The 121,896-nt window shown below is 42.6% G+C and overlaps 2 protein-coding genes across 2 annotated transcripts in view; one reads left to right on the forward strand and one right to left on the reverse strand.

The window, feature by feature from the left end:
• The window catches only part of rbm7 (RNA binding motif protein 7), a 6,270-nt gene extending 1,185 nt beyond the window's left edge, over positions 1 to 5,085 (reverse strand). Inside the window, exons 1-4 of the mRNA XM_070971253.1 lie at positions 4,865 to 5,085; positions 4,386 to 4,548; positions 3,404 to 3,479; positions 1 to 90 (exon numbers count right to left, since the gene is read on the reverse strand). The exon at positions 1 to 90 is cut by the window's left edge and continues 4 nt beyond it. Of these exons, the coding sequence (XP_070827354.1) occupies positions 1 to 90; positions 3,404 to 3,479; positions 4,386 to 4,548; positions 4,865 to 4,957 (422 nt within the window). The 5' untranslated portion in view covers positions 4,958 to 5,085. The remainder of the gene's footprint in view (positions 91 to 3,403; positions 3,480 to 4,385; positions 4,549 to 4,864) is intronic.
• Positions 5,086 to 57,532: 52,447 nt separating this feature from the next.
• clmpb (CXADR like membrane protein b) lies at positions 57,533 to 121,371 on the forward strand. Its single transcript, XM_070970010.1, has 7 exons — positions 57,533 to 58,029; positions 104,016 to 104,167; positions 108,537 to 108,741; positions 111,401 to 111,568; positions 112,911 to 113,033; positions 113,560 to 113,701; positions 116,053 to 121,371. Exons 1-7 carry the CDS (start codon positions 57,981 to 57,983, stop codon positions 116,387 to 116,389), a joined length of 1,176 nt encoding a protein of 391 aa, XP_070826111.1. The 5' UTR covers positions 57,533 to 57,980; the 3' UTR covers positions 116,390 to 121,371.
• The last annotated feature ends 525 nt before the right edge of the window (positions 121,372 to 121,896 follow it).

Raw genomic sequence — 121,896 nt, forward strand, 5'->3', positions numbered from 1 at the left:
GCATGCTTCTGCAGATTATCGGGAGATGAAAAGGATCTTTGCATTTGGGGTGGAGGAGTATATGGTGGAGGACTGAACTGGATCGGGGTCCTGTAAGAGTTAAGCAAACCATTGTCAAATATTTAATCATCATTAAAAAGGTAGTCAGCTACATATTCCACTTTGAATATCTCCCACTTCTGCAAAATCCATGCTTGACTTCAGCATTTTTGACTACTTACGTTATTTTTAGCTCATGTTTTAATTCTATTAATATGGACAGATACACATTTCTCCCCCTTTCACCATGATGTAAACAAGAACCTGCAAATGTAAATTCAGGCTTCTAGCCAAGACCAATCGGCACTGATCCACGCAGCCACATCACATAGATGACTACATCAACTGAGAAAATGCTCAAGATAATTGTCGCGTTCGATGTACCCTGCTGTCACTGGCAAAAAAACAAACAATGAAACATTATTTTTCAGTGGTAAGAGAGTGTGTGACAGATCAAATTTCAAGGGACTGGCTTTACACGTTAATAATGCTGCAATCAATGGATTGTTCATAATCATAACTGAACCTTTGGCTCATTTCCCCCACAAGGCCAATACCCTAGAAGTGAAGCTCTTTACTGCCAAGTAAAAAAAGATGTGACTAGCTGCTCACTCACCTGTCCCCAAGCCAACAATGAAAATCAGTGACAGTGACGAAGACAATAGCACAGGGGGAACTGGCAGCTATATCAGTCATCACTATCATCTCATTGAGGATTTCTATTCACGGATGTGTTTTCCTGAGCTGCAGTGATGGATAAGAAGGCAATGACTACCTATCCTCTGCTCCTGGTCCTGTATATAAACTCAAAATAACCACTTTTCACCCAGTTTCAAATGTTTCGAACCCTCGCCTCAATTTGTGCTGTGTGTGTCTGTTTGCCATCATTCACACTTTCCCATAGACTGAACAGCAGCAGTCGCAACATCTCTTTTGGAAAGTCTGGTTTGTGGCCACCCCAATGCGTTTTGAGAATGTTAGCCTAAGCGCATCCAGAGATGTGATCCTAACAAGTTTTTTTATTCTTCTGTTTACTTTATCGACCCCGACTGTGTAGCGTGGGATGCCAGTGTGATATTCCTAGTTAAAGTGAACAAAGTTGGTGAGACCATAAAGATAAAAATCAAAGTCAAGTGAATAGCTCATTAATCATACACTGTGACACAGGTCCCTGGTGTTGTCTCTGAAGACCTGCTATCTCTGCTGTTGAGTACTTTTTGGGTATTAAACTGCTTTTGTCAGTAAGTGAAATAAAGTGCATGCCAAAATATGTTTCACTTTGTTTTTCTTGTCAGTTTTGCTTTAGTTTCTCCCCTAAGTGACTATTCTTCTCACAAGAGAGCTCACTCTAAGTTTTTAGACTGCTTAATTGCTTAAACAAGAAAATTCCCATTTATAATTTGTTCAAGATGATACATGTCGATAAAAGCTGCACAAACCCAACAAGAAAGTTGTTTTTACACTACCAAGACTAATCTGAGTTTTCAAAGAATTCTGTAAAAATGCTTTTCTACATATTACATTGGTCTGATACTGCCTAATTCAAGTCCAGGGCCAACACTTTCAATTTTTCCAGTATGTGCCCTAACAGGCACTGTTGCATGAAATTTGGCACATAACATGGAAAGGATTGCACACAGAGTGTTCTGTACGTGTACATACACACCAGTTCAATCTAATTTCATGCAATATCTTCTGCCAATGCTCCAATTTTTGTGCAAGAGCATGAAAAACTTGCAACATGCTGCAGCCCTACAAATTAAGAGTGCATTTGCTATTATGGCTATAAGTACCATGCAGTAATACATAGGGCTTCCCCTGTCGATTTAAAGCCACTTCTCCTCCAGACACTGTCGGTACAGTACCCTGGAAACCTGTGTCTAATCCATATCTAAATGTACCCAAACCTGAAATCTTGAAGGCAGGGTTGTTACCAGGGCTTCAGGCTAACCCCTTTCGCTTTTCCAGCATCTGGGAAACAACAATTTTTCTTGGTCTTGAGAAGCTGCAGCATTTATTAACTGACACACTGTAATGTAATCTGTACATTTATTGCCAGATTAGCAACCAACTGCCAATCTTTTCCTGTGCTCACACTCACTGTGACTTTTCTGTTGTTCGCTGTCTCTACACGCTCACTACACAAACACAAGAAGCACTGAGCTACGCAACTCTTATAACAACAAGAAGACAATGGAGGACATTAAACATTTAATGTTCTTTCTTCTCAGTATGTGGCGGTTTATTAAAACAAGGAGACAAGCTTTGTTTGAGAAAAGGCTGCAGGCAGCAACACAAAAGACTACAGACAAAAAACAGATGAACTACATCAGAGGGCAAATGACGAGATATCAGTTGCTCTGACTCTCTCTGACCAATCAACAGACTGCAGTGTTTCTAGCTCCAACTTGAGTGACAGACCAGTGTGCTAGGTACCTGAGCGGTCCTATTGCTACCATACACAACTTTGACAAGGAGACATGAAAATGACAGTTCTAACGTGTGACACACTGAACCACGCTGCTTGGTGGAAACATGGCTGAGTGCAAAAGGGTGATGCTCAGCACACAACAGAGGAATGACACGTTCACAATTTCTGCAAGATCAAGGTAATCAATGAATACTGTTATTCATGAGGCAAATAAAAGTGTGTTTGTAATGTAAGCCCAATGAAAAGCTAGGTTAGCTTAACAAACAAAGGTAGCAGTACTGGATACAAAACCTCAGCGGCCTACTTTTTGAGTGCTGGTACTTGAGAGACCATTGCCGCGAAGTTAGTTTGAAGTTGGATAGTCGACAAACATTCAGTGCGGATCTAGTGGCATCTTATCACTCAGTTTCACCCAATGTTGGCAGTAAGAGTACAGTTAGTTCACCTCTGAGCGCTCACTTATAACCACAGGGGTTTCATTTAGGGTCCGTCAATAAATTACTGTGTTTATAGCTTTCAACTTGTGATCCCGTCGCCCAAGACACATTTTAAAACGAAGGGTAAACAAGGTCTCAGTGTGCGCTCACGAACTTTACTCCCCGCATGTCACACACATTCTCCTGCCTTTATCACAATTGCAAGAACTCCAACAACAACTGCAGAGAAAACCCTAATCACATGCTGGATAAATATCACACAGATCATCACACTCTGCAACTTGCCTTCAAAAAGTGTTCAGCAGAATTTTTCAAAGTGTCTTTTAGATACAAATGCTATGATTGATTTACAATTAATATATATTTTACACAAATTTATAATTCAAAAATGGAGAAAACAAAGAAAATAAACACCGCAGTTGTTTTTCTTCCCCATCAGATAAGCCGATAGCTGCCGTAATGCTGCTGATGCAAACTGTTCATGAGACATTCTTACCTCTGGCCATGCGGATGTGGGGTGTTTGCGGGACTTGAATTCTGTGAGTTCCCTGGACTGTTGCTATGACTGCTACCTATGATGGGGCAAAGGAAACAAAACACAATTTATTAGTAAAGGACAAAACAATCCTCATTTGAAATTAACGTACTGTGCAATATGACACTTTTGAATTTTTACTGTGTCACATTTGTGACAATTAAAACTCATCCTTTACAAACAAGCAGTACTGCAGTTGACAGTAAAACTTTGTCTGGAGAAACTTTGACATTTAAGAAAAGGTAGATCTTAAGTATTTTCACAAAACACACTCTGTGCACTAACCTACTTCACAAGAATATCATTCTTTGTCTTCCTCAAAGAAATTATGGCAATACATGAAAATTATATTATATTATTATTCACCCAGCAGATGCCCCAGTGGTCGATATCATCTTAGTACCAGCCACACAGCAAGAATATTAGCGATAATGCCTAGATGTACCAGTGTCTCTTTCTGGGACACCTTGAGTTGATGTTAACAGCTATGCTTGTCTTGTGAGGGCAATCTATTCACGTATATCCTTCAGCACATTTTCCTAGAAGTCATAACTGCACTATGTTAAGATCATGTCCTGTTTCCGAATCAAAACAATGATGGCATCCCGCCGGCAGCCTGGAGAGGAAACAGAGCTGTAACTCGGGTAACGGGCTAAACACGTTTGTTATCGTGGAGGGGACCAACTATTTTTTTCATCCACATGTGTGGAACAATATTTGATATTTCTGTAAAAGTCACCAGAAGAGTTTCACCAGCTGTTTGTCTTGTAAAACAAGGCCGCTTCATTATCTTTTAGAGAAACCGATGGTTACCTCTGTCACCCGAATACTTCTAATACTGTTAAATGTGTCTAGCTGTGTTGACTCCGTTAGGTTAATGTGCTGTAAGTTATGTTCGTGTATGAGAACACCTGTTCGCCGGATAAAAATAAAGTAAACTCACCTGCTCTGAACTGCACACGAAGATTTCTCCCACAGAGCAACGTCCCGTCGAGAAGTTGCACGGCATATGGTACGGACACCTCATGTTTGTAAACGGCAAAACCAAATGTTTTCTGTTTCCCTTCCGAGTCTTTCGGGATTTTAGTTTTGATGAGAGGTCCTGCCTGCAAAAACAACCAATTAACGGTGTACCCAAACAACAACTAGCTGAAGCTAAAGCTAGCTAGGTAGCGTTAGCTGTCGCAGGTTAAATGAGAAATAACATCTCTTGTTCACAGCATGCACACGAGGAACATTAGCGTTATAACATGTGTAAAAGAGACACACAGAATGCAAAACAGTCTACCGGTCAATGAATTAATATTTTTTGACCAGTTCAACTCTGACGCGCTTTCGTTTTGTGAGCATCATGTTACGCTATCTAGCAGTAACACATAGTGACACATTGCTAGCTGTGGCTAACATTAGTGACAACAGCACCTGTAGAAACAGTTCGAACAAAAGCTCTTCTGTCACTCTTTGGTCTAAATTTCTGATGAAGAGCGTCCGGTCCGCTTCATCCTCTATTCCCATTGTATTTCAGCGGATAATGGCACCTTCCAAGCGATAGAAATACTAATGTTTTCCGTAATAAAGCGCTCTGCGAAATTTAAACACAAGGCCTAACGTGTCGTAAGGTGAATTGCCGTAACCCTGCAGCTTCCGTCGTAATGTTCAGCGGCCACTTCACGACACATGAAATGCGGAATGTTTGTTATTTACTCTGCGCTTTTGCTTTCACAGTTGCTCATTCTCGTTACACCGCAACCGCAGGAATAGATGCAAACACGTTTTCACCATAAATCTTATGATTCATGACATATTTGTATTGATATCTGTGTTTTATTTAAGGAGCTGCAGCGGTAGACTCAGTAAAACAACATAGCAGAGCATTTGAAACATTTAAAAGCTTTTGTACAAAATGTAATCATTTTCATAATAAGGCCTTAGGTGTGTAACTGATTATTACAAAATATTCATCTATTCATTCTTTTTTACATGATCAATCATTGTTTAGTCTAGAAAATGTTGGGAAATTATGAGAAATTGCAATCACGATGTCCCAGAATCTAAGTTGACATCTTTGAACTGCTTTGCGTGTTGGTTTTGCCCAACAGTTTAAAACACGCACAAAGATATAACACAGTGAGAAGCAGGAAATCCATACATTTGAGAAGCTGGAGTCAGTGAACCATTTACCAAAACATTTTCTGATGATTGACAGATTCATTAATCAACTAATCCCTTCTGTTCTATACACATGTGTACGACTCCATTAGTGTTTCTCATTTTCATTGTTTCTTTCCTGAAAAACAGAAGCAATCCCATGGTTTGTAGATGTGTGCGTGCACCCAAGTAGTGTTTGTTGAAGTGTTTGTTGTTTGCTGAAGTGAGAGGGACAATATCTTTTAAGTGTTATGATATTTTGGATGGATGTTAAAGCTTGAGTCCAAACATTTTGAATTGCAAATACAATTTATATAACTCTCCAAAAGTCATCCAGTTCTCATTAAAGACCAGTGATTTATTGAGTAAGATGGGCCTCTGTTTTAACAGCAGACGGTTTGATTTGTCACAGGTAGGAAAAGCACAACATTGAAGATGTTCCATTCACGTGTCTTTGTGACAGTGAGCCAGCATGAACAACACCCTGAAACTGAAACTGCTAAATGAGCTTCAGCCATTCATGTTGTTATTTACATCTGTGCGTTTCCTGCAGTGTCATGATAAAATGCCTTCTGTGGCATTAATTACCGACAGTATTTCTGTCCTACAAAGACACATCAAACCCCACAGAGTGTTATGAACGCTGCCTGATACCTTGCACACATCCCATTTTCCCCTGGTTTTGTTTTCATTCTCTTTTGCATAACCCATATGACTAATTTTCTACCTTCTACCTTTGCCAATATAATGTCAGTCTTCTCCTCAGTGGCATATTCAGTTTCTTTGACTGTCTGGCTGTTGTACAAAGATAAGGTTTTATTTTTTTCTCACCCTTTGGCTCACTGCGATTGTGTCAGTGACTCAAGCGCTTGAAACCAAGAGCTTAGGGTGCTGGCGACATCATTGAGTGTGGAGGTCAAAGCGAGTGGCGTGAAAGGCTTGACTTCCACCCTAATCAGATGTGCCTCTGTGTCTGTCCTCCATATTAATTAGATCAGTTTGAACTGTAATGATTTTCTCCTTCATGCCTGGGAAATATCCTCACAGATCACAGCTCAGTAAAGCTCAAGTAAGAGCAACCGGGATGTCACGTATGCAACAATTGGAAGAGTGCCCTTCTTTTACTTTTCTTTCTGTTTAATTTATAAATGATCCAATTGGACTGCATGCTCCATCCATTATAGAAGAATCTATACCTTGGAATCTCTGTGACATATTTATTCCATGCAAGGTGCTGTTTCCATCACATACATTGCTCATGTGGCAATAAACACTGCAATTTAACACCAAAATCTTGGCTGTCATCATGTCCTGTGAGACCTTTGCTGTTGTGCGTAGTTGTTAACACTTGACATATTGGAGGTATTGGCACTTTCCCACAAAATGCTTATGATTTAAATGGTGCAAGGTTGCAATGGAGGCAGTAAAAAAGCCTAAACCATAAAACCACACCTGTGCAGTATACTATTTGATGACTAAAGCCCTTGAATCTATTTTGGGTCCCTACATTGCTATTACCCCATACATCTCCCTGATGTATTTCCTCCTCCCTTTTTTATAACCATTGGAGGGAATTCAGGAGTGCACTGTGAAAGTGCTGTTCCACAGGACAAAGTATACAGTGTGGAAATGGGAGAAAGGGATAAGGGAACTGGAGGACAAAACAGGCAGACCTGCTGAATCTGGAAAACCCTCATTACTGCTCACAGGAACTGACTGTGTTTTTGCTTTGTCGGTAAATGAAGACATTTTGGTTTTCATTTCTAAGGTGAACAAGATCTGAGATTTCATTCATTACTTTAAATACTGTACTGTGCTAAAGCCTGCTGAAAAGTCTGAAAAGTAGCACTAGATGGCAGCATTGGTCCAGTGATACTGGTTATGGCAGCGTTGCATTAGTGGGGGCTTCATCTCTGCAGGGATGTCAGGCAGTTGCTATGCACTGTGTAGGGAAAAAAAAAATGCAGATTTTGAAAGAGTTTCTATTTTTTTTAATGCGGAGAAGGGAATTGGATTCTATTGTCAAAGGAATATCCTCTTTTCATGTTTCTCTTTTAGCCCGTAGCCCACTTTTAGGTTTCTCACAACATTAAAGGGTTCCAAATGGCTTGTTAGGGAGCTGGTGTTGTTGTCCATGAAACTGTTTTCCAGAGTATTTTTATTTTTCAGTTTAAGCAGAGATTTTCTTAGTGACATTCGGTGACCGCAGAATAAATATAAATCTTACATTTGGAGTAAGTTAATTTATATCAAAAAGCATCAGGAATATTTGGATAACATGAAGTCTTGGCTGCTGTTCATGCATACATTCAATATCTTGTTTACCAGTTTGCACATGTCATACTGTACAGATAACTGAGAGATCCCAGAATAAATTCTAATTGATCAGTGGTTTGCATCATATATCACTCCCTCTCACTCTCTTCATGTATACACACACACACACACACACACACACACACACACACACACACACACACACACATATGCATTCAGCTGTCCAAGTTTAATGTACTGTAGAAACTCACAGAATATTGCCTGACTTTCACTTTATGATCCAAGAGACTGACAAGCAGAGCACTGTTGTGCCTTTTAATCTGTCTGGAGACAAGTATTGCTCAGGCACAAAAACCATTGTGCTAATTTATAGCAATTACAGAAACCATTTTGGAGCCAAATATGACACAGCGGCGTGCACTTTAGCTCGAAAACACATCACATCCTACACTCACTGTCATTAGCATGAGCGCATCAGTTTCTGCTTTTATGACTGGGTTTTTGGATGTCTGCGCACATGCAACTTGGCCGCATTGTTTTAATTAATAGGGGAAGAAAACGAAAATGGGAGCAATGCTCAAGGGCAAGATGGTAGCCAATGAGCATTCATCGAGGGAAGAAGTGACAGGGCAGGACCCAAGAAATAGGCCACCACCAGCCACCCCTGCACTAGTCAGGTCTGGGTGAAATCTTATGGCAGGTTTAGTGCTACCACACAAGGTCACTGTAATGAGGCTACACACACACACACACACACACACACACACACACACACACACACACACACACTGCATGCTGACTTCCAATAATGACCTCTGGCCTGCAGGGTTTGGTGGGGCCATGAAGTGATTGACTGGTGGCTCAACACATCCTTCTCCTTCACCAGCACCCACCCTTGCTTTAGGCTCCAACCTATACACAACACACCCTCCCACTGCCCTTGCCTCCTGTTCGTTAATATTCATAATTCATGTGGAATGAAGTGATTCGGGATCATTAAATGCACATGAATATTTGTCGGATGAAAGTTTAATGAAGCCATCGCTCTTTGGCAGCGTGATGTCACAGAGCAGCTTCCCATTCAGTGCATCTAGTGCACGGTTTAATGGCCTGTACCTTTTATAAGTGCCACTCAGTGCTTATCCAGCAACAACTCGACCGATACACAATCTTCTTTTACACCTCCTGCGCTGCTATTGGATAGACTAAATTGATAGGGGTGGTTCCTATTGTGTTTATGGCAACATGTGGATCAATCATACTTAATTCAGCTGAGCAGGAGAACCACTTTGTGGTGGATATCATTTATTATTCAGAACCTCGGACTGTACAGTATGGGCTCACTTTTAGATTGTTGAGTAAGTAGCATAATACATACTGCATGCGGCGTGTCTCTCCAAAATATTAATGTGCTGTACTTTATGCTGAGTCTGTATGCTGTATGCTAATGATCAGTATGTCTATATAATCCCATATATAACCAGGTGAGTCAGAGAGATTCTTAGATTACAGCAAAGCTCTGAGTACATTGCAGCAGCAAGCTAAAACATAAGCACACACCAGAGTTGAGCATTACTCATCCTTTCCCCAGCAGAATAATAATCATTTTCAATCAATCAGTTTCTACAGGTTTGCTTCCAATATTAAGTGTTGGACTTCAGGGAAATGTTCAGTCCTCACTTTGCAAGACACGTCTGATGAAGTGAGTCTCTCCCTCTCACACACACACACACACACACACACACACACACACACACAGACAAGAGCTCATCACTGGCAGTACGCCACCCCATTTCAGCACCCTCCTAAAACAAATGGATGCAAAAATCTTCTGAGGGGTGTCCGGGCTGCTTTGTTTCTTTGCAGTTTTCTCTCGCATTGCAGCATGCTTGTTATCTCAATATTGGTGCCGCATGTTGCTGCTGCCCTGACATGCTATGACTTAATTTTCATTTTCTGTGACTCCCCTCTCTCGTTCTGTCTCCTTCTCTCAAACACACACGCACACATTAACGGAGAGATCCATCCTCTTGCTACAGTGCTGCAGTGCTGAGTAGCAGTATCAGAGAGAGAGAGAGGGACGCCTGGCATCGGCCCCACACCACAAAACGGACTGCGGCAGGGCATCCAAAACCCTTTTTCCTTATCCATCACTTCACTCAAACAGCACCCGCTTATTCCCCAGCTTCCCCCAGAAAAGGTGTCCAATGACTAATATTAACTTACAGGACATGATTAAGTGCAAGGAAAGGAGCATCTGTTGCAATAAAAAGAATAAGGGACATTTCTTTAACATACACTAATCCCTAAACCCCACTCCTCCCATTATCTCTACCGGGCTAAATGTTCTAAAAAGTGAGGTGTCAGCACATTTCAGATGGCCATGCTCACCCCTGATGCCTGCCTGTTGAGGAGCAGAATAATGCCCTTTGCCAAAGGTGCCATATGGAGGGTGTTTTATAGCCGGGGAATAGAGGGGAGATGACTGTCCTAGTGGAATAATTAAGAAATGGATCCCCACAGTATAAAACTCATCACATCATGAATCTCCTGCCTCTCTGGATGTTATATCTCTAACTCGTCTCCTCTCTAGTCCTCTCTGTGCTGCTGCTGCTGCTGCTGCTGCTGCTGCTGCTGCTGCTGCTGCTGCTGCTTTTCAAAGCCTCGAACACCTTCAGAGAAGATAATGAGCTCTGTCAAGAAGAGACTGCTTCTCCTTTTTTCCTCCTCCAAAAGTAAGCTTTTGCCTTTTCCCTACTTCATTATAATCAACAGTGGAGTGTCCCATATTCCTGTGGCTGAGAACATGCCCTCAGAGACAGTCAATATTGCTGCTCATAACCTATAACTCTGAGCTCAACCCCCAAAGAAGAAAGTTTTCCCTTTGAAGATTCTCATCACTATGGTAATCAGCTGATCAGAGGATGTTATGCCAACTCCTTGTGATGCAAATATTTACTTTACATGCAAAAACCTCCAGATGAGAACTCTGTCTCTAATTTGCTCTTGAGTTCAGGCTGGAAATCCGACTGTCATCAATGATGTAATTGCACTGAGGAAATTACACCCGCTGGATGAAGAACTCTGCAGTCAGTCAGACTAACATCTGTAATGTCATCACTGTATATTGAAGAAATTATGCAGGAAATGGAATGAGTTTTGTAAGGAAATTCCTCCATTTAGACAAGACACCACAGCTGTTCTCAAATAGGAGCTCCTCTTCATCAACTGCCACTTGAGAAGCTGAAATTTCATAATTCCACTAAAGTGGCGGTGTCATCATCCTTGTATTTTCACTGTGGTTTGAAAAATAAAAAATAGACTCATATGAACCGTGCATGACTGGCACACAGTTAAGAGGCTGTTAAAATACCCTCGGCTTGGGCTAAAATTGCCAACTTCCAAGAAGTCAATGATGCAAATGAAATAAAATTGCATTTAGCCTTGTCATTTCGAGGAGAGGCTGCCTGGGTGTTTATGGAGAGCATAAGAAGGTCAAAATCTTTTCAGTGTAATGCTCATGGTGTAAATTAATTGCTTGCAGTAGCTTCCACTACTTGAATCAAATACTGGGCTTGTATTGGCATAAAACTGCCAAGCTAACCTTCAAATTCACAGTAAGCTCTCTTGAGACCTCAGAGTTGTTGTTTTTTCATCCTCACCCCCAGCCCTGGCCCTTTATCTTCACTGTCAGGGTAAAGCACATTACTTCAAACCCATGCAGGAGCTGCTCTAGGCTGTACTCTGTTCCTTACCGCAAAATAATAGAAAGAAAAGTTCAAGAGGAGTTTGACAGATCCGGCGAGATGGGACCATGTCAAATCCATTGAAGGCTGTTCCAGGGGTTTGGATCTGTCATTGTCACAACTAATATTGTGTGGTCCCTCCATCCTTGGCTTGTGGCTTTCTCTGTACAAATGTTCAGCATTTGCCTTGACATTCAGCTAATTTATTTATACTGTCAGAGAGTTGTAGACGAGCTACGAAGCTATCACAAAACGAGTTGAGAGACAGATGTTGTGTAAGAATGTACATGAATCCCTATTTCATTTGTCATGTACACATTGTGGACGGTTAGATAAAAATTTATAATGATAATAAGAATTTATCAGCCACCAAAGTCTTATGTGGAGTTCTCAAATTATAGAAAAATAGGCTTTTAGATCTTTCCCTTATCTGTAATGGCCATTTTGAGTATTTAGATTTCATGGATGACCATGGCCCTGCAGGCAACCCCGTAGGCAAAAGCCCTGAGACATGCAGGTGGAACACAAATGTCACAGAGGCAGAGAGAGCACATGATAATTTTGTCTCATTAATCTTTTTAAACATATTCTCTAGATGTTTAAATTCAGGACTGGGTTGCACAAACTATTCCTTAATCCACTGCTGAGTGTGTGTGTAAAAATGTTGTAATTATTTGTCACTACTAGAAAGCGGTTTATTAAATTAGGCCGTACCATTAAAACTTAAGACTAGTAAAAGACTTAAGTCATGTGTAAATCTGTAGCTAAGAACCTCTTGCGCTGTACAGCCAATCCATGTGAACAGGAAGTCACTGCAGCAACGCAAGATATATTTTAACTGCCAGTTCTTTGTAAATGTAGTGATGACTGTTTTTTATATACTGGCATACGTGGAGAAATATGTTTCAGCATTAGGAGAATTCATACAGTCTACAATGGCTGGGAAAACTCATGCCATTTAGCCATTACTGTATTATTATGTTATGTATTAGCATGGAGTTTCTAATTTGAGGTATTTTGTGTTATTTTAATGAAATGTAAATTAAAATCTTCCAAATCATTATTATGCCGCATTTTGTTCAGGTGTTGGTCAGATGTTACGTTACAATCTTAACAGATCAAATATTAGCAAGTTAATGCTGGATAATAGTAACAGTTAATAGTAGTACTTAATAGTTACAACTGATAATTGTCCATAGTGTAGATACTTAAGAACTAACCTCTACAAAAGAACTATAGCTTGTGTGGTGCTGTGAAATAGTCGTGCATAATTATCCACTTTGTGAACATGTAAGCCATAACTAGCTATGTTTGAACCATTAACTTTGCCATGGGAAGCTTTTATCTAAAAAAAAAAAAAAAAAAAAGATTCCCTTTCTACGTGGAAATTTGACTTTTCCAGTCCAGATAAATACTTGGCAGACACAAGTGAGCACTGGTTTTACAGACACTGTGACAGCGATGGAACATTCCTGTGACATGCCCTTTGTGCTTTCCATTCCGCACCGCACTAATGCATGCAACAATGCATCAATTGGCCGCCCCAGTAGATTAAAGGAAAGAACTGGGGATCTTCCGAAAATAGCACTTGTATCAACAATCCCACCAGCTGCTTCATGCTCCACCCAGGGACATCATATTCCATCAATCTTTCAACCATTTATTGAAGGGATGTCCACATAAATTTGTCTGACGGGCGTTGGAGCACTATGAAATATTAATTTTAAATTCTCTGTCTGGTGATCCGGTGCAAGTCCAATCCCTCTGGCAACAAAAAGCAGAGGTTCATACATTAACTAAAAGATAATGTTGATGGAATACTGAACAGTTGGAAATGTATTGATGGCACTGGTTCATAGAGTGTAGAGTGAGGACAAATTACAAGAAAGTGACATTGCTACAGGGTGACCTGGTTACTAGAGAGACTGAAGAATGCAGTTACACAATCAGTCCCCCAACGAAACATTTATATTGCTGAAAGGTTCTAGAGTAAGACACTGAATCCCTACCAGCTCACTCATGGTGCTGCTTCAGCTAAAAGCTAAAAGCTAAAAGCCTGGACCTCTCAGCAGCGCGTTTCCCTGCATGTAAGTGATGCTATGAACCTGCTGTCACACCTCAGGGGCTTTGAGCATCAGTTCAGCCTGTTTTTGAGACCAAGCTCTCTCACTGGACATCCAGTTCAGCTTCTAATCATATTAGTTTTAATGAACTTAGCCATTTGTTGTATTTTCACATTAATGCTAATAAACTCAACAGAGGGAGCCGTTGCCTTCTTGGGTATGTGAAAAGGAAATAAATTTGCATTCTCACAGTTTGTTTTCTTCATAGTGACAGCGATGTAACTGCACTTGGATGAGTCGCCAAGGTTACACCGTGGTTTGATGCTTCCTATTTAAAATCTGTCAGAAAGTAAATAAATTATGCACATCAATCCATGCAGCAAGTACAAGACAAATGCTGTTGGGTGTAATTATTGCAGCGGATATGGATGGGAATTGGAGGGGTGATGGCAGTGTTCCATAAATCATATCTGTATATTGTACAGCCTTGCATGTGGCTTTAATAACAGCACATGCCACACTTTATGGCCCTACATTCCTTTTTTGGAACCAGGATCGTGTGAGCACATCGCAGTGCAGGAGAATATGTAAAAGTAGATTTATTGTTTTCTTTATCGTGTTTTACAAAGAATCCGGACAAAGTCATAAACAGCAGCATAAACGTACATCAACAGCCTGCCAGGCTGACGAGGAGAAAATTATCAGGGACTGGAACAGATTGAAATTCAAATTCGGCAGATTCAAAGATATAGTGAGTGGAATGAGGAGATTTTAATGATAAAGGGCCAATCCCAAACCAATTTATTCACCAGCGGGGTCAGGAAAGTGTCACGCATGTTTGAGGCAACTACAGTTCAAGAATGACAACAGCAGAGTAAGCAGTCCTCACGCTGATATATGACGTTATTAATGGAGGACACGTAACCGTGGAAAAGGTTGGGGCTCTTCCCCCCTGCTACCCCAACCTCTGCTCCCAATGTTTTAATTCCATTAGGATGCAGGGACAAGATAAGAGAGCTGTTTGGTAGGTCAAAGACCGGCAACACTGAAATCAATATTGCTATCATCTACACAGCAGCCCAGTGACTGAATTAACAGTAAGAGGATATCAGCATTGTGTAGCAGACTGGAACAAATCTTGTTTTCTGATTGAAATGATCAAAATTGCTTTAAAAAGGAGAAATCTAGTCAGTACAATATGGCAACCTGTTTTTGTTTGTGTACTTTCTCAAACTGGTTTGCATTACTAATGAGATAAACAGTATTTTCCTCCTTTTGAATATTTTTTGTCAACATTCATCTTTGGTAAATAAAAGCAACGTCTTTCAACTTTTCCACCCCACACAGCCTTGCACTGGGGGAGGGCTTCTTATTATCTTATTTTAATAATTTCCATCTGGCTAATGAGGGCTTATTTTCACTGTGCCCAGAGGCGTGCTTGTTTATATTGTTGTATTTCATCACTTGGTTAAATGTTAATTGAGTTTTCCATATCATTTGTGCTGAGTTAATGTCTCACTCAAAGGATTTCTCCTAAATTAGCTTTAAGGGTCTCTGCAGGTGTTGCAATTCCACTCACAGTGCTAGGATCTGTGCATAATTGTTTGTTGTTAAACCATGTTTCTTCGTTTAATGAGCCGTCTGTTGGGTTTGGAACAGTAAACGGGACTGACCCACTGACTATCATTCAAGTGCTATCACTTATATTGTCCAAGCACACGATCATTTTCCTCCCAGAATGTTATCGCTGCAATACAGGATCTCTGAAGCATCTGTGGTTTTACATCTGCATTCTGCTACCTCCACGCATCCATTCCCCCCACTAGATCTTTCTTGTTTAGCATAATCAGAGGATTGCAATTTCAAAACCTCTCTGTCTCATCACACTGTAATTACTCCAAAGTTTTTCACCTACTGCCATATTAGCATACGAATCAAACCAGGATGAGTGAGATTTGTGCACGCACATCTAATGGAACGGACACATTTCAAATACAGCTCATCCTCAACAGAAAAAAGGTGGCGACCTCTAGTGGCCATCATAATCTTGACAGGAGCAGTGGGGGAAGCCAGGTGACGTCGTATGAAGAGTGTGAAAGTGTGCACATGGAAGAGGTGGGTGGATGGGTGGGTCAAACAAACACAGGGCATTCACCCAGGAGGCCGCCGTTCGTGTCCCATGTGTAACCGAAAGTCAACGCTGACTTATATTAAATTATGCAAAGTACTTAAGTGGCGTAACGTACGTAACAGTTACCTTTTTAACCCCTACCATGATCGTTAGTACTCTCCAGCGTTCATATATGTCGTTTTGGGAGTAACTGGCAATCAACCCATTCAGTCAATTATTCATGAGGGCGTGTAGCGTGTTAGAATAGTAACAGCATTTCACAGGGGTCTGCAGCTGTTGAATGCCCATCTGTATTATAACAGCACTGTGCCTTAAAGCCCACATACATTAGCAGAAAAAACATCACACAGAATTACTAAGAGGCTCTAGTGTGTGAAACGACATGTGAACGGATTCCAAACTCCCACTGAAGATGTGACTGTTGTAGCATGCAGATAGAAGATTTCCATTTCATTTTTGCACACACACGTACTGCATGTATGCTGATAGCTGAAATTGATAGACATGGTGATGAAATACACAAATTTACAGGGGCTTGGCTTACAATTTTTGGCAGTTTTATGACAGTGAGAGCCCCTAATGGACTACATGTTTCATTGTAATGAGAGTTCTTGCTTTAGGGGAAGTGATAAATTAGGCAAAAGACTCATGAACACTAAAGTAAACACGTACATCAGCAAGTTTTTATCCATGCATTGCATCATTGGATTTACGGATGCTTTATGAATTTTGTTAACCCACAATTAGGGCACTGAAGTAAGGGATCAAGAATGTGCAGTGGCAGGAAAAATGATGACTAAATTGAATTTAAAATAGCCCATGGCATCATTTTATCTTAAAATCCCAAACACCTATTTTCTCAGCTTCTTTATGGGTTGTGGGATCCTATGAATACTTAATTTTCTACCACAATTAGAACAGTCTTCAAATTTTCAGAAATTTCTTTCTTTCTTTTTTTCTGTTTGTGCACTTCTTACAAGTTTGAATTGGACAGGAATAAGTTTGAAAAAGGTGATGTCCCACACTTCAGTACACCAGTTAAAATGAATCAATGTGATTTGAGTCAGAATCTGATGGCAGTTGGGATGGGATGTTTGACCACTGTCAGTCAAATCAAAGTAATATTTTAGCTATTTTTACTTTGATTGTTGCTTATTTAGTAATGCATAGTTACACTAATGGAGAAGAAATTCTGCACTGAAGATACGTATTAAGGGGATCAATTTAGTTTTTGGTCCTGTAATGAGATTGGTTAACAGTAATGAAAAAAGTGTAACAACACTCCCCTTATTCTTTAAGCAGTACCATTTGCATGGTGTTAAAATGTGCTTTTTGTTGGAAATAATGACCATGCATGAGATAACCCTTTATTCACCATATAATTATTCAGAGAAGAAACCTATTACCTGAATGGTGAATAGTCCTACTATGGAAGAGAGCCAGACAACAGAGAGCTAAAGTAAAGGTAATGAGAGGCAGCGATCGACAGGACCAGTGACAGGCAGAGAGAGAGGTGAGTGAGAGAAGAGTTGCTCTGAGCATTGCCTTAGACATGCTCAGGGCTATGAGCATGTGATGGAGGCAGGGTAGGTACTGCAGCAACAGCATTTGGTAATTACCACTGTATCAGCAACATGTCCTCTGTGTCTTCCATTTCATTAGCTAAGCATCCGCTCCCAATATATGGTGGAGGAAGCACACTATCTCCCCTCCCTTTTGCTTTTCGTTCATTACACTCTCTGAGAAGAGTTAACAAGCTGTGGATGAGGAATACGGGGTGCTTATCCAAGGTTTGAAAAAAAATGCGGGGTGGGGGGTGGTTATATGTATTCACAATTTGCATGTGCATTCAACTGGCATAGTTTCTAACATACAGTATGTATCTGTGCCACACAAGTTCTACAGTATGTGTGGTTACAATGTCCTCCATAATGGCATAAATTAGTGATGTTTTCTAGTAGGACACATCACTCACTCCCATTAGTGGTTGCAAGATAAAGCCTCTCGGTTGAGTTACTCCAGCGGTGAATAGGTTAAAAGCCCTTTGTAGATATATTTTTAAAGCTACGCTGCGCTCTCTCTTCCACTTCCACTATGCATGGTGTACACCAGGGGTGGGATGTAACTAAGTACATTTACTCAAGTACTATGCTTTGGTACACATTTGAGGTAAACTTTTACTACACCACTACATTTGTCTGCCAGCTTACTAGTTGCTTTTCAGATTACAATATCCTGCCCTTCGTTTCCGTTGAAAACCATGTATCTCCACATTTGGTGATTTTTAATGTGAATGTTTCTGATCAACTGATGGATGAAGTGTTTCTTTGCAGGTTGAAGAAACCTTCCCACTTCTTAAGATAAACAAACTATTTAAAATCCCTCTTGGATTAGCTGGAAAATGCATTGTTACAGAGCTAAAAACAAAATTTTTAGAGATACCTGCTTCTCACAGGACAGTAATTTATGATGATCTACAGTAATAGCATATGATGCATTAATGCTGTAAATTAAACTACCCAACAGGATATAAAGTACTTAAAGTTAGGTCAACCATAAACATCTACAGCAGTAAAATGCAACATAGAAATTAATGCAGCAGTAAAATTAATCCAAAAACATCACATATAATAGTCAAACACTGACAGGCACCATCTCACTGCAGGATGAGCACTTCTTACATTTGATGCTTGAGGTAAATTTTGCTGATAATACAGACTTTTACAGGAAGAAAAGTTCCTCAGAACAAGACCTCCCCAAGGACCTTCTTCTGGGGTGAGGAGTGCAGCTACCTGAAATTTGAGTAGGTTGGATAGCCACAAGCAAAATCTCTCAGCAAGAAACAGCAATGGAAATAGCGCAAATGACTAACACATGAATAAAAACATGAATGCAAATGTGCAAAGCATACGCACATGCTTCCCCATGCACAAAAACAACCACAAACACACATAAAGTTCTGGTTGCATCTAAACTCACAGGTTCGAGGGCGCTGATAGGGTATGCCGAAACTTGAGGCAAATTCCATTTGAATAGAAAGAGAGTTTAGAGTTTGAAAATGTGTGTTTCAGTGATGTCATACTTGATCCATACTCACTGATGATGACTTATAAGCTGTAAGATTCAGCTATAGATTAAAAAAATAAACCAGTCCACTTAATGTTTGATATGAAAATTAAAGCGTTTTATTTAATTTTATCTATTTATTTTGAGTGGACATGATAGGGACCATCGGCTCAGCATGATGTGAGTGTGACGTCAGCTCTAAATCTCTAAATCTCACACCACTGATCCATGCTAGAGGTCGCCTTTGGACTTTCAGGGACTTTAAAGACCTAACACATACAGAAGGTAGATATACTATACATAGATAAGTTAAAAACAACAACAAACAGTGTCTGTCCATGATTAGAGTCTAACAATTGGTCTGTGGATGTGCAATCATCACATTTACACTTCAAAATTGGCTTCCGAGTTTAGCACCAACTCGACAAGTCAAGTGCAAATTAAGCCCTCTGAAGTACCACAAACATGCCAAAACAGTGACGACAAATCTCCCAATAAGACGAACATGTCAATCAAATATAATTGAGAAGTCCCTCAGTATGTTAGCAGCTGTAAGTGTATACAGTAGTTTATGACATCCTCCTTAGATGACTGTGTGTCATTAGAATGTGAGTGTGTGTAAAGGAAAGGAGGGAGGAGGAGGAGGAGGAGGAGGAGGAGGAGGAGGAGTGCAGGGTGGAGTGGTGGAGTTGATTTCCCCCCTCATCATTTCTCTTTACCTGGCATAAATCATCCTCATCCAATTATGATAAAGTCTGTAGCCTAGATTACCTGGTTTTACCGTGGGGCAGGGAAAAGATCATTCCTACAGACGTCTTCTACAGTGAATAAGAGTGAGATTTCATTTGGGCTTCAACAGGGCATGTCCTTTTAATTAATGGGGCTCAGCTGAGTTGGGGATGGTGAAGCTATTTAAAATGCTAAATGGTTTTTTGGATTGTGAGCACTGCAGACACGCACACAGCGCTCCTCTCTCAATGCTGTCAGACTCACTCTCGGTGGCGTCTGGGATTCATCTTGGTTGTGTTGAAAGGACAGCGTGGTTGTTCTGGTAGAATATGAAGTATGTGTGTGACTGTGTGTGGCTGAGGTAGAAGCACTGATGAGTTCATCGAGTGATGCCTAATATCATCTGCGATCTGGTATAGTGCAGGGTTTTTAACAGGTTCGGAGACCTAGATTTGTGCTGTCCAGGGATGATTGGAAGCACAACAGGAGTCAGCATCCACTCACCTGGCATCTGGTGAATTTGTACTGGAGGAAGGAGACAACAGACCCTTATGTAGGCCAGGTCAGATGGATGGTTAGAGAAATAGGTGGGTGACAAAAAGGTGGGACAATGTGGTCACAAAAAAAGAAATGAGAAACATTTCCAATTCAAAGCTATGAAAATCTGAAACACTGATAAGTCAAATCAGTATAATGTACAATTTCCCATTGTTCAAATAGCACATGCAAGAAGCTCTTTGACACGTGTTCAGAGGCATTCCCTCTGGATAAACTGCAAGTCTTCTTGAATCATCAGGATGACACATCAGGAGACATAAGGATTCTCCATTAGTGCATTCAGATGTCATACATTTCTAAATGTGTTTCACCGCATTGCAAATGAATTTGTTGCAGTGAAGAACTGGCAGATGGAATCAGTGCATGATGCTGGTTTTGAACAGACGGGATGCACACTTTCTCAATCTTTCTATATCTTTTAAAGGAAGAGTTCAACATTTCAGGAAATTTGCTTATTTTCATTCTTACGGAGTTTGATGAGAAGATGGATAGCATTCTTACAGTTGTTTGCTAAATATGAACCTACACCTAGCAGTCACTTAGAGAAGCTTAGCTTAGCTTAGCTTTGCTCAGCAAAAGACGGATATCAGGGAAACAGTTAGCCTCTCTCTGTCCAAAAATCCACCAAACAACACATTTAAAATTCACTAATTAACACATATCTCTTGCACATCAGTGGTTTTATGGGTGTTTCTTGTCAAGGGGGAGGGATTTCCTGGAGCCTGGTGTCTGTGGGGTTGCCAGGAGAAAATGTTAGCATGTTTGTTAGTGAGCCTTAGAAGTGCTGTTGGATGGATTTCATTACCTTTGGCTAGTCAGGCTAGCTATTTCATCCTGTTTCCTGTCTTAATGTTAAGCTAAGCTAACGAGCTGCTGGCTGTCTCAGCAAGAAAGTGAATGAGAACGATTCCCAAAATGCAGAACCATTGCGTTAAGCTTGAGTAACTTTTACAGGACCACAGGTAGATATTGACCTTGTTGTGACCCTGAATGTTACCTTCTGCTAGGAAGGCTTTACACAACTATCAACACATCTACAAAGTGTTTCCCTCAGCTGTGTCTCATCACAAAAAATGAGCTAATCACTGGTGAATTGTTGGTGCTCCATCAGACAGTTTTATTTGGACATCACAACAAAGGGCAGAGAGGTTGAAGGAGAATCCTGGCTGCACTGCAGATAGTTTACCCTCGCTAGGCCTTAATAACCCCCGACCCTCCCTCCCACCCTCTCTCCCAGCATGCACCGTCACCCACTCACCCCTTCCCACCTCCTCCCCCGCCCAACCCACTGGTCCCTGGGGCTACCATTTGTGAATTCATCTCTGCCCTCACAGCCCTGCTCAGCTGTCACATCGCATCTTGCACACACAGACAGTCAACGATAACAGTGTTAGGGCTTTTCATATTCCATACACCCAGTTTCCGCCTCCTACTATACCGTCATGCAATGTTACCCACAGTCTCTCTCTACTATTACCCCAGTCTCTGCTTTATCACCTGCTCAGATCATAGTTGGCGAGACTTTAGCTCTTTTCTTGCTGTTGCTTTCTGTTTTGGCTCCACTGTTTCGCTCTGTAGATTGTCTTGGGTATTTTGTTCAGAGGGATTTTGTCAACATTAGAACATGAGAAGCTGTTTCATATTTGCACTGCTTTCAGTGCTGCTTCCTAAAAAATGAGTACAAGAAATGCAACGACAGAGCTAGCATGGTTAACATATGAACACATACAAGTTGTAATGAAAGAAGTCGGAGGTTGAAATCTCAAGGCCACAGTTGTGAAACTGTCACCATTACTGTGTTAAAAGTGGTATCTGCTTCTGATTAAATGAATGTTATGAAGCAAATTACTAAATTACATTTCATTAATTCATAAGTGGTGAGCAATATAAATTGAAAAGTGCAATGCTCAACGTCTGTGCACTGAGCTGCACCAGCCTACAACCAGCCTTGTGAATCTTGCAAAATCATTATTTCTATATTCAAGATTAGGAATTTTGCACACTGATATTCACAATTCTTCAGACTATTCTATGCTAGTAGACTGCAGAGAGTCATTTTTACTGAACTCACATACTTTTCCCCAATGCTTGGACCCTAGCAAGGCATGGCGGCCAGAAATAATAGCTGCCTATCCAGCTGCCATCTTGGAATACAGACAGCGTAAAACCAGGGCCCACTTTGAGATGTGATGAATTCTCACATGAAGGAGTTCCAGAGAATTGTCACACAGACGGAGTCTCATCACCACCCTGCTGGTAGACGCTGGGCCCCACACTGTCCCCATCATGGTAATTGATATTGACTGTTGATTGTGTCACTCAGCTGTGTATGTCCACTAGTATGTGCATGCCTGCTACATGAGGGTAGCTTGAGTGTAAATTTTATCCACACATATTTTGAATTCACTGATACCATTGAAAACAGAACCAGGATTTGTTGGTAGGGGTGCCTGACTCCAAAATTATTTGTTGGTTATTTTGGAAGAAAAACAAGGGACTTCTTTCAAACTTCTTGGTATATCTGCAGCCAACAGAGTTTTATACCCTTTCTTATGTCCCATTTTGTACTAGTTAGTCCTAAATATATATATATATCTGAGAGTGAACATCAAAAACAAATAATCATATACTTTAGGGATCTGTGCTCTAATGGAAGGTACAGTTCAGAGAAGGATACGGAAGAATGGGCTTAGCTAGAGGAAAGAAAATGTTTTGTGAGAGCTCAACAAATGCATTGTAGAGAGTGCAGTGCAGGGACAGGAGGCCTAGTGGGATATGCCAAAGTGGAGTAGTTTTGACAGAAAACAGAGAAAGGAAGGTGAAACAAAATAAGAAATGTCTGTTTAGTGTACTGTTGAACAGGACAAAAGACGAGATGAGAAAAATTATGTTTCGGGGGGTTAGACTATTTTACTCTGCAGATCAATCATAGACAGTCTACACAACACATTTTCAACCTGAAATGATCTAAATGATCTATTTTATTGAGAGAATTGGTATTTATTTTATTCTGAGCAAGCAATGGTCGATTTTCCTGAAAATTGCTATGAGAGTTTTAGAAGCAATAATTGCTTTTCAGACTGCATGTGTTCACAAGAACAGGAGGTTCACCAGGACAAAGCAGTGAAAAAATACCAAATAATATAAAATAAATTGAAAACTTTATTGGTTAAACTTTATTTTAAAACCAGAAGCTGCATTGTTTGTCATATCGTTATTCAGATTATTTGTATCCACCTTTCAGGAAAACTATAATCTCAAACAATGGCAAAACTGAACAATAGTCAGAAGTATATATATATGATACTGTACTATGACATCTTGGCTGTATTTAACAAAAGAAATCTGTATATTGAGCTGGGCGTCAAATGCTTCCCAATAACATAGTCCATACTGTCAGCAGAAGACCAAACTGTCCAGGTAGAAAAGACAGGTGTTCTTTTGGTCCAAATGAAGAATTCGTGTTGTCAGTGAATCCAGACCCACAGAGACAACAGTGCAGCTCAGTCAGGATGGAGAGACTTCAAACACATGCTTTAAGCTGGAGTCTGTCAAATCAATAACACCTCCATGAGCACCTGTGCCAAAACTACTCCACTGACTGTGTGAAACACCAGTTGCAGATGCACAGGAACTTTTCAACAAGTTATGAGAGCAAAGTAGTTGAACTTCAAGCATCAAGTCATTGAACTCAATTCACACTTTCATGGAACAACACATTTCACTCAAAACTCTTTGCTGTTTGGCAGAATAACCACCAAACGCAACTGAACAGCAGACCATAAGACCAGCTGACCACTGATCAGAAGTGAAGTCCTTAGAGAGCCACAATTTTGCTACCAGGTCTTAAAATGGTTAAGAGGTCAGGCCCAAAATACTCTGCATTGTCACTGCTCTGAATTAGATGCAGTGACACACAAAATAACCACATTTACATAACAACCAAGATACCATTACTGACACAAGCTTGGAATACACTCCTAGTTATTCAGGTATTTTCTTTTGGTTCAGGCAAATGCATTATTTCAGAAAAAAAGTCAGGCAAAGCAGGGTTTGAAAAGTTGTCGTTGTGAATAACTGCCAGGACGTGGTGGACCACTGAACCGTTGCATGTGTTGTGTCCTCTCCCGCTGATATTCATTTTTGCTGACAGCCCCTTCCCAAACCGCCTTTATCACCCATTCTCCTGGACATATTTTTGTAGCATGTCAAAGGAAGGTCTCTCTCCCTCAATCACAGCGATTCAGCCTTCCAGACGCAGACACACAAGTTTCCAGGTGTCACGAAAGTGTGTTGCTTCAATCAGTTGCCCCATTCAGTGGGACGATAAGGCAAAAGTTGAGCATGGGAGAAAAAGGAAAACAATAACACCCCATCACTCGATTTGAGTGAGTGACTAACTCAGCTTATTACTGAGCTGCGTAAAGCTGACAAATAAAAAAGGAGATGAAAACACAGTATGTCAGTTCTTCAATTTCATGCAAGACTGCCTTGCATCATTGCAGTGTATCCCTATAATAAAGAGCCTTTGCGTTCTGAATAGTGATTACCTTCTTCTCCTTCTCGAGTTTGCCACACAGCTGCTCATCTAGCTCCTGCAAGGATTCCTCACACACAGCAGTGCCTCACACCTGACCTCCAGTCACATGAGGACACCTTGGTGTTTATTTGCTTATGCACGTCTGTTTGTTTGTTTATGTGCAAAAGCATTTGTGCAGCGTGGATGTGACTTTGCGTACAGGTCACTGGCGACATATTAAAGAGGAAGCCGCAGAAGCAGGTGTCTTTCTACTTCACCTTTGTCTTTGTCTGTGCTTTCCGCATCGACTGGGACACCTGTCACATGAACAGCCCTCTGGGGTGCTGCATCCCAGTGAGGAAAAGAGAAGAAGGAGAAACAAAGTGGTGCAAGATTTAGGCCGACAAGGACGCCTGTCAAACTAGCAGGCAGGTTGCCCAACATGGTCTTGCAACTGTGAATGTGATCGATATCGGGCTGACATTGAAGACAGATACACACACAAGCACAGGCACACACATACCCTGAGCCTCTACTATCTCTACTCCCTGATTACCATAACTCACTTATTTACGTGTCCACTTATGCCAGCAAGAAAAATGTCCTGCATCAGCATTGTGCCGCTGGGCCGTGTTTGCCATTAAGCTTTTGATTGCATTATGGGACATAAGCATGATTGATGCAAGTGGGGAAAATGGTGATGCTGCAGGGAGAGGACAGTGCACTTACACAGACAAATCAATCCATTTGCATGTTGATCATTTTGATCATTGCATGAAAGACTTGTTCAAGGAAACGCTGTTGATAACAGTTGATCAAAATTTGCAGTGGAAACTGTATGAATGCACAAATGCAAAAAGAGCCAGCATTAATTGTTCACTCCTCCTACTATTAGCTTCTAAACATGAGATAGCAAACAGAAAGTACCGCTAGCGTTAGCAACCTCGACAGCCTCTGTAACATTACATTTAGCTTACCTTGTCATAAATGTCAGTGGATGGACCTGGAAATGTGGCCCTTCTTCAAACAGGCAATATTAGCTGACATTGCCGACAAAGACATGATGTTTCTGAAAGGAAGGTGCTGCAGGTCAAACAGTCAACTCAACCTTTGAAGAGGAGATACTGTAGCTAAGAGGATGTGGCAAATAATTATTTTTCATTTCATAAGGATGCCAAATATGCTTTTTGGATTGCCTGAGTGGCCCAATTTATGATTTTACCTGCAAGTCGGATAATCTACATATTATTATACATTTTCCGAATGATAACAAAAGCTGTTTTGTGGGTTTATTTTGAGACAGCCTTCTCCCTTACATGATGCAATGGTGCCTCAGGATAGAATTGCACTATAAGAAATAATCCGGCGCAAAAATGCCTCCCAATAATCCCCTTGTAAGATCATTAATTCATAGCCTGATCAACTGAGTAAAGAGTAATTTACTATTATAATGTGGCATTTGCCCTTTGCATTAGGCCAGGATGCTGAGTCAGAGCATTACTCTACGTTGTTACTGCCTACGCCTGCTCCTCAGGGCAGGGTCCGCGAGTGATGACCATGACTGATGACTTGGCTGTGCTGCTCTTGCCATCTGCATTTCTGTTTCTTAGACCTAACATAGGGATTACTTCCCTATCACTTCTGATTAAATCAAATATTTGCCTGATGCTCCGTTGTTCTTTCTTCCTCATGATAGCTCTGTCACATCCTCTCAACGTTACCATTTAATTCACTCCAGAGCTCCAGCTCTCTCATGTAGATCCCGGTTTTGTTCTTACAGCTTCAGCTAAATATTAGGCACATTGTCGTCGTGTTCGGAGGGATTTGGTCACATCTGCAGTCGACTTCACAATAGGATACAGTCTCATCTGCTTCTCAGCCACCCATTCCCTCCCCCTTTTCTTCCCCTGTCTTTTCCTTTTCATTCTCCAGTTGGAGAGAAATGACAAGGCGATGTTCTGGAGCCAGCCAGACACGCTCTAGTGGATGGACTACGGTGTAATGAGTGACAACTGCATGCTAGTCTATCCCAGCAAATCAACAGTGAGAACAGAGAGAGCTGATCCGCGGGCCTAATGGAAACCACTGGTCCTGTAAGTGCCCGTCTAATGGGCCAGACACACAAATACACACAAACACACACACAGAACACAGTTAGTCAGAGAGGATCAAGTCTGAGGTTATTGTCCGTTCTTGTGAAATTCTACAGATTTCTGCCACCGCCACAGCTTGACTATGTAAGACTCAGAGAAAAAGACGGACCTTTAAAATAGCAGAATATGCCTGTGCCAAGGCTCAAGGGAACTACTGTGCACATTAATAATTCATGCTCAGACAATGAGAGAAAGACAGGTTGTCAGTTACCAGATTTTTTCCCCCCACAGTGTGAAAATGCAGGGTACTCATTGCTGCAGGGGAGGGCAACTCCACACTTTTTTAACTTCTTTTCTCAACTTCCTCTATTTTTTTCCAGATGGACCATATGACTAAACCATTCTTTAGGTCCCCTAGGCAGAGCTGGTGGCAGACAAGGGTCATTAGTAACCGTCTGGCCATTCTCCCCAAACAGCACCCACTGTGGGAAAACCACCCAATATTAGGCCATGCGCCTATCATATTGTATTTCCTGCAAGCTGATGATGGCTGGCACCTCTGCTGACAAGTGTAGACTCTATGTCCCCCAATCCCCAGTCCTGACAAGATCCTGAAAATCCTGGACACCTTGTCTCTAACACCCCCTTTGGCCATCCCTCAGAGGCTGACTGTGGGATGGATGGAGAGAGGCAGGGATCCAATGAAGGAAGGACTTTGCCTGCAAAAGGCTCTTAGCAGCTCCTTGTCCATGCACTTTGGTACACATGAGACTGTCAGGAAGTGAATAACAGGGAGCTTTGAGAGATGTAATCAGTTGGAAAATATCTGGAAGGTCACAATACTGAGATAAGGCAAGTCCTTTCTCCTTTGCTGTCTCTTTGTATCGGGGTACACCAGGTCATCTTTTTGGGAATCAGACGGTTTTATTTGGCCTCTGTCAGATGTTAAGCTGAGGGTCAGTCATGTGAAAACTGCTTTTCTGTACTGTTCTTGAACACCAAAATAGCTCTTGTTGATTACTGAGACCATTTGATACCAGGTGGCAAAGCCTATAAAGTACTGTTTAATAAATGATGATCTATAATTGTGGTGTATCCCAAGCACATTTAACCTGTGAGTCATGTTTTCATTTTCTCACTTGTGTGGGTGCTAAAAGAAGAGAGTCCCCATTTGCCCTGAATAAGTAGTGCAAATCGGTAGCACAGTGGTGGGATTGTGGTCTGTGACTGGCTTTTGGCTGAGTTAAATGGAGACTATCTGCAGGGAGAAACCATGATCTTCTATTTATCCCAGCTGATGTCTCTCGCTAAATCTAAAGGGGCAGGAATCCTATCAGAGAAAGGCATGTAACGTAACAGCCTGTGACCCATGTGGCCACCGGCCCAACGTGAGTTTCAACTCCAATTATGATGTTCACTTTAGTCTTCAGTGTGCTTGCCTGCTTGGGGTTTCACTTGTTTGGTGCCATAGGGTAACTGGCTGAGTAACAGCTCTTGTTGAAAAAGAAAAGTCTGGATGTGACCACGTTTGCCTCAAAGAAGGAAAGGTAGAAATAATAAATAAGGAGGAAATAAATGTTGCAAAGTGCAGAATTAAGCAAAGGTACCCTTTCCAAATCTACCTGTCAGCATGACTCATGTTGATGATTTCATGCCACATGTTTCAGAAAAGGAAAGAATCGTGTCTTTACCTGGGCAGGTAGTCAAGGCTGCCCAGCTATGTGATGTTAACTTCTTCTGTGGGCACTTAGCCAACATTTGCATTAATTTATGGAGGAGCTCGTTCACCCAACAGACAACGTGATATCGTGCCAGTATCAGCAATCTCATCTGCTGCCTGACGACTTGGTGCATACTTCTATTCTCACCTTAAGACCCCTTCCTTAGACGACAGTTGAATTATGCATGATCACCCCACCGTACACACATACGGAAACAGTAGATTCAAATGAGATTATGTTGTTACAGGACAGTATCGTGTGTGTGTGTGTGTGTGTGTGTGTGTGTGTGTGTGTGTGTGTGTGTGTGTGTGTGCGTACGTGCGTGCGTGTGTGTGAATGTTTGACTGATACAACACCAAAAGCAACACATCTGTTGAAGTCATTTTGCTGAAATTTCCCAAAAGCACAATTAAAGTGTCGTTGTCTCACCTGCTTTGAACTGATGTGATTTCAAATGAATGGTAACACATGGTGAGGAACATTTTCTGCAGCATCATCTTCTAAATAGTTGTGAACTCCTTCCCATATCGTGTAACTGAATGCAATAGGAATGAGACTCTCTGTACATCTCACCTCATGGTTTGAGGGTTGGGTTACTTAAACTCTCATATATACTTTTCGTCCATTCAGCTTTTGTACCAACTATGGTTTTCTTCAGTCACTTTCTAAAAGCATCGGCGTAAAGCATTTTTGCATAACAGACTTGAAGTGAGATTACTCCTGGGGTGAATTGACCCATTTTATAAAGAGGATGCATTTTTTTCACTCTAGCCTAGGCAACCTTGTGGAAACAATCAGGGCAAGAAAAGTAGACAACAAAATAATTTCTAGTACAGAAAATATACAGTTAGATAAAATATTACAGTTTGCTGATTTGATGCTTAATTTTAGAGGAGTACTTCTCAAAAGATGTAATATATACCTGGAGTGGTATTGTAATCCTTTGACAGCTACTTCTAGTATGCAACGCTGCCCAAATTGTCAGCAATACCGATGCATGTGCCACAATAGGTCTCAATACTGTTTGACTTGAGAGTATGACAACACAAGTTGGTCTTCAGAAAGACTGAAAAATGCAAATGTTTTTGCAGTGAGAGCTAGTATTCACAACAAGACGGAAAAAACAACTTTAACTTTTCACCTGCATTTATCAAGTTTTCCTTAAAGCTCCTCCTCATTAATATGAGCATTGTGTATACAACAGCATCGCCTCAAACAGTTGGCAAGCCTCCATGGTAAATGTGTAACTTGGCCGGCAACATCAAGTAAACAACAAAATGGCCGGAGGTATGAGCGAGCTCTAAACCCCCTGCTAATGGGCTGTTGGAGGATGTCGACAGGGTTAATGTCAAGGTTGCAAGGATTAATAAAAAAAATGTGATTTTCTACAGTTTTCTCATTATCTGATGAAAAACATAATGACTAATGACATCCACTGAAAAGGTCCAATTGACTCACCTAATGGTGTTAACTCTTTTGTTACTTGCGATCTGACTAGTAAAACGGATTGTTCAGCTGACAGAATGAATGAATCTCTAATATAAAATGTCAGTATATTAATACATACAGCCTTGAATGCAATTCTCCCACAAACATATGGAAGTAATCACAGATTTAAAAGCATCTGTCACCTCATTATGATAATAACTGCAGTATATCACTATTACCATGTTATCTAATTGCATTTCATCCCATTACCTTCAAATCCCATCAAGCACGGCTTTGTCTTGTTTTTGTTTCTTTCCTGCAGTTGAGGAAGTATTGAAACTCAGCAGGCTCACTCAGGCTGAACTGGTCATGTCATAAATGTAACATATAATCAGGACTAAACATCAGAGTTTACACTAAGCTGAGCCATATGTCTAAATAGAAGATTTCCTGGCCTGACAGGAAGCCCGGCGTCACAAAATATGAAAGAACGCTGTTCTCTCACTTCTCTGTCTTTTCTCAGCCTCCTCGTCGGTGTCTGGATCTGTCTTTTGTGTGTTTGCATGTGTGCATGATAAAGACAAAGTCATACTTGGTTGCCCTCATACGGCTCTGAAACAGTCTCTCTCCTGCATTCATATATCTACAAAGCAAAACTTGAGCTTTATGAAACAGTATCACGGGAGTTGCCATGCCTACAGGGTCTCCTTGTTCTCTGTAATTGCTTTCACTGCCATTGGCCCAACCAGCTCTTTCTGCACAGTACGTTGCTCGTCATCGTCTCAAGCAAGGCACTGACCAAAATAAACGGCCGCGCTTTCTTCTCCACAGGCCCGTCTCTGAGGACGCCTCACAAACAGATGTCCAGGGATTACCCCACCCCAGTGCAAACACAGGCTGCTTTTTTTGTTTGTGAATTTGTTTTACTCCCTCGAAAATGTCAAGTATTTTTAAATAAGGCTGCGCTGAAATGCTGAATGAGTGGATTGCACAGACCATGCATCAACACGCTGGAAGTCTTCCGTTCTGACAGCAGGTGATGCTTCATCCCGCCTGGCCTCTGCTGCAGTGTGGCATGGCTTTATCTGCCCCTCGTGACTGTGTACATTGTGTGAGTGGAATCGCAGCATTTCAAGCAAATACAATCATTCTCGTGTGCAGCTTGTATATAAGATAATAGGCTTATTTTTATTCATATTTATTATTCTGTTGTGATTATTCCCTCTACAGCAGTGTGGAATTAGACTGGTCCAATGGCCAAACAAGCAGTTATCTAGCTGGCAGGCAACACAGCCATTGCTGTCAGTCCCATCTGTGATTTGAGCCCTCCGTATGTTACTCCGTGACTCTGGACTCTGCATGTTAGTTATTCCATGTAGTGATTCAAAACGTGGAATACCAGACAACCTGCTAAGGTTACAGGACTACCCATTGCTGTTACCACAGTCGCAGCCTGGTTATTGCCATCACCACAACTGTAACCATGAAAGAGAAACAACTGATTAGCTAGTTCCTCTTTTCTATAACTCAGGCCCGAATGAGCAGGTGTTGAAATGACAATCAAACGTAACACTGAATGGGAATCAGCGTCAACGTTGGCAAGCGAGGCTAAACGGCTTCCACTTTCCAAGTTGAAGCTTGTTGGCTTCAATTCTCTGAGTGATAGACAAAACTAAGGGCATGATGGGTCCTCCCAAATGTTTAACGCTGAAAAGACACAGATGTCACAACAATCTCAGCAGTACATAACTAGCATTACATGAAAAGCTTGTTGACACAGCAGCATTTTTAGGCCACAGGGCTATGACATGCACACTGAGGAAATTGACAATCCGTCCTCTCTATCACTGGTCGTCTCTGCCACGGCAAATGACAAAATGCATAAGCCTGAGATGACACTGGTTCCACAAGAATCTGGAAAATTTCAGCTTTTTATTTTAAACATATAATAATCTAATCTTGTAGAGGCTCACTGTCACCTTGGCTGCGTGGCAGCTACTTGTTTTGCAGCTTGTCTCAATATAGAAACTATACAGTTGTAGTAAAGCTCTATTCGTCTTTGTGAGCATTCAATGCATTTTCTTTCATGGTTAAAGCCAGTCCTAAACTGATTTGATATATATAATGAATTAATTCTGATCTATATAATAAAAAATCTTATTATTCTATGCTAAATGCTAAATGATATATATATATATATATATAAAATGTTGTACATTTCACCACATACTGGACATGCTGCTGATTTCTTTTTCTTTTTTTTAGGTGTGTAGGTCATGGTGTGTTTAATTATTTACGTGGTAGAATCTGATTACGTGTTGCCTCTGCTTCTGCCCCTCTCTATCTGTCTTAAAAGCTCTTCTGCCTGTCACATGTTCTATTCCCACAATGACTCCCCACCATCTGGCTATCTGATGTATTGATACAGATTAACGCTGGAGAGACACACATTAAGTGGTGAAAGAAAATTTAGTTAACCCTCTCTCACGAGAGTCCATTTCCCCCAAGTTCCTTTGCAAACTATTTATGCTCTCCTACACCTATTAACCTTTTGTTTCACTCAATTGAATCTGCAAATGATTCTCTTGTGAAGGCAAACCCAGAGATAAATTCTCCACTGGACTGAGGTAATTGTCTATCGATGGAGACGTAGCAGTTTGAAGTGGCTCGTGAGGCTTCGAAAGAGGTTGTATGTGTGATAGCAAATGCTACATACACGCACTCTCACATTATTACTCATACTCTAAAGACTGCTGCTTCAGTAGAAAGAGAGACTGGCAGAGAGGTGACAGCCTCTGAGCCAAGGTGACCCTCTTAAATCTATCAGCTGCTAGTAAGTGTGCGCAAGGCTGAGAAATACAATGGGCTCCACAGGCAACAGCATGCCCACGAAATGTGGTTTCATCCCGGCAGTATGACATGTTTTACCATATTGCCCTTTCTAGTTATTAAGTTAGAAAACTGCTTGTGCTAGTGAATGATCTTCAGAGGTGCTGGTTGGAAGATTTTATTATCTTCAGACAGAGCCACGTTAGCTCTTTCCCTGTGTTCAGTGTTATAAGCTAACCAGCTGCTGGCTGTAGCTTACTGTTTACTGCACAGGTTTGACGCTACTATTGATCTTTTCATCTAATGCTTGGCAAGGAAGCAAATAAGCTTATTTCCCAAATGTCTAAAGATTGTTTTAATTTAGCCTTAGGAACATATTTTCATGTAAATATTGAAAAATAAAAGAGGAAAATTAAAAGATCTGTATTGATGTCACGTCTACTTGTGACCCATCATCACAGGTTATGGTTGTAGTGTGGACATGAGTTGTCCACTCAATGAAGATTTTCATTAAGTAGTGTAGTTTATTTTGAAGGATATTTGGACATGTGAAGAGATGAAAATATCCAGTGTTTCACAAGAAAAAAAAAACGTGATTTTGTGTAACTTATTTTCTTTTTAACCTTTTAATCGTTATCACCCCTCAGATTTGTTTTATGACCCAGAGTTTGGGAACCCCTGGATTAGCAAAATGTTTAATAACAGAATTCATTTTGCTCAGAACAACCATTCACTGAATCTGAATCTTTGTCAGTGAATCTTAGGATTGATATAAAAGTACCCCCAAGGCTTCCCAGCCAAGCTCCTTACACAGTCACATAAGGACATATATTTACCTTCCTTAGATGTAATTAAAGAGCTCGTCCACTGGGACTGTAAAGCAAGCCTGCTCTCTCTGATATGCAGCTAATTGAGACCACCTTCTTGTACTTCAAAGGTCACAGGGTCCTCCTCTCCCCCTTCCACCGTTCTCCTGCAGAGCAGCCACAGCGTCATCCTTCAGGTATTGGTAGCACTGTGTTGACAGAGGGATGGGAATATATTCAATGAACCATAACACCTCTGGGTCAATTTCACTGACGTGGTTGTCCTTGGATTGTTGTTGAGGGAGGACTTAAAATGGCACCACTCTTTGTCTGAGCTTATCCCTTGTTCCACACTTTGAAGCCAGCTCCTCTCTCATTTCCTCTCACTCACTCTTACCCCCCACTGGCAAGAATGCTGGCTTTTTCCTCCAGTTGCTTTGAGCAGACTAATTACAATAACTACACCTGCGGGATCCATTTTTTGGTTTGACACATTGGGTAATAGAGAGCAGCAATTAACTGCTGTGATTCATTGTTCACCTCACTGCAGTCGTGTGACATGACGGGAGTTTGCTCTCTCAGTGTGAGCAGTTTTTTTGGGGGGGGGGGGTTATTGTTTTTAAACTGCATGAATTATTAATACACAAGAATACAGAATTTTGTGAATTTTCATTTCTTTCCTTCAAAGCTGCTTTGATGTCTGCAGGACAAAATCAAAGAATACAAAATATCTTGTGTTTCTGGGTTATGAGCATTTTAATATCATCAGTGTTACTGTTAGAAAACCTTTAATGCTACATATAGTGTGTCCCATAATGAGGTACACTAATGTGCTCTTTTTCGCAATTGTATGAACAACACTCCAGCAGAGAAATTAACTAGAGTGCATAAACAAAATGTGTCCCTGAGCTTGTTAGTCCACCTCCTATCCCAAACTAATTTTAACAAAGACGGACTTTCCATAAAATGGTCTCTGTGAGTGACACCTGCCAGCAAACAATGCACTTCTCTGCATTTCCATTAAGGCAGGTTCTTCAAGGCAATGGACTCCCCTTCCTCTGTCCTTTAAAATCAAGGGGGTAAAGTTAAAAAAAAAAAAAAAAAAAAAATCAATGTTGTGGCTCTGCGTGCAGTGGGATGGTGAGTGCCTTATAAAAGGGCAGCATTGCTAGGGGAGGGGCTGGTGAGTACATCCACAGGAAATCAATACATAGTCAGTAATAATACTAATAACAATGTCATTAAATTACACAGAAAAAGTCATTTCCACTGCAACGTTTTGTTGAAAGCATGTCTTTTTGGTTTATTGATTCATAAAGATCAAGTGCTCATCTTTATATGTCCGCTGCAGCATCGGAATGAAGAAAGAACACGTTGAACCACCGAAACAGAGCACCACAGTCATCGTTTTTCTTAGCCATATTTCATTTTACTGCCCCAGCAATGGCAAAGGGATTGGATTCGTCTGCCTTATGGTCATTTTAAGGTTAAGAAGCCTCCTGGTAAGAGGTGCAGAACAGCCCCCTCCCTCAAAAATGAAAATGAAGAAGGTAATCGCCTCCTGAGTGAAGAGAGATAAGAGGTGGAGAAATGAAGAGGTGCGCACCAAAGGTTTAGCACACTTGACCTCATGGCCCTGTAAGATCGAGCAGCCAAAGTCAAAGCTTGATGCTGAAGTCAAATCAAGCTACTTCTCACACATTCATGGCGAGTATTGTAACGAGAACCAAATTAAAAGAAACAGTTTATAGCATTTTTTCTCAGGCAGCAGGGTGGGTTGAGTGATGTTGTGTTCAGTTCTTATAACCTATGTTTGTCCTCCTGTGTCTCAGTCAGCAACAATATATGATGTGAAAGAGTCCTATTGATTGATTGATTGAAAACTTTATTGAACAGCATTCAGCAAGAAGTGTTCAAAAGGATAATAACACAAAAAAGCCCAAAGGCTTGTTTCCATTGTGGTCCATAAAGATGGAAAGAGAGTACACATATACTAAACACATATACTAAAACCACTGAGGACAAAAGAGAAGAGGGGTCAGCTAACAATAAAATCAAGCAAGTAAAAACAAAACAAAAAGACACAACGACTAAAGGAATTACAAGAAAACAAGGGCTAAGTCCCCAGCACACACAGAGACAGACAATATTCCTGTTTCCTGTGAATTTGATAACCTTTTTTTTTGTTTGTTTGTTTTTTTGAAGATTTAAACTGAAAGTAGGAGGAGCTCAACAGTTTGAGGTTGGCAGGCAAGCCATTCCACAAGACAGCTGTAGAGTATAGCAAAGAATATTTTCCCATACAGCTCTTGGCAGAGCCTGTAGTCAGTGGAACTCCCCCTGGTGGACTAATTGTGTGAGTAACTAGTTTTAGTAAAATGATTGGACTTGGGTGCCAGGTTATTTCTTATCTTATAAACTAAACACAGTATCAGTTGAGAGACTCTCTTTTCCACTCAAAATGGTCGGGAAAGAGATGAGTTCTAGGATGGAGTTTGAGGACCACTCTGATCAGTTTATTTGGACAGGTCTCTAGTTTGTCTTTGAGGCCTTTAGTAGTGCCAGTGTACCAAGATGTACAGGCATAGTCAAAATGGCATTGAACAAGAGCATTGGCAAGGGTTTTCAAGGTGTTTGTATCTAAGAGGCTGGATATTCTTGCCAGGAACTTAGTCCTTTGCCTTACCTTTGAGATGACTCGTTGGGCCATAAGCTCCCCTGTTAATTTATTGTCTATTATACAGCCCAAGTAAGTGACCACAGTCCTAATTATCTAATCTAATGTCCTCAAGTGAAATGGATGTAATATTAAACATCTATAGCCATGGTGGGGGCTGTAATGAGAATGCAAAGCTTACTGCACATCAGAAATTAGAAATTGTTGGGTGAAAAATGGACAGAAATCATCTAACCTTAGCAAAAAATGTAAAGTGTATTGTCTGTCTGGTGGCCATTCTAGGACATCTTAATTTCTGACTCTATTCTGGTTTAAAAGGTGGGGTGAGTCATTCTGGAGGGAGACTTTGATATTGCCATCTCTCCTTCTTCACAGTGTAATTACACAACATTAGCATGCCAGATTTATGGTCCTGCTTGCACCCTACGTCTCCCCTCCCCCTGCTTTTATCCTGTGCAGGAGCAAGGACAGCACCTGTTGCCTATTGGCTGGAATAGTGTTGTGTGACTGTGTCCAAGCCACTTTGTTTGTTTCCCATTTACAGAGCCATGACTGTGAACAAACAGCTAGCGGACCGCGAGGAGATATTCACTGATTTTCAAAATCAAAATCAAATATCACCAATCTCTCTCCAGAATGACTCACCTTAACTTTGCTCTGAGCATTAATATTATTCTGCTAACATTTATTTTCTTACAGGCCTAGAGCGAGCATGTTAACCAACCCGTGCTCACTCCCAACTCATCACATACAGACATTAGGTTAGGATCACTTGGCATCACGTTTTGAAGCACTGGGTACTCCTTCAGCATCATTTTTCAACGTGTAGAGGAGTCATGTATGAACTGCTCTCACCCCTAACACGTCAAATGACGCAGTATAAGGAGTGAGAAAAGTCCACATTTGACGAAATGTGTGATGGTTGGATGAGACAAACACTGAACTTTTACCCAGGAGACTGGGGTTGGCAAGAGGGTCCTGATTGAGTGTCTGCATGTGATGAGTTGGGATTGAGAATGTGTTGTGTAAAGGAGTACCATGCCATGAACTTAAGTGTTTGGTACATTGAAATGTTGACTAAATGGTACCACAAAATCAGCAACATCATTAGGTTTCATCTTGTGGGGACTGCCTCTAATGGAGGCATTCGATGTTAAAATAAACCAATCCCAATTTGCTTATTTATCACTGTATTTGTTATCTAATCTTAATTATTTTGTCATGTTTCAAAGCCAGTTCTGACAAAACATTTGTCTCTTACTTGTGGGTTGAATCCGTAACTTGAAGTAATGGGATTAGCCACTCACCAAACGTACAATACTGGGCAGTTACCTACTTTCCATCCACAAGACTTAAATTCTCCAGTGCCCAAGGACATCAGCTGCCATGTTAAAATCTCCATCTGTCCAGTCCCATCTGTGTAGAAGCAGGGATTTGCTCTCTGCTTGCTCACAGGTGAACTTGACCAGTGATCAAGGTGAGCAACCACCTGTACTGGTATGTAGGACAGTTGGGCTGAATAGATTTTCAATACCAGGTATCAAAGTGTCTCTTCTGAATGGGAATAAAATTACAGACATCCTGGAAATGTAATGTTTCAAAGGTATCATGATGAGTGTGCATAGACAGGTACTTGCGAGATCTATGCACAAGGCTACAATCAATACTACTTTGTGGAGATACACAGTTGCAGAGAAAAAAAAAATGTTCTGTGCATTTACGGACAATATTTTCAAGCATTACAAAGTATAATGCTGCTCTTTAAATTTCCCTATAAATGTATATTTTCCTTTAATTTGTGTGTGAAACAGAACACACTCGGACATCACAAGGGTCATTAGCAATATGTACTGAGAATATGCTGAGAAGACAAAGTGCTATAGGGCTTCTTTTCTCTAATGTCAGCAACGTGCCAACATGGGGACAGTTCATCAAATATTCCTCCTAAAGTCATAGTTCCACTGACTAAGCATTATGACCTTATTTAATTCAACTGACTAATCCAACCATGCTGCTGTATCGTTCAGCACTTTTCCCATTTAGTAGACACAGCTGAAACAAGACAAGACTGCGCAGGAAGAAACCTTCCGGCTTCAACTTGGTGCATCGATACATTATTGAAAACGGCATTGTTTTACTCTTGAGTCCTGCCTTATGTCAGACCCATTCAAACTTGTCTTGTTCATCCATGTTCAGTGACGATCAGTAGACGGGCTTCTCGACTTAAATTTTAGAGGCAATCTGGGCATATCTGCCTGTCTAAATGTCTTCTGTTGACCAAATGGTTTGGATCCTGAGATCAAAGGAGAAGATGCATTAATGTCCATGTGAATTACTTTATAAATTCAGAGCAAAAAATATCCCTATTTGCTCTCTGCTGTTTTTAGCTTTTAAGCTTTCAAGTGTTTATAGATCTCTGTTCCTTCGTTGTCAGTTCCGTTCCACTCAGTTCTGTTCCACTCTGGCCTGTAATTGTGCCTGTAAAACAAAGTCTTAAGAAGTTGAAGTTACTGTCATGGCGTAAAAATGACTCATTTACAGTACACGTACTGTGAATGAAGGATCAGACTGAGACATGGCCTGCAGAGTTTTCACTCAGAGCGATAATCTTACGCATTTTATGAACTAATCTCCACAAGCATTAACAAAGACGGTCCCTCAGGGCGAATGACTTGAAATATCTTAGATTTTTTACTTTGTACCAAAGTGTTAGTTAGACTTGCAAGAGTTGGGGGATGTAGACTTTACTCAACAGACGCCTAAATTGTCTCTGGATCAAAGGCTTTGACTTTTTTTTTGGCACATGGTTGCTACTAATATTGCACTTTTTGTTAAGAAATAATCGTTGGCTGCTCTGAATACCACCATCAAATATTTCAAATGAAGTTTAGATTAATTGTGAAATTCACGAGTTGACAACCTTATTAAATCCTGCATGTTAAATCTTTAGGTGGCACAGCAGGTAGTGCGCGTGCCTCACAGCAAGAAGGTCGCCGGTTCGATCCCCAGATGGGGCCTTTCTGTGTGAAGTTTGCATGTTCTTCCCGTGCATGTGTGGGTTCTCTCTGGGTACTCCGGCTTCCTCCCACAGACCAAAAACATGCTCATTAGGTTAATTGATGACTCTAAATTGTCCTTAGGTGTGAGTGTGAGTGTGAATGGTTGTTTGTCTTGTGTGTTGCCCTGCGATCGACTGGCGACCGGTCCAGGGTGTACCCCGCCTCTCGCCCGCTGACAGCTGGGATGGGCTCCAGCCCCCCTCCCCCCCCCCCCCCCCCCCCCCCGCAACCCTGAAAGGGGTAGGTGGTATAGACAATGGATGGATGTTAAATCTTTAATTGAGTTGCAGATGCTAATTAAACAGGGTTAGCTAGGAGGTGTTGGGGGGACTTGTATGGCCAGAGTATTAACAAACCGTTGCCAAATTGGAAGTCCAATCAAAAAGCTGCAGCTGACTCCTCATAATTTTGTCTGATTTTATGACTAAACTGTATTTTTTACAGGTTGGCCTACACTAATGAAGTCAACACAGCGCTACATACATGTTTGTAGGTCCGTTCTTGAACAATCAGACAACTAGGTTTGCTTTTGACTCCTGAAAGTGGAGTTTGTTTGTCAGGAAGTGAAGTTGTAAGCCCCGCAGAGGACCAGACTGGAGCCTCGTGGCAACTCTGCAAAAGGGAGCTTTATTTTTAGCAGTTGAACAACAGGAAGGAGAAAAGGAGGCCAATTCTACCTGGCAAGATATGTAGGAATGATGACATCGGCTCAGTGGAGTGTAAACTGAGCATGGAGAGGTTGGTACAGTTTGATAAGGTGAGCACTGTTGAGGCAGAAAGGGGGTGAACAGTGACTTAAAGAGAGAAAATAGACAGTGGATAGCGTACGACTAGGTCAGAAAGTTCCTCTGATGATCAGCCACAGAAATGAACCATAGGATTCCTAAGAGAAGGGATGAAGTGGTCAGTAAACACATAGAGTTCATGCAAACAGATTATAAACACTGGCTCATAATCCCAAGTCAAAATCATATTCTTCAGAAGCTATTTATATATCTTAAAATATCAAAAACAATTGTCTCTAAACAGTCAGTAGAAGAGCTACAACAAATATTGCTGGGGGGGGGACTAGAGCAAACAGCAAGAGGTTTAAATGCTTAGAATCCCAGATAACATCAGCATATTTCAAGTTTGCTCTCATGCTGGAATGAAAAATCAGAACACCAGCTTTTACTTGCTGTTCAGTCTGACCATCAGTGCATTACAGGGGAAAATGGTTCTGCATGACCACATTTTTATACCACCTATATCAGCACAATGGAAACCCTATTCGATTTCCATTGTCGTGATTCTGAACCCCGAGGATAGCAGCTATTTGGGGATTTGCTCAACAATAAAGGACTCATTGTGAGATGACATCATATCAGGAAGTGCAGGGCAAGACTCGTGGTCACAGGCAAAAGGCTGAGGTATTTACTGGGGAACGGGAGAACAGATGTGGTCCAGGGCAGGCAGGTTTAGCTATGAGAGATCAGTCCAATTGTAATTGCTGGAGAGTCCTGTATGGAAACAAAGAACAGTCTGGCTCTGAGTGAGTGTGGGAGAGTAGCCTAAAGACTGATTGGGAATGACCCTCAGGTGAGTGGGCAGGTGGGCGTGGCTGGCAGGGGAACGAGAGTGGAAAAGCACTGACTGAGCACATTAACAGATGAAGGAAAATGGCAGCAGGTAAGAGACTCATTATACTGTGACAATTAGTCATCAGCGATTAATCATCAAATGACCATTTTACTTAAATAACTTCAACAGCCACCGCATTTGTGAGAAACTCCTTTGTGGTCTTGCCATTCAGCAGTTGTTTACCTTCTACCTCTCACAATGCTTTTGTACACACTCAAGTGTACTGTGCTGACAGCTCTCAGTATAGGCACATGACCCGTATACTGAAATCTCAAACTTGGCTCAGTGTGTCACTGGTGGCTCTGCACATTGGAGATACTGCTCCTCTCAGTGACTGCTGCTTTTCAGCGATTCGTTCAGGTACCAGAAACCAGTGAATTCGGCGCTCGTCTCATGACAGGCTGCAGATACTGCGCCTGCAGGGTTTGGCGAGGCAGGCTTTTGTAGCTTTGTTGTTAGTTGTGTTGTTTTGGGTATTGGTGTATTAGTGTATGAAAAGACTTGAACTGCCAGCCGCTACATCAGTATTCACCTGCATGGAAAACATGCTCTCAGTAAACTGTTTACACAGCTTTTTATTTGTCATCGGAGATATAACATTGTGCTTAGAACAGAAGGAATGAATTGCATCCTGGCTCTGACTTGTTTGAGGTCTGTCAGAGAGAGAATGGGAAAATTCAGTTTGACATTCAGCAGCCCACAATGAGCAGTTAAAACAGACAGCACATTATGCCTGCTCTCAATCTTAAATGTTCACTGAAGACAAGCATCATCTTAGCCTACATTTCAGCTTGTTGTGGTCCCTCTGAACCACCTGTATCCTGCACGAACCTCTGCCAGACCCACCCGCACCTGCCCACCCCTTGAAGTACTGCCAGCACTTTAAATCCAAATAACATATGTGGCCAACCTATACAGCAGCCTGTTTAGAAGGCATTTCTGTAGATAGAGATTAGTGAATAATTTAATGGCATATCCAATCTGCAAGTCACAGGGGTGGTATGCATGTGTGTTAACTTGGCTTACAAGGCACTGCTGCAGGGGAAAGCCTTCTCTTCTTTTCATTACAGAGGGCAGATTGGGAAATGGATCAGGCTCTGCATTCATTAGTGTGCACACACAGGCATGATTATGGCACACAGACCTCCAATTCCTCACCTGTCAGGATTTTCTCACAAGGAAGTATTTGTCAAGGGGGAAATGAATGTTCCCCCTCATAAACACCTTTGATTTTAGCTTTCTCCGAGTATGACAACCATTAGCAGTTAAATGGCATTAGGTGCAATTAAAAGAAATGATGGGGAGGTAATCACTGGGTGCCCAGAGCTATCACCTCCACTGATGTGTCTGAAATATGCATAAAGAGAAGAAGGCAGTGGCTCTGCACCAGGTTCAGCCTCTAATTAAGAGAGAATGCCCCCAGTAACTCAGATGTCAAGGAAACAGCTTGATGGTGAAACCTAAGGGACGAAAAGTCAAGCTAGAAACTCGATAAATTGAGATGTTGTATGTACAAAATTTGGCCATGCATACTGTTCAGCTAACTTCTCAATTATAGCACAACACCAATTCCAAAAAAGTTGGGATGCTGCACAAAGCAACACACTTTTTAAGGCGTTTTAGTGTCATTTTTCCATGCTTAAGTTAGCAATGATAAATATGCAATGTTTCACTTCCCACAAAAAGCTTTCTGAGAACAATAAGAAACACGTGTGTTACACTGTGACACAGTCACACTTTGGTCAGGTTTAGACATCAAAACATTGGTAAGGTTTAATAAGAGGTCATGGATTGGCTTAAAATAATTACATTTGATATGTACGTTATTTACATGCATTAAGTTACAGACCTTACATTACTTGAGTTACAAAAAAAATCCAGTTCCACTTGATAGTCCACAGGGGTGGACAATTGTAGCTCTTAATACCGTGTCATTTGACATGTTTGGAGTGCATCAGACTACCCTGCACGTTCAAAAATGATGCTATAGGAGAAGTGTTGCTGGCATCAAACTCAGAATAAGCATATATTTACAAAAATGGGTTGATGATGTAAAACATTAAATATATTGTGTTTGTGCTGTTTTCAAATGAGTATATGTCAAAAAAGATTAGAAAATGATTCCTCTCTGTTTTATTTATGCTTTATACAGCATCCAAACTTTTTTTGGAACCGGGGTAGGATAAAATGGTCTTGTACCGCTTGTACTCTTTTCAGTTTATATGAAAGCTTCTCATGCCTTATGGAAATCACATTGATAATAGCCTGCACATTGTGCTAATTAACAGACAATATTCCACAATTCTCCCCCCACTATTTTTCTTGTTTCAAAATCGTATCAATAAATAATGCCGGCGGCGTCCGAGGCTGTGACTGAAATGTAAATGAGATTTGGTTTCTAACTCCCATGTTCCACTGTTGGTTTCTGGTCTTCCAAGGAGTTATTTCTGAGGCAAATTTGGGTCACGACTCATAAGGTGTTATTTGTAAACACCAGCCCCTTCAGCCAGTGTCTGAGCCACAATATATTCAACCAGGCTTGATTTGCATGTTTAAAAAGACAGCTTGCAGATTCGGTGCAGTTTGTTGCTCCCGTTCACGTCTTTTCTCTTCACCTCCTCCCCAAATGCCAGTTATTTCAAGAGCGTGGATGGAAGCGAGTTGTTGTGTCTGGACCCATTGTGATGAGGAATGAGACTGACAGCGCTTGAAGTGTCTGAACACCCTCACTTGCAGCATACTGACGTGAAAGTGGTTGACTTGGATGCTTGCATGGCACTGTGCGTCACACAGAAGGGCTTTAATTAGTTTCTGTTTCAGTTCCGTGTTACAATCCTCAGTGTCTATATTTGGATGCTGAAAGGCTTACTTCTCATATTTGTTCCGCAGTTTAACTTCGCCATTAGTGTTTGGCTCTGGTGACTGACCACATTTTGGTATGGGGGTAAATGATATGCAAAAAAATTACTTCCAAGGCCGCAGTAGGCGTGCGTGTCGTTGATGGCTTTTCCACTTGACCCCTTTTCCATTACAGAATTTGACAGAGCTAGTATTTAATATTCTGCTACTATTCTGGGCCTTTCAAAAATCCAATTAGGCTCCCGAATTTACTGGATTATGACACGACCATTTGGGATTTAAAAAGCCCCGGTTCAGTCTTTGTAGAGGAATTATCATTGATATTTTAGGGGGAGAAGAATTTAATTGGTGCTCTACGTGTGTGTCAAACATACAAATGTAAAATAAACAGTGAATTTGACCTCCGTTGCGATCACAAATGCATTTCACAGGTCTGCATTTTACAACTGAGTAAATGTGGGTAGTTATGTGTGTACTGCAACACCAGGTATAAGGTTTTAATGAGAGGTGTCAGTAAAATTCTGATGTTTTTACTTTTCTCACACTTTGTGAGAGAAATCATTGCAGCTAATATCAACAACTTGACTCCTCATGACTCATCATGAGCGTTTTTGTAATTTTACAGCTAATAATGTTCAGAACTCCCCACACAATCCTCTAATGTCGTAGAATTTTATGTACATTAGCGTCACAGTGTGCCCTCGGAATGATCTCAGAGTCAGACACTGAGGAAATTCATCATGTATAGTGCAGGTAATTGTGCTGTGGTTCACACGTGCTCATGGAAACATACACACACTAATGTCATTTTGCTGTGTAGTGTATGCCATGCTGGTTCAGGTAATGCCTTCAGACATTTTTGTGGAGGCACTCATAGGGAAGTGTGACCCGCATATTGTTAACAACCCCCTGTTACCTTGTTTCCAATTTACACCTTTTATATTTTTTATTTTGAAACTGTCTCACTTTTACATTGCCCAGACAAATAGCAAATTAGGACTCATATCGCAGACGACTGGCTGTATTTGTTTTCCGTTGCCTTCTGAATTTCACCTGCGGTGCTTGAATGATGCCCCCCCCACCTTCAAATGGTGCTGGAGACCACACCATTTGTCTGAGCTCCTCCATTCTTTATGCGCACAGGAGGCCTTGCCACTTTCATTTTTTCTGTCATATTTTGAGTAATTTGTTTGCTGAATAACACAAAAGCCACTCTCAGTTCAGCGAGCATCCCCCAGGTTCAGCCAGGAAAAAAGTGTGCTCCTTCAAGCACAACTCTCATGTCCATGCAATGTTCTGATATTTTTCCCCGGTTGTTTGGCATGCCAGAGGAAAACACACATTGTGTATTCACCAATCACAAACAGCAAGTGACAGAGGATATTCCGCCACACTGGCCAGATATGTAAAATCTCTGGGAATGAGTTTCAGCCTGAGCAGTGCCAGAGTGATCTGCAAGTATAATGGTCCTGGCCTGCATGGGCTTATCCAAAGTAAGGGATGTATTTAATGAATTTAAAAGACCTATTTAGTATTACACCATTGTGGAAGGAAGCATCCATCATTTGTTGGACTATTCCCTCACGGCCTTGTCTACTTGACCATGACGTTGTTGCCATAGAAGTACCTTGAAATGGATGTAATTACAGTCATAAGGGTTTCTTTAGGAGGTGGTCCTTACTAGGCTCAGGCTTTGATATTTAACCAGGCTCAAGGTGAATTCTCACTGTATGTGGGTTTTACGGCATGTCTGGAAGTGGCTCTTGTTTGCTGTGGACAAGCAAACGATTTATCACCATGCCATATTTGCCATCCGCTTCCTCTCCATCTACTTCATTTCTGTCTGTTGGAGCTCATTAAACAGGGCTAAGGGATTGGGTGAAATGAGCAGTAAGTCCTGAGGAGGAAGCTTGTCTTCCAAAAGCATTACCATAACCTAGTGCATCTATCCTCCAGGCACACTGGTCTGCCTCTCCCCACTCTGTTTGCAGTGGCCCTGAGCTATGTGCGTATATTTGCTATTATTAGGAGGAGAAACGCTGGAAGGTATAGAAAAGTGCCAGGGAGGGCTGCTATTTTTAACAGCCGGTGCTTGGCCTTGATCCTTGTTTTCCCTCCCTCTCCCTCTTTTATATTAGAGCATGCTATGCGTCCTCGTGCACCGTTGCGAATCGTACCATGTGCTGGCTGAGAATCAGCCCATTGCCCCCTGGTTCAACTCCATGTCCTGTCCACCTCCATGCCCATGTGCTAAATCACAGCGAGTCACACTCTTCCACCTCTTTCATCTCCCACGTGGCAACAGACAAACAGACGCAGAAGTTGGCTACACAGAAAGAAAATACAACAGTGAGATGTACAGTATGGGTAAAATAGATTTTTCTTGCAGCTATTTTTAGAAGGCTCTGGTCACATCTTTTAATTTGACTCAGCCAGTGGCAAATTAATGAACTGCAGAGCCAGGCTTTTAAATAGTTTCTTGCCGGAGCTATGCAAAATCCATTCATACAGTCAGTGATATACACAAGTCCTCACTGACATTGCAGTGCTAATGCAGGCAAGAGAACTCCTCCTCTTCCACTATGCAAGCACCACAAGCTGAGATCAGCAGCACAAGCAGCTCCCTCTCTCCCTCTCTGTGCTCCCATCTCTCACACATGTACTTTTTCACTCTCTGCTCAAACATTTGTCTTCGTGCTTTTGTTTGACTATCGCTTCCTTCTCTCCCTCCTAAAAATACAAAACACTTCTCTCTTTCCATTCAGTTTTTTTCTTCTTTGACCCAGAACTATCCCTTTCCGTCCAGCCAAAAGAGAAGAAACAGAGTCACTGGCGGGGAAACAATCGGTCCCCTTTCCCCCCAATTGAGCTGCTTGTCTCAAACGCACAGAGCACAGTGTTGTGAACCACTTTAAAAAATCACCAGATGAGATAATCTCTTGTTTGCCTTGATCATATTATTTGTCGGGCACTTTTGAAGAGAGGTGAAGACATGTGAGTGATATGATTATCACCATCCTCTAAAAATATCCAATTTGTGAGCTGCCATTCTAGACCAAGAGACAGGAGCAAAACTCATCCATTCTACCCATTAATCAAAAAAAAAAAAAAAAAAAACACGATTTAACTGCAGTCCATCCAGAGAGTTGTTCTTGCTTCTGAATGTGACAGGTGTAATTATGGCAGCCATATGGTATTTTTTTATCCATATTCTGACGGCAGCGCAGAGGTCATTCTGCCACCCGTGCTTCATGCTGAAGTTAACCGTGTTGTCAAGGCTACCGAATGCAGGATGTGAACCTGATGTGGAACACATCATTTTTTCAGTCCATTTTTAAAGCTGTGGCCACAGCCTGTGTTTTATGCATATCCTAATGTATTCCCTATCTTCCCAGTTCTATACAACTGATTACAAAACGCGCAGCTTGAAAGAAGCTGCAACTTTTGTCCAATTGTAGTGACGGTCGGACAATTAAAGTGGTCAAAAATGCATTTCTGGATAGTCTGTGGCACTAACCAGAGATTTTATTGAGGGTGAGGGCCTGTAGAGTCAACTTCAGCTATTACACACAGCATCGCAGTGCGCAGAGAGAGGCAGAATTAAGGTTACGAAAGACTGTGGATGGAAAACGAGAGAGGAGGTGACAGAATGAGAAGACAGAGAGGCTGCACAGCTGGCCTTGGCCCAACAAATTCATTTTGTGGGCCCACAAATCAGTCAGTGTTATGTGAGTCAGAATCCTCAACTTGTGTTTGCCATGGAACAGCAGCAAGTGCTCACAGTGTTGGAGCACGATCAAAGTGGATTGCAGTGCAAGTGAACACACCCACTGGAGCGGACCTGGAAAGCATTTTGTTTTTAATTTACTTAAGTTCCTAGTTTAGCTTATTTAATGAACACTTGTGTTAGAAGCATTAAATACAGCCCTGTTATCCACCTACAGTGCAGCAGCTGACCCTACGTGGTGCAGGCCAGTTCAGTCATGCATAAATGGCAACTATGCCCACAGGGCATGTCGTGTACAAAAAATACCTTGTTTAACCTTATCTTGTGAGCGTACATTCAGTAAAACTGACTTTCACCATTTTAGAGAAGAGAGTAACATTAGGCCTGACACTTCCTGGTGTAATGTGTTTTTAGTGAGTATTATTAAGCATATATGTACACCACCAAATCAAAACATACGCATCCTGAAATGCAAGGTGAATGCATAGCAGGATTATTCTGTGGTACATCACTGAGCGCCCTTATTAGAAACACCTCTAGAGAGGATTTCTTTTTTCATGTGCAGCAGCCATAACGCTCTGTACAGTAATGAGCTAGGTGATATTTAGTGGGTGGCCCTCCTGACTAAAGCAAAGTGACAGCTGCATGCTAGGTTGTAATTTGTTTCTTATAAAACCCCAGTTCGGTGTCCAAGCTCATTACATGTGAGAATGTGTCACAAGCTGTATTTCACTGGTAAGTAAACAGCAGTTTCAAGCACACAAAACCTCGAATCTCATGGGCTGATGCAAGATGCTACCATATCTCTGCTAAGCTACACCGGACCAAACTGCAGGTTTTGTGCGACTGACACGTGACGATTGCAATTTTGTAATGCAATGTGATGTACCGTGGGAAAAAAATGGTTAAAAAAGAAAATGTTATGTTGACATTCACATTTACAAATCTGCATGATGTAGTCCATGTTCTCATAAATGTATCTGAACAAATAAGACTTAAGAACATGAGTAAGTAAAGTCTCGGCCCAAGGACAATTTATTCAGTTGAGCGTGTATAAATTTGTACTAGTCTTTCATGAAGCTAGAAATAAGTTCTGAAAACAGTGAAATGTAAAATTTGGGTCTCTTCCACAAACATTCACACCACCTGTAGTTCAAATTATGCATGGCTAATGCGAATAAAACCCTTATCAGAGGTCAGAGCCCGTGTTTTTTGCTTGATATTTGGCCTTAACATTATCCTTTACCCCACACATGGGATCAATTAATTCTTCTTCTTCTTATTATTATTATTATTAGTATTATTATTATTATTATTAAATTATTAGAAAAGAGTTAGAAAACCATATGCATGAAAAATCCAAGCACTTCTGTTACAGGCTTATTTATACGGTTTGTGCATTTAAATAAATGGAAATAGTGCACTATATTTGTGGGAAGAGGTTGAAGCAATCTCTATTTAGAGTGAGCTGCAAGGCATCCCAGAGGACTCTGGGACTTGCAGCTGCAGTTGATTGTGTTTCTTCTGTCCATGTCTCTGGAGCGTTTGCATCAACTCAAGCGTGATAGCTACCATGGTATGTGCTACTTTACCTGATTCAAACATGATTGACATATGAGGCAGACCAGACCTCCATTATCATATTCATTACCTGTGTTATTGGAAACCACACATGCAGGGCTGAGCCTGCTACCTCAGGGGAGCCCTCCCAGGAGACACAAGGTTACTTGCGTCTCTCTTCTCCAGCTAATGTTAGTCTTACATTGAACCGCTCTCATCATGACTTGTCCCATCCAAGCTGTGACCGGGTGGGCACAAGGCGAGATCCCATCAGGAAAAATTAGGAAGACCATGAATAAACTAGTCGGTGACAAAGGAGGCAGAGAATCAAGATAGACATCAGAATAGCACCTGCAAGGTCTTAACGTGAAGTTATTTGTTTTACTTCAAATGGTTAGCCTGGAGAAAACCTGAATGTTTGGTGTTAACAGTTGTGATTTTACCACAAAGAAGAAGTAGTGATATATAGAGATATCTTTTTTTTTTTTTTTTTTAAACTTTGGTGATAAATGAAACCTGTACCCAGCCCGAAAAGGTGAGGACAGAGATGGAGACTTGTGCTCGCTGCCAGAAAGGTGACAAATCGAAACAGTGATAACCAGAAATGAACTTTTTATCTGTATAGCGGCTGCTATGTTTTTGATAATCTATTGCTGTAACGCCCCATCCATCAAAAGAAGCAGGTTTGATGCGGGTTGGTTGGCAACGTTTATCATTCAAACTGACAGCGTCATGAAAATGAGGAAACAGAGCTCTTCTTTACTCTATATCTGAGCCCTGTCATTTCCCTTTTCACTTTCTATTTTCTGTGATCATGTAATTCTTCTCCACATACACTCTTATTTTATACGTGTGCACGTGTGTGTGCTGGTTCATCTGTTGTCTTGTCAGAGCTGAAGTCAAGAAATCATGCAGAACCAAGCACAGGTTTGGACAACTTACGAGGGGACAGATCAATTGATTGATTTTTGTAAGTGTGTAAATCCTGGTTGCCTGCAGATGGTCCTAAAATCCCCTCAGCATGATTAGTAGCTTCCCACTGAGAATGCTAAGTAGAGGGGGTCGAGTGTGTGTGTGTGTGTGTGTGTGTGTGTGTGTGTGTGTGTGTGTGTGTGTGTGTGTGTGTGTGTGTGTGTGTGCGTGTGTGTGTGTGTGTGTTGGGGCATGGTGTCAGTCTGCAGGCAACCATTGGTATTTCTCTGAAAGACATTACCTTTAAATGTTTGATCACTGCACTGAGACAAAGTCACTGCAGAGTGGAACGCGTTTCTCCTTTAACCTCTGAGAAGGAAAGCGATTTATGGAGCATCGCTGATATTTCAGCAGGCTCAGTGAGGCACAGTGGAGCCTCGTGATCATCTCGATCTAAAGAAATCCCTGCACAGTAATGTGTGTGTCATATGGTCCACATTGCTGAATAAGGGTGTCATTGGTTTGTGCTGAACCTTTCTTGTTGGTCTTTCTTGGTCGGGATTGTCAAAGACATGATCTTGCTTCACCGGTCACTGACATCAGTCACGACTCAGCCCATAGTTGCTCTGGAAAATTGCCTGTGCTTATCATAATACTTTTTTTTTCCTTGAGAAAATTATGTGTTTGTTTTGTTTTGTTTTCAGTTCTGGGGTTATTCAGGCACCCTACCCCAAAGCATACAAAACATAATCCCACATCATTTTTTTATGTCTAGTTCAAAAATCACACAGCTCATTTTATCCTTCAGCTCTGTGTGTCCCTGTTTTATTTCCCTTTGTTAGCATAAGTCTGGCTTTTTGCGAGGTCTTCCTCAGACAAGAGTTCCCTTGTCTTCATGTTGTAGAAATAAGTAGTCAAAAAGCACGAAACATGCCAACATGGGAGGACAATGAAGTTGCTACTGTGCAAAATCCAAAGTGAGCCAGTCAATCCTCAATTGCTGACCACTGTCAAACTGTCAAATGTCCATATGTGACAATAACATAAATATGAGACAATATTTGTGGATACATAATGATTTTGCACCTTGTGTTTGCTGATATAGAGAGCAATCAGTTGTTAATTAAATATCTAACAGATACAGAGCGACTTAAGCATTTATGTGTGTCTACCTAATGAATGCAAGTTTAGCATTCACTCTGATTTTAGCTCTGTTTTGGTCTCAACCAACTCCTGAGGAAAATATCTGGCTCTTTCGCTGTTAAATGCTCCATATGTTCAACAGCTACTTGTCCATTTGTCGTTTGGTGCTGGACAGGTAGTGTACAGTCAGTTTTTTAAGCTTTTTGGTTGAAAACAGGTGGCTGCTCTGGCCAAACCTGACCCTGATGAGAGCCATGAGAATGATCCAAAACCAGACCAAAGCAATGAGTAAAAATATGCAAAATATATATATAATATAAAAAAAATTGTGTTAATTCTCTCTGGGTTTGTCACTACAAGCGACTCCTTTCGCATTGACATAGTCAATCCTGTAATCCAGAATCTTTAAGTGTAAGATGAAACTTTTTTATGGTACAATTATTCCAAAAAAGTTTGGACGCTTTGTAAAAATGTCAGAATGCAACCGTTTGCAAACAAAACTGTGTTTGCTGACAACAGTTCCCAAGTGTTCCCAAGCCCATGTAGTAATGTCCTTTATATAATCCAGCACATACATTAACGGCTGAAAATGTCAATGGCCAATGATGGGTTCAAATATGTATGTTGCTCATGCGTACATGACGTAAATACGTTATGTAAGCTAAAATAGATCAACACTGACTCCCACCTTGCACAGGATAAAAGCAGCAGTCCCCGGGGTGAAACTGTGTTTGTTTCACTCATCCGTCCACCTCACCCTCTTCCATATGTGGAATGTGATATGAACAAATCACCTGTTACCAATGAGCCTGTTTACCTGTGGAATGTTTCAAACAGGTGTTTTTGGAGCATTCCACATTTTTCCCAGTGTTTTGTTGCTCCTGTCCCAACTTGTCGAAACATGTTGCTCGCATCAAATTCAGAATAAGCAGATATTTACAAAAATCAACAAAGCTAATGAGGTAAAATGTTAAATATGATGTTTTTGTATTTTTATGTCTGTGGCAAAAAGGATTATCAAGTTATCACCTTCTGTTTTATTTACGTCTTACACAGCATCCCAACTTTTTAGTGCATAAATTGTACATTTTACTTTCTTATTTGAGGACCGTCACCAGGACATAATTGTTCCTGTCTCTGCAATTAGTTTTTTTAAGAACATCAAGCTTCTCTCCATATCAGATCACTTTGTGTGTGTAATTTGAAATGAAGTCCTTTTGGCCTTAGCTCAGTGAAGAATCTTTTGGTACAAATAATCCCTTCAAAAATGCAATTACACATTTGACCTTGCAGGCTCCGCTGGTCGAGAGAGCGTAAGGGGATAGAGAAGCACCCTTCAGTCATTTAGCAGACAAATGGAGTAGGTTTGTTCAAAAGCCCCTTGACATCACAAAAGAAGCCTTCACCTTTTAACACAGTATCATTTTGCCAGATTGTCCTTCACGACTGGACAAAGAAGCAGTGGTTTCCTTTTCTCGCACAAGTGTGGTTCGTTTTCTATCTAGTGCAGATGTACTTAAATAATTAGCTCCCCAGTGGTCTGGATATATCATGTGAGATTGAGGATTATTCTTAAATATGCCCTGTGGTGTCACTCTCAAACTGTTTATCAACAGACTGGTCATTTCCTCAAGTGATGAATAGACATTTGTGGAAGATGGATGCCCCCCAGCTACACCCACACCTGACATACAGTATGATGCAAAGCATGTGCTGATTTACGCCAGCTCTTCGCCACCAAATGGCCCACATCACTCATTTCCCCAATGACCGGGATGGAGACCACTTCATCAAGGAGAGGGCAGCACTCGTAATGGTTTTGGTTAAGATTTGTATGGAGGGGGGAGGGACAGAGCAATTTCAAAATCATCCAAATCAAACAACCCCCCCCACCACCACCACCACCTCCCCACCCTCTGCTGAATCCTCAATCAAGCCAGCCTTGTTTGTTTGGTTAACGGGCTGAGAGAGCTCTCCATCCTGTGTCAATAAACCTGAAGAGGCAAAGCGATCAATGACAAAGAAGGCATTCAATTTACGTTTGAAACCGTGGCTAATCAGCTAATTTGCTTGGTTCAATGTGGTATCCTAAGCTCCCCACAAAAGCTACTCAAATGTCCCAGTAATGAGCATAAAGATTGTTTTCTCATTTTACATAATTAAGTTAACTGCGGTCGGAGGGATTGAGTTGGACATCTGTCGCAGTTTTTCGTTCATATGAGCTTACCTGTCATTGAACGGTGGGACCACAAGACAGCAGAGAAGGTGGCTTTGTGGGGCAAAGTGAGGCGAAGTCTTAATTTATGCTCTGGTTGTATTTTTATTATCAGTATATTATGGAAACAATCCACAAATTAGTTTACAAGATGTTTGTTTTAATAAAATTTGTAATATTTTAATCTATTTAAAATCTATCTAGAATGACTTCACTGCAGTATTTCAGCTTTTAGGTTACAAATGACACCTTGCTGGTGTTCAGTCATGGCCTCACACAAAAGTCTAAATAGCCCAAACCACCTCCTCTAATCAAAAATTTATATGATTTTCCTTTTTGAATGCAGGAGACAGGCAGGAGACAGCATCTGCTGGTGTGGAAAATGCCAGTGTTGGAGGAAAACAAATTCTAATGCAGCGTGCAATGTGGTGGAAATTATATTCAAACGTGATTGATCTGTTTATCCTGGACGGGAGCAGGCAACAATTTAACATTATTACCTTTCCCAACGGCAGAGTCACACGATTTAGAATAAACAGCAATCAGTCTTATTTCGTGCTTCCAAATGGCCCCCATCATGAATGTTTGCTTTATTCAGCCGTTTATTCTTGGTTTGTTTGATGAATTCATGCGTTCACTCCTTCACTGAATCATTCCCATTCAGCTCATTCATATACATATTCAACACAGACATGTTAAGTAAAACCGGGCGTACTGTTGGATTCCTGTGTGCGATTCTGTCATCTGCCTCGCCTTTAATTAGAGCATGATAACATGTTTTTAAACTCCATCCTCCTCAGCCTCATGTTCCCCGTGAAAGGCTCATGAATAAATTGAGGAGGAACATCCACTTTTGAACTCAGTGGGCTTTCCAGTACAAGGAGACAAGTGCTGCGCTCACAGGAATGTGGAACAGGAGATGACAGAAAGTGATCTGAAATGGCCGTTTGCTCCCCCTCCTTTATCATTGATTATAACTGATACATCTGATTAACTAAGACTGTGCAAGACTGAAACATATCTGAACATTGCACGATCACAGGGTGACTTAATCAGCTGGTATATATGTGTGTATGTGTGTGTGAATGTTTCATGTGGTTGTTGTACTCAATTTAACTCCGTTTGCTGAAAGTCACATGTGCATATGACAAAACGAAACAAAACATTTACAGTCGTCTCAGTAATCTCTTTATATCCATGGCTGAGGTCTGTGCACTGCATGGCACTGTCGTTTAATACATCTCTGACTGGCTGTCAGGATCTGCTGTCTGTCTACAGAGAGACTGAAATACTGAACACTGACCTGGAGTACATTCATTGTACTGGCTTAAGAAGGAACAGGCAGTCTGAGTGTTCCTGATGTGGTCCTGCATGTACAGGAGGGAAAGAGCTTTACCGACCCATAAACAAATATCTGAATTGGATCAATAAGCCCCAGTAGCCAACACCGCCTTCAGATGCACACCATGAATCTGCGAGGGCCGCCCTCGCCCTCATTAAATTATAAAGGATCTGCGAGCCGTGAAACACTAACAGCGAAGCATCACACTGGCTGCTAAAAATAGAGAAGCCTAAACAAAGGATTTTTTTCCCCCTCTGCATTCATATTGTTACTCAAGAATCCTTTTAAATATCCACTTCTGTCATCCCCCGAGGTCAGGAGAGAGAGGTGGCCAGAGAAGGGCATCCCGGTGCGTGTTTCCAGGGTGTCGTCCGTGCGTCAACAAAACAGTAACACGTCCCTGTGATGTCATGATGAGGGAGATACAGCTGTTCTGGCGGGTGGGAACACTCTCACTGAGGCACTCCGTCTCTGCCAGGAGGTCCTCGGTGCGTCTTGTTGCTCCAATTTAAATTGCAAATCCACTTAAAGTACATAAGTCAAGAGTGCTCCCAGCTAAAATGCAAGCCGTGTTGGGTCTGGAAGATTTTTAAAAAATCATGGACCTTGCACTTAGGGGGATTACATTTTCATGCGCTAAAAAGGGGGAGGGAGAGTCCCAACACATCATCATCATGACCTCAAAATGGGGCGGCCCCACACAACAAATTATATTTATTCTAAAAGAATATTATACATTTCTCCTGACGTCTTCTAAAACGTTTCACGACTGGTCGTATGTCTTCACTGCTGTGAGAAACGGGTGTGTCAAACTAATCAGGGAGAAAGAGCAGTTTCCACACTAGTGACTTTTCAAGGCCCCGTGGTATAAATATCAACCATCTGTGAGGCCATCTGCATTGGGGTGCTGTATCATGCACCAAGGCCAAGCCACCAAACGCAGACAAGTTACCTCCCATGACATTATCTGCACTGCTTGCGGGACAAGTGAACCTATCGCAGAATCGCTGCTATCAAGTATGGATCGGCCCCATATCTTATGTAGTGTTGTCGTCCCTTCATACATAAGTGAGGCCATCTTTTACAGGAGCAATCACGATAACCTCAGTGGTGTGTAATGCATTGTTCAGCTGCATGCTCTCACCTGCCTCCAGATCTCATCTTGCTGTGGAAAGGCCTGCTTTAGGGGGAGAAATTGAACATAGATGTAATATATGTTGGCTAACAGGTGCGTTTTCAATCGAGTGTTTTTATCTGAGCTTAGATTACAGTAGGACTGTGATTGCAGGGGCAAACATGTCTGTTACAACCAGCCATCCATCATCGTTTGACAGCTGATATTGCACCGCTTTAGAGTAGTTTTTGCTTTTGTAGTTCACTACACTGACTTCTGTGTACAGACGTCTGCAGAGATGAGCTGCAAAGAGACCGTGACCTTTTATATTCGGCTGGAAATACAAAGGTAAACAGAGAAACACAAGCATAGAGGAAAAGACGCAGAGTATTATTACGAACAAAACACCCGACCGCACAAGCCTGAAGACATCACCTCGCCGCGTCTTATCTTGCTCTCACAACAGCTGGAATAATGCTGTGTGTATTTGTCGCACCCTCTGTGCCTCATCAGCTGTCCTGTGAACATGTGTTTCTTTGCGTCTGTATGTTTGCATCGTGAAAAAGGGAGAAAAGAGAGGCGGAGTGTGGGAGTGTGCGTGTCCGCTTGTGCATGTGAGACATTGTTTCAAGCAATCTAGTTATTGGAACGGAAAGGAATGGAGGAGGGCTGGTGCTGAAGAGCAGGCCACTGGAGGGAGAAAGAGGGGGAGCAGAGGGGCCAATGGCGAGTGGAAATCCTTTAGTTATTTCTGTAGATCGTTGAGACACAGAAGAGGGGAGATTAGTTTTTCTCAAGATCTGAGAGCAGCCACCAGCAGACAGCAGCTCTCCTTCTTTTTGCTGTTTGTTTAGCTGACGTGGACCACACTGCTCGTGTAATCTTACAAAACCTGGCATATTACTTGTGTGGCAGTTTTGAAAGGATTGATATAATAATCCTAATATTGAGAGGCTGGTAGACAAATAAAGACTGGCTGACAAAGGGAAATGTGCCCTCTGGTTGAAAACAGATGCTTTGATCACAAGCATGTGATATATAAATAGCCTAGTAAACATATCCTGCTTTTGAAGTTAAAACATGCGGCGTCTCATGTGTCGTGATGTAGAACTTGACGTAATCCTTTGGTTAGTAATGAATTTCTAGAAATACACAGAAACGTTGAGGCTGGAATTAACAATTACGCTGTCTATCAGCTAATCTGCTGATTATTTTCCGGATGAATCATTTGGTCTATTCAGCGTCACATGACAAAGTGGCATATTCACAGAGCTGATGTCATCGCTTTGCTTGTTTGGTCCAATAACCAAAGATTTTCAGTTCGTGACCAAGTAAGACAAAGAAAATCTTTCCATTTGAAAGCATTTCTCCAACGTTTTTGCTAATTGATTAATCATTTCAGCTTTAAAAAGCACTGAAATAGTTAAACCATATAAAATGGTCTATATGTTAAAGCAATGTCCTAATGATACTATATTAGACTGCAAATCACCTCAAAATAACCCTGTCCCTACTTTAATGTTATGATAAAAAAATATCTTTATTAACTCACCACTGACTCCCGAGGATTCACTATAAACCCTGTGCAGCGCTATATCATCACCATCATTTATTCAGAACATTTTGATTAAGGCCACTTTGACTCTACTCATATCAAAGAAATCGTGTCTGCGACACCTAACAAAAGGACCCCCACCCTTCTCTCCGCTCTGCACGGTTTGTTGCAGGGTGCTCGGGCTGTGTAAGAGAACTTCAGACTCTAGAGGTCTCCATCCTTCAGCATCCCCTCATCATCCACCTTTGCGCCCTCCTCCTCCTCCTCGTCCTCTCTAGCATTTTGTGCAGCGGAGGAGGAAAGGAGGAGAGACTGCTGAGGTGGAGACAGAGGGGACCCTGAGACAACACGTCCCACGCCAGAGCCAGACAGCCAGGGAACTTTGATTTGACGCCAAGTAGCCCGCGATGAAATGACGATGACGAGAAATAAGCACGTTTCTTCTCCTTGGGAGGTTTAGATATGTCGGGCGTGTGCAACATATGATGTCCTTGGACTCGTGCGCTCCATGAAGATTTATTTACAGTATCTGTGATTTCGCTCCTCGATTCGCCGATGGTGCCGCTTCGTCGTGCCTGCACTTAGGTCAGCCGAATGCGTTTGAAGGCAGTCTGAGCGCATTGTTTCCAGCTCCGTTGCATATGGGATTTCCAGCCGTGATGTCTGCAATATTTCGCTCTTTGTTTCTGGGTAAGTCACTTCCCATTCCTTTAGAAGAGAGTGAATTTAAGAAGCAGTGGAGCTTGTTCGTCTGACAATTGTCCCCGGCGATGCGGACGCTGGTGTCTGTCGTTACTGTATTTACAATGATTTTTTTATACACATTTTTATTGGTTTACGCATCCTTAGCGACACGTTTTCAGCCTCGATTTAGAATGATGTCAGAATATATTTATTTTTTAATTCTGTTTCGTGTAGTCACCCTTGCCCTTTATAATGCGCATATGCTAAGGAATTGGTTTTTCTATTTAACGTATCAGAAAAATAAAAATGCATGAACCAGCCTTGATTTGCAAACCCTGGGCTGCTCTGTGCTTAGGGGAGCTCAGGAAAGAGAGACATGAAAGGGGATAAAAGTTCATCTGACCCCTCCCTTTAAATCTGCTAACCAGAGTTATTGACCCTGAATAGGCATCTATTGCAGATCCACTAAAATGCTTTTTAACATTGTTTGACAACAGCTAAAAAAAAAAAAAAAAAGCAGCCACCAAGGTTAGACATTTTCCAAATGATGTTCGAAGTGTCCTGAATATCATTTCAGACATTAAAAAAAATGTTTGCTGTGCTGCATCATTTGTTTTTCAGCTTGGAAATGTTAATTGAAAGTGTTTGATTCTTGTGATCATCAGTGAAAGCCTTCTTTGTCAACAATGGCTGCATTTTACATTATGGCCACAACTGCTGATACGGATACCGACGCTGCTTTTATGACTGCTACATGACAGTAATGTACTGAGGGCCTGCAGCAGAGTCCAGGTTCAGAGCTAAATCAGTGTTTGTGACTTCACTGACTGGACGTTACTGTGAGACAGTGTGTAAAAACGACTTCCAGTAAGAGGTTTCACACTCCCTTCTGCTGTCTCATCACCTGCAGTGGAATTTCCCCAGCTGGGTGTAACTGGGGATAAACCAGCATTTCCCAACATGGAGATACGAGACAGATACTGTAGCTTTTTACTGTCACTGTCCTCAGAACAATGAAAATCTGTTGAGCAGCTCTTCAGCACTGGGCAGCATAAAAGTTTACAGTGTGAAGTGACTCTGAATAGGGGTGTGAAAGAGTTTGGAACCCCCCACTTAAAGTGGTTTAAAGTGGCCATGTGAGGGATAATGCACCCAAGAGCTGGAAGCTCGGCTGCTTTGGTTTGAGTTCAAAAGTGTTGCTGTAGTCTACATGGTGCTCTGCTGCTCATTGTATTGCAGTCTGCGAATCAGAAGACTTGATGACTTGTGTTTCATTTTTCATTCCCCTAGTTTAGACATTCAGCCCTTGTTGCTGTTTGCTTGATGTGGAGTGTAAGCTTGTAAATGCATAGAGTTTCTTGTCTTCAGCTCCTATTATTCAGTTACTCACATATTGTGGTGACCTCTCTGGAGAGTACCCTGCACCTTGACCAGTGCATTCTGGGAAAGGCTCCGGTCCCTCGTGACTCTAGAAGAAGATAAGCAGTATAGAAAATGGAAGGAAGAAGATATGACGCGGACCTGCATGCACGCTGACTCGTTAAGGCTCGGTCAACCAGTGAATCCACGGTATGTGCTCGGTGGTGATGGTCACTGATCCTGAACAGCGCTTTAACTAAAGGAGCTGACTCGGCAGTGGACGCCGCATACCAACACGTTTTGCGGTTTCAGTCGTCAGCCTTCTGTATTAGACGTGATTCAAAGTAAACATGTAGATTATCTAAATACCAGTTCCCCACTGATGATGATGATGATGATGATGACCATTAAAAACACAACCAATTATTTGCTGGCGCAGCTGAGCCAGCCGCAGCAAGGTAAAAATGTTATATGCTAATTAATGCAAGAGTAATTTATTCCCTGATAAAAATAATAATGGTACACTTCTCTTAAAATAGCCACCAGCCTGTGCCAAGAGTGTTAAATGACTTGTTGTTGCCATGGTGAGGCCTTTCTTCTTCCCCTGTCATGTCACAAGATATGACTGTATAAAACAGTTTGTGCAGCTGGAAATGATTTCATAAGAGTGAACGTCCAGCACAGTTGCAACATGGGTCATGTGTCTCTCATGCAAGAACAAAATATCTGCCAGTCAGCCAAAAGTGCATTTTTCGCTGACCAGGGAGACACGTCGTTTTTTGGGTTAAACCGCTCCACTGTGCCAGACTGAAGGACATTTTCCTGAAGTTATAGCCAGTATTAATTCAAGATCAACAGCAAGGCCAAGTAAAGAGAGGAAGTGGCTGTTTTATTATAAAAGAATCAATAGTCATTAATAGGGGCTCATTTCCTTTTTATTTGGCTTTGGCCTCGCAAGTCGTGAGACATCCTTAATTTAATATCTGTCGGAGATGTAATATCCACTGTTCACATTACAGATAAGTAGCACAATTAATTGCCACAGAGAGTTCCATAGCTCCCTTCTGTAACTTTGCTGATACGAAGTAAGAAACAGAACAAGGTCAAATAGAGTAACTCAGTAACAGTACGGTAGATCCAGCCAGGTAAAGGAGACTAGTGATGGATCGCCCCTCTGTCCTTGTGCCAGGATTAAATTATTCTGAATGAGGGAATTTGAAAATGACTGTCCAAGAAGTAATAACATAGTGTAAGTCACTTGACAGAAATGTAATTGGAAAGAATGAGCAGCTTTCTTACGAGATCCAAACCTCTGCCCCCTCACTCGGCGTTCGTTTGATCATCAGCCTGTGAGACAGTGCAATGGGAGTGATCTTGGGAATGCAGTAGGGTCTTTAACGTGACTGTTTGTGCTCATGCTTGTGCGTCTACATGCATGCATACATGTGTATAACAGTGAGAGGATGGAGGTGCCTATGCACACATGCTAGTGTTAGATGTAGATAAAGAGAGCAGTGGCTCCAAACAGAAATTCTGTCCCCATTCTATATTTAGCATGTCTGCCGGGGTAGGCAGAGGATCTCTGAAATGTGAAGATGACAGGAGCCTCCTGAGCCAGAGGTTATGAAGTGACATCTTGATGTGTTTGCGCCTGAATCACACTCCCACACACACCCAGCCACAGACTTCTGACATTCCTGCAAACCCACAGACATTTCGATATTTGACGTCTAGTTACCATACATTAAGGCTTCGTTTTGATCTCGTTTTTACGCGAATTATTCTTTGACATTATCGTGAGGCATTCCCTGTGTATGTTCTCAGCTTTTAAAATATTTGTTTTTTGAGGGCATGTGATACATTTGTCACGTCTGCCTTGCACGATATTTAAAACATTTGTCAGTTGGGTGCGGAGCCTTGCACCGTGAGTTAACCTTCATCTCACATTGTAAAAGCATAAACCTTTAAGTGACTCTCAGTCTCACTTTAATTGCCTGGTACAATGATGCAGACATATCAACACTTTAAGCACACTTTCACACACAGGCTAAGTGAAGGATCACAGCACATGAGGATCAATATATAGTAGATATCACATTCAAGCTGGAGGACATATTGTACAGTAAAGAAGCAGCTGCTGACGGGCAAATAACAAACAGCTAGCAATGCATTGCTCCACATAGTTAAACGACTTCCTTTCCACCTACAATGTCAGCGATTTGAAATGCAGAACAAAGTGTAAACAGATTTCCATCAAGAGAGGATTGTATTACTCAAAGCTAAAATGGCAAATCTGAATTTCTCAGCAAGGGCAGAGCACTCTGGAATACAAAACCTCCAACAAGGGTGACTCAAGAGGCCTGCAGATGAGTACAGAGGTCCAGCCGTCCTCAAAACAATTGACCCATATCATTAATAAACAACTGATTTGCCTTCCAAGCACTTTCCCCCTGATGTGTACGGTCTTTGAATGACAGCATGCTTCCCTGAATAACAAGCCGTCCTTTTCTCGTACCTGAGGGATTCTTCATGTTTCATTGATTGCAGTGCTTTTAGTAAGAAGGTCTTTCTATTCTGTCGCAGCAAGCTGGATACCATCAAATGAGAGTGTTTGTAGGTGGAGGTGTACCTGCTTTGTACTGTAAGTGCTTTTATTCCTACTCGGAGAGGGTCGAGGCAGGTTGTATTTTAGTTGCAGCCGAAGACGTCCAAGGTAAAAGTAAAGGTCACACTGGTGGAATGAACACAGTGTGTCCTAAATTCATCTGCTGTTTCTACAACATTTCTTTGTTTGAGTGACAGTTCAACTTTCTCCTGCTGTGTTTCTGCCACACCCAAAATTTCCAAACTATCCAAGCATTATTGTATATGGGCCTTTTGTCACTTGTATCTTGTAAAACATGAGCCACATGCCTAGACAGAGCTGGTTTTGTGTAGTGTTTCTGACCTATAAAGCCTCCCCCTTTTCATCCTTCACTGGGAAAATTACTGCCAGATTATTTTGGAACGTATGAACAGGAACTGCCTATTTCACTTTACTCCTAATCTTTGACAGATGTTCTGGAGAGGCTCACATCCACATTAACTAGAGCCACATGCACAACCTACACATGACAACACTACACCACTGTGCTCTACTGACGTACACTAACAATTCAAGACATTTTTTGCAGATAACGCACACACACGACAACTCATTTTATACTGATCATTTTTTATTGATCTAAACTGAAAAAATAGGAAGACTAAACTGTCATGAGGGAAAAAAAATCTTTATAGTTTGTCAGTTTTGAAATAGACTTATTTACTTCTTGCTAAGAGTTAGATGAGAGGATTGATACCACCCTCAATTTATTGTGTGCAAAATGTAATTGGAAAAATGAGAATTTGCTGTTTTACTGGTTTGTGTCTTGGCTGGGACCAGTAAGTTCCTGGAGGCTCTGATGTTTTCCTGTTAACTCACCACAGTCAAGAAGTAACCCAGTTCAAAACCCTCTGAAAAACCACAAATTGTAATTTTTACACTTTTGGTTTGTTGTATACATTAAACAAGCAAGATGTAACATGTTAATTAGTGAGCTTCAGAGGTGCTTATTGGGGGATTTTGTTGTCTTGGACACTGCAGGATTAGCTTTTCCCCATTTCCAGTCTTTACGCCAACTAAGATCACCAGCTGCTGGCTGTAGCTTCACACTTATCGTACAACCATGAGAGTTGATCTTCTCTTCTAACGCATGGCAAGACATGGGTTAGGCAAATATCCCAAAATTTCGAGCTAAGTTTTGCAAGGATTGGAGAAATGCTTATGTCCATTGTGAGGAAGTTGTTCCAATTTTCATAACATTCTCTATTTCTGGTTTCTTAAATGTCAGCCTTTCTTCCTCTTTGCTGCTGTTTATATAACTGTAAGCTATTTTTCGACAAAGAATGTGCAGCCCTGCACATTTATTTATACTTTTGCTTAACAAATAGTTTTAGTATTGCATTATGGCAACAGAAATGTGTATATAATGTGACCATAAATGCCTAAATGTGGAGCCCCAATCCATTATTACTAATATGAAACGATGCACAGAGCATAAACATGCAAAATGCAGGTACATTTAGGTCAGTTGCTCCTACACTTAAATAGGTATCTGTTTAAAACCTGGATTAGTTATGACACTGAAATGTAGCCCCTAATCTCTACAGCCATGGCCATTTGCTCCAGAGGGAGGATTTCTGCCCTATTTGCAGGAGTAAATAACCATGAAAGTCAATGGAGCAAGTGCAATTACGGCTTTCTGTTTTCTTAGAAAATGTGAAGTGTTTTGCTGCTTGTGTGCATAAATATTTTAATCAAGGTCTATGATTGTTTTATGTAAGCAGCGCAGAGATCAAAGCATGAACAAAACGGCGAGATAAGCTCTGCTGCTGTCGGTGAGGTGGAGCACGGAATTGTCTCCCATTGATTCACCCAACGAAAGGTCTATCCTGATAATTCTTTGTAGGTATTGACATTGCTTGAAATAGGACCCCATCTATCGCGAACTGAGTGCTCTTCAGCTGCAATAGCAAAGGTGATCAAAATTCATACATCTTACAAAAACACCATTTGTTCATCAGTGGTGGGGGCTGAGGCGCTATCGTCTCAGAGCTCCCGGCCCTGTTGTGGTGCTTTCAGATGCTTTCTGCCGTAGCGAAAACTGGCAGAGCAGAATAAAGCTGGCATGCTTGTCTTCTCTAAGCAGAACATGCTTTTGATCTATGTCCTCTGTCTCTGAAACCAGGTATATCTCTGTTTTTGGTGCAGCTGCACGATCCAACTGTGCAGGAAAATGGCATAGCATAGCGCTTACATCAGTGGCAGAAAGGAAGGAAAAGCAAATGATAAAAAAAAGAAAACATTTAGAGCCAATGAGCAACACAGGAGTGACAGTGTTGTTACAGCAGCAGTCAGGTCTGTGTGTCTCTTCAAAGCTTTCCTCTGTCACCTGGAAGCCTGTTAACACATCCAAAGGTTGACCAATCCCGGTCATACACACTGCACGTCAAGTCAAGGTGAAATCATTTTCCTAACTCAGCCAAGAGGACCTTGATTGAACAGTTTGATCTTGTTACTGAACAATAATTTGCTAGGCTGACATTTGCATTGAGTGACCCAGTGTCAAAACAACAGTAAACTGTCTGCCAATAATTGATCATTTCTTACTAGTCACTTAGCACTGCAATTGCTCATGGGGTGCACCTGTCGGACCCCAACCTGCGCCGTGCCTCGTCACACACTGTGAATATTGATTATCATGTCCAAATATCCACTTGGACATTCAAACAGCATCATGTTGCTGAGATGAGAATCAGCAAGAGAATGCAGCTCACAGCCAGACTGCAGCCACATTGTGTCTTCCCCATAAATCATAAAGCAAAGCATTTCTCATGCAGACAGAAAGAATTCTGAAATGTACATTTATTTTATGGATTCCAGTGTGATCCGCCGCTGAAAACATTGACTTTTCTCTCAATCTACATGGTATTCAGCTGTAATTCAATCCCCTGAATTGATTGCAGATGAAGAAAAGCAACTCGCACTGCACCAAACAATGGCAAGTCAGGCGAGTTTTTTTTTTTTTTCGTCCATTCCTGCTTTTCCAATTGGAAGCTGACTGAATGAACAGGAGGAAATGTTCCACATCGCTCTATTTAGACGCCTGCTGTTCCTTTCAATTTGAAACCATTTATTAGCCCAGCAAGCAGGACACTCCATTAGGTGTTTTGAACCCGCGTTCTCCATTGTCTCACTTCATTTCCTCTTTTGCTTGCCAGTCTTCCCTAAAGCGTTAGTGGCTTTAATCAGTGGATGCCCTTCTGCCCTTTAAACATTTATCTTCAGCCGCTTTTCGTCGTCCACGGGCAGCCTGGAAAGACCAAAAGATGGATGGTGTTTGGAGGAGAGGAAATTCGGTGGCCATTGATTAGAGTGGTGGAAGACAAAGCGATTACCTGCACAAGACCTGAACACCATCTGGAGGATCCCCTCCACTCTTAGTGCATGATAGCTGAAGTCAGCACTCAGCCATCTGCCCAATTCAGATCTATACCGTGTGGGAGAAAGGCAAAGATTTTGGTTGGAAAGAAAAAAGTCGACCATGCAGTAACTTTAAATAGTGGGCTTAACAAAGAGAACAAGGGAACAAAACTTTGGGAATGACCTTTAAAGCTCTATAAGATGTGCAATTCTGCTTATTAATTCTTTATAGGGATGAAATCCTTGGTCATCAAAACCTTACCTCATGTAATTGGCATTCATTAGGAACTGTAAAATGCAATAACTTATGTCCAGTCTTGGGTTTGGGTTTCTCGTCCTGTTCTCTTGCAGTGGCTGTTGTGTGATGGATGGTTTAATTATCCAACCACAATGCCAGCCATTTGGTCTTTCATAGCACAGCAAAAAACATTGTAAACTGAATATCATTGATCTATTGCTGGGTTGTCCACAAATTACATAAGTACGTAATGTCGCTGATTGCACTACAGCTCTTCCCTCAGTGTTTCACAGTGAAGAGCATGGGGCCCTTTATAAGGCAGACAGGTCTGAAGTTTGCTTCCACAGGAGATAACGTTGCTCATTCAGAGGCGCAGGCTGTGGTCAAAGTACAGTTTATATTGCCTGTGCTGAAAAAGCTTTTCTCCCCTCCTTGTCCTCCCACTTCTTTTCCCCTTTACCAGCAAAGTGATTCAGAACAGATGGCACCACCACCTTTGTTTTTTCCGACTCGTTAGACCCGACTTGTTGATGAAATGGAGCCTTTACGCTATACTGCCCATGCAGATGTGTGGCTGTACATTTCTTAATGTAGCCTCTGACTTAAAGTGCCCGGCAGTAAGCGTGGTATAATCTACAGCCTACAGTATCTACAGTATGGATGTTACGAGGCTCTGTACTGTGCCGGGACTAGCTTTGCATGGACATAAAGTGAACATGATGTGTGTTTGTGTGCCTTCCTGCCAGATGAATACTCATGCACAAGTGCTCTCTGCAGCTCTAGGGTATTGGTGCTCATGAAATTTTGTAAACTCACTACAGTAATTGATGCCAACAGCTTTCCAATCATATCTTGCAGCTCATCCAGTGAAAATAACAACACGTTTCCCTCATTTGTTTCAGTCATCATCTACATTTCTCTTTAGCCTGGCTCATCATGCCCTCTGTCTGACCCGACTTATAGATCACCCCATTTCTATTGAAGAGACTGACGGAGGCTTACGACTACATTCAAGAAGCCTGTCATGGTTTGGCATTGCTGTCCAAACTGTCATACTTTAAATATAATGGTCTCATTGTGGTTGCTGGATGAGAATGGGGATGCTCTTCACTGTGTGAACATCACAGTTGTGAGTGGAAAAACTGGCTGTACTCTTGAGTTTTATGTCTAACTCAAAATTATTAAACATGAGCCTTTTTTGGACCTCACATTTTCTCTCAGCAGCGGACATAATTTTTATTTTGTGTGTCTTTCTTCAAGAGGGAAATCAAGAGTGTTAGCGTTTGGCTTGATTTGCTGTCTGGAGTCCAAAGATGCTGTGGAGGAAATAGCAGAGTTTGCAAATTCAAGCTCTTAAAATAATTAAAGTTGGCATGATGACTCCGCTTTCTAGACGGGTCCAAGCTTAAAAAAGACAGCTTTGGGAGTTACCACACAGCAACAGCAAGCTGTGTTATACTCCAAACTGAGGAAAAATGAAGGTTAGAATATGCAATGTATAGATAAGATGAAATCAAATGTATAATTCTGTCACTGTGGTGTAAAATGAAGCTTTTGGCCACTGACCCATCATAATAAAAAACAAACATTTTTTTCCATTTAGGAGAGGGAGATGCTGTTTACTCTATTAACCTTTCCTCTCGGTTGCACTCTTGACATTGAACAATGTGGAAGAGGCCGACTCCTCGCTGGCCCTTTTGCTAATGAGGCAATTAAGTCTATCCTGCCTTGGTTGAGCAAGGGGCCGGGAGAGCAAGGCAAGTCAACTGCTGTCTCAGCAAACACCAAGCATCTTAGCCGTGCTGCAGTCAGAATGCATAACAAGCCTTGCTTTGTTGTAGTGGCCGCCCAGTCACTGTGGTCCTCACTTGTCAGTGCGACCCTTAGCACAGCTGGAGATCACAGGCAGCATCAGGCCGTATTTATCCATGTGCACTGAATTGCAGCAAATGGAAATGAAAGAAAGACACGGCAATAAATGGATATTTGCACTCTACTTGTACAATATTGTGAAGCCATGGTGGGCAGCAACAGTGTTACATATCCACAACTATTTGCACATTATTTTGGGATAACACAACAGTGCATGGAGCACTGTTTAGGGATAAAGTAGTGGGCTATTGCCGTAATTCCTGCTTTACACAGTCCACTTCAGAGTAAGTACTCCCTGATATTCATTTTTAATGCCTCTAAGTACTCACAGGACATCTCAGGAGGAAGGAGTACGGATAGTATTATATTCAGAATCATATTACAACAATGAATGTATATCAGTGCTTTCTATATTTCTCACACCGCTTCATACCTGTTTCATGTATTAGCCTCTGTGTGTCCTGTTGACTTGAGTATTTATGGTGTTTTCGTGTGTTATGAGTTATTCATGCAGCTAAAAGAGCTCTTGCTGGTCGACAGACTGAGAGGATGTTGGGCTACTGAAGGCCAGCGCTCCAGCAAAGCTGGAGCTTTACTGTAGAGTACAGTGGAGTGCAGTGAGGATGCAGCTCTGATCCTTGTCCCACAAGACCTTTGAGAAAACCAAGGTTCTGCCCCTCTTTCATTTGTACACTGAAAACAAGACGACCAATCCGTGACTGGAAACCTTGATACCATCTGGAAAAAGAATTAAAATGGTATGAAAATACAACCATGCGAATGCATACACGATTGAGTGGTTGTCAATGTGTGTGTTCATACCTCATTTTATCATCAGATATATGCCCAAAGAGTTTGATAGGATTACGTTCCTTACCGTAAAATGTGCTGATACTCTGCACGCATTAAAAAAAAAACATCCTTGTTACCCAGTTAAATGAGTTTGACAGCAATTAGCACGTTTCTTCCGTCTTAGCCCAGTCACTGGCTGCTACGAGCAGCCGCCGAGTCCTACAAAAAGGGCCAGCATTAGGGCCTAAGTTAATGTGTTTAAGGGATGCACAATTCTAACGAGCGATAACGGAAGGCTTACGGCTGCTCAGAAGGGATTAGGGGACATAGTTGTCTGTCTTAAAGCTCAGGCTTAACCATCATACTCGTTTTTTTTCCCTCCTCCATCTCTCCTCCCTGGTAATGAATCTCCAGTGTTTCCTGACACAAGGCATGAAAAACAATGTCTCACGCAACAGGGAATGAAGACGGCTGCTCATTAGCTGTGGAAAGGTGTACCGAACCAGAAAGAGGAGATGTCCGGACAGATTTGCTTGAAATCAATGCCTGTCTTCTGAAGCTTCCTCTACAGTATGCGGCTGCCACAACTTATCAGACAGAATTCATGGGAGCTTATGTAAGCAGGCAAAGGTGTGCTTAAGCCACACAGACATCAGCATACAGTGTTAAAGCAAGAAGAACAAAGGAAGCATGATGGCTCCTTTTAGCATCAGATTTCAGCCCTCCCGTGCAGGTTTCACTGTCCACTTTAACATGCTTGCCTTTGCCATGTGACCAGATCAATATCGATGTGACACACGGATACCACTGAAGTGGCAGGACTGGAGAATGACAGAGCTGACGGTTTTCAGTTACAGGACACTAAAGATGCATAGTGGCAAGGGCGCCAGTAAAAGTGCACAGTTAGCAGTGGGCTGCAACTGACCATGAGTGTTCACGGCTGGCTAAAATTACTGATGCTGGACACAACTGGTTACATGCCTTTACTGCGTACATATACTGAATAACACAGAAAGCAACACCGTCACACACTTGCAGCCCTCTTCATCTCATTCTCTCCTTTGGCTCCACTTATACTTGAGACAGAATTTTTATGATCGCATTTCACTGAGGAATGACTTTTTCAATCAATATTCAGCCCACATACCGCAGCAGCACAAGACAATGGAGGACTCCTTTATGCTCGTGTTGTATGTGAACTGATGTGTTAGAATCACAGTTTAATACTTTCTGTTGCTACAAACGAGGGCAGACAATACGACTCACCTTTGGCTTCATGTTTATACTAATGCTGTCCTTTAGCTCAAGCAAACAGCGCTCTTGTGAAGACAGATAGACGTAAGCAATGTCAGTGCAATGCACAGGAAGAACTTTTCATTGACATGCAAGTTAGCGCCAGTTTGTCACCTGATAACAGTGCATGGTCTCCAGGGAAATCATGATGGAGCGGCGCCAGGGCGTTTTAGATTATTAATGCAAGTTATGGTGTCCAAACGGGGAACTCTCCTTGCAACCTAGAGCACCACCCATTCTGACATCTCCTTCATTTCCCAGCTTTTCTTCTCCATTGTCCTCTACTCAGCTGGACCATCTGCATACATGAACACCTTCTTCTGATCTCATGAAAGAGAAAGCGGTGGTTAAAGGTGAGGGATAATGCAGGCATTATCATAAGCATGGCCAGCAGAACATACTTTGGTTTTGAAAGCCCTCATTATTTTACGTATTGATTTTTGTTTTACTTCACCTGCAGTTCAGCGCAAGTTATCCCTCTTATGTTTTATTTATCACATCTGTCAGTGTGCAGCATTATATTTGATCTGATGGTAGAAAAACAGATTTTATTTTCCCAGACCCCAACTATTTTCTGTATTGCTGTTGTTTGCCTACATGTCATTGGAACACAACAGAAGTGTGAAAGATGTTTCATGAGACTGACCAGCATGGTCATTAATCCTAATATTTAGACTGTAGCCGCCATCCACTCCCAGCTGTGGCTTGACTACAAGTAATCATCGCTCTGCACCCCTGTGTACTGTGCTTGCAAGAAAAACCCTACAAGTGCTAAAGCTTAGTCCATCAATCTAAGAGGCAAGACATTTCTTCTTCAACCCCATGTTAGAGATTTTTACATGACCCCTCCCCCCATCTGGAGGGAATATGTTTATGATCCCTCTCTCTCACTGTCCCGTCTCCTCCCAATCCGCTCTCCCTCTAATGAGACGAGGGGTCTGAGCGGACGGAGCGCGTATAGCTTTCCGCCGCAGGGTCGTGATGGATGGCCACTCAGCTATACGCGCCATGCTCACCAGGGGCCGGCCATATTTCTCCTCCGCCGCCCGCACAGACCTGCATCTGCATGAGGACAGTCAGACATGCTGCTTTCTGTGAGCTCAGCAGGGCCGAGGAGGAGTATTTGATTATGCGTAATGGAATTAGAGTAATCTGATTCCAAAAAGATGACATCTGTAATCTGTTGCAGTTACTGTAAATATGCAGTAATCAGATCACAGATGCTTATGATGCTTCAGAGTTATTGCATTGCTCAGTACAACTGTGGCATCTAAATTGTGAAATTTCTTCATAGCTTGCAGAATCGTAGATTAAAATTACCCCTCTTTAACAGAATGCTTTTATATGATTGTGACGTAAATCAACTATTCCCGCAGCAGGACTGGATTTTAAGTAATTGCCTTTCCTCCTAACCCTTATACTAGCTGGTGTTGCAGTGAATGGTGGGCTGGTTGGAGTTGGTGGGATGTGTGGGGGGATGGATGATATGTTGAGGTGGAGTATTAGCAACAGGATGACCCAAGGGCCTTATTGGAGGCTACTGCTCGGTCATAGAAGGAATAAACGCTTCAGGGTGCTCTACATGGCAGCACATTGCTGCTGGTGGGTCAGAAAATTGAGGGGGGAGAGAGAGAGAGAGAGAGAGAGAGAGAGAGAGAGAGAGAGAGAGAGAGAGAGAGAGAGAGAGAGAGAGAGAGAGAGAGAGAGAGAATCTGTCATTGATCCTGTGGCATTAGCCTGGGCTGCAGTCATAATGAAGCCAGTGCTGTGTGCTCTATGTGTGAGTGTGTATGCATGTGTGTGTAACTGACAACTCCTGTAAATATCTGCATCTGGAGTGTTTATATCCCGGTGATTAATTATAACTCATGTGGACACAAATAAATCACTCAAAGCGTGTGTGTACATGCATGTGTGTATCCCCAGATGACCTTGTGTGAGCATATTTGCAGTGTGTGTGTATTTTTTTTTTTTTTTTTTTTTTTTTTGTGCTGGTGTGTGTGTGTGTACCGGATGTGTGTATCTCCAGATACCTTTGTGTGAATATATTGCAAGGTATGCATTGTCACCGTGTGAGTATACTATGTGTACATATTTCCCTGCCTTTTGGTGCATGTTTGTTTGTGTGTGTGTGTGTGTGTGTGTGTGTGTGTGTGTGTGTGTGTGTGTGTGTGTGTGTGTGTGTGTGTGTGTGTGTATACAGTGATGAAGCAGGAGAGGCTGCTTGGCGACTCATCCATCATTTTCCCCCCTGGCCCGCGGTGCCCTCAGAGGAGCGCTGCGCTGTCACGGTGACATTGGGCTCATTTTGGTCTAGAAAAATGGTGCATCCGCCCCCAGCGTCACCACCACCACCAACCCCCCTCCTTCCAGCCAACCAGCCAGCTTAGACGCCGCAGTAACAATCCCTCTAACAGTCTCAGACACCTTCCCCGCCGTCAGCTTTACACGACATATCCACAGGGACAGATTGCTAATCAGAGGTAGCGCTCTATTGAAGGACCCACTGTTTGTCCATCATTGTTTCATGTAGCTGCTTCAGGTGCATAGTCACCTTCACTGACCATCCCCTACCCCCAACCCCTGCTGGATAATCTTGGAAAGGGTGGAAGAGGGAAGTAGATGGGGGATAGAGGAGGAGGGATGAGACCACTTTATGGGCATCCCGTGGTCTTTCTGCCCTGTCCTGCATCTCTCCCTCGCTGGTAATGTACAGGGTGAGTCAGCATGAGCAACTGCAGTATAGCGGCCCAGTCGATCTGTTTACACTCACCTCTGAAGAGACACTGGCAGCACCATGCCGCCAAGCCGCCGCCGCCGCCGCTGCTGCTGCTGCTGCTTCGTGACTCAATGTGGTGTGTGTGTGTGTGTGTGCTCATGTCCTCCAACTCTCTTCACAGATTTGCCCTTGCAGGACAGCACGTATTGAACAAACGTTCAGCCACTGCTGAGAGGGATAGGTGTCATGGTGAAGGGGGCCTGCTGCACAATCTACTGTAGTCAGAGATAAGGGAATGAGAGCGAGGAAGAAGTGTGGCAGAAAATGTTGTGCTTGTATGATTTTTCTCAGTTCCAGATCAGTGTGTGCTGCTGCAGTAGAGCAGGCCTGATGCAACACACAGTTCCACTTTCCGTCTCGCCAAGAGACCGACAGACAGTGTGTGTGGTGCATGCAAGTATAAACCTGTGTATGCGTCTGTTTTCTATGTGTGTGGACAATGGTGCACACTTTGTAGTACACTTTTCTAAGCGCACGATTCTCTGAGGACAGCTTACACATGACTGATACAACCATATTAAACAATCGCATTAGTTCATGCTCTTACACAGACAGAAAGTGGGTGCTTTTTAACACATACACACAAAAAGACACAGACTGCAGACGCTGATAAGCACATAAATGCATAAAGACATAGCTCAACAACCAGCTCCGATTATGTAACTGCAGTCACCACATTTTAATGTCATTCCTCCCAAAAAGGCACCTTGTTGTTGGCGGAGGGGTGGGGGATGAAAGGGAAGCAGAATCAGAGAGATAAAAAACATGAAGAGAGAGAGGCATGAAGGGAAATAACAGAGGTAGACTAGGAGAGACAGTAAAAGGAGTGTGAGGGGAGGAAGAAGAGTTCAGGGATTGCAGCATGTTTGCCCCCCGCCGTCATCCTGTGTCTACAGCTAAAGCGGTCGCTAATCAGTTCTGCCACTTCACATGCACACCCAGAGACAAACACATGCGCAATGTATATGCACAAATCTACTGATCCATCAGCGGGGGTACACACAGACACACAGCTTTCCCTCAATAAGCCTCCTTTCATAGATAAACTCTCCAGCCGACAGTAGCAACAATGGCATAAATCCTGATCCCAACAACAACAACAGCAATGGACAGCCACGTCCTTCACTGAACCCACGTCAGCACATTCTCCCCTCTCCATCTCGTCTAAAAAAAAACTCTTTTTTGATTTTATGAAGGATCAGTTTCCAGAGCATCCTGTTAGGACATGCCGGCATGGTGGACGATTGATCAGCCTGTTCTTTCATTGGAGGTCAATTGCCATCTGTCCTCTTCTATTGGAGATCTTGTTTACTTCCATTTGCCCGTACCAGCGTGCCTGGCGACCTCAAATTCCCAACTGACCTCACCTTTCCCGTAATTCAGGTAGAAGGTCAACGCCTGTTATTAATTTGCATGACCTTGTTGACTTTAATGTCCTATTGAGCTGATTGTGCAGTGGTGCACTTGTATAGTCTTTCATGCAGCCCTGAGAATAACTTCCTTCCTGTGCAGGGAATCAATAATGTAGCATGGCCTGTAAGAAATATTACTCCGTTTCCCCCGCAATAATGACAGGAATCGTGGACAATATACTTACTGTATGCTAGCCGGCCTGGAATCAATAGCCCTAATGCAAATGTGAACTGTTCCCTTCCAGTTTCAGTCATTGTGGTTTGTTTATGTACATTTCTATACACTAAAATCAGATTTCTATCTGAGAAAGCTGCACTCAATGCATATTCCTGTGTTGGGTTGCAAATACAGTATGTCACTCAGTTTTCTTCTGCATATCACAGCCAGGCATTATGATGCATTGCTCCATGGACTCTTATCGCAGCCTCTCACCAGGAAGGACTGGTGAATAGCATATTTCAATCATTCTGTCACGGGAGAACTATAATCTTTTTCTTCTGCATGGCATATGTCCTTCCACTTCTAACTAATCCTTATTATGCCTCAGAAGCGAAGGTCATTGTCAAAGCCGAGGGGTGATTAAGTTAATCCACTTGTTTTCTGAATCCGATTTACCTCATTTTCCAAACTAGGGAACAATGTTCCGGCACAAAGACATCAAGATGATAGTGCGGCACGCATTAAGGAGGAGGGCCCCTACACTGGAGAGGCTTCTATTATCTGTCTACATCATCTGCATCCCATTCTGCTTCCCAGTTCTATCAGTGGATTTCTAATGACTGCATTCAAAGCTATCTCTGCCATATGCAGAGCCAGTGTGAAAGTGAGAGGAGAGCACGTGAGCTAAAAGCGGCATGATCTCTCTTATTCATGAATCGATCAGTGTCGCTGCAGTATAAGCCACTAGCAAAGCAAGGCACAGTGCCCTGGTGAGCAGGAGTCCCATGCTGCGGATGGCCAGCCTCAGTGAGTTACGCAGTGCAGTAGCATACAGTTGACTTCATTAGCAGGTCCCTCCCTTCAAGGGGATGGGTTATTTACTACTGCACCGGGCTCGGACAGATGCTGCACAGATATTATGCTATAGAGATTTGTGCAAGCACAAATAGGCGTGTGTGTAAGTATGTGTGTTTCAGGGGAAATGCTGCTTGTATGCCTTACAGCCAGCAAATAAGACTGAAGCTGTAATAAATCCTGATTTAGTATTACTCAGTGCATGCAAATAAAGTGACTTGAAGGCATCCATGTGTTAATAAATGAATTTGTGTGTGATTTTTTTTTTTTGTAACTCTGCATGGAAGCTCATACAGGACAGTATGCCCATTTGTGTGTGCTAATGCGTTATGGAACTGTGTGTTCATCCATATGTCATGCAAGTCTGCATTTATGAATATTTGTTTACAGATGTATTAGTGTGCGTGCCTGTCAATACGTTAGCATAACCATTAGCGTTCCCCTGTCTGCTCTGATCACTCTCCTCTGCCTCGGTCGTCTCGTGGCACATGAGGCGATGTTAGTAGTAGAGGGAGAAATCGCTTGTCTCCTGCTGCAGATATAGTCCAATGACGTGATCTGATCAGCAACTCAAATGTGAATGCAATAGCTGCTGAAAGAAACCCCAGAAAAAAAGTCTCTCTTTTTATTTTCCAGTAGTCTGAGAACATACATTTTCATGAGATCATGGGATTGAATGGCATTACCGCACAGCACACTGTGATTTCAGGCTTTACGTCATCTTTGAAAGATTTCCAGGATGCAATTAGGGAAGACAGAAAATCAGTGAGGGATGGTTGGAAAGTATGTGATATTTAACCCTTTCAAACTAGATGAAATCGGGCACTGTTGCCCTTTAGAAACCTGGTGAAAATTTGAACAAAAAAAAAAAAGTTTTATTGTCTCTCTCATACTTGCAGTAGTGACACACACATGCTGGTATCCTGTAGTCTCGTCTGATGTTAGAAGTTATGTACTTATCTATCTATGCAGCATCTCGTAATTAGTGAACTAACTGTAAAAAATATGGCAAAAAGCAGTAACCTGGCTTGCTAGGTAACTAACAATTATGTTCAATATCAGAAAATCTGAAGATTTTTTTTTCTCAAATATGCATTTAGTCTATTAAAGGAAATAGGGGAGAATAGAGTTGACAGCCCGTGTCAACTAAATGGCTTGTTGTGTCCACCCAAAAGTCTAAAAACTTTTAAAACTAAGAACAGCAGCAAATATTCATATTCAAGAAGCTCGACTGTGTACATTTTTTCAATTGCATGCCTAAACTTTAATATCAAAATGGTTGCCAATTCATTTTCTGTCAACACTTTTAGCTCCGAGCCTTGCTCTCACACGTATGCCAACTGTCACAAAGGGGCAGCCAAAATGTTTAAACCTTTTGTCTGACAGAAAAAGATCAACCAACAGACAGCTGAATAATAAATTAGCACTGTGTTGATGTAAGCGGGGAAGTTGGCGACTGCTAAAAGTTACACTTCATAAACAGCCAAGAAATTAGCTAGCCAAGCAATCCTGAATGATTGTTCTGCAGAATTGAAGCATGTGTGATGGTGTGATTCAAGGACGTAATTAAAAGATGCATTATGGACGGTGTATCACCGTAATTTTGAGACTAAACTGTAAGAGTTAATCCCCAAATCCAACCTGAAACTGCAGTATGCACAAAATGATGGGCTCAAACTCTGCCTGAATTTGTCAAGTCTGTTGGGAGCTTGGGCTGGGCCGCAGATTTCATATCATGTGGTGTATCACAAGTATGAGGCAAGAGAGGCTAGAAAAAGACCAAATGAACAGGCAGAGAAAAAGAGGGAGAGAGAAGCAGGAAGAAAGGAAGAAAGGGAGAGCGATCGAAAAAGGGGCAGACAAAAAAACAGACGGGGAGTTAAAAGGAAAAAATGAGGCACAAGTGAAAAAGTGCACATGTTTAAGAGTGTTTGGCCGATCCTGTTGTGAAGCTCTCAGTCAGTCATGATAAACAGGCCTAATGTACAATTAAAAACACCTGGAGCCCCTCCATCACTTATTAAGTCAAGCTTATAATCATCAGGGGGGCAACACCACTGCACCTAATGGCTCTGGTCTTCTCTGTGTGTGTGTGAGTGTGAGTGTGAGTGTGTGTGTGTGTGTGTGTGTGTGTGTGTGTGTGTGTGTGTGTGTGTGTGTGTGTGTGTGTGTGTGTGTGTGTGTGTGTTATTCCTTTCCTCCCTGTCTGTCACTCCCACAGCTTCGCAAATTAAGGTGTGACTGAGCCAGAAAGAGATCTCTCCACAGCCAGGACAAACACCACAATAGGCATTTCGTACGCAGACCCTGTTATTTTTCCTGTGACGGGTGTGCTGCGCTTTATATGATGCTGGTGTTTCTACCGGTTCTGGATCCTTCACTTCAGAAACACCCACATTTCCCAAAAGATTGGAATCATAAAGTTTTCGTCCCATAAATATCTTACTTCCACTCTCAAAAATAACATGCATAACAGAATACTTAATTGCTCTTTAGGTGAGGAAATGCATAAATGACACTTAAAAAAAAAAAAAAAGTAAAATTGGAGCAGATAGCCTGAGATGAGCTGTATTTTGCACTTTTGACAATTATGGGCCCTTTAACTTGAGAGAAGTGCTAAAATTCAACATCAGACAGAGATTATGTAATCCACTGGCAATATTATTAGACTATTTCAAAGACCTAAAAAAAAATAAATGTGTGAAAATGGAGATCTGAAAAAGTCAGAGTTTTAAAATAATGTCTGAGCTACTTTTGGGTTTTTGGGGAGCAGCCTCGTGATGTTTGTGGAACCTAAGATAGTCGTCCCTGTTTATTTAAATCTTTGGGGTTAAGCTACACATAAATAATGTTTCCCCTTTTGGCTTTCGACTATGAGAATTACACAACAGGTTACATGAGGTGTGTTTAACTTGGACTCATTGTGGGGTAGCTTAGCGTGAAAGCTGCAAAAGCTCACAAAATGAAAGTCACTTTTATCTCCGCTGTTGTTCTCCAGCTCATTTCCAAGACCACATTTGTGACTGTTATTCAGTTTCTGGTTGTTTGTGTAGCTGGCCTCTGGAGGTAGCACACATTCCAATCAACACAACTTTGAAGTATTCCACTTTTCCTTGTTACTGGATTTCTTTCTCCTCTGCAGCCTGCCACCCAGGGTTTCTGTGTGTCCGCAAAGCACGTCTGCTAAACAAACCCTTTGAACTCTGGCTGACTTAGGCTCATTTAGACAAGAGAGCAGAGGGAATAATCAATCCTAAGATGTAGGAGTTGCACCAGTCTAAATATTTTATCACCTCCAATTCTGGGAGATGGCTGAGTCTGAAGCAGGGAAGAGGGAACTTTAGTTGAACTACAGTTTCATGAAAAAATCCCACAACCGCTTCCACCGTGATTGAGACTGAAATTAATTATTACAGAGCATTTCATTAGAGAAAAAAAGTGTGTGCCAGGGGCAGCTTAATCGCGAGCCATTTTCTTTCTTCATTGTTTTCTGGTTGACTGTTTGTGATGATGAAGCAGTGCTGGTAGTGGCTAGTGTGGGAGCCGATCCTTATCACTCCAGTTCTCATGGCTTTTGCCAGATGGAGCTCTTGGTGGCAGTTTCTGAGCTCCAGCACAGTGAGGTAGGACACACAACACACCGATGATAGAGGCCCTTAATGATTCAGAGTGTTAAACCTTGTCTCCCCACACATCCTTATGGGCTATTAGAGTTTATGTTAATTAGCTTGTTTAACAGCTCGCCTGACCTCTTTTGGTCTGCTTGATATGTACTTCCTTGAATCCCACTGCAGACAAACCATCACAGGTACTTTAATCAGGGGGAGCACCATTAGCTGATATGCTAGACCGTTAGGATTTCTTTCCTTTTGGTGGGGTTATGATGGCATGTGCGAACCCTTTCCCTTAAAGTGCATCTGTGAGGGACCCTGGCTATTCAACTACATCAGTGTCTACTTTGAGACTCTGCCTGTCCCTACAAATTATCTCTCGCCTCACCCTGGGAGCTGGAGCGCAATGATCCATTTGAGCAAGAGAGACACCTCCCCCATTACTCTCAGATTGAGCTTGGCACCCCTCACACTGCCATGCTGGTCATAGACGGGGCAGGGTGGAACTCGTTTGTGTGGAGAAGAGGTGTTTAAGCACATTAATCTACCTTAAATGGATAAATCTGGTAAATTCGAGCAGCTGCACCTGCATCCTAATCAGTCAAGACACCATTTACAAAAGCTGCATTTACAAAAGCCATTGCGTCACCGGGCATGTCTCGGAAAATTAGCAAGGCATACAAATAGACGACGGCAAAGCCTGAGACTCCAGCATGACTGATTATGAGATGATTTAGTGAGTGAATAGCAGTTTTGACTCACCAAGAGAGGCATTGAAGACGTGCCTCAGAGGGTAACAGAGTATGGTTTATGCAGTTTCATCCTTGCCTATCTCTGAGGGAAAGGAAGGAGACGGGAAGTCTGCACAGCTCAAGGTGCGTGCTGTCACTTATTGAGAGGAGAGGTAGAGATCAGAGAAACTCCAGGCAGAGATCAGAGACACTCTGGACAAAAAAAACTCTATCTATTGCTCTTTAACCAGCAAGTGCCAGACTGATTTGTAATTGTTTGATTGCAGAAAGGTCATTTCTGCAGTGTCTGCAGGAGAAGAAGCCACACGAGGCCCTGCAGGTGCTCCACATCAGGCTTTGCATACTTGACACAGTTAGTATCTGTTCAGTTCTCGGGAAGCTACTGATTCTGACACCTCGCCTGCACTTCATCTGCATAGCCGCTAATTTGCTAATGACAATAAAGCTGCTAACAATCCAGCAAACACAAGAGGAAATGAGAATCTCTTGATGATAGCAAGTGCAAATTCCCTGGTGTGCAATCAACATGTTTTTTTTGTTTTTGTTCTTTTTTTTGTCTGTACTATATTCCGGTTCTCATGTGATGAAGTGGCAATTCAGATGAACTGCAAAACAGTGCATTGGAATATAGCTCAATATATTAAGTTGCTAAATAGGACAATAAAATATGCCATCATTCTTTATGCAGTCTTTCACACTGAATCCATTTTGCTAGAGGAGAAAAGTTTAGGACGTTACTTGGCTAGTATGTTAACATGGAAGGAAAGAGCATGTAACTTCAGAGATGCTTGTGAAAGCCTGGTTGTATTCACTAAGTGAGAGGCCAGGGGCCTGGAGGAATCCGGTTTCTTAGTCACTGATGGGCTTGGATGGGTTGGGTGCCAGATGTTGGTGGACATGCAGGGAATATGGCAGGGCTGGCCCGTGCAGCGTGTTTCAAGATGTGAAAAAGCTTGGCACAGTCAAGACGGCTCGCTCCTTGGCACAGTGCGCTTGTGTGCAACCTGGTGTTAGCCGCGGCCCTCTTTCTCCTCAGCCTCAGCCTCAATCCCAATCCAAGACCTCAAATATTCCCATGATGTCATTAACTGGTGCCCTTATTTTTCTCTTGCCGTTGCTTTCCCCTTTCTTTTTCCTTTTCTGAGAGATGAGAATGCCCAAGCATCTTTTTCTTTCCATGCTGAGGTTTGACGTTATTTTATTACAGGGATAGAATATTGCTCTAACACGCCCTTAAAAAAATCATCCCTATCTGGAATCAGGGAATGGAAAGAGGGAAACTGCTGTAATCAAGGCAACTAGCAATCACTGTCTTGACTGCAGCTCTTCTTGCTGTATTGACATCCGGTGTATCTTTGCAATCATCACAGCAGAGGGTTCCTCAATAAACCTGATTGTGTGTTCTGTCTCCAAGTGCGGAGTCAACTGTGTACCAGGTAATGTGAGGTATAAGTAATGGTAGTTTGACTTCCAGTTTTTCCGGATCCAGTGAGGAAGATACATACAGATTGAATCAAGGTGTGTCATCTTGCAAATATGTCCAGTCTCAAGGTTGTTAGGTGCTCTGGGTTTATGGTGCAGCATTTCGCTAAATTGTCACAATGATACCTAAGGGGTCAACCAGAGGGCTTGATCACTGACCTTCCAGGTCTATACATCCATGTTTCGACCACCCCACTGCCCACCCTATCAATGAAGGATGGCCTGTTAGCTTCACAGGGAGCACCCGTGCGTCCCTGAAGCTGATTAAAACACAGGTTGATGGGTGTTATTTACTGCTTGTGTGTGCGTGTATGTGTTGTGTGTTCTGTTTACGTGTGCATGTGCCTCAAGGACTCTGGCCCCAGCAGGCTCCCGGCCTCGTAACCCCGTCCCATCCCCCAGCCGTGCAATGGATCATGCGAGGGAATGAGAAAAAGGAAGGAGGGCCAAGATGGCTGTCATTTCTTTCTGCTGCATGTGCCCCCTCTTTAGCCTTGGTGAATATCTGGATGAAGGTTGAAGGCTGCTGACATACGTTCAGACCATGACATGCCAGAATGTGCAGCGTGTTTGTGTTCATGTGTGTCTGGGTGCTCATGATGGTATTGTGCGGCCCATTAGAGCATTCTGTATGTGTTTGTACGTGCATGTACGTGCGTGCGTGTGTGTGCACCTTAGACAACATTGCAGCTGATGGCTTGTCACTGATAGTGGCCCCACCGTGAAACGAAGGTCACCGTACTTTCTGGGTTTCACCTGGCCCTCTCATAGGAGTACCGCTGTAGCTGTCAGCTAATGAGACAGCGGAAGGGAGCAAGGGAAACAGAGGATAGATAAAAGGGCGGAGAGAGACAAAGAGAGAGAGAGGAGATGTCTGTTAATGAGAGAGTAGAGAGGAGAAAAGGGGGTTGGTAAAGGAGAACAGAAAGTAAAAGAGAAGAAAACAAGGGAGACCAAAATATGGAGTCGAGAGGTGGACAAAACAAAATGTGTGAGAAAATGAGAATGAGCACAAAGGGAAAAACAAGAAAGCAAGAAACGAAGTGCAGCAAAAAAAAGGGGGGGGACGCCAGAGAGAGGCTGAGTTGAGCTCATGGGAAAACAGCCAACAATGGGGACAAGGAGGGGGAAAGCAATGAAGGGCACAATGAAAATTAAAAACAAAACTCGGCTTGAACAGAAATAAGCCATGAAATGTCGTTCCACAGAGCAGCAGAGAGATGTTGCAGAAACAGTGTGGGAGTGGTCTCCTGCAGTCATGCACCACACCTTCTCACTGAGAGCATCCTTCCCTGTTTACTGCACAGCCCCTCTTTCTCCTCGTCTGTCTGTGTCTAACAGTCTTTAGGTTTTGTTCCCTTTTTGACCCCCCCCCAGTATTCCTTTAGACAGAGCTCCTAGACAGTGCCTTGAGGCCACCGTACTCGGGGATGATGGATTGGGTCGAGGGTGCATGGAAGGGGGTTGCAGAGCACTGCAGTGTAGCATGACTGATGGGAACATGCATTATTTTCCTGGGGGGCTCGGCCAGCGAGGGCCAGAGTGTTGTATATTGTTGGCGGATGCTAAAAGGCCCTGAAGCACGGAGAAAGGGGAGCTTTTTTAATGGTCATTTTGTAACCCTGAATCATGACCTGCTATTCTGCTATCAGTGCGTGTTTGCACATGGCAGAGCGACAGAGGAGGATATTGGAAGATGCTCAAGCCGCACCACAACATCGCCTCCTTAATGGTTTGCCGAACAACTCTTGTTCTCCTCCACAGACTTCAGAAGAGTTACCGTGTCTGTAAAAGGCTGTTTGGCTGAGACACTATGTGGTGACTCACTGCCACCATGGGACGTCACCCCACACCCACTCGCCTCACTGTCATACATCATACATATGCATTACTTTGGCCACCACCTACCCTCCACTCTCACTGTTTTGTTTTTCCTTCTCCTGGGTGAACCACATAAGGTGGAGTCATTTACTAAATGGCCATAAACATCCACCCAGCTGCTCCTGCAATGCTTTTAAGTCAGGTCATAATGTTTTAACTTAAAATCAATATTCTGGACTGTGAATTCCCTGCGACTTGGTAAAAACGTCTGTAAATGCCCCTTCCGTTACACCGCGCCTGTCGTGCTGTGCATATGTACCGTAGCCTCGGCCCGATTCATTCATTTATAATGAGTTGGCTATGACTCCCTTGAGTCATGCTGGAGACTAGAGTCTTACTGTTTAGTCAACCAGAACCTCCTGTTGGAACAGGAAGGCAGGGATGTGCCATTGTACAAGAGTGGAGAGCTGCTGTAATGAGGGGCCAGAAAAATTACACTTCTATTTAACACACAACATTTGGTTAGACTTGTAAATTTAGCATCACAGAGCAGTAATGCGTAAAGAAAAAATCTGAAACCCACAGCATTTTTAAAGGCTGTAGTTTTCAATGTGAACTGGGCCTGTTGTCTATCTAAGATCAGTTAGAAATTAACATTGCATGTATCTCCATTTCCTTTAACCACTTGCCTGTAGACAATTGATTCATATTACTTCAACTAAGAGCTCTTCGCTTCCTATCATTACATGCATAACTTCTTAGCTTTATGTTCAAGTTATTAAGGTATAAATTCATAATGAATATTAGGTACTAAAGGAAGCTCACATGTCACTTGTCCTGCACTTTCACTGCCAATTAGCAGAATTTCTTCTTGATCTTTGCTTGAAGTACATTTCCAGAATTTTACAGTATGCTGATGTATGCTGCTTGATTCATGTAACATGCATGCAAAACAGTCAGCTGTAAGTGAGTATTTATCGGTAGCCTCAGTGCTCATACAGAGAGTCAAAATGAAAGCATAAAGGAGGATTTAGGGTTGTATAAATCAAGTTTTTTATTGGAGGAAATAAAAAAAACTCATAGGGAGAATTTAGCTGTCAGTCAAGTCAAGCAATTTCAAAGCCCAAATTTTGGTCCTAATAAACAAAAGTTTTCCATGTAAGTGCATCATGTAAAAAATAACTCAAGAGACCAAGGACACGGCCAAAAGGGGGTGGCAGTTACAGGAACAGGAAGTAGTCAGAATAATGGTCCTAGCCTAGATGCAGTCTGCCCAGATATACTGAATATAATCAAAAACATGCATGGTCCACTCTGGAAAAGTCAGTACTCCTGAGCCAGCACTAACTCAATCACTGTAAAAACATGTCAGTGTTTCCATAATGTAATTCAGCAGGTTTGTTAGATGTGCATTTGGCCTTGATGTGACACATGTATAAGAAGCCCTGCCAGGAACACCACTCTTTTGTGTTATAGTTTTACTTACTTCTGAGTATCAGCAGACACATCGGGGGGGGGGGGGGGGGGGGGGGGGTCATTGTATATCAGTTTCTTTGGCTTTAGCAGGCTTAAGGATTCCATTTCTGTCGCCTGCTATCGAAAAACCTGGAATTTCATGCTTCAGCTGGTGTTGTGATTTTCTGTGACCATAAACGTGTGCACCAATATTCTTAACTTGAGGAAACCAGTTGTGCAGTAATGTGCACAAATCTTGGGCCTCTTCTCTGTCAGACAGGCTTAATCTCCTTTAATTTAGAATATTTCAGTCTGCTTTTTTTCACATCATCTTTCATTTTGTTTTCTCCACATCAGCATGTTCATGTGATACCTTCTGTAATTTTTTTTTCTTTTGCTTTGTTACCAGCCAGCCGCAGCAGATTGGTGGCTATCACACCCCATTTGCTAAAACCTGTCATTATTTCAGATTAGCTTGGGCGAGTGCTTTTTTTTCTTTTTTTTTTTTTCGCCATTCTCCCTCTCGGGTGTGCCCTGTCTATCTCCACTATTTCAGTCTTTTTTGACAGTTCTAGTTTTGGTATTTACTCTAACAATGTGTCAGAGTGTCACGACTGTTAATCCCTGCGCCATAACCATTTTCTGTATAATTCTATTTTATGTCATTGCATTATCCGGTGCCTTATCCAATTAGCTCTTTACGCAAATCAAGTGCCAAGCCATTTTATGTTACATGTCAGCAGACGGTACTCATCTGTAAAAGGATGACTCCATATTTATAATGAAGACAGGACTTAGTGTGAATGAACTTTAGCTGCTGAGAAGTTGACGGCGCAGACTACCTGCTGTCACAGTTCAGCCTTCTCGACTCGGCTTGGATCTTGTTGGAGTCTCTCAGGTGTTTTGGAGTCTGGGGAGGTTTTGTGAGGGGAAGAGGCTGGTGCCAAACGACTAAAACCTAAACACTGTGAGAGCACACTTCATCCCCTCTGTCTCCTGCCGTGTGTTCCTTGATTCTTTCATCTCCCCCTCCCTCTGTCTCTGCTCCCTCTGTCACATTCCTGTTTCCCTCCTTTCCATGTGCCTCCCTCACCCTCTCTATCGTTCCCCTTCCTCCGTCCTATCCACTTTCAGTCTGCTCTGTATCTGAGTCTCGACATCTTTCTCTCCCTGTCCCTCCCTCCATCCCCCTCCTCTCCTGCTGTGAACTAGTTGGGCTGCAGAGAACACAAAGCCTGAGGACAGAATGTCAGGAAGTCAGCTCCCATGAAAGGCAATGGGTCGCCACCATGGCTGTATAAGGCCAGATGACTGGCCAGTGTCATGTGTGTTAGTGAGAGTGTGTGTGTGTGCGTTTTTGTGTTTATCTATGGGCGTTTGAGTAAATTTACTTACCGCTGTGTGTTCTCTTTGGCTTTGGCTGTGTATGTGTGTGTGCGTGTGTTTGTGTGTGTGCACTCTCTTGAGCATATGTAATGTCAGCATGTGTGTGTGTTAGTGTGTGTATCTTTGTGTGACTGCAGCCCAGCAGCAGGCTGACGTGTGCCGTGCAGCCACGGGGACCGAAGGGGCTCTGCTCTCGCTCAGCTAATCCAAACAAAGCTCAGGCTGAGCCAGAATGAGGAATGTCTGCGCTGTTGGTCATAGACGCAAAGGGTCAACCAGGATGAGTGTGGAGGTGGGGGGTTTTAGTGTGTTTGTCTGAACGCGCGTGCATGTGTGCGAGACTCATAGACCAGCTTTGTGTTTCGTCCTTGCATTTTCCTGTATGCGCTGGCGTCGATGCACTCGGATATGTGAGTGTGCTCGCCTGCATGTAGCTCAGTATTCTCACTGTGTACTTGAGTCGCAGCACTGTGTTAACTCACAGGAGCCTCTCGGTGCGCAGGCTATTCTTATCCCCAGACTTACCTGATTGCCATGTATAGTCACAGAGAGATGATAAATTCATCCTTACAGGAACATATTCAGTCTGCCCCAGAATCATACGCAAGGGAATTAAAGAAAGAAAAACGTCACCACATACACACACACACACACACACACACACACACACACACACACACACACATACACACACGCACACACTGTTGAAACGCTTGTACTTCTCTCAGTATCAATGTGATTTTTCTTCATGTGTTTATCTGAGTCTAAGTGCTTCCTCTGAGACACTAAGTTCTATACACAAAAAAGTCATTTTATTTCTTGAAAGTGGAAACCTCATATATGTTTTTTTTTTCTTTCCATTCCAGTAACATTTGCGCAACACATTCCCATTTGGCTCTCTCCTCAGATTCCTGTTGCATTTCAAAACTCTAACCACTGACAGTGGATCTGCAGTTTCCTCAGGCTGACTGGTGAAATACAGTTGAGGTTTGGAAACTTGACTGTTTGCCTGAGCCAGAGGGATCATTAGCTGCTTGTCATCAGCAGGACTATTGCATGTCATGGGTTTTCCAGTGAGCTAAGGGAGCACGGTCAGCGCACACAAGGTTTGCGTTCAAGGCCAGCAACTCACAGTTCACCACACCTTTGTCCTGAACTTAATCACCCCACCATACAAATTAACACGTGAGTGAAAGAGCTCTGACCCATTCCCTAAGAAGACATGTCCCACACCTCTTTCTGCTGGAAAAGTCATGAATGTGGGTGTGGATCTCGATGCGTGAACACTCTCATAGCCACTTGCTTCTGAAGATTTGCCATGTATGTGCAAACAATCTGAGCTCGGAGCTCACTTTACCGCAGCACGCCACAAGCACGAGGCTATTGTGCAGCCACTCATCTGCCATAAGTGGAGACACCCATCACTTACATTAGTGTCACTGGTCAACTGGGAGAAAGAGGTTGGAAAGGAGTTTGTCATGTGATGTCCAGTGATGTGAAGCAGTGTGTGTGTGTGTGTGTGTGTGTGTGTGTGTGTGTGTGTGTGTGTGTGTGTGTGTGTGTGTGTGTGTGTGTGTGTGTGTGTGTGTGTGTGTGTGTGTGTGTGTGTGCGTGTTTGTGCCTGTGCACACAATGATGGTTTTGAGCCAAGGGAATGCAGGGGGAGTACAGCAACATGACCAGAAAGACAGAAGGAGCGTCCCTCTTTGATCCAGTTTATATTTAGGACATTAATGTTTTATGGATTAATGCTGTCTAGGTGGAAACTTTGTGAACATCGTGGATGTGATGCTAGATGCCGTGTCTCATCAGCTAATTTGGCCTGTAATGTCACTGATGCCCTTTTTGGATGTTGCTGGGCTATTTGTGTGTGTGTGAGTGTTTTCATCACACTATGGGGGTATAAATCTTTGCATTGTCACATTGTGGGCACTCGCCTTCTTTATGGAGACAACATAGTCCCTATAATGTAAAGTATTAAATTTTAGGGTGAAGATTTGCCCTAAGGTTAGGGTAAGGGTTAGGCAAGTAGTGGTTATGGTTGTGATTAGGGTTGGTCTCCAGGAAATGAATGTAAGTCTATGTTATGTCTCCAATAATAATGGAAACACAACCGTGTGTGTGTGTGCGTGATAGAGAGAGAAAGAGAGAGAGACAGCAAGAAAGTAAATGCGTATATGTATGTATGTGTCTGATTACTCTCCATGTGTCCCCGGAGCCCGCGGCCATGGACTTTAGAGCAGCTGTGACTGGTTTGACCCCTGACCTCTAAATATTTTACTCCCAGGGTACATCCCAGTGTGCTGCATTTGCTTCTACAGACTCTTTTTTTTCTTAGCTGCATCACAGATGAAGAGCATAATACGGTATGATGTATTTTGTTTTGTACATTATTATTTGTACTGCACCACTGCAGTGCTGTGGGACTGTTACGATTAAACTTTGCAGTGCATCAGTGGCTCTGCAGAAGGCTTTTATGTGTGGTGATAATAGTGAAAACAACAGTTTTTGGCACAGAAAACTAAACTTTTACCTTCTGCGCACTTGCTTTCACACATTGTGTAGAATTCCTGGCAGTAATGAAACAATGCAGCGGTGGAGCAACCCATTTACGATGGGGATCGGTCCATTTGCAATAACGCATGTTCAAACACTTTAGCTATTTGGCGCAGGGTCTGGTGCACTGTACCGTAGCTTGGTCCCAAACTAGTTAAAATACACTGATGTGTATACTATGTGAACCCCCTCCCATCCATCCGTAGCCTCCAGCCACAAGTAACACATCCATCTCACAAGCAGGCCAATTAAAAGCCAGTGACATTCAGGTGTGGGAGAAAGACTGACATTAAAACTAAATCCTGCTAAAACCCAGTGACATTACAGCAACAGTCAGCCAGCGAGAGCTCAAGCATCAACTGACCATCTTTAATCTACTGTGTTCTTTACTGAAGAATGCAGCGCTGCCTAGGGAAATTGCCAGTGGGAAGACTATGGCAATGAACAGCCCTTCAAATGTCATTAGGCATTTTTCTCTGTGCCTTTAGCAGTTGAGATGATCTACATATACTGTACAGGGTGGCTGGGGGATTGAAGGGGAGGGACACGGCCTTCTTCAGGCCGTGATCAGAATCTAAACCACCTATATTACCGAGGACATTAACATGTTAGATGCAGCTGCGATGCATGTGTTTAACGCTTTATGCATACACAATGTCGACATGCACACGGCTATGTTACCTGTAACCTTATTACTCACTGATATGCATGCTGCGTGCGAAAAAAGGGAGTTGCACATTGTTACTGTAGTGACAAGAATACATTAGCTATTCAGAATGGATCTGCTCGGAGAGAAGGGGAGTCCCCCCGCCCATTCTCCCGTTATGTCCTCGCTCTCGTGCTCATGCAGATGTTATTCCCACCCCTCCTCCCTTTGCGTTAGTGTGGGATAGGAGCAAGGCAGTAATAAAGGACATCTCAGGGACGAAGGACATCGGGGCTTGAAGGTCGTACCGTGGAGTCGGTAGCAAATTGCTTAGGGCAGCATTACTCCCTCACTCATGTGTGCATGCACGCATGCATTTACGAATCTGCTAGGTATGCACAATGTAAGTAGTGTGTATGTGAGTGCATGCGAGATATACGTGCTTGCACAAGTTAATTAGGAATGGATGCTCAATGTAATGAAGCTATGGGAAGAGAGGAGGGCATTCTGGCTATGCGCTGGATGTGTGTTTGCTCCCAAAGACCTCGCTCCAGGCTAAACTCTTCTGCTCATTAAACTATACAGGAGTAGTCTTCTTCGCCATCACTCTCACACAGAGAGCCTTAATCAGCATGCAGTGCAGCCCTGATCGCACTGCTTACACACCGAAGGAACATCTGCATTAACAAGTGCAGCACTCTAATGTGCTTATATACACTTACCACATGATTACGCAGACACACATAATAGTATAGTGCACATGTCTGCACATGCACAGACTAGGAGCGATGCCAGATGTCAGATGCACAAAAAACCTCTGCTTCCCAGACTGACCCCCTCCACTATCCCTAGATTAACCCTGCTTCTCATGCAGAGCCACAAGTGTTACACTGCATCTTTGGGAGGCACCACTAATAGAAATATTAATATGGGGAAGATGAGGGAGAAAAGCTTTTTTCACTCCTTTTCTCCCTCAGCAAACAGATTAGTACCTAATCCACCAGGGATAAGTGGAGATAAATTGTTCCTGATTGGCTACATTTAGATAAATAAACATGTCTATTGCAAATGGATCTACACTGCAGAAGGCAATTTTTATCAAGTCATTCTGTCTCATGTTTAGTCTTAAAATTGTACTTTCTTTACAATAATTGAATCCTGCCAGTGTAAAACTCCTCTTGTGTTGCAATGCATTTTCTCTTGGCTCAGGAGTTTGCTCAGTACATCTTAAGATTAAAGCAGAATAAGATATATCAGTCTATAAGCTTTCATAAAACTTGTTTCTTGAAGCAAATGTGTACAGGACGGAAATTACTTTTCCTCATCCTGTACAACATTAAATGTCTCCGGCAGCTTTGGTTGTTGTTGTTCTTCTTTGATACTTCTCTTGGCACAGGATGCCTTTTTGTGGCCCTGGTTTTAACAAGGCTGCATCGTCGCCTTGATCTCAGCTCGGGTGTTATTACTCAAACCCTGATACCTCTTCAGATGGAATTAGCGGTCAGGGATGTGCCGGGCCAGCATGTAGCACATAGGAGCAAAGCTGAGATGTCTGAACAGTTTCTTCTCCAGCACTCACGGAAGAACATTGTCATCATCCTGGCACTGGTCCAGCCATGCATGGCACAGGCATTATGTACTCTTGGCTGAGCAGGCGGCATGCAGGGGCGAAAAGTGTCATTTTATGGCAATGACTGTTTGTGTGTGACTTCTTTATGAGGCCTGATGTACAGCAAGGCTGAGAGATAAGAGAGATGTAAGATAGATGATGATGATGATGATGATGATGATGATGATGATGATGATGGGGGATGGGGCAGTGGGGCTGGTGATAGCAGGAACCTCTCTGTTTAAGCTCCCAGCCTCCTCCTTAGTAGACGCACAGGGATGAGTGGAGTTTGAGACCCATACGAGATCAGTCTGAGAGGATGCTGTGTGGCCAGTGGCACGTTTTTCTCTCGAGCAGGGCATCACATCCTCAAAGGCAGGTTGCCTCCTCAAAGGCTCCCAGGTTAGCCAGCAGGATTGGCGCTTTTCATTGTATTAAATCATGCATAAAGGTTCTATGCTCATCTTGGATATTGTCAAGTAAGATTTGTTGTCCATGCCTGTTTCTTAGAGAGATTCTCATAGTTTATCTCAGGGACAACCCGGTGTAACATTTGAGCTGCTCCACCAAAACTGAGTACTTATCTCAACAGTCTTTACTCTGGAAGCTTTTTAGAATGCAACCACTCAGAATATCTTTACCTGGCCATAAGTTAAAAACCTGTTGCCCAAAGTTTCTGTGACAAAAAGAATCCATCAGTAAGTCACCTGACGGGGGCTAGATGGACAGATGGGACCTCTGATTTCCACCTGGCCTCGTGAATCACTCCTCGAGATAATAATAGCTTTCATATGCCAGCACACCCAGGCAAGATTCAGGTTGCTGGTACACTGAGGCCTTCTCTTGATATACATTAACCATGTTGTCATGTAACCTGTGTCAGCATGCTATGTAGCACATTGACACATAAGCACACCTGGTGGAAAGGAAAAAAATACATGCTAACATTCAGAATTTGGGCTAATGGGTTTTATTTTGCAGACTGAAATTGAATTTGTCAGCACAAGAAAGACAAAGGCAGAATTTAAAAAAAAAAAAAAAAAAAGCTGAGCTCCACTTCTTTATTTATTTGTTGTGTTGGTAAAAATGGTGTAGGATGAAAGAATCGCTTCCCCTGAGTGAGCAGAACGTCCTCAGCGGCACGCCACATAAACCTTTCACTGGTCAGAGGCTGTTTTTAACCTTTGCGTGGGATTCAAAATGCCAAAGAGCCAAACGTCTTTCATTAATCTCAAGACAAAAGCTCCTTGCATCAGCACAACCTGCAGAGTGCTGGCAAAGTGAATCAAACTTTCACAGAAAAAAATACACGGCCAGGCCGGGCTCCTCCCACCTCTGTTACAGCACGCTGCCTACACCGTTTCCCTCCCGCACCTTGTTCTTTTTTTAATTAGGAAGGGAGAACTGCCCAAGGGCTGATGCATAAGGGACAAAGCACTTAGCATGTCTGGCCCTAACTAAGATTCTACATTCTGGTTCCGAAAATAAATCCATTTATTGCTCCCTCCTGGGCATGCTTTCTCATGCCTAAAAGGAGCACGATGTTGATTATAGCTTTAGCTGCCACACTCTGTAGACTACCCAAGCTTAAGCTGTGTGGCCAAATTTAAATGAAAGGACTGAGGGACATGAATTTGCATAATACACACATGGAGAAAAATAGGGAGCTCAAAGGTAGAGCCTGAGATGAAGTGACTTTTACTTCTATGAAGCAAAAATTAAAGTCCACTTGCCCCCCACACCCCCACCACCACCACCACCATCGCCCCCCCAAACTCAACGACATATCCTCAGATACACCTCATACACATTCATCCTAATGTTTAATTCACTTGAAAGTTGAGCACAGGGCATGTTTTCCTTTCTCTCTGCTCCCTCTTCCTCCATCTCCCCGTGGCGATGTCACAGGGGATTAAGTCACGGAGGCCGAGGGACTTGTTTATGATTCATCTGGAGGGAGGCTGGAGCCGGTAGTGGTACCCACAGGGCAGGCAGCTAACAGGCTACTTCCCCCAGCTCCCTCGCTTTCCTGTATGCCAACAGGACACTGGACACTGAGAAGTGTCTAATAGCCCTCATAGAGATAACATAGAGGGAGATTTCTTGTTAAGTCACATCACACATTTCAGGGTGATGTAAATCTTTAAGAAGTAAGTTCTACGTCATGGTGAGTAATATTAAGATTGTATGAAAATAGGCTGTTCTAGGAAGAGGATAATAATATTACAAACAGATTCACTGCCTTCTGGTTATTATCAGGTAGATTCAAATTCGCCTCACCATCATAATGTGTTGCCCTTACTGATGACATTTAAGTCTCCTGCAATCCAGTCTCCAAGCTAATTGCAATGTGGATTTTTAACAACCTGTTGGAGTTGATTAACTGCTGTAATAGTGTGCGTGTGTATTGTGGTGAGGCTTGCTTTTAATAAGGCGTCTCACAGTAGGTAAACCACACGCAGTGCTAAAGGTTAGTTTGAAGCACATGTTCAACCACAAAACAAGCAAATCTCGTGCCAGGGTTTCTCTATTGTTCCACTATTACTAGTCTCCTTTGTTTATAATGAAAAGTGCTTTGTTATTAGAGACAAACTAGCGTATAACAGTGTTATTCTACATCATTGTGCTGGTGTCAAGGGAACTAACATAGCGCCGCCGTTCAGTGGGACTTACTGTCCTCTTTTAATTGCTCTTTTAATTAACTTGTGTCTAGCCTTCGTCTTGTCAGAGGATGCCCAAGCATGCCATTTAGCAAAAAGTAATGAGATTAACCTCTCATTGACCAAGCAAATGTAGATTAAACATTATGGCCAAATGAAATGAGCTGGGCTTTATTTACTCATGTGTGCAGGCGGCAGGCAGGCGAGCCACAACTCTCTCAGCGGTAACATAGCTAAAATGTCAAGGGGATAGAGGGGAGTGTGTTTGGCATGGAGTGGCGAGTGTGGCCGACCAGCTGCATGGGAAGGAACGAGAGAGCAGCCAGCGCTGGAAAATAGTACGAAATTTTCCCTCTCTGTCTCGCTATCTCAGGAGAGGCGAGTGCAGACGGTCGATGAAAACGGGCCGCTAATCAGTCAGTCACACTCACATGTGTGAAGCTCCACGCACAAACACAGACACACACCTACAGCACCCAGACTGCCCCTCTGTCGCTTTCTCTTGCCGTCTCGCTGTACACATTTACTGAGAGAGAACACAAATGACACTCTCTCGCTCCGTCGGCCCACACACATGCATACGATGACATGACCTCCAGCATAAAGACACGCTCGCTGGGTGAGCACGCTAAGTGGTCAAGGCAGGAGGAAACAGCACGCGGCATGTTTGGCTGGGTTTTTTTTTTCTCTCTCTCTCTCTCTCTCTCTCTCTCTCTCTCTCTCCTCTTCATCGCAGTGAATTCTTGTCCAAAGTTTGCAATATTGCTCAACACTGACTGTAATGTCTGCAGACACAAACATGAACATTATGCCTCAGAGATCTTGAAAACAGAGTTATATCCTCCAAGTATTCAGGATTTATTCTTCACTCTGTACTATAGACTACACACTAAACCCTTTATAGGCCACATGATACTTTAATGCTCATAGAAACTCTTTACATTCTCAAAGGAGCATTATTGGATTAAGCATTATCCTAAAAGGTTTCTTGGCACGAAAATAGTTCAAGTGTTGTATAAATCAAAAAAATGCAAAATGATGTATCTATAATTCAAACATGGAATCATATCTTGCATTTGTGTCGACAAAGATCCACCGGCTGCACACAGTAGCGTCATGGCTTTTTTCTTGACTGTGATCACATTCCATATCTAACTTCTGTATGATGCTAATAATTCTTGCTCTACAATTCTTGCAGTTTGTCCTCATTTCCTTTGGCACATCAGTTAACATTTTCCACGCCAATGGCCTACTTTATACCTCCTCAGCTGCTGCACCCCTTACAAAGAAAAGAAAAACACCATATAAGGTGACAGATTCCTCGTTGTTTTCAGGCAGAATCAAATGTAATTAAATTCATCTTTAAATTAGGACTATGGATTTATTTAATCTGTGGAAATTTAGGCACTGGCTATGCTTTATTGAGGAAATCTCTGCTGGGGCAGTGTGAGCCAATTGAGGAGACTTTAGTTGTGACCTTCGCCCCGTTTCCTCCTTGCCCACAGTGTCACTGCAAGCAAACGTCCTTCTCCGAGCTGGAATAAGCTGCCTTGGCCCAGCTAGTGCCGCACCTCGTTTTAATCAGGCTTTGGGGAGTGAAATATGGGCCTGGCGAGCAGGCTGTACCCGAGCTCCATTCATCTGGTTTCAATCTTCTCTTCGCCCTCGGATGTGGCCGCGTGGGCATTCCTTTGCTAGACATTGGGGAGGGGGTGGGAAGAAGTGGTGCTGAGCAGCACAAAGGGCGGGCATATTTGTTTGGAAGAGTGTGTCCGCGTGCAGACAAGGACTCAATAACTCCTTTCACTTTAAAAAAGCTGCAAAGTGCTCATGCTTTTTGTGGTGTCACTGCTGAAATTAATGACAGGACACACTTAATTATTTAATTATGTTATATCAGAAACAAGGAGATGCTGCTAACCACTGATAAACACTGTTGTCAAGTGGGATAAAAGTTTCATTTTTTGCTTACCTGTAGTCATTTATGTAGTCGATACATTTTTTTAAATTTAAAATAAGTACACTGTAGACAGAGTGTAGGCCTATTGAAGCAAACTCTGCACTGCAGACAATAGCATCAGTGTTAAACTTCAGCAACTGTGTCTTGTTTGTTATTATTATTAAATTGTAGTATTTTATTAGATGATCAGCATGTGTTTATGCTGTACACATATGCACATACTGAAGTTATGTGTGTGTGTAGCAGGTGAATAAGGTTAGTGTCCTGCATGAACTGGTTTAACTAATCATATGGACAGATGGTACGTTGGTCCATTAGTTCTCCTAAATGAGCCTAAGCGAGGCCTTTCCTGGAAACCTTGCAGCCGCTGTTGACCTCCCTGGTTGTCATGCAGCCACCACTCTGCCTCTGTCAGCTGCCCCTCAAGTCAACACCTTTCAGTATACAGCTGCCGAAACAGACGTGGCATCTGTTCACCTCTGGGGAAATGACAGCCATTGACGTGTCCTTCCTAGTCACAGGCTTGGATGGATAGGTTACCTCTTTGTCCTTTGCAGCAGCAGCAGAAACTACAGCTTGAGCAGCTGTAACAATATCATCCTCTCATTTGTGGATGAGGCGTCCCCTGCTTTGTTATTTTCCGCTCAACTGATCAAGTAAAATGATATGTCAGATGCATACCATAGGACTGGCGACAGCGCTAATATGTCAGTGACGCAGCGCGCTAGTGCTGGGCGGATGAAGAGAGGGAGTTAGCCTCCCGTCTGTTTTCAATTAGCCGATGAAATGTACAACATGGGAGCTGCTCTGTTGTATTCAGTTCCTATTCTCCTGTGGATCCAGCGCAGTAAATTAGCGTCTTTGCTGAGAGAGGTGAACTTTGACTTAGGACAGTGACAAATAATCTCAGTGGCCTAAATAATGGAATTAAATCTGTGTGTGCAGAGAGGCGAGGGAGAGGAGGAGAGGAATATGAGGAGCGTCCAGGATCCCCACACTCTCCTGACTATTCGCTCCCAAAATGTAGAGCTTCCACTTCCAGATTGGGGCTATCTTACAGTACTTCTAAAGATGAGCTTTAGTGCTGCTCCAAATAAAGCACAAGCTCTAGGCTTGTTTTCCTCCCTTTCACCTTGCTTGTCACGTGCAGCCAAACTTAACCATATAGCCCACTGTGGCTTTTATTGTCTACCCACAAGTTGTTAAATGCTTCTTTGAAACACCACTGGGGTATTGAATTGCATTTAATAAAAGTCAGAGGTGCAGTACTTTACAGTGCATGAGGTAGATAGTATTAGAAGTTTTCATCGGCCTCACACTATCATGAAGCATCCATCATCAGAGAGAGCCTGGGCGACCACGATACATTCCACTTCCTGTGGTCATACACCTAGTCAGCTCTATTTTCAACCTAATGGACATAAAAAAATTGCAGATTGCAGCAAAATGGACTTGGCAGCACAAAAGCTTATTAAGTATTGATCCGCTGAGGTCAGTGCCCATGTCCAGCCACTCCAACAATGTGAGAGGAGTACGTTCACACGCTTGGCAGCCATAAGTTGAGATTAGACCACATAAATAACCGGGGAAATTGAGAAAGGTTTTTTGTCCCACAGAGAACCCTGGCCACGGTTGCATGATGTGCCAGCAAAAGAGGCGGTTTATGTGTGCACTGTGGGCATTATGGCTGTTTATATCATAGCAAGCCCATCTGTCCAAACTCCAGCAGTGCTTACTGTAGCTAATATGATTTCATACCATACCAATGCTCAACAGAAGAGCTTTAAGTTGATCAGCAGCAGACGAACCTGCCTTCTACAGTGTTTTAATGAATACAGCTCGTCTTATTTCTCACCACACCATCTGTCAAGCATGCAGGGTAGAACAGAGCATGAACTCAGCAAAGAACAGCCTTCCACTGTGCTGACTATACTGTGGTGTCTGTACCTTTGCTGGAGATCCCTGTGATGAATATTTTCCACTCTTATTCTCAAAGCCCTTTCAACAAAAATACTGTAATGCCACACAGACCAAGAAAGAAGCTCAGCCCTGGGACAAAAGCTTGTTGAATACAGAGGTATAGACAAAAATGTTTTGTGCAGGGGCGGAAGGAAAGTTTTCTTTGCAAGAGAAACTAAATTTGATTTCTGTCAAAGCAAATATAATATCAGTAACTGGATTTAGAGTAGTTTGCTTTTGATAGCCCAAATTGCTGGCTTGCCACTTTGAAACCAAGCAATCGCTTTCCCTTCAGTCTCAGGCATGTTAGGGAAAATGAGTTTCAGAGAAAGGTGCAATGTGCGACGGCAAAAAAAAAAAAAAAGATTCCAAAATGTATGTCTTAACATGTAAAAGGTCTCACTCTCCTCTGTCCTACATTAAATTGGTGTTTTCTCAGTGGAGGACAGAAGCTGTGTGCATGTGTGGCAGGGAGGATGTGCCCTTTACACACACATGCAGTTACCCACACACAGCTTCAGTAACCTTGGCGATAAGTTTCTAGAAGACCTTAACTCTCTGTTCTCTTGGCTTCTCTACAGTCTCAGGTTTGGAGACGCTCATGCAGAACAAAGTGAATGTGCACAACATGCTCGTCTATTTAGGCTCTGCCAGATGTTGGGAGTGTCCGTTGCTGCAGCGAAATAGAGAGGTTGCCTTCCAAGCCCCATTTAACTGAAGCGTGTTATCTGGTGCAAAACAGACCATTTGACATTTGGACCTTGTTCAGTCTGGACACATTAAAGGGAGGAAAAATGTCTTGAACGGTGTTTTTTGAAGCTGAATGTAACCCTGTAAACGGTTTAACACCACACAGGCTTCTGGAGATTATTCTGCAAGTCAGGCTGAAGTCTCTAAGATGCATTGCTGTAATTAACATTTTAAATGGGGACCATCCTTTCCAAAATGATGAATTGGTTTTTAATTACAAAAAAAACTTCCAGCCAATGACAATCACTGTTTTTTTTTTCTTTGTTTTTTTGTGTGTGATGGTGAGAGGAGTTTAAGTCTTCTGCTTGTCACTCTTTCCACTTGGTCACATGTCAAGCTTTGCTTTTTTTCCAAAAGCCACATAAGGTGGAAAGAATAAAAAAGTCTGCTTACTAACGTGTAGTATGTCAGTGCTCTCTTTCACTTTGAATATATTTTATGTACGTGTTTATTTTCGGGATGAGACCAACCCAAACCCAGCTTATCTTGTAATCTTGTTTGAAGGTGGTGAAAGCAAGCAGACAAGCAGCATTTGTCGTGCAGGTTGGTGGAAGTGTTGCATGGGAATCAAAGAACTTGTGTGGCCCTTTATGAAAAGCTCTGTGCTCTTTGGACCATTTCAGGCTAAACCCAGAAGATTTATGGCGTGGCTGTAACATCTTGGACAGCTACACCCATGAGTGTGGGTGACGCCACCAGATGCAGCATTGATGTGTGCACTGTAAGCAGGTTTTACTGACTCTCCCTCCCTTGGGGAATGGTGTAATTAGCTTTTTCCCCATCTCCTCCCCACTTCGTTATTTTGCTGAAGGAAAATGCAGAATGCTTTGGGGGAATTAAAAGTGCTTGTCGTGAAACTAATTTTGGATCTATTTTGGGGATCTGTCAGCGGGACGGCGTCCCTATCGCTCGACGTGACAGCAATGACGAGGCCATGAAAGGGATGCTAATGAAGGCAGTAAGAGCAGCACGAGGTGAACATTTACCACAGGCCCCTACATTATTCAGACCTCGGTGGTATTTCATTTTCCTTTTCTTATTCCCATTGGTCCTCCATATCTTTTCCCATTTGCCTTTCCCCTCCAGCTTCAAGGGATTATCGTGGACATGATTCCATTCCTTCTTTTACCTCCTCAAGCCCACCCATTACTGTTCCAGCCAGAGTTCTTTGAAATCTCTCATCAAAGATGAGCATGAGCATGATGGCCCTCGCTTTTAGATTTTTTCATGTCAAGATCCAGGATCCTCAAGTAGTCTTCATAGTGCAACAAATAATGGAAATAAAGGAAATGCTTCTGATGTATAGCTGCTGCACTTTAGTGCCTGTGGCGCATCCTAGTGAGTTATCACATATATTCATATTTTTTTTATTGTTTCAGCTGTCACTGACGGCTGTCATCTTCAATAAATGGTACAATGTTAATAAAAATTCCAGTTGTAGGAAGATAATCATGCAGTGACACATCTCATAACAATTCTGACCTGAGTGTGGCACAAAAACAGTAACCTGTATTTGAGCAACGAGGAAGAAGTCACTCAGGAACTTCTTGTGAGCTATCGCTAATTATCGGTTTGCTCTTATTTGTTCCTTAGTCATTCGTTGGTAATGATTCTATGTACCTCATTGTAAAGAAGCAACAAAACCTCTGTGTCAGCAGAAGGGAGCGTCGGTCGCTGGGTGTGAGGCAAGGAGGATTATGGGATTTTATCCCTTCAAAGAGCCAGCCTCCAGTCAGGGAAAAACAGCCCCTTTGATTTTCACAGAAGCAATATATTCATGAGTTGGACCTTGAAACTACAAGGAGACTAGTGTAGTGTGCCATATGCAAAACATGTGTTCTAATAGGGCATGATAACTTGGTACATTTAAAGAGACTTACCCCTTAAGAAGCTGTAATTAAAAAGGGAGCTGTGGCCGTATGAATAAAGGACTCTCTCACAGACCGTGCATGGGGGTTGTTTTTGCAGGCGTTCAGTATGCACTAACAACTGGAGACATCTGAAGATTTTTTTACCGTTTCAAGGAAGTCTGCCTCCAAATCCTCAAAGATATCGGGAAAGAGGAAAGGGCAAAAAGTAACCTCCTATCTGCGAATCTCTGTGGCACATTGGTGGTATTTATAGTATATATGTTTGGCATTTGAATAGCCGATTCAGGTCACACAAGATTGCGGCACTATTGGTGGGGGCAGACATAGCCTTTTCAACAACACGCTGCGCTGTGACTACTGCACTGTTGTCTCATCAGCCCTGTGCTCTTATCAGCAACTCAGCTAAAAACTAGCTGTAGGTCAGCAACAAGAATGGAGGAATTGTAGTTATATTTGCCTTGTCAGATTTTGCTAGTCACATGCATAAAATCCTAGATTTTAGAGAATCTGTATGGAGGTTGTAGCCCAAACATTTCTCTCTCTCCTGCATGGAATCCTGTCCCTTGATAAGCCTGTAATTGACAGGAGGTAAACAGTTATTTCACAGATTGGCAGGGTTGGGAGATGATTGTTACTTTTGCCTGCTGCACTGAGGCTGTGCACGTTACTCAAATGTGACTTGAGTCTGGATGCCTGATGGCAGATGTGTTCCAAATCAAAAGCCTGTGAGCTGAGACACTATTTACTGTCGGCAAACAGACAGCGGTGGAAGTGTCTTTGTGAGAGAGCATGTGTTCCCGTAAAGTGTACATCATACACACCAGCAGTCAGGCATGTACATAGAATGTGGTGCATATGTGTTGTAGGTGCAAAAGGCAGCGTGATTGCACACAACAGGAAGCAGAAATAAAGCAGTGATACCTCCAGTCGTTTTCTCCTTTTGTGCATCTGTAAACCTGTGTCTAAAACCACCTTTGTGATGGTATAATCCATCCTCCACACCAGTGACTTACAGTAAGTGCTCAAAATAAGGCATTGCACCATTCCTCCACCCCTCCCTCAACCCATTTTTCTCTGTCCTTTCACTCCTCTCACCCCCTCTATCTCTCGCTGTCCCTCTCCCTTCTCTGATCTGCCGTGTTTGAGTACCAGAGGTCATAAGCTTTGGACATTGCAAAGGCCCCAGCCAGGCCAATGTGCTGACTGAGGGGATATGGGGCTTGACTTTGGGCAGTGTGAAAGATCCAGGCCTGTCTTGTTTGTCTGTCTGTCCGTCTCACTGGCCACACTATAATAAGATTGCAGGGCTCTGTAAGGCGGATTTACTGGAGCACAACTCCCCCTAGGGCCTTGTCATAGAAATGGGTTCCTCCATATTTCACCCTAGCCTCTCACTCTCTCTCTCTCTTTCTCTTTGTCAAATGTGTCTGTCTTTCTTTCTCTCACGCTCACTCTCTCTCTCTCTTTAAACCTCTGGTGTTAGCTCCAACTTTCTTTTGTTAATTATGATATGCTTCTGTCCTTTCTTTCTGTGGGTAAAGATTGAACCTAGCCACAAATGGAAGCATGAAGCTGAGCCAAACGGAGCTGAGAGAAGCAGACACAATGAAAGAGAAGGAGGGATGGGGGATATGACCGGGGATGTGGCACCAGCCACCAAGTATTCTCCACATTTATCTCTCCCTCAAGATGGCCCTGTTTATTTCGATGGATTTTTCCTTGTCCTTATGGAATCTCTTAAAGACACGCGAATGCACAAACAGCACTGTGACCAAGAGTGTTATCTCGGTTTAAGCTAAAATGGTTTTTATTGTTTCTAGCTCACCTTACGGCAAATGGAAAGCCAAGGTCATAAACCTATATTTAACTGGCTAAACAATTTTTCACACTGTATGCATAGCTGTCACAGAGATGATTCCATTGTGTCTCATAGCTGATGTTGACACAAATGATGGGGTCTCGCAGTCCAACTGTCCCAGCTGTGCACACTGTGCGGCGAATGAGGCCAATCCAAATGCAAGCGCAAACTCATATCAAGGCGAGCTTATTTTGGGAGCACTGTGTCATCCCTTCCACAGATACAAAAGCCCCTCTGCAAGACCATAAATAAGTGGGAAAGTGAGGAGCAGCGATTGTATAGCAGTCAGTACCCCTTTTGATTTGTCTGCCAGCTCTTTCTGGCAAAAACGAAGACAATTTTCTTTCCGTCACAGATACAGAATATTTGCCATTTATATCCTGCTGTGAAGCACGTACAATTTATGACACTCAAATTCTCATTGTTGGGCAATGAAGCACATTTTTGACACTGGCGTTGCCTCAGTCCGTGAGCTGACCCCAGTCATTGTTTGAAGGTCAATTTAAAGTCATCTTGTGAAAAGCCAAGTACTCTGAGTGGAAAAAGACTGCAGTGCCCCGCTTTTTTTATCTATCTTTCAGGTAAACTCTCCCATTTACAGAGCCTACAGTTGAAGCGGCGGGCAATTAAGTAGGAGGTGGGAGGTGAGGAAGGAAGCAGGGACCTCTTATCAGGCCTGCTACACAGTGCTGGGTTCAGCCCCGGGCTGCTGATGAGTGTGGGAGCACTGATTACAGAGGCCAGCCTGCGGAGCTGAGGGGCGATGGCGGGCACAGGTCTCCCAGCAGACCCCTATATGACCATCAAGCATTAACTCGCACCATTAGGTCCTACCAACTGCACACACAGACTCTGACCATTCTCCCTCTTGAATATTCTTTACGCTGCAAAGCTCTCTCTCTCGCTTTTCTGACATCCAAGCTAATATCGGCGGGGAGCCCACAAGATGAATGAGCCTGCAAATGCTGCATTAAAAAGTCATAAACGGGGGATACCTTCTGGGTCCAGGAGCTCCTCTGTGGTGACGGGTGGCCCTTATTTTTCTGCTGACTAATGATTTGAACTGAGCAGGTGGTCCAAGAGAGCAGAAGGACCTCAGCAATTTGTCCTGTCACTCCTGAGCAGCCAAAACGGACACAGAAAGACTCTGCCAACCGCAGAGTGCTCCCTCTCTGCCCAAATGATGAATGACAGTTGGAAAACTTGATTGACAGCGAGTAGCCCGGAGCTTGAGTTTACAGCGGAAGGCTCGCAAAGTAGAGACGGAGCTTAAACAAAACTTGAAGAACTGCTGAAATCCACTAGATGATGTCATCCGTATGGAAGAAGTGGTCTGTGTGAGGCTAGTCTTCGCCCCTGTGTCCTGCGTCAGCACTGACTCATTGGTTTCACAGCGCAGAGCTGACATTTTGATTGGCCCAAAGATCACTTATGGGACAGGGTGTTGGCTCCTGTGAGGGTGGACCAGTGAACAAGTGGATAGGCGCCCAGTGAGTGCTGATGCATTCACAGGCCACATTTGGCCTCCTGTGGATCATTTGACAGCATGAGATTGTGTCTGCTGAGCACAAAAGCATTCTTTCATTGAGCAGCTCTGGGTTGAATCCCTCCTCCGCAAACATAACACCTGCAATTGAACACAGTTTTTGTTCAAGTAGGTGTCCCGCACCATGATGTTTATTTATTCTGTGCAAACAGGAGAAAATACTGCACCTCCAAGTTATTAAGCAGCATGATAATGAAAAGGAGATGAAACAGTATTTACACAACCTGTACATTCCTGCATGGTTCCAAACGAGCATCTGCTGGCTGGATAACTTTATTTTAAGCACTCTGAATCCCTGGGAGCTATTGGCTCATTCAGCAATTAAATTAAAGGCGGGTAGTTAAGTTAAATGTTGTAGAGCCAAAAATATCTGCCACATTTGAGTGTGTAAGCTTAGCCGAGCTCTGCAGTATTGTACTGTCTTTCTACCAGGTGGAGGGGGTCGGATGTCTCAGCGCACACACACACACACACACACCATCCACAGCCTGAGCTTCCAGCAAACCCCCGTGACGCCTCTGGCTAATTCCACTCAAGCCCGCCGGGCTGTCCAGCATCCTCCAATAAATTAGCCTTGCTGCTCCCCCACTGAGACACAGGCCCTGACAGTCTGGCCGCTGCCCAAAGTCACTCACTTGCACGCACACTCATAATTATTGCTACCGTTTACTGCAACCCAAGCCCTTCACTAAGTACACTGTGGGATTTTGGGGTATGTGTGTAATTATGATTGCATGTTTCCTTTGCAATTGTTGTGGACAGTGTCAAAACCTGCTTCCATTCTGTCTGCTTTGTCACACGTGATCGTAGGAAAGTGGTCAGGGCTCCTGTAGAAAATTTGAATCATTCTAGCGACTCAGTAACTTCATGTCTTCAGTCTCACCGCAGACGTGGCCGTGTGCAGACAGTGTAGCTCCTCTGTAGTCATACACTGTGTACCTTTTCTTTCCCAGGCCACAACTGCCCACAGTTGCTGTGAATGAGAAAGTGTTTTTTGCCTCTGTCAAAAGGGGTTAACGAAAAGATCATCACAATACTTCTCCTAACCTTCCATGCCAAACTCTATTTCCTGTCAAAAGAGAATCTCCTCTCCGTCTCCCTTCAGTGTGCGGGTGAGACGTATCTCAGCATCTGCCAGATAGTGATTGGGATTCTGGGTCATATCTCTCGCTGCGTCTTTCCGTCTCAATATCCTCTCTCGGCATAGTTTTGCTTCCTATCTGCAGCATCTGCCTCTTGTCTCAAGTTTGGATCAAGCTAGTGTCCCTGTCTGACATCTCTCTGCCTCTCTCCTCCTCTTCCTCAGTTCTATTCAGCCTGCTGTCGGTGGGTGCCCAGACAGAGATGAAGAAGGTTGTTGGGGACAATGCCACCTTACCATGCCACCATCAGTTCCCATCATCCAACTCTCTTGACATCGAGTGGCTACTACAGAAACCAAACTCCAAACAGAAAGTGGTGAGATTAGATTTTTTTTGCATTTTTTTTACACATTCATATGAAAAGAGTCTCTTCTTGAAGTTGTAAGTTCACCGTATAATGACTGTGATAACAAAGACTTACTGTTGTGACATAGATAGTTCAGTGATAAAGGTGCCTACCAGACGTAACACGCAGGCGTAATGAGCCGCACAGTGCGGCCTCTCCAGCCTTTCTCTACTCATGCCCAGTTGCTCAACCACAAAATCATTGTGATTGGCTGCTCTGCGATGATTTGTTGCTGCATGCTTTTGGTTCAATCAGACGACGATCGATGCATTCATGGACGTGGACAAAAGTGTTGCCGTAACCTTGTTACGCTCTGCACCTCAGCCTGTCTGAACTTGAAAAAAAAACTGCATCAGAGGAGGCGAAGAGAAAGCGTGAGAAAAGGCATGTGTGGCATAAAAGAACATAGACACAAACAACACTTTTGATGGCTTTGAATCCTGCAAAGTCTTTGCTGGGGGACTTTCAATGGGACAATGGGAACGTTTGTGCTAAAGCACAAGCCTCTGTCTGCTGCTGCTGTATTGTTTTTGTCTACCTTACATATATCTTTTCCCTCCTCTTCTTTCCTCACTGTCTCTCTTTTATCTGTCTTCTATCTTAATTCCATTTGAGTCATGCTGATTGATTTCCAACAGGAGCCATAACAGTTGCACATTAAGTCAATGCCCAAACTTACTGTGGCACTTCAGGTTTTAGTGCTTTTCACAAAGGAGCAGTCAGAATGTTCCCCAAGTCGTTTTGTAGGTAGTAGTTTTTACAAATGTGGTGGCACTGTTTCTCATACCTGCAACATAGAAATCTTAATTATGCTTTCATGACTGTCCATCTAATTGGATCGGTAGCATCACTAACAGTAACCTGAAGAACTGGATTGTTTTCAGAAACTGCTAACTCAAGCTAATGTTAGCTCTGAAACGGAGCAGCATCGCTACAGCATTTCACCTCACAGCAACTTCAGCAGAGACTCCAGGTTCTTCAGAAACACTGTTTCACCAACACACAACGGATGTGAGACTACGCACACACTCCTTTAAGCTCAAAGAGAGGAACACTGTTTCCAGAATGTAAGCTCATGGAATAAAGACAGTCTACGCAGCATATCTGTCACTCTAAAGTGCTCCTGCCTTCTTTGCAAGTTATTATACTTTTTTTTAAGGCTTCACATTATGAGATTGAATCACATCTGAGGATATTAAGCATGTTATATACTCCCTGCCTTTTAATTTGTTTACTTATTTTATGTTATTTTAAAAGAAAGTGAGACCAAACCTTGAAGTCCAAATACACCATGTATGCTCCTATTACATGCTCTCCTGTGCTCAGACAATGCTCCACTTACAGTGATATTTCATTGGCTTTGTGTCCACCTGAAAGCTTGATTTTAGACTTCATCATATCTTATCTTGGCAAAGAATATAACTATTCTGTCCATGTAAAGCATCACCTGGCTCAAAGCCTTTAAATGGTCTTTTGTGTCTCACAGCCTTGGAAGACGTTTCGGTATCGTTTCACTGGTTTTGAATCATTGCCTTTCTTCACCCAAATTGAACATAGTATCTGATAACAGACAGAGCGTAAAATCACGCCAGCCTTCTGTTGGAAGAAAGAGATTTCCTTTCTCTTTGGAAGCCGTTGTTCATTCACTGATGTGTTGGTTAGCGTGGAGAAGCGTAACACTGTGAGAAAGAAAAGAAAAGGACTGTGTGGAGGGGAAACAGAGGGGCCAGGAATGAAAGAAAGGGGAAAACAAGTGTCTTACGCTTTGATGATTCAGAGGGGGACTGCCACATTGCAATGAATATTTAACGGGGAGATAACATTGAAGAAGCCATTAATTAAAATCAAACGTCTGAAAATTTGATTAGGAAGGAGACTGCGCCTGTAGCTGAATAAATAAATCATTCGTTTGTTCTGCTGGAAGGCCGTGTTGAGAGGGAAAGAGCATCTTGTCAACATTTAGCCTCCGTTAGCAAATGTACAGGCTACATGTGTTAAGCACACAGAGGGAGTGGAGATGGCGCATGAGAGGTGTCCTCTGTTCATCCACATTCTTCAAGGTGAAGAGTAAAAGAGCCAGAGCTGTGGCACTGACCTGCAAAGATGTCATTTCCCCCAAAAAATGTGTTCAAATTGTGATTCTGGACTATATAATTAAAATGTTCTTATAGGCTTAATCTGGTCCTGATAACAGTCGTTCCTTGATCAGAGAATAGCTACCATTCATTATTCTATTTTAACAGTGTGATATACAGCCAGGCATGTTCCTCTTTTATGAAATAAATCAGATTCTGATTCTGAAATGATATGAAAATGAGAATATGACATTTTTTCCACACGCAAATAGTACAGATAAAGCACAGGTTCTGTTACGACTGATACTGAATGCTTTCGTATACATCTGAAAATGACCTTGGAAGTCAACAAAAGTAGAGGTAAGTAAAAGTAACTGATGTTTCATTCAGTGATTTATCCATTCAAAAATGCTAGAGAAGGCAGAGACACTGCATGTCTGCATACAGTCTTAAGAATAAACAAACTATGCAAACAGCCTGTGGCCATTTTACAAAAAGTCCCTCACACTCACTGGCACTTTAACTGTCTCTCTGCCTGCATCATGTGTTCAGAATACACAGAGATTAGACCAGAAGCATAAATACACATGTAGTGTCGTCTATTCCCATGTACAATATACGTGAGCAATAAACATCCAAAGTTCATGGAGGCAGCAGAAGCGTGCCCCAAGGCAGATGCTTTAAAAAATATGTCCCACATTGTGTAGGTGCCAGGGCCGTGTCACTCTGTGCCCGTAGCTGTGGCGCAGTAATGTATGTCTGTTTGCATTCATTTGTACTCTGCATGTTTGCTTAGACGCCAGTTTGTGCGTGCAGGTCTGTGCGTGTGTGTAAATGGCCAGTCGTCACCTGTGGTCACAGCAGGTGCCCCTGTTTCTTAGGCACTGATGCGCTGTGGCACCGGCATTTAGCAGTCCCCATCTGCAGGCTCTCACTTGCCCTAAGTAATAGGCCACTGTGACAGCTGTGTTTGTTTGTGTTTGTGTATGTGAATGGGGGGGGGGTAAGGAGAGGATAGAAATAAGCAAAGACATCAAGAGGCAGGGAAGAGAAAATGAAAGCCTTCCAGAGCAGGAACAGTTTTACAGATGTTGGATGTCTGCAGTGACATTTCAGTGAGATCTTTTCCTTTGAAGAAGTAGTCTTTGAAAGCACCTTGTGCTAAAAATAAAAGGAAAAGAAAAATAGATGATCAATTGCAAACTTCCTTTTCTGTACCAACCGAATTTCAAAGTTCTGATGAAGAAACAAACGTTTGTATTCTATCAATTTCATTATATATAGACAAATGCAAAAGTCTATCTATCTAAGATAAGTTTATCTTATCTTGTATTGACAATATTCCATTATAAAACAGAAGAATAACTTTTGTTTATTTGGTGAAAACTGAAATAATATGTAGGAAGAGTGCCTGAACAAGTAATGCCTCTACCGATCAGCCGTGTGCCAAAAAGATGGCAATGTGGCCTAATTTTCTAATTTTCATTGAAATCTGTTGAGTATTTTTCTAGATTTCCTGCCAAATAACAAAGGAGAAAAAACAACTCATTTCTGTCAGCACATATAGCACCATGTCCTTACTACTGTATTTAGACAGTGTTGGCTGTAAGACATTTGTTCAATTGTCTAGACAGATATCACATCAGCACCACTGTGGGTGTTTTAATCTTTTATCTCAGCAGCAGAATAGATTTTATTTGGTCAATTTGATCGGTCCGCTTGCAGACAGCATAAGGAGATAACAGCGCTCGCAGATAATCAGCTAAATGAATACAAGCAGGATACTGGCATTCCAGCAAATGCATTCATTTGTAAAATATTATTTCCCAAGTGTTAATTAAAAAGTGATTGTTAACAACGTTACCCATGAGTGCTGGTATTCTGCTTTTCTCGACACTGTAGAGCCAGTGAGGGACTATGTGGATATGTCTGAGCTGTACGAAGACCATTGTTAGAGTTATGCAATATTAAATGTTAATGGCAAGCTACCAGTCAAACATATCCAAGGTATTACCGTTGGGATATGGAAATTAACTTTTCCAAACGTGTTGTTAAGTGATATGAAAGCATTATTTGGGGGATTGGTTGCATTAATTAGACATATACTGGCATCACCTGTAACTAAAACGTTATTGGTGTTTAGGGTTTAGTCTAAAAACACTACACAAGCACAGATGCTAAGATGCTAACAGTCAAGGCCTGAGTTGAATACAGTAAACGATCTTAAAATCAATCTGCAATTTCCTTCTCTTCAATACATCTAGATCATTACCTTCTTCGGGGGCCAGGTGTACACAAATGAGGCGACGGGAAGTGAGGCCAGCCGTCTGTCCTTTGCCGGGGAGTACCTGGGTGGAGACGCCTCCCTGCTCATCAGTGACCTGCTGCTGACCGACTCTGGGGAATACTACTGTAAAGTCAAGACTGGGGGAAAGTACCACTGGAGCCAGGTCAACCTCATTGTGCTGGGTGAGTGTTGTCAGACACATTGTAATGTACACATACACACACACACACACGCATGTCTGCCATTAGGTTATGAAGAGACCCGAACCCATTTGTATACACATACACACACGCAGACCTAATCACGGGATCATTAGCCTGGCACATTTCCTCCGTCATGCTGACTGATCTAATGATTCAATTTGATTCAGACAGTGTGATTTGATTCTGCTCATGCTGTTTGGGTTCGTTTGGATTGGTTTGTTGATGAGGTGAGACCAGAGACATACGACTGGGTCTGGAAGAGAAAGGAACTGATTGATTACCTCAGGGTCTGTATGACGTGGACAAGCATCAAGTTAAGTTCTTTATATGCCTTTAACACGGGCTAATACATCTGTGTCCTCTGTGAGATCATACAGCAGACCCTGCTCTAAGTTGGAGGGACGTCTCTGTAATGAAATTTAGTAGCTGAAAATGACATTGAAATAAGTCAGCTGTCATCAATCTAACTACTGATAAGCTACTTAGGAAAATTATTTATTTTACAAGTCATGTCTTAGCTCTTGCAGCTATAGAAAAGCCTGCTTTGGCCTCAGAAGCCACAGCAAAGTCATCATTGTTCATTTTATCCCCTTCTTTTTCCTTCTTTTTTCTTTCCCCCATTTGCCCAATATACAGATGGTTATAAATGGCTTAGCAACTAGCTCAGTGGTAATAATATGTGTCTCTGCTTGCATATCTCGAATAGCTAAACAACTCTGAAGGACAGACAGCAAAAGGGGAGCAGCTGTACGACAAAAGCCAGCCACAAAGTCCGGCGGGAGGAGCGAGATCGTTCTCAATGTCAGAAAAGCAGGCGATTTATTAAAACATCATGGGAGATTAGTTCAACCCGCGGTTATTGGTTTTCTAATGGAACAGTCTGTTAATCCTCCCGCTCTCACTCTCCTCTCTCTTCCATAAAGACATTTCAGTGAGTTAGTGCCTCGATTTTTACAAATTGCCCTCAGCTTTGCGGTGACACTTTCGATTTTGAGAGAGACGAACATTTGCATTTTTCACTCGCTCCCCACGCTAAGATAATAGCTTGGCAGCCGAGCTGGTAGTTGGCTTGGCATGAGACAGTGTGCGAGTGTATGTGTTTGTGTGTACGCCAGGGTTTATGTGTGCCTCCAGTGGTTCTGCATGTGTGTATGTGCGAGCTCGCGCGGTAATGCTTGGATGCCTGCACTCTTCTTGTTATAGAGTTTGTGGATTTGCATGTGCAGATTTTTGACTTACGGGTATTTGAGTGTCTTGCATTTCTGTTTGTGCGTGTGTGTGAATGGGCAAATATAGGTGTGTTTGTGTTTGTGTTTGTGTTTGTGTTTGTGTTTGTGTGTGTGTGTGTTTGAGGTTACATGCGCCAACTGGTTCTGCTGCAGCGAGGCTTGGCTGACCCTGACAGAGCTGCAAGATCTACAAACGGATGGGGACGGGATGGAAAAAAGGAGTGCTAGATGAACAAAGGGAGAGATGCACACAACTGTCTGACTTTATGTACCGGCTGCCACTAACTCGCCACATTTTAGCATTGCAGAGCTTCTTGTGCTGCAACTTTGCTGACAAGCAGCAACAGCCAAATGCACAAAAGTCAGCGTCGCTAATATGACGGAGCTAAAAAAGAAATACAAAATAGATGTCTAAATTTAGTTCACTGATCTAAAAATATGTCACTTGAGAGAGAGGAAGCAGTGTGCTATTTTCCTGCTTTTATAGCTTTGCAGTGCCTCTTGGCGTCTATCTAAACAGAGCAGTTGCACGGGGCTCAGCGGGCAACTGCTATACTGTACTGTGCCTCCAGCTGCTGGACTATGACCAAAACCTTTGACCTGTGGAGAACATATTACTGCAAGCGTTCACAGCCGCCAGCTTTAGGGTCACATTGATCTATTCCCTATGGGGCTGACAGTTTATTATTTTTTCAGCTCTGCGCTCAATTCACTGTATTATAAACTGTGAATGACACCAGTAATGGATACAGATAGACAGCTTCAAATAAAGTTTATAACGTATGTTCAACATTTCAACTTTATGGAACTTAACAAGCCATTTGTGTTATTATTGTCTCACTGTTATTTCGTTGCTCATCATTTTATGTAATGTTTTATTCTGAGGTGATATACGCTGTTTCACTTGGCTTTATGTTATGGAATGACATGTTTCAGTGCATTTTCTATTGAAAGAGAAAAACAATCATTCAGCTCATTTTTATACACTTCAAGAATAATGGCGTCACTCATCGATCCATTTACAATGAAAGGAAGATGGATTTTATGAACTCAGAATATTTGTTTAAGCTTTTAAACTTTATTTTATAGAAGCAATATCAGTTAGAAATGTGTGTATATTCCCATATAATCATATGAATCTCTGATTCATTGTCAACTACAAAAAGCCTGTTTTGATGGTGCTACAGATCAATCTTTGGTCTTCTGTCTTTGTTAAAAATGATATCAAGTTAAATAACAGCAAAAGCTCATGTTACTTTGCTCTGTTATTACATCATAATGGCTATAAAGCATCTGCTCAGTGGTTGAAATTTAATGCAAAACTCGTCCCAGTGTGTTAAAGAACAACAGTTTGGCAGTTTGTTTCACATTAGCATTAACATGCATCTGATTCCCATGTGTTCTTCCAGTCAAACCCTCCAAGCCGAGGTGCTGGATGGATGGCAAACTCCTGGAGGGCAGTGATGTTAAGCTGAGCTGCAAGTCCAGCGATGGTTCTGATCCCATCAACTACAAGTGGGAGCGAGTGCTGGACAAAGGCAAGAGTCTGGGCAAACTGCCAAACCTGGCACTGATAGGTAAGGACGATAATTGGCACTGCACTGACATGCTCATTCATCATCCGAGCCTTCTGCAGAGAAATGCTATGAAGATTCATTTTCATATTAGTGATTTTTATAGGCTGCATTTATCCGAAGAAGTGTTTTGCTGAGTACGCCGCCTTTCCCTCACCTCCTCCTCGACTTCAAACATTCATTTGCACACACTGACCAGTGCAACTACATTCTCCTGGCGGCTGTCTGAGCTGGTTCACTAGATTAATTAAGCGTTACATCGCTTTACTAAAGGGCACTCAGATGGGCTCAGATTGTCCAGTTAGGCCACTAACTCTGCATGCCTTTCTTATCCTTAGACCAGTACCAGTCCTATCATATCTACTGCTGAGACCACATTGTGCATACTACTCTTTTTAAACTGGAAATCAAACAGAGCACAGGCCTGTGATTTCTAGTTGTACTCTGTTGGGATGAGTTATATAAACACGAGGATCCAGGCTGATTCTGTGGTCTGATGAAGATGTCTGTGACATTGAAATGTCAGCCTGGCTCTAGTGAATTATACCTGCATGCATGAAGTCAGTGGGAGCTGAGTGTTTTCTTGGATTGTGTGTAAAGTGGAGAAAATCAAATGAAACACACAGAAATGGACTGGCAGCTCCCGCTACATGCTGCACCAAAAAAACAAAAAACAACTTTGGCTCGGTAGTCGCCCTGAGGCACACTTTACTCACATGGTGTGGATTCTGGCATTGGATCCTAACCAGGCATATCCACCTCTAAATAGTAACAGAGACAGTTTATAGCAGAAAAGCTAATGGTAGGGCAATTCTTCCCACTGTGTATTCTCCAAATCGGCATAAACACCCCCAGGGTGCCAGCCTCTCACTCTCAGTTTTCCCTCCAGTGCTCAACTGGCATCCGTGATGGCACGTGCCCAGACAAAAACCTTCAAATTAATGACCTCCACCAAACAACACCTGTTCAGTCTAATTAGTTTTCATTGGACGATAACACACAGCGTCAGCAGCCATTATTTACGGGTCTGGTGAAAGGTAATATCACATGGTTGTCATCGGTGGAGATGACTAAATGTCCCATGGGGCTGTGGGGCTCCATCGCTCTCGCAGACATGCTCCTGCTACTTTCCTCAAGTCCCTCTCTGTGTGATGGGCCTCGTTCTTAAACAAGCACTCCATCAATGTCTCTCCCACCCTCATGCTTCTTCCTTCTATCTCTCTCTCTCTTCAGCCACAATGTATGTTTCAGTTGTCACTCCTGTCCTGCAAATATAGCAGACTTGAGGACAAACAACAACACGTGCACACAGAGAGCTCCCAAACCTCTGTTTTAATTCCCACAGATCTCAAGAACCCAGAGATTGTGACCCTGAGGAATCTCACCATGGACAGCACAGGTGTTTACAGGTGCACAGCGAGCAATGACGTGGGAGAGGAAAACTGCACCATTGAGGTCACAATGCAGCGTGAGTTTTGGGAGGGGAAGGGAGAGTTGACCTCGTGGCGCTCACCTCACACCAAACTGCCACTCTGATTGATGGTTATTGTTTCAAACTGCAGCTGGAAATACATTTATTCCCCCCCCTGCCTTTCCGTCTTACCTCCCCATTCTCTCCCAGTGCTCCAGCACTACAGGGACCGCACTAAACTTAAACTGGAGGCATGACTGGTCACCACCTATGCTTCAACAGTTATGTTTCAGTGTCACATTCATACATTTCCTGAGAGGCTCAGGACGGGTTGGGGTCATGTGTAGAGAGAATGACACGTAGAGTAGCTCAGCGGTTTGATAGTCCTGGTGTTAAATTGAATTGGGCCTCTGTGGCACAAATGTATGGAGTGCTGAAGTATTTCTAGTAAATGAGCATGGACCATAACAATTTAAGAACGTAATATTATGAACCAAAACTGCGAATAATATGTGCTGAATGACTTAGTAAGTGACTCTCTCTCTCTCTCTCGTCACTCATCACTTCCTCTTTCTGTTCGCAGATGTGAGGGATGTAGGTATGGTGGCAGGTGCTGTGGTGGGAATATCCCTCGGTGTCCTCATTGTCATATTAATCATCTGGCTCGTCTTCCGGAAGAAAGAGAAAAAGAAGTACGAGGAGGAGGAGACTCCAAATGAGATCAGGTTCGCTCATCTTCTTTTCTTCTGGGACTGGTTCACTTTTTTACCATTTTGTACTATTTGACGAGTTAAAATTCATGCTAAAATGCTCCAGCTGTGCGGATGTGTGGATTGCAGATCATGTGTGTGTTTCTCTGTGTGTTCTTTCATTGTTGTATCTCTGTGGGGCTGTTGCTCTTAGTTTGGCTGCACTTTTCATTTTTTGTTTTCTTGCAGAAACTACCTGCCACTAGATTATTGTCATCAGATATAATCTACTACTCTGAATACAAACCTGTAATATTGTATAATTACATGCATTTAAAATGTGGGATATCTACCATGTTAGATCTTCTGATATGACAAACTGGGCAGCTGTAAGAGACAGAGGCATGTGGGCTGTGATGAGACAGAAAAAATATGTTGCAACAATAATTCAGCCACCTGGAGCCGGGGTGGAGATGTGGGTGCTGCAGCATCTGTATGATTATGATCTCAAGCTTGGTAGGAGGTATGATAAACACTACATACTGTATGCAGAGTTGGCAGGTGAGTTACTAAAAATAAATAGTAAATGAAAAAGTAAATGTTGCAATTACATTTCAGGTCCAGATTTCCTTGTCTTTTGAGGGGATCACAACTGAGACTATATATATATATTAAAAAAAAAAAAAAAAAAATAGTAGAATTCAACTGTGAGAGGAGGATTCAATTATTTTATATCAGGGCAACTCAGTTTGAAATTAGATGAATTTTGTCAAAAAGGCTATTAATAATAATTGATATTTACACAAATGAAATGTGCCAAGGCTGTACATGCTGTAACTGTAAATATCTGTTGTTCCATGCAACAGTCTATGACTCTGGTTTTGCTGCAGTTCGGCTGAATATGGGCTTGTTTTGAACAGTAGCGCTGATCGTCGCACACAGCTGTGCTTTAACCTGTGCATGTTAATAAGCATCAGTTCAGCCTAAGCCAATCTAAACCAAAGCTACAGGGGGCAAGTCGAATGCTAACTGACACAGCAACAGCCCCTGCATGCTTGGATGTGTTTGCTACCTGCCTGCCTTTGCGTGTGTGTCTAAATATTAAAACACCTGCAAGGTCAAGTGTTCATCGATTATCTTTTGAGAGCCTTCTTTTCTTACCTGTGCGTGCGCGTGTGTGTGTGTGTGTGTGTGTGTGTGTGTGTGTGTGTGTGTGTGTGTGTGTGTGTGTGTGTGTGTGTGTGTGTGTGTGTGTGTGTGTGTATGTGGCTGGCATCAGAGCTGAGGGATCATACTAGTGTTTGCTTCTCACTCTGAAGCCTTCGTGCATTGGCGGACCCTGCGGACCGCTAATGACACTTGTAAAAAGCGACAGCATTTTTTTGTGACAGACTGCAGTCGGTGTAGGTGCATATTTACTGATGTAACCATGAATAATGCAGCATGGTTGACGGGCAGCGTCAAGTAAATAATGTAGATGTGATGAAGTGTTTTCTGTTTTTATACCTTGTTCAGAGTCTGAGCCTTTTCGCTAATGTGCTGAAGCAGACCACAGCAGCTTTAGTGACGCACATCTCCTGGGTCTGGATTTAGAACCAGCCTCACTGCTGTTTCAATCTTTCTTTTTCTTCCAAGAGCTATAAAACCTTCTCTGGTGTGTCTGAGAAGGTACCACATAGCCAACAGTGCACAGATGAATCGTTTCTATTTCTACCTTTCTGTCAAGAATCATAAGCCTCATATCGATGGGATGATATTACCTGGTGATTTCACAGCTCACACACCCTGGTGACCTTGTGACTGGGATTTAGAATAATTGCAAAGATCTCTGTGCAATTTAAATACCGTCCAAGTAACAGTCACAGCACACATTACCTTCGTTTCAATGATTAATGCTACAGTCAATTTTAGGTTGGTTTTTCCCGTGCAGTTTCTATTCTTCTTCTTTTTCATCCTCCTTCTGTTATGAAAGTAGAAGCATAAAGGAAAGTTTTCATTGTGTTCTCAGCAAAAACTTTTTCTTTCCTCCAACAATTGTATCTGGGGAACTAGTGATTTCAGCAGAATTCATTATTCCATGCAAATGTGTTTCACAAAACTCAGGGGCTGGGGGGTATCTCATGAATTACATGAGGCCCCCAAATAATACTGTCCCATGTGAGTCGGGTCCTAGAATCGTGTGTGTGTGTGTGTGTGTGTGTGTGTGTGTGTGTGTGTGTGTGTGTGTGTGTGTGTGTGTGTGTGTGTGTGTGTGTTCTGCTTCTCTATTTTTAGAAGTACAGATGATATAAAATAGATGTATCTTTGTCATCATTGTTTACTGTGTGTGTGTGTGTGTGTGTGTGTGTGTGTGTGTGTGTGTGTGTGTGTGTGTGTTTTAACCACAGGGAGGATGCAGAGGCTCCCAAGGCCAAGCTAGTGAAGCCCAACTCCCTGTCCTCATCCCGGTCTGGCAGCTCACGCTCCGGTGCCTCCTCCACCCAGTCCATGGTGCACAACAGCGCCCAGCGTGGTCACCGTCCCCGCCCACCTGCTGTAGCAGCTCTCAAGGAAAACGGACAGCCTCCAGGCTTCCCCCAGTCCCCTCCAGCCTACACTACAGTGGTGCCCCCCAAGACCCCCGAGCCCCCTGCCACTCCCAAATTCAACTCCAGGAACATGTCTGGGCCCACACCCCCAACCCTCATGGTCCCTGCCCAGACCAAGGCCTTTCAGACTGTGTAGGACTGAAAGCCAACCCCTTCCTGCAGCCATGTGAGACTCCCATCCCAGCCCAAGACCCCTAGCCCCCTCCCAAAGACTAAGACTCTTCCATAAACAAAGAAATGCAACTAGTTAAAGGATGTAATTAAAAGAATCAATACTATAAGTCCAAAAGTACTTTTAATGAATGCATACTTAAAAAGGGAAAATAAGACATGCTTGCCCCCTACTGAATTACATAAAACAACAAAACAAAAGAAAAAAACAAGACCCGAGATGCAACACTGTTTGTGTCTCATGGCTAAAGGCAGAACTTGTTTTCTGAGTTCCTTCTTTTGGCTTTGGAAGGCACAGGGAAGCACCGTGTGCAGCGAGGTGGAAGGAGCCCCCTAGTAGAGCTTTTATTTATTTATCAAATCAAAGGGTTAGGCATGCAGTGGGGAAAAGAGGAGGTAAAAAGGGAAAGAGCAAAGACTGGATGAAACTCCAAGCCAGGTACCAATGGAGTCATCCTGCTGTTGAGCTTTGGTTGTCAATAAATTGTGCAAGAGTGTGAGACGGCTACAGATTTTTTTAAATTTTTTTTTTTAATCTGGCAGGAAGAAGGGGCTGGTGATTCTCTGATTCATGTCACCCTGTACCTCCAACCCGCTGCTCCTAGCACCTGCTCTGAAACCACAAACCCCTTTGCTTCCCATGGGGCTGGGCCAATTGTGCCCATCCATGTGGACAGACACAGTGCGAGGCGTGTGCATCATCTGCCTCAGTGCTCTCGGTCTTTCCTGCTCTCATAACGGACCCGCGAGAAACCACAGTGGTCCTGAGACTGACTCAGCTGCCTCGCGAACAGCTCATCTGCTTTACCGATCAGCAGGGGAAACTTCAGGTACGAGGATGTAGCATTGACAGTGGAGTCACATCAGTGGAGTCGTTGCCCCCCTCCCATATCCTGTCTACATTTATGGACATCCTTTTCTGGTACTGAATATCTTCCCTGAATAATTAAATAGTATGTATTAGGCCTATAGCGAGTCAATACTTTAAATATAGGGGATAAGCATCTATTAGACCAGCTGGACTTGTTTTTCTTTTGTTTTCTCTCTGTTCTCCTGTGTCTCTTCTCTCTGAACAGGTTGTAAAGGGTGACAGACAGCTATTTGTCCATTCATCCATATTAAGAAGTGCCACCAATCCCTCGGATGGGTTATTATTGTTGCTTTTTTTTTTTTACTCTTTTGTTTACCTGCTACATTTCTGAACTGAAACCAAAATCTGTCACCATGAATGTGTGATGTACAAAGATGGTGGATCCCGTTATTTTCAGCTTCCTACGAGGCGCTGAATCAATATTGGAACTAAGGCACAAAGGATTGACCTTGACGTTCAATTTTACAATTACTATGTCTGAATGAAGGGAGCGAGGAGTATGATTCTGTAGACTTAAATTGTATAGCGTGTGTATGGTTCATTGTCAGTACTCTCCCCGGATCCATAACAATGGAGTGGCACTCGATTGCTGTCTCACTGAATCACCGGGTCCTGCTTGGTTATTGGTCGAGCTGCGCTGGCCAATCCTTAGTTGTCACATCCTCAGACAGACCCAGTGCAGTTTGATTGAAAGTATCAGAAAAAAAGGGCAAGTAGCCTATCTAGTGTGCCTTTGCAATCCCTCTTCCCTTTGATGGTTTCTTTCTTTGTCCTTATCTTCAGCACACCAGTGGTTAAGTCTCTGTTCACATCCAGCTTTGAGGGTCAGCAGTAGCAAATGCTGTGGGATACAACTTCACAAACTTGCCCTAGTAATAACAGATGCAGCCTAGGAAGCGCCAAGCAGAGTGAATTATCCATGTTGAGAAAGCAATCCCATGCCATGGGACAATGTACTGTACATTCTGTAATCAATCTTGTTTTATATTGTACATACAAATAGATATACGCACATGATGTCATTTAATTTAATAAATAAGGGTATGTGAGGGGAGATATACCCCTTACAAAAGAGTCAAATGGGACCCAAAAGTGATTTTAAACCCTGTGATTTTTGTACACATGTTGTGTGAACAAGTGAAGCCCCCCCTGTTCTGACATTTTCTATCTTTGAGCTTAGTATTCATGTGAAGCAAATATGTAATGGAAGGTTGCAAAATCCATATCCAAGTCCAAAGCACGCTATCTTCACAACTACTGGCCAGACGCTCATGAAATGTTGTATGGATTTTATTGATCGCCTGAGAATAATTTCTTGTGATTTTAGTGACCCCGTGACCTTTCTTTAAGCACCACCACTGCCCAGAAAATGGGCATTGACAATGTATCTGGAAAAGTAATTGCCAAATTTCCATAAAATCTGCTGCTGTGACTATTTATAGTCAGCACATAATGAATCTTTTTCTTGGATGCTGACCCTTAATCTGGCGCACCATCCAGCTAAAATTTCCACTTGTGCGTAAAGTAGATCAAACTCCAATGGCGGAGTGCCATGAAATTTTGGGAGCATGTTCATATTATCAACGGTAACAAGCTGTTCCTATTTTGATGACTCCACGGCCTTTATTCTCAGGGCATACTTCACAGTTTAAACTCCACTATTGGTTCAAAGAAGAGCAAATTATCAGTATGTCCAACAGTAATATGCAAGTTGCTTGTGATGCATATTGCTATTCTCTATGGGCTTGTAGCAGGGCTTTATTCTTGTTTCACCTATAAATCTAAATTCTCTGTCTCTTAAGACAAGCAGGTCAAGACAACATCTGTCTGAAAAGCACATGTGGTTTGACTTCACATGCAGGGTTTCACATGTGACTTAACTGTAAGGGAAGATGCTAAAAAAATGCCTTTTATATTCAACTAGACACAGCAGTTCATATTTGAGCAGGGAAGCTACTGTGTGTCTGTGTGTGTGTGTGTCTGTGCGTGAGTGCATGCGTGCATGCGAATGTGTGTGAGTGTGTATGTGTGGGTGTGTGCATGTAAATTCAGTATAAGCCCTTGGGCCACACCCACACATTCTCATGTTAGCCATTCAATGAATGAGAAGGATCCAGTCAGGCAAAGTAACCTCTATCCAAATTGATATGACTGCAGACTGGCAGTGTTTATTTGAGTTTTCACTGACTTATATGCCTAATGCACTTGGCTTCACAGACAGCAGTCATGTTTTTGCTTGTGGGGGTTATGTCTCGAGACAAAGCACGTCCATAATTCATAAATATTTTCAGCTCTGGAGGCCACTTGTACGCTCCCTCCCTGCTCTTGCTGTCTCTTAACATAGAATGCACTTGGTCCTGGATGTACTGATGGCATCTCAAGGCACACGCGTGCAAACACTCACACAATACAAACAGGTAAAAATTGTATATACACACACACATAAACAGGTCCACGTGGCACATTCAGGTCCACACGGAAACACAGGTGTGTGTGCCTCATGCACAGTCACAGTTGCACATGCACACATGCGCACACAAACACACACAGTTTGCACAACAAAAGCCCAAGCAGCCATCCTTGTTATTTCTGCTCCTTCAGAATCAATTTGATGGATCGAATGTCTGGAGGTATTACAACTGACTGATGGAACCAGGATACGAAATGCAGCACAGAAAGGGACAGTCTACACTGCATCTCCCACAGGATATCTACACACACACACACACACACACACACACATACAAAACAGCTACTGTAACACACACGTGCACGCAAACACACATGCCTTCGGAAAGACAGACACTGCTATGCATTTTAACAATCTGGATGGCATATGCTTCAAGACTTTTTTCATGGGAATCTGCGAGAGTAGCATTGGGAATCAGGAGATGTATAGCGGGATTGATACTGAGCCAGGGCTATAGGCTCTTGCCATTGAAATTCCCTCCACCACGGATGAAAGTAGCAATGGAGGTGGAGGATGGGATGCAAGTCTTCCAGCTGTTAAATTCCTCCAAGCTTTTTTGATTTGCTTTCCAGCAACTGCAAGTCTCAGGTGGCAGATTCCCCAGTTTATGAGCCCTCGCGTTGCATCTCTCCTCTCATGTGTGCAGCTTTGTGGCCTGACAAACTTGCGCTCTTTCCAACAAATGGATTTTAAGGAGCTTTTGTCAGTTCAGTAGAGAGTGGAGGAGGAACGTCTTAACACACCTCAGAGTGTTAACAGCACATTCAATACCATTCTTTAAAACAGTATCCATCAGCACTATATATTGTCTTATTATCAACACTCAAAGGTGCAGTAAACATGAAATCAGTCATGGTTATCCTGCGTTATATGATAGGATATGAATCTCATGTAGCCACAGTGTTTTATGTTCTATTAAGCGGTTTTGTTTCAGATTAAAGCTGTTGAGCAGGGCAAAGCGACGCTCAGACTTTGTGGTTTGGCCTTGTGTGTCAGTATAAGGGAATGTGATATATTGCTACTTTTGAGAAAAGAGATGGACGGGGCTGTAGTCAACCTCAAGAAGGAAAGCAAAGGTACCTGCATGTCATAGCAGATTGAGCAGACGAACGGGAATGCTTTGCTTTGATGTAACATAACTGTATTCAGCTAAAAATAGTAAAAAAGAAAAAAAAACTACAAAAAAAATCTGCAATTGTAAATATATTCACAGAAAATTTTATGAAGCTTTATTTTTGTCTTCTTCTTTATTTACGATGTATCATCCATGTACTTTGCACTTTTTTGTGTGCTGTGCTCATCACCGGCCTGTGTGGGATCTGTGTGGTTGGCTGTTTCTCTTGACTACATTGTTTGGATGTCAGGGAGAGACACGCTCAGCGCGGCGTTACTAAAGGGAAATGTAAGACACTTTTGTTTTGTTTAATCTCATCCATTCTCTCTGCCGTGGCTTCTCTTTGGTTTTGTATAACAGTACAGAATTTTTTTGTCGGTTCGTTTGATGAAAACAATCCATGTAAATATCACAAGTAAAAAAATGTATATTTTTACGACTTCTGAGTTATTACTCTTTCATTTGCAAATAAAATATTCAATGACAACTTAATTGGTCTTGTGGCATCTTGATTTGGATTTCGAAAAGAGAACTAGCAGCATGTATTTAACGCGACTGAGGGAGAAAGATGGGTCATGCTTGCGTGGTATTTGTAATGATTATTTTGGAAAACCTTTCCTTTGCTGCGGCTTTGGGAATTTATTGTTGTCACTCCTCAGTCTCCTCTGAGCTGATGCTGGTCCACAGGATATTGATGGGGAGTGACAAGGTCCTTACTCTGTAAGGTACTCTACGTATGTATTCATGTAATAACGCAGCAGGAGTTGGCTGACTGAAGGGAAATTTGACAGCTGCCAAAAGCATTACATTGTTGACCTACTTGTCAGAAAAATCTAACCCAGAAGCCGAAAAAAGAAGCACGGGTGTTATCAAAAGCATAATGTGGATGTTTTTAATTTATGCAAGAAACAAGTTGGTTCTGTTCAGAAGCCGAGTCTAGGAACATCCTTAAGTGCAAGCGTTGTTAGGAGACATTTCAAAACAATTCCCGCTCACTGCTGCATTACATGACTTTCA

Source organism: Chaetodon trifascialis, chromosome 9 (assembly GCF_039877785.1).
Source record: "Chaetodon trifascialis isolate fChaTrf1 chromosome 9, fChaTrf1.hap1, whole genome shotgun sequence".
Taxonomy (NCBI): Eukaryota; Metazoa; Chordata; class Actinopteri; order Chaetodontiformes; family Chaetodontidae; genus Chaetodon; species Chaetodon trifascialis.

Bases quoted from the DNA above. Each gene is read 5' to 3' on its own strand.
- clmpb (XM_070970010.1), top strand. From the start codon at position 57,981: ATGGGATTTCCAGCCGTGATGTCTGCAATATTTCGCTCTTTGTTTCTG. The intron at 104,168-108,536 runs GTGAGATTAGAT...CAATACATCTAG, and splicing joins CAAACTCCAAACAGAAAGTG to ATCATTACCTTCTTCGGGGG. The intron at 111,569-112,910 runs GTAAGGACGATA...TAATTCCCACAG, and splicing joins GCCAAACCTGGCACTGATAG to ATCTCAAGAACCCAGAGATT.